This window comes from Hippocampus bargibanti, linkage group LG19, assembly GCF_051943395.1.
Source record: "Hippocampus bargibanti isolate YZ-2025 linkage group LG19, ASM5194339v1, whole genome shotgun sequence".
In the NCBI taxonomy this organism is placed as follows: domain Eukaryota; kingdom Metazoa; phylum Chordata; class Actinopteri; order Syngnathiformes; family Syngnathidae; genus Hippocampus; species Hippocampus bargibanti.
This window is the reverse complement of record NC_142752.1, coordinates 1,540,001-1,660,615: the sequence shown is the minus strand read 5'-3', so window position 1 is coordinate 1,660,615 and position 120,615 is coordinate 1,540,001. Positions and strand designations below refer to the sequence as shown.

The 120,615-nt window shown below is 41.5% G+C and overlaps 6 protein-coding genes across 13 annotated transcripts in view; 4 read left to right on the top strand and 2 right to left on the bottom strand.

Moving 5' to 3' along the window:
- Positions 1–207: 207 nt before the first annotated feature.
- Positions 208–57,942, top strand: cdc42bpab (CDC42 binding protein kinase alpha (DMPK-like) b). Of its 7 annotated transcripts, none has more exons than XM_089021365.1 (44): positions 208–1,467; positions 18,578–18,669; positions 23,082–23,165; positions 24,025–24,120; positions 25,529–25,677; positions 27,035–27,128; positions 27,650–27,850; positions 27,939–28,080; positions 28,143–28,252; positions 28,784–28,863; positions 29,036–29,214; positions 30,387–30,509; positions 30,924–31,057; positions 31,142–31,263; positions 32,215–32,335; positions 33,159–33,269; positions 33,384–33,631; positions 36,125–36,230; positions 37,138–37,262; positions 40,348–40,453; positions 40,528–40,676; positions 40,762–40,853; positions 41,959–42,035; positions 42,260–42,307; positions 43,647–43,685; positions 44,056–44,163; positions 45,607–45,690; positions 45,773–45,878; positions 46,564–46,700; positions 46,786–46,925; positions 47,035–47,116; positions 47,920–48,139; positions 48,876–48,938; positions 49,016–49,269; positions 50,227–50,351; positions 50,423–50,637; positions 50,716–50,813; positions 51,531–51,615; positions 51,793–51,916; positions 51,996–52,113; positions 53,024–53,141; positions 53,202–53,362; positions 54,684–54,758; positions 55,959–57,942. In XM_089021365.1, the coding sequence occupies exons 1-44, from the start codon at positions 1,290–1,292 to the stop codon at positions 56,088–56,090; spliced, it is 5,451 nt and encodes a 1,816-aa protein (XP_088877491.1). In that variant the 5' UTR covers positions 208–1,289; the 3' UTR covers positions 56,091–57,942. The 7 variants fall into 7 exon arrangements, with proteins under 7 accessions (XP_088877491.1, XP_088877490.1, XP_088877496.1 ...); XM_089021364.1 differs by having other exon boundaries at positions 209–1,467; positions 33,345–33,631; XM_089021370.1 differs by lacking the exon at positions 42,260–42,307 and having other exon boundaries at positions 209–1,467.
- fzd3a (frizzled class receptor 3a) lies at positions 57,647–73,987 on the bottom strand. Its single transcript, XM_089021372.1, has 9 exons — positions 73,828–73,987; positions 72,738–73,151; positions 66,164–66,360; positions 64,870–65,332; positions 63,463–63,762; positions 63,131–63,382; positions 62,413–62,561; positions 61,473–61,727; positions 57,647–60,622 (listed from the first exon to the last, which is right to left on the bottom strand). The coding sequence occupies exons 2-9, from the start codon at positions 72,936–72,938 to the stop codon at positions 60,379–60,381; spliced, it is 2,061 nt and encodes a 686-aa protein (XP_088877498.1). The 5' UTR covers positions 72,939–73,151; positions 73,828–73,987; the 3' UTR covers positions 57,647–60,378.
- Positions 73,988–74,877: 890 nt separating this feature from the next.
- On the top strand, positions 74,878–95,489 carry kif26bb (kinesin family member 26Bb). The gene is made up of 15 exons (XM_089022522.1): positions 74,878–75,392; positions 75,618–75,937; positions 77,516–77,920; positions 79,390–79,505; positions 79,601–79,772; positions 82,186–82,380; positions 82,876–82,969; positions 84,988–85,259; positions 85,350–85,530; positions 86,103–86,250; positions 86,567–86,726; positions 86,846–89,774; positions 91,560–91,712; positions 94,336–94,459; positions 94,724–95,489. The coding sequence occupies exons 2-15, from the start codon at positions 75,731–75,733 to the stop codon at positions 94,776–94,778; spliced, it is 5,211 nt and encodes a 1,736-aa protein (XP_088878648.1). The 5' UTR covers positions 74,878–75,392; positions 75,618–75,730; the 3' UTR covers positions 94,779–95,489.
- Positions 95,490–96,713: 1,224 nt separating this feature from the next.
- On the top strand, positions 96,714–104,809 carry cnstb (consortin, connexin sorting protein b). Its single transcript, XM_089021912.1, has 10 exons — positions 96,714–97,068; positions 98,366–98,591; positions 100,013–100,125; positions 100,867–100,897; positions 101,382–101,468; positions 101,556–101,664; positions 102,932–103,008; positions 103,321–103,529; positions 103,923–104,067; positions 104,155–104,809. The coding sequence occupies exons 2-10, from the start codon at positions 98,525–98,527 to the stop codon at positions 104,364–104,366; spliced, it is 1,050 nt and encodes a 349-aa protein (XP_088878038.1). The 5' UTR covers positions 96,714–97,068; positions 98,366–98,524; the 3' UTR covers positions 104,367–104,809.
- Positions 104,810–105,452: 643 nt separating this feature from the next.
- On the top strand, positions 105,453–112,454 carry LOC148883506 (saccharopine dehydrogenase-like oxidoreductase). Its single transcript, XM_089021796.1, has 12 exons — positions 105,453–105,681; positions 106,679–106,791; positions 106,876–106,956; positions 107,739–107,868; positions 107,976–108,025; positions 109,080–109,210; positions 109,299–109,416; positions 110,659–110,778; positions 110,868–110,924; positions 111,067–111,178; positions 112,087–112,168; positions 112,256–112,454. Exons 1-12 carry the CDS (start codon positions 105,486–105,488, stop codon positions 112,368–112,370), a joined length of 1,305 nt encoding a protein of 434 aa, XP_088877922.1. The 5' UTR covers positions 105,453–105,485; the 3' UTR covers positions 112,371–112,454.
- A 569-nt stretch (positions 112,455–113,023) lies between these two features.
- The window catches only part of snap25a (synaptosome associated protein 25a), a 19,603-nt gene continuing 12,011 nt past the window's right edge, over positions 113,024–120,615 (bottom strand). Inside the window, exons 5-9 of one of the 2 annotated variants that reach the window (XR_016118434.1) lie at positions 120,568–120,615; positions 117,837–117,956; positions 116,269–116,413; positions 113,467–115,671; positions 113,024–113,210 (exon numbers count right to left, since the gene is read on the bottom strand). The exon at positions 120,568–120,615 is cut by the window's right edge and continues 70 nt beyond it. Coding sequence is in view for 1 of the 2 variants with exons in the window: in XM_089021797.1 (XP_088877923.1) it covers positions 115,603–115,671; positions 116,269–116,413; positions 117,837–117,956; positions 120,568–120,615 (382 nt within the window). In the remaining variant the exon portion in view is untranslated. Of the gene's footprint in view, positions 115,672–116,268; positions 116,414–117,836; positions 117,957–120,567 lie in introns of both variants that reach the window. The other variant, XM_089021797.1, reaches the window with a different exon arrangement.

Here is a 120,615-nt window from a genome sequence, read left to right as displayed (position 1 = left end):
TATTCAAAAGTGCGTCCTCATTTCCTGGTTGTTTTTGTAGAGCTCTCAACTAAACTCGATATCGCACTTACATTATTTTTTTTGGGGGGGTAGAAACTTTTATTTTCAGCCCTTGTTCATATTTGACGAAAATTTGTTGTTTCCCATAATGCAACGCGAGGCTACGACCAGGTTCAGTTGCTACTTTTAATCTCCTTGTTTGAACGTCTCCGGTTGCTCCGCTTGTGTGAAGGCAGCTAAGAGGCGACGAAGCGACGGAGGAGGTAGCAGGCGAAGCAAAGGCGAGGAGGACAAGACGAACTTTCGGCTCCGTCCCGTGTTTGGAACCAGCGACACTCGATTATTGGCTTGCTTTTGAGGGCAGACGGGTTCTTCTTCCCAACGCCTCCACTGAAAAGAAAGAAAGCGAGAGACGAGGCCCTGCGCATAATGTGACGACCAACTTGTTTGGAACTCTTCAAAAACAACCGTCGTGTCGAAGTGGGTTGGAACTAAGAAGACGTTTTCGTTTGAGGACGGGATTTAAAGATCATATCTTGCAGCACACTCGCTGCGACAACAAGAGGATATTTTTTAGGTGGGGGGTGGTGGTGCAAATTACGATTGCGATTTGAAAGGGCCCCGACTCGTTTTACGTTTGACAGGCACGGCGAGCACATGACAAGGGGGGGCACCCTTAGAAGACAATTGTAATGATGACATTTTTGACTGTAAAGCCGAAGTAACGTTCACAACGCTAGCTTGCAAAGCTACTCGGCTAAAGTAGCAGGCTGCTAACTAAGCCTGTGTCGCCCTTTTTTGCATTCCCGGAGCTGAGGAGGGGCAATTGGGGCAGGGCGGACGGGGAGGGGGGTGCTTTGTAGCATTGCGGCTGGAATGGAGAATCCTAAATGTGTGCCACATCTACTCAACCGTTAAACCGCGACGAAGTGGATCATTTTCCGTTTTTTGGTTCCATCAAAGAGCAGCGTCCAAACCAACCCGGCCTGGGGGTGGGGGGGAAGCTAGGCTAATGTTCTTGAGACCACGACACTTTTCTCTTGTGCCTTGCGGCCATCGGGAATGTTAACATGGGGACCTTCTGCACCCCATCGACGCCCCAAATGTGGATTTGGAAGCTAAGAGCATGAATATATCTACAAAACAACCACTTCGACGCAACTGAAAGTATTTCACAAAAAGATTCCAGGCGTGATCAATTTTGTTTTTGACTGTCTTGTTTAAAACCAGCCTTTTTAAAAATCATATTTTCACTAATTCATCATTAATCTCAACTGGACTGCACCACCATGTCTGGAGAGGTGCGTTTGAAGAAGCTGGAAAAGCTGATTTTGGATGGCCCTATCGATTCCAGTGGCCAATGTCTCAGTGTGGAAACCCTTCTGGATGTCCTGGTGTGTCTCTACGATGAATGCAACAATTCTCCGCTTCGAAGAGAGAAGAATATTCTGGAGTTTTTGGATTGGGGTAAGTCACTCAGAACATCTTTTACTACTATTTATTCTCAATTCCACCCCCCGTTTTGGGGGCCCTTGTGTAGACAGCCTCTCATTGTTGTTCTTTTTTGGTAAGACGATAGGCTAAGAACGTTGGTCTGGTCTTGCAAGCGGCCCTCCCTTCCACATCACATTCCTTTTATAGTAGTGGCGGGGCTCACCCTGCCTTTGCTCTTTTCCCTCTAACACTAACACTTTGTAAATAACAAAAGACTAACTACAGACTAGCGTACGTGAGCGCGTCCTAGAGTCTTATCCTTTTGGAGACATTTTGTGGGGTTTAAATGCACACTGCTTTGTATTTTGGGTAATATACAGGTAACATCTGACTTATGAACGGCTACGACTTACGACATCCAGACCCGATTTGAAAAATTAATTCTATGCCTGGCACTGCAACGCGCTAGCAGGCCGGTCAGGCGTATGACAATTTTAGCCAGCCAGCTAGCATCTCGCACTCGCACAGCAATCGACTGTGTGATGGCACCAGAAAGGGGCGAATTTGCGAGTCATTTAGCCTCCGAGTCTCTATTCAACATTTTGAATGGATTTCGACTTACGACCATTTTGACTTACGACCGCGTGGTCGGTACGGAACTCGGTTGTATGTCAGATGTTACCTGTACTCGTGTAACTTTGACTTCCTTTTAACAAACCGTGGGAGGAAACTTGTTTGCCGTTCCAGGTTGTTTTGTTTCCATGGTTTCGCATTAATCACAATGGCGTGGCCCTTCCTGTCCAAGTTCTTGCGAGTTTATAACCACCCAATGGTGTTTTTAATGTACTGCTTGGAATTTTGTAACTGTTAGGCTGCAAAGATTGGCGCGGGCTGGTTCCGTGAAGCTAGGGGCACCCATGTAACCCACACGGGATAGTGTAAGAGGAGCTAAATGTGCGCACGAGCGCTAGTATGACACGAACGAGGGGAGAGCGTGGTTTGTGCACGAAGCAGGAATGTGAACAACTCACCTTTTTTAGCTCGCTGCCGGAGCATGCCTGCCCTGCCCTGCCCTGCCTTGCCCTGCCCTGCGTGTCTGGGAAAGCCCTGGAAGCAGCAGCGGCGGCAACAAAAATATGTGCCCCTCGCAGAATGCCTGCTGATTGGTGTATTATGCACTAAATTCACAAGTAATTCGGTGTTAAAAAGGCGGAGTGTGACAATAACCGTCGACGAGATGGGCGTTAAAAGGTCAAAATGCGAGTTTGTCGCAGTGGTTCGGTTTTGACGACCCCACCCGTCGGCGTCGGCGCAACCTGTCGTCGACCTGTTCTAAAAGCCGATGCACAAATCGGACACGGAATCCGGCTAACGTTTCAATTGGAAGTGCTTTTCTTCTTCTTTGGTTGACCTCATTCCACCTAAAACGGTTACATATATCAATATGGATGAAATGATAGCTATTAGCGATATAGCTATCTAGCTAGCTATCTATTAGCTAAATAGCGATCTAGCTAATTTGTAACAGACAATAAAGAGACAGAATGAGCTTAACACAACTAGCTAGCTAGCTAGCTATTAGCCAGCTAGATTTCTATCTATTTAATAATAATGACAATAATAATAATAATAATAATAATAATACATTTCAAAACTCTCAAGGTCACTTTACAGTCACTGGATCACTTTCTCTGTGGGTGAGCAGCGGCAGCCACATGCGCCAGCTAGCTATTAGATAGCCCGCTAGCCAATAGCTAGCTAGCTAGCTAATATTTGAGTTACTTCCGGGTTGAGTAAATACTGGCGCATGTGGCTGCCGCTGCTCACCCACAGAAAAACTGATCTGTGACTAAAGTGATCATAAAGTAAATGTATTATTGTTATATATCAATATGGATGAAATGATAGCTAGCTATCTATTAGCTATCTAGCTATCTATTAGCTAAATAGCTATCTAGCTCAGTTGTAACAGACAGTAAGGCGACAGAATGAACTTAACACAACTAGCTGTCTAGATAGCTAGCTATTAGCCAGCTAGCTTTATATGTATTTGAGTTACTTCCGGGTTGAGTGAATGCTGGTGCGTGTGGCTGCCATTGCTCACCCACAGGAAAAAACTTATCCAGTGACTGTAAAGTGAGCTTGAGAGTTTTGAAAGGCGCTTATAAATGAAATGTATTATTATTATTATTATTATTATTATTATATAACGCCCTCGCATGACCCAAAGCCACGATGGAAACCGTCATGGCGGTGTTTCCATCTCCCGTTGGGATGCATAAACAGCCATAGCTTCGAATTAGCATGACGTAGCACCTTTATAAGCACCCAACAACATAGCTTAGCGTTATTCAACATCGACGAAACAATATGAGAACCTGTTAGGGCATGCCGATGTTGTTTTCTTTGTGTGTTTTTTTTTTTTAATTGTGCTCAATCTGCAACATAATACACGCTAGCAGTGTGTGAAAGGTAATAATAATGAGTCAGGTTGTAACTTTGTGTGGAGAAACAAACGCATTTTCTGTGTCAAGGAAATCCATTTACCCCTTTATAAATAAAAATGGTTAGAAACCAGCAATTGTGACACGGCCTTTGAGTATATGAGTCACTTTTACTTGTTGACTTCTATGCTCTAGTAGTTAGTGTGAGAGTTATCGTATTTTGTACTTCTCGTATATTTGCAGTTTTTTTAAATAAGGTTCTTATGATTCATTTAAGCCCTGACCTTTTCTCAATCTGGCATCTGTGATCCTCGGCGGTTCAACGGATGCATATGCATCATTTATACACGGGCACGCTTGTTGTTTTGACTTGTAGCTCCGAGTAACAGAATCAGGAATACTCAGTATCCTCTTGGAATTCCATTTTAGTTCCAGGGAGTACCGTATTTTCCGGTGTATAAGGTGCACCGGATTATGAGGCCTCAATGAATAGTGTATTTTTCAAGAATGTGCGGCCATGTTCTCAACCCCCCGCCCCCCTTTGGCATCTTGTACTTTCTGCTTATTACTGTTCCACTCGCTAGCATGTGACGCGACCACATTGAAGCTAATTCTGGAGTTGTGGATGGAAAATAAAGGGGGTTGATCAATGAATCTTTATTTCATTTTTTTTTTCTACGCTAAATTAAAGGATGACGATCTCACCGTTTTACCGAACAGGACATCCTCACACCCTCTCGGGCCTTCGCGACGTTTCCTGTCTGGCTTGTCCGGTGGTGACGATTGCAGGGGGGGGGGGGGGTGCACAGTGAACAGGAAAGAAAGCACAAGAAGCTCCAATGAGCTCGTTTGGGCCCAAACGTCGACATGATGTCATTGAAGGAAGTCAAGACAGCTGGAGCGCATTGTATCGTTGCCAGCTAGCTAGCTTTTGCGTCCGGCATTGCGGTGGTGTTGACAAGCGCTTCCAATCATTCACGCCCGTCATTTCCTTTGTTGTAAAAAAAAGTCCCCCGTTTATGTCTCCTTTGTCATGTCGATACAGTGATACCTTGGCTTACGGACTTAATTGGTTCCCAAACAGTGTGTAAGGTGAAAAGTGTGTATACCAAAAATTAATTTCCCATAGGAAACCATTAAAATGAGAATAATCCGTTCCTAGGTCCCCATAAAACATAATTTTCCACTTTCTAATTTTCTAAGCCTTAAAACGACACAAAATATACCTTATTTGATGTATAATAAAGGTTATGGTATTATAATTAAATAAATAAACTGTACTGTATAATAAAGTGGTTTTATTTACCTTTGTGGTGGTCATTGATGGCTTGATGGAATGGAGTGGCCGGTTTCATCAGCGTTAATCACTTGATGAGGAACGTAGCCTTCTTCTTTCACCATCTTGAGGAATGATCCCTTGTAGGTGCATGCTCTGCGATAATTTTACCCTGTTCCTCATCAATTGTGTTCTGTTTAGCTGGGTTGATAGCTTTTTGCATCAAGTGTACAGATGGCTTGTGCGAGTTATTTGTAAAGCCTGATTGATCAATATTTTAACCTTGCAGTCTATACTCTGCCTTTGAACTATCAAAGTTGAAACTCTCTCAATGTCGTCTGCCTGTCTCTTTAATGTTTAAACCACCTCCCATCACTGCTGTGTTCTTGACCAATCATGTGACTTTAACCGATGACTGGGGGCGGGGAATAGAGGATAAAAACAAGCCGGCTGCCATTTTCATTTAGGAGAACATGCTTGTTTGCGAATGACACATCACTCATTGTGGCAGCTCCATGTGTATCCCGAAAAGTAGTTCGTATGCCAAGGTAAAATTTTCATAAATTTAACGTTCGTAATCTGAAAAGTTCGTAAACCAAGGGGTTCGTAAACCGAGGTATCACTGTATTTTGTTGGGGCTAAGACGGAGTGACGGAAAAATTGTGATGGCAACGAAGGCTGTTTGAACTTCCTTTGCGCGACTCTCAAAAGGATACGCTGCGGCTAACGGGGTCATTAGCCGGGCCCACAGGACCCCCAGGACCTGACCGCTAATGACGTCTACCCCTCTGCGCTTCCCCCTTGTCCTTCCTCAACCCCCCACCACCACCACCACCATCTTGCTTTTTTCTGCCTTGATCTCCCCCTTGCGGATTTGTCTAACCCCCCCCCCCTCCCTCTACTGGCTGCGTACCGCCAACGCTCTCGTGAACCATCTTTTGTGGGTTATTTCATATGTCGTTTTATTTGTTTTATCAAGGGAGGGGGGGGGGGTAGGTTTACGCATTGACACGCACCGTCACCAGTCTGGTGTGTGTTCGACCGACATCGGGACATTCCCTTGGCCACAAAGCCCCTCCCACTTCCCCCCAGAATACTGCTGTGGTTATCCTCATTTTGAATCAATGTGCAGAATCAGAATTGTCTTTACTGGCCAAGTATGTAATAATAATAATAATAATAAATAATAATAACACATTTCATTTATAAATGCCTTTCATAACTCTCAAGGTCACCTTTCAGTCACAGGATCAGTTTTGATGTGAGTGAGCAGCGGCAGCCACACGCGCCAGCATTCACTGAACCCGGAAGTATCTCAAATAGATAGAAAGCTAGCTAGCCAATAGATAGCTAAAAGATAGACAGCTAGCTAGGTAGCCGTATAACTAATAGATAGCCATATAGATAGCTAGTGGGCCTGCCAGATAGCTAATAGATAGCCAATACTGGCCAAGTATGTCATAATAATAATAATAATACATTTCACAACTCTCAAGGTCACTTTACAGTCACAGGATAAGTTCTTATGCGGGTGAGCAGCGGCAGCCACATGCGCCAGTGTTCACTCAACCCGGAAGTAACTCAAATAGATAGAAAGCTAGCAGGCTAATAGATAGCTAGCTAGATAGATAGTTGTGTTAAGTTCATTCTGTCTCCTTATTGTCTGTTACAAATTAGCTTGATAGCTAATAGCTATTTAGATAGCTATATAACCCTAACCCGATGGATTTTGTCTTTTTGAGAAGTCAATTCAGGCCAATCAAACTTTAACTTGAATCGCTTCAATCGTTTTCTTCTGCGTCGTTACTGCCCGCTATTGACACGCATTTACGCTTCTGCGACTGAAGACGCGTTGACATTGGATCGCTTAAAAAAAACAACACGGAAGCTGGCATCTGATTGAAACTCAGCGCCGTGAGCGACGGTGAAACTCCATCCTTCAATTTCTTCCTCTTTCTCCCGTAGCCTTTTCAAAAGACATTCTGGAGTGGACTTCCGCGGTATCGCATAGAACACACGCCTTAATACCTCCGCAACCGCAAGTTTGGTTCTGATGACTGGATTTGCAGGTTTTAGCTTGCGTTTTAGTTTTAGTTGTCTCGGCACGATGATCCGACGTGTCGGCGTTAAGTCCTTTTTTTTTTTTTTTTTTTTTTGCCAGTCTGTGGCCACATATCAACCAATCAGCCGTGCAAGATGAGAAACCATTTTGATTGCCCTTTTCAAATGGCTTATGTTGCTCATGGGAAAAGTTTTGGAAACCTGTTTAGCATGTCTACATCCATTTTGGGAGTAAACGGCTTAAATATAGCAAAAAAACATACTATTTCTCTCTTCCTATTTCCATTCCAGTGCCAGGGTTTTTGGTTATTTTCACTGAAATTGCAGGACTCACCGAATATTGAGTTTTAGGATGACACAAACATTAAATTCAGCATTAGAAACCTTAGACTTATTTCATCAGAAAAAAATAATTAATTCCCAAGTTATCTGAGCTTGAAATGGGGGCAGATGGACAAATTACAATGCAATATTGGTTTATATAGTGCTTTAAAAAAGCGCTGACATGGAAAGGGGACAGACAGGAGGTGACTCTCCTACCGAACAGTAACGCCCTCCCTCCTTCCTCACACTCCTTTCCGTCAAGCCATCAACGACCATTACAAAGGTAAATAAAATGAATTTATCATACGGTATACTTTATTTCTTTCATTGCAATACAATAGCACATTTATTATACATAAAATAAGGTGTATTTTGTGTAGTTTTAAGGCTTATTTAGTCGAAAATTATGTTTTATGGGGACCTGAGAACAGATTATTTTAATTTTTAATGGTTTCTTATGGGAAATTAATATTTGGCAGACGAACTTTTCGCCTAAAACACATTTTCTGGGAACCAATTAAATTCGTAATCTGATGTATTACTGTAATTCATTCCAAGTTTAGAGCAAATTTTATCTACCTGTTGTTAAATGTCAGGATGAGAGAATCATCAGCTTTTTGGGATTCAGCCACAGAGTCAATTTGGCTTCCGGAGTTGATCCATTTTAAACCATGTGTACACATTATAGTATCTCCAAACTAATCTTTTTTTTATTTAAAGTCCTTTAATATAGCAGATGGGGTTTCGAGACATGCCATAAAAAATCCAATTGCAACACATCCTCTGCATTTTCGCCGCTATAAAACGATCCGTACGGGGAGTTTGACTGCTGGACGACCCTTCCGTTGTCTCGACCTCGACCGGGACCAAACTTATTATTTGAGGCTCTTAAAATCGCAGTTTTGTCACATGACAGGTTCCTAAATAATGTGATTTTCTTGTCCTTTCGCTCGGCTTCTCTTTCCTGTTACAGGATGTTTATCTGTCAGGCACAAAACTCCTGCTATGGTTGGATTGAGGGTGTGTGTGTGTGTGTGTAAGTGTGTGTGTGTGTGTGTGTGTGTGTGTGTGTGTGTGTGTGTGTGTGTGTGTGTGTGTGTGTGTGTGTGTGTGTGTGTGTGTGTGTGTGTGTGTGTGTGTGTGTGTGTGTGTGTGTGTGTGTGTGTGTGTGTGTGTGTGTGTGTGTGTGTGTGTGTGTGTGTGTGTGTGTGTGTGTGTGTGTGTGTGTGTGTGTGTGTGTGTGTGTGTGTGTGTGTGTGTGTGTGTGTGTGTGTGTGTGTGTGTGTGTGTAAGGGGGGTAATGCCAGGGAATCCAATCAACATCGTCTTGCTTTTGCTTCACAGCTGTGGGCATGTACTTACTCGTGGAGAAAAACATTTTTTCCCCCCAGTTTCAAAGTCTTCTGACTTGCAGTTCTTGTGGTTGTTATTTACAATGTCAAGCGCACTTTCTCCAAACTATGAATCACGGTTCAAATTTTAATATGTCGTCACTGTGAAATTGGAATGATGATATCTTTTGCACAGTTTTTGGGCCTCTGGCTAAAAACTGTATTTCTAATATGGGTATTGCATAGATTTTTTTTTGCGGGGGGGAGACATTCTCACATGTTAGCATGGATGAAATGATAGCTAGCTATCTTATTAGTTATCTCTCAGCTAAATAGCTATCTAGCTAATTTGTAACAGACAATTAGGAGACAGAATTAACTTAACACAACTAGCTATCTAGCTAGCTATCTATTAGCCAGCTAGCTTTTTATCTATTTGAGTTACTTCCAGGTTGAGTGAACGCTGGCGCATGTGGCTGCCGCTGCTCATCCACAGAAAAACTTATCCTGTGACTGTAAAGTGACCTTGAGAGTTTTGAAAGGCACTTATAAATGAAATGTATGATTATTATTTATTTATTTATTATTTTTTATTATTTATTAATTTTACTACTACTACTACTACTACTACTACTACTACTACTACTACTACTACTACTACTACTACAACAACAACATACTTGGCCAGTAAAGACGATTGTGATTCTGCCCCACTAATTCAAAATGAGCATAACCACAGCAGCATGTTTGGTCCACCTACATTTTTTTTGGACTCTTCGCTTATACGTACATGTAACAGCCTTTGGGAAAAGTAATCATGCGTTTAAGTCGTTTTTGGATCCGTCCCGTTGCCAGACAACTCCCAACTGTCTCGACAACAGATTCTCTATGACGATGTACAGGACGGGAATTGAACCCACACCTGCCGTTGCGAGGCAGAAGCGTGAGTTAGCACCAGTCTACGGATAGGACCTTGATACACGGTATTGCTGCTACTAGCTAGCTAGCTTGGTTCCGTTGTTGAGGACATTGCCAGTGCCAATACGAGATATCATTCATGAGAAAAACATACTGACGCCATTGTCCAAGACCCCTTCCAACCCGCTTTTTTTGGGAAGAGTCCTGCAAGAGGCAATGGATCAGAACCGACGGTTCTGGCTGCTTCATATCTTTCTACGTTTGCTAAACAGCCCCCTCTGGTTGCTTTGAGCAGAGGGCTCAGTTGTGTATGTGTAAAAAGCGCTGACTCAGTCCCGCAAACCCCCTACGCCCCCCCACCTCCCCAACGCTGGACCGCTTGTGGAATTTGGAGCTGAGGTGCAATGTACTAGAGCGCAGCAGCTGTTTTGGAAGGGGCTAGATCGACCTTTTTGTCCACCGGTTGCATTCTGTGCGTATTTCTGTCTGTCTGTCTGCTTCTGGCCTCATTGTGATGGTCAATGACGGTCAGTCGGCTTCCATTCACCGGAGCATTCTTTAAACGCCGCCGCCCCCCCCACCTATTGCTGATTTGTTATAATCCACCATTTCCTTCGCGCTCTCTTGTTTTGAGATACTTGCTCTTGTCTATTTCCTGTTTGTCATCCCTCCATCCTGCATCCTGGCGAGCGCCCCTCCTCCCTCACCATCGTTTCTCAGCTTTGCCTAGTGACTGACAAGCCCGTCCCAGGGTTTGTCTGCGTGCCATGCACCGGTTGGACGACACACGCTTGCAATTAGCATATGAAAGGCGTTAGCCTGCAGTGTCCGAAAAAGGGCAGAAATTGATCTGCAGGATTCGTAGAGCCTTCTGGAGTGCATTCATGCACATCCCTCCCCCCAGAAATATATATGAGGGAACACATTCCCTTTTATATGTGTTTAAGGATAGGTTCTACATTTTTCTAAAAACCCATGCGCAAAACCCGACATAGAATCCAGCTAACATTTCAATTGGAGGTGATTTTCTTCTTTGGTTGACCTCATTCCACCTAAAACAGTTACATATATAAATATGGATGAAATGATAGCTAGTTATCTATTAGCTATATAGCTATATCGCTAGCTATCTATTAGTTAAATAGCTATGTAGCTAATTTGTAACAGACAATAAGGAGACAGAATGAAGTTCACACAACTAGCTATCTGGCTAGATATCTATTAGCCAGCTAGCTTGATATCTATTTGAGTTGAATTTAAAACAGTCTTATCTTACAGACAGTGTATTGTCGGTGTTCAAATACCTGACATGTTTCGGCATCTACTTCCGCCTTCGTTCGTAAGATAATAATCTGTTTTAAATTAGATATCAGGTAGACAGGATGAACTTAATACAACTATTTGAGTTACTTCCGGGTTGACTGAACGCTGGTGCTGCTCACCCACAGAAAAACTTATCCTGTGACTGTAAAGTGATCTTGAGAGTTTTGAAGACGCTTATAAATGAAATGTAGTATTATTATTATTATTTAGCTAGCTATCTCTTCGCTAAATAGCTCATTTGTAACAGACAATACGAAGACAGAATGAACTTAACACAACTAGCCGTCTGGCTAGCTTGCTATTAGACAGCTAGCTTTCTATCTATTTGAGTTACTTCCGGGTTGAGTGAACGCTGGCACACGTGGCCCCCGCTGCTCACCCACAGAAAAACTTGTCCTATGACTGTAAAGTGACATTGAGAGTTTTGATAAAGGTGCTTATATTATTTTGACGTACGGTAACTATCCTAGCCAAAGCATTGTTGACGCTGCAGTCGCGTAATCATGCTAAAAATCAACAGACAAAGACAATGAAAATGTACCCAATTAGAAATTTCTCATGCAGTCGCATGATAAAATGAGACGATGCGGGCGTGGCAGTCGAGCCTGTTGGGCGAAAGTTGCCGTTCTTTCTCGGTATGTCGTCGCCTGCGGTCTAGATAGCTATTTAGGTAATAGCTAGCTAGCTAGATAGCTAGCTATCATTTCATCCATATTGATATATGTAACTATTTTAGGTGGAATGAGGTCAACCAAAGAAGAAGAAAAGCACCTCCAATTGATACCCACGCAGGCTCACGTTAACGAGTTAGCTTTCAATATGGCGGAAGATGATCGCCTCCCAATTTTATAAACAGGAGATACTGAGATTTGGTGAATCAAGATCACCCTGAAAATGATTAATGACCATTTGGTAATCTTATCACAGCAAGTCCCTTTCCTCAAAGGTCATAACAAAAGCTCTTCAACAAAATGGGTGACTCCATTTATAGTAACGGGTGAACCCAATAGGACTCACACCCTTAAATGGTGCAAAGTCCTCGCTGGGCTGCACCACTTGAGGCACGGAATACCCCCCGCACACCCCCCCGCACACCCTCCACGATCATCAGCTAAAGAATAACGGCCCCGAAAAAGGCTTTTGGAAACTTGTGACGTAACATCTTATCAGGATTGTTGTTCCTGTTCAAACATGGATGACAAGTATCCTGCTGATGGCTGACTTTCATTTTATCGCGTATTAAAAGCTTCTTTTTCTGGACGTTAACAAGGTGTATTAAGGAGTATTTCGACATTCTTGTACACCCTAATGGAACGGCTTATTTATTGTAGTTAAAACCCACCACCGAGCTTTGGAAAATGCCGTTCCCGTTCCAGAACATTGTTCCTGCACTGTGTTCCTGGCGCTTTTCTTTCTGCCTATCTGTCAGTTATATAGATATATATCTATCTATCTATCTAGCTAGCTGTCTATCTGGCTATCTATTGGCTATCTATTAGCTAGCTAGCTTTCAATCTATTTGAGTTACTTCCGGATTGAGTGACTGCTGGTGCGTGTGACTGCCGCGTATGCAAATTCCTTGTGTGTTCTACATACTTGGCCAATCAAGATGATTGACCTTTAGCTTCAGACCCTCTCCGGAAAAAAATCCGAACTCCAGCGCGGAATGCTAAGCTAACCCCCCCTCAAACGACTTAGATTACCGTGATGTTTTGTTCCCGGTGACCTTGAAATGCTTTGTTCAGCTAGCTGTCACTCAAGCGCTCACTCCAATGTTATTTTTCAACCAAGGAATTTGGAAGGAATCCATTGGGGAGAAGGAAGGGCCAAGCGGCTCCTTTTGAGCGTGGAAGGCATGGAAATGCGATGCAATTGGTTCAGTTGCGATTTCCACATGATTTCTCGGAAGAGAAAAGCAGGAAAATGAGGTTAGCAAGTGAGCTAAATCGATCCCTGCAACCATTGAGGATGGCGTTTTCAGGTTTTGGATGATTGATGCACAGACTGTGTCTCAACAGGGTCTATGAAAAGTAGCTTATGAGCTTCCATTCTTCCATCCAGCAGCCTCGTCACGGTCAGACAAAACGGGGGAAGACTATCTACAGGTCTCTTCCCGTAGATAGTCAATCCTAGACAATCCTGAAAAGTCACCATCTCTTTCCAACCCCAACATCTCTCTCTTGAAAACGGCATTTTTGTGTCGTTACCTCACTCTGGTTGTAAATAATACCCGTGATGGCTTCCAGATGTGCCTCCGTCCCACTATGGAAGTGGCAATGGGATTTTTGGGAGCGTGTGGTGCGGTTGTAAGGATTGGACGCTTACTGTAACTGGCTCAACTGCAGACCAATCTCAGCGTCTAGTCACTCTGCACTGTCCGATGCGGGCTTCCTGTTCTGAGTTGAACCGGATTGCTTTTCCAGTCGTTCACGGTTGGATCTTGTCATCCCACAATCATGTTCGCTTGGAGTTTGGGAGGTTAATAACCGCAGACAAACAGCAGACATCATCATCATCGTGTTAGTTCCTCCAGTGAGGCCGCTAATTCCTCCCTTATTGTTTTTTTTTCTTCATATGGGGGTGTGGTGTGCGACGAGTGAGACCAACCTGAATTTAGGGTACACGTAGAGCATTTTGAGGGATACACCATAATTCAACTTGTAACCTTTCACAATTCCTGACAGTGTGTCGGAGGAAATACCGAGATAGCAAGCTATCTATCTAGCTAGCTATCTATTTAGCTAGCATTTTGCTATGAAAACTTCAGTCAATGAAAACAAATTGAAATGAAAAGAGAGGACTATGTATATAAATATATATCTCGCTATCGAGCTATCTTGCTATCTATGAAAATGTCAGTCAATGAAAGTAAATTGAAATTAAAAATAGAGTACTACGTATATATAAATATAGCTGGATGGATGGATAGATGGCTAGCTCGATAGCTAGATCGATAGATGGCTAGCTCGATAGCTATATTCATAGATGGCTAGCTTGATAGGTGGCTAGCTCGATAGATGGCTAGCTCGATAGCTAAATCGAGAGATGGCTAGCTTGATAGATGGCTAACTCAATAGCTAAATCGATAGTTGGCTAGCTCGATAGCTAAATCGATAGATGGCTAGCTCAATAGCTAAATCAATAGATGGCTAGCTCGATAGCTAAATCGATAGATGGCTAAATCGATAGATGGCTAACGCGATAGATAGCTAACGCGATAGATAACTAACGCGATCTATAGCTAAAGCGATAGATAGCTAACGCGATAGATAGCTAAAGCGACAGCTACATCAACAGATAGCTACATCGACAGATGGATAGATGGCTAGCTAGATAGCTACATAGCTAGCTAAATAGCTAGATAGCTAAATATATTTCTATATACATAGCCCTCTCTTTTCATTTCAATTTACTTTCATTGACTGACATTTTCATAGCAAAATGCCAAGTCCCTTTGACTCTCTTGGCCTGTAGTAATTTTGTGCCCGTGCGCGTTTGCTTTCTTAAATATTGACCGAAATGCCGTGTGACTTGCCTTCCAGCACAAACAAAGTACACGACGCCCAAAGGCTTGCACTAATTCCGCGTTGCAGCTTGAGGCGACACTGTGAATATTTACACCAAAAAACATACGCCGTCGCCCCGCAAGGGTTAATTTCAGATCTCCATTGAGATCGGTTTAGTTTGGATAAGTTTTCTCCGTGGTCATTTCCCACGTACACGTATAAGCCGTCAACCCGTTATTAACCTATGAAATGATAAATACCCCAAACAAATGTATCGTTTGATGTGGCGAAAGCGGCCTATAAATAAAGCTGTATTGTCACGTGTTTTGTTGCTCGCACACCTTCTATGAAGTATGAATTGACATCAATTATGACTGTCATCTTAAAATGTAACGCACATGACACCACGCATCACCGCCTATCGATCATAATTGCCACGCATATGACATCTAGCCAGCAAGCACCAAGCTAGGAGTTGAATGATAGTACAGTGATACCTTGGCTTACGGACTTAATTGGTTCCCAGACAGTGGGTAAGGCTGAAAAGTATGTATCCCAAAAAATAATTTCCCATAAGAAACCATTAAAATGAGAATAATCCGTTCCCAGTTCCCTGTAAAACATCATTTTCTACTATTTTCTAAGCCTTAAAACTACACAAAATATACCTTATTTTATGTATAATAAATGTGCTATGGTATTATAATTAAAGAAATAAACTGTACTATATGATAAAGTTGTTTTATTTGCCTTTGTGATGGTCGTTGATGGCTTGATGGAATGGAGTGGTCGGTTTCATCAGCATTAAACACTTGAAGAGGAACGTAGCCTTCTTTCACCATCTTGAGGAATGATCCCTTGTAGGTGCTTCCTCTGCAATAATTTTACCTTGTTCTTCATCAATTGTGTTCTGTTTAGCCTCAATTGTGTTCTGTTGAGCCTGATTAATGGGAATTTTAACCTTGCAATCTACACTCTGCCTTTGAACTATCAAATTTGAAGCAAGTCTAAATGTCACTGTTTTCTATCCATTTTGTCACTCTCTCGCTGTCATCTGCCTGTCTCTTTAATGTTTAAACCACCTCCCTCACTGCTGCGATCTTGACCAATCACGTGGCGTTAACCGAAGACTGGGAGCGGGTAATAGAGGATAAAAATGAGTCGGCTGCCATTTTCTTGTTTGGAGAACAGCTCGTTCGCGAATGACACATCACTCATTGTGGCAGCTCCGTGTGTATCCCAAAAAATAGTGCGTATGCCAAGGTCAAATTTTCATAAATTTAACGTTCGTAAACCGAAAAGTTCTGAAGCCAAGGGGTTCGTAAACCGAGGTATCACTCTGCGCTTGCTTACTCTCTGTTTTTCTTCTCATAATCCTCTTTTCTTACCACAAGTCTCGCCCCCTCCCAGAAAGTCTGTCGAGCTATGTATTGGCATTACAATACTTCCATGTTCAACATACGCATGACACTTAAAAGCATATTTTCCTTAAAACGTAGCGCGTACATAAAGCACTTTGCGATGTCGGATGCACTGAGCCAGAACAAACCCAGCAATTACACACCAAGCATGTATCAACCGAATGGAGTACTTTCCTCATGAAAAATGTGCTGGGATATGTCTATACATGCAATCATTTTGACTGCTTTGCTCCGAGCTGCCTGCTAAGCGAATGAAACATCACTCACGCTTACATGCCAACTCCCAACGAAATCCAAGCCCGCAAAATGTACTGAAATGCCTCATAAGTGTGTCATTTACGCTAAATAAACACGCTATGCTGAAACTACACAAAAACGGTTCTTGCTTACGATTAGCATAAGATAAAGGTGGCCTGCTTTTTGTTGTATTTTTTTCAAAAAAATACAGTGAAAGCTGGGTTTTCAACCATAATCCGTTCCAGAAACCAAACACGCCTGTTGACAACGGAACGCAACACGAGGATGTACCTTTATTCGTCTCGCAGTGGAGAAATTTGCATTTCACAGCAGCAAAGTTATGAAAGGGAGGAAAGAAGGAGAAAAACAAATCATAATAATAATAAGGCATTTCGTTTCTAATCAGCCCACTTCCAACGGAGCTTATACGCCATCTTGTGCATTTTCTGGGAGCTACATTGGATTACAGATGGCTGGAATCGATCCGGAAGGACTTCTTTAATCGATTGCAAACATTTATGCTTTCCTCTTCAGAACTATTTGAATCATATTCATAACTGGATGAGTAACAAGAAAGCATCTTCTCCGAATCTGAACTCTCTGAAGCCATTATTTATCCCCCTTGTGATCGTCTGCTAGCTAGCTAGCGTTCGATCGCGATCGGATGTATTGGACACCCCTGAGCTTGAAATTATTATTATTATTTTATGTACAGTGAAGTCTCGTTATATCGATATTCAAGGGAGTCCAAAAAAATATCGATATAACCGGGACTATCGATATATCCGACCCTGTTTGCATGTAATTTTCGCCGTGCGTGCATAGAAATAGTATCGATATAACCGGGACTATCGATATATCCGATATCGATATAACGAGACTTTACTATATTTATTTTTTTAGTGAACAGCACTCCTCCTCGGCAACATGTAGCAATTTGGCGTCACTCACGTTTTTCCAGTTTCACTCGCTTTTTCGTGGTTTAGATTGTAAATATAGCCACAGAGCGCCTTTTTTCTCTCCCATGTCGACTGCAATACACCAAACGACTTGTGACTGACGTGACATCTTTTTTTTTTCCAATCTTGACTCACCCATCACGGCTTAAAGCTCTTGCAAACAAAGAGCTTCAGTCCCGCTCAACGGCGAGAGAGAGCTCGGATTGACACTTTGTTGCCGCGGTTGCTTGCCACACCTTGTCTTAGCAACCGTTGCTATGTTTGGGACGACGTTTGTATTTTGCCAGCGTGTCAAGATGGATGACAGAACTGGATGCTATTTATTTACTTGTTACTTATTAAAAAAAAAATAGAACAGCACCGCATATTCAATTTGTTGGCTGGAAAAGCAGACGCATTGATTGGCCCCCCCGGCAAATGTGGGTTAGTTTCATTGCTTATTGAATCCAGGCGACGAGCGCGGATGACCTTAGCGACCCGCTCACACCCAAGAAGTTGAATTCCAAAAATAAAACTGTGCGCCGGTAAAACAGGTTGTTTTTTTTGGTTGTTGTGTGTTACCATCAACCCAATCTCTGTTCTAATGATGTGTTTATTTTTATTTTTAATTCTTAGTTCATTTAAATGTGGTTTGGCTATTATATACAACAGCTCATCTCTCATTTGTTTTTTAACGGAAGAGGATTAGGGCCAGTGAAGAAGAAAAAAATATAAGGTTGGCAAGTTTTTGACATTTTTCTCAGAATTCTGACTATAACGTGAGAATTCTGACTATAACGTGAGAATTCTAACTTTATTCTCAGAATTCTGATTTTGACGTAAGTGAAAATTCTGTCTTTAAAGTGAGAATTCTGAGAATAAAGTCAGAATTCTATCTTTAAAATCAGAATTCTGAGAATAAAGTGAGAATTCTGAGAATAATGTCATAATTCTGACTTTAAAGTGAGAATTCTGAGAATCAAGTCATAATTCTGACTTTAAAGTCGGCATTCTGAGAATAGTCAGAATTCTGAGATTAAAGTGAGAATTCTCAGAATAAGGTCAGAATTCTCACTTTAAAGTCAGAATTATGACATTATTCTCAGAACAAACCTCTGCATCACAGAAGAAAATAGCCAAAATTGATGGTTTGAACTAGCATTAGCCGCTAACTCTCAAACATCCGCATGCAATTGCCGGATGATGATTTGAAGCTGCGTAAACGCAGATACAATATCCACTAAAAGTCACTCTACGGCGGGTCTTCAGTTACAACTGTGAACTCGGGATTTTTGCTGCACGCGCGAGTCAAAAGAAATGAATTGACATGAAATTGACCTCTGTTCTTTTTTTCTCCCTTCAAGCAAAACCCTTCACGTCCAAAGTCAAGCAGATGCGGCTGCATAAAGAAGACTTTGAAATCCTCAAAGTGATCGGCCGGGGAGCTTTTGGAGAGGTGACCTTCTTTTTTTCCTACTCTCGATGCTAGCTTGCGGCAGTCGCCCACTAGGACCAAACCGATTGACACTTTGTCACATTGGAGAATTTCTTTGATTGACCTGCTATTTCCCTCCATTTTATCCTCAAAATGATTTCTTGCAGTCAAATCTTGACCTTTGCCCGGTCAGCCATTTTTAAAAAGAGCCTGCTGAGGGAAAAAAAGGCTTAAAGGACAACCGACACCATTTTTTTTGTTTCCTAACTGACATCAGAAAAACGTTTTATAGCATCTAAAATACCCAAAACACGCAGGCTGATATTTTTAGTCAAATGCAAAACACCAATAAAAATAAGTTTAAGTGTCCCAAAATTACTTCAAAATGAATTCAGAAGGTCCCGCCCCCTTGTTCGTGATGTCACGCCAGGACGTCTTGCCTTGCTCTAGAATCAAAACAATGGCTTCAAATTCAGAGAAGATGCTTTCTTGTTACTCATCCAGTTATGAATATGATTCAAATAGTTCTGAAGAGGAAAGCATGCACAAGATGGCGCACAAGCTCCGTTGGAAATGGGCTGATTTGTCTGCTGGGAATTTGTGTCAACTAGTATCAATTAGTAGTCTTAGTGCAACACACAACAACTCACCATTGCCTTATTTATGTGTTTTCCTCTAATTTCGCCATCAACACGGAGAAACACGAAGTTTTCAGACCAAACAAAGTACCTAAAATGCATTGTGCGTAGCTTTCTCGGTCAGGGGCGTTTCCTCCGTGACGTCACGTCAGGAATCGTCACCAACTCAAAAATGAGACTTCCTGAATATTCAGCGCGGGTCTTAAAATGTAAAATATATCTATATGCCGCGGAATCTTTGTAACATACGCTCAGTAGAAGTGATTTTTACAAATTATAGACACAACGTCGGTTGTGCTTTAACATTAAAATAGAAATGCTGGGAAAATAGCAAACAAATCTATCGATTGATGGATGGAGACACATTTATCAAAACGTAGCTCCAATTCCAATGCCATTCACTAATGTCTTTACTTAAGCCTTTGCAGCCAGTGCTGGAATGTGCATGCATGAATCATGTGCTTCCTGTGTGTGTGTGTGTTTGTGTGTGTGTGTGTGTGTGTGTGTGTTTTTCAGCAGCATTGTGTTGAGGTTTAGAATGGGACTTGTGACAAGGTGCCACCTTGTGATAACATCCTAATATCAGCAGTGGCAAGGTCGTTCCAACTTCACTTTTCATGAACCACTCGATGATTATTATTAGCATTGCACCGTTTAGTCACTTATTGAAAAAGAAATTCCCCGCGCCCGACATACAGAAAAATTCAGGTTGGAACGACAGTGAAAGAGCGCTGCAATAATGTGATTTTTAATATAACTAATCCATAATAAAATTAAAACAACAGCAAATAAATAAATAGATAAATTAATAAACAAACCAATAAAAAAAATACATAAAAAATAAACAAATAAAGAAGCACACAAACAGCCAAATACACAAATAAAAAAATAACAAAAACAGCACTAAATAAACACATAACAAGATAAATTAATAAATTCGTAAAGAATAAAACAAAGTAATAAATAAATATACAAACACCCAAATACACAAATAAATAAATAATAAATAATACATTGAAACAACAGCAAGTAAATAAACAATCAGATAAATTCATAAATAACTGAATAACAAAATAAATAGATTAAAAAAGCACACAAATAAACAAATAAATAATCAATTAAAACAGCAGTAAATAAATCAATAACTAGATAAATAAATAAATAAATTAATAACAAATTACTAAATAAAACAAAGTAATAAATGAATCAATATACAAATACACAAATAAATAAATAATAAATTGAAAAACTGTAAATAAATAAATACGCAAATACATACACAAATAAATACATAAATAAATACATAAATACGTAAATACATAAATCAACAAATACATAAATAATAAATAAAAACAGTAAATGAATAACTGCATATATTAATAAACTAATATCAAAATAAATAAAATAATAAATAAATAACCACACGAACAACCCAATAAATAAATTCGATAAATCAATAAATAAATAATACTAACGAATGATTTTGGGCACCTGGCGACTGTAATTACGTTATGTCTCATCCGCTGCCGCTTTATTTGATGTCAGAAATTCTTATCTTATTCTTCCAATAATTGTACTCATTTTCCCCCCCGATTGAACACCCCAACATATTTTATTTATTTATTTTTTTTTGGTACATCAACCAAAACATGCATTTTGATGACATTTGCTGATTTACCTGCGCATTATTGACTTTGTTCAACCATCAAACTGCTCTCAGACCTACCTGGCAGTAATGCTAACGGTAAAGCGACGACCAGATCATGAACGAGATGGCGAACAAGAAGCAAATCAAATGACAAAAACAGCGAGACGTTGCCAAGAACAGTGCACTCTCCCCCCCCCCCCCCCCCCCTCTTTTTTTTTTGTCCCGCTCTCTTCCTCTGCGGAGGGATCCAAACACTGCAGGAATGTTATCGTCGTATTGCATTAGCAACATTCCCCGGCTCATTTAATAGACTACAGACCCTGTTGCAATGGGCTTCTGTTTGTGTCTGTGTTGAGTGTGTGGCTCTCAAATTCTTCTATGCTTACGCTTGCCATCCTTTTTGCCATACACGGTTAAATATGGATATACACAGGTGACATCCGACTTACGACCAGCTCAACTTACGACCACCTGTACTCACAACCACGACCTCCAGGCCCTTTTTTAAAAGTTTTAATTCTACGCCCGGCACCGCAACGCGCTAGCAGGCCGGCAACGAGTACGACAATTGTGGCCAGCTAGCCAGCATTTCACTCGCACAGCAATCGACCGCGTGATGGCACCAGAGGGGGGAGTTTGCCAGTTATTTAGCCTCCGAATCTCTATTCGAGTGGATTTTGACTTACGACCGTTTGGTTGGAACGGAACACGGTCGTAAGCTACCTGTGTGTGTGTGTGTGTGTGTGTGCGTGCGTGTGCGTGTGCGTGCGCGTGCGCATGTGTGTGTGTGTGTGTGTGTGTGTGTGTGTTTGTATGTATGTATGTATGTATGTAGGTAGGTAGGTAGGTAGGTAGGTAGGTATGTGAATGTGTATACATGTGTATGTGTATGTGAATGTGCGTACATATGTGTGTGTATGTGTGTGAGAATGTGTATATATGTATGTGTGTATGTGAATGTGTATACTGTATATGTGTATGTATGTATAGGTGTGTATGTATGTATATATGTGTGTATGTATGTGTGCATATGTGTGTGTGTATATGTATGCTTTTTCCATTGTGCGCATGGCAACTGTGGTTTGTCTAAATATTGCATCTGTACAAATGTTCCCATTCGCACTTGATTGGTTTGCAGTTTTCACGTCCGCAGACGAGACTTTCCTTGGAATTCTGAATCATATTTCAATTATCCCGCTGTGTTTCCCCACCGACAATTTTTGCCAGGATGTCTCCTTAACTCCCACTTTGTCAATTTTGTACTCGTCCATCGAGTTTGTGAACAAAAGCGATCGGGGATTAAGTAGCCACTTACTTTTACTTTGGGTGGCACAAACCTAATCCTATTTGCAGTCTGCTCATTTGTACTTTCTCTGTTTGCTCCACTTAATGGCCACTGTATTAACTCATTCACTGCCATTCCTGAATTTATTCTGCAATTAAAAAGCATGACATGGAGCGCCATTCCTTCATTTGTTCGAGTTTTGGTTTTTCTTGCGGCGGGATTTGCCAATAAAGCGCTGGTCAGACCTTTCAGCTGTCGTGAAAGCGCTATATAGATCAACATGTGTATTGAGTGACCTTGAGAGTTTTGAAAGATGCTTATAAATGAAATGTATTATTATTATTACTGTATATATTCGCTAGCTAGCTACCTAACTATCTATTTGCTATCAATTAGCTGTCTATCTGGCTAGGTAGCTATCTATTAGCGACTGTATCCTGTGACTGTAAAGTGACCTTGAGAGTTTTGAAAGGCACTTATAATTGAAATGTATTATTATTATTATTATTATTATTATTATTATTATTGTACTGCATTTTGTACAGCCGCCCCCATTTAAAGCTCAGATAACTCCAGAGCCATATCACTTGGGAATTAACTCATTTTTTCCGACGAAAGAAGTCCTAAAACTCACTATGCTGTGGGTCCTGGAATTGGAGTGAAAATGACAAAAACCAGTGAATGAGTTGAGTTAATGCCTCCAAAAGGTGCAAACTGAACTTTGACCTTTTTTTTTGGCCTCTTTTGCGTAAAAATGACTGATACATTTTAACGAATTTATGACAAATGAGCGCTTGACATAATTTTATCTGTTAGGACGCATTATGGCTGCCTTGTCTGAATATCCATTTCCTGTGTCCAGGTCGCCGTGGTGAAAGTGCGAAATACAGACAAAGTATTCGCCATGAAGATTCTGAACAAATGGGAGATGCTGAAGCGAGCTGAGGTAAATGTCAAATCGCCAGTTTTCCACAGGAGCAAACAGCGGCTTTGCTCATAATGAGGGAACATGAATTCTTTCCCCCCGCGATGACATCGGGCGCGTTTCCACGTTACGCTACAAACCCGCGTGTGTTTTTCTCATTAACTTCTTCTATAGAGTTGAAGCTTTTTCTCCCAAGTGCCCTGTGAGACATCACGGCTCATGCGTCACGTATTACAAACGGAAATACGTTACCGGTGTGCTAACAATAACACACGGGAGTCGTACACGCTTTCTTTCCCCGATGCTAATGTGCAAAAAAGTCCGTCCGTGGCGCTCACTGTGCGGTTATACCGCCGCATATATACATCTGCTGGTTATATTTAAATGTTGGACAGAGAATTGGAGGTGCTTTTCTTCTTCTTTGGTTGACCTCATTCCACTTAAAACAGTTACATATATCAATATGGATGAAATGATAGCTAGCTATCTATTAGCTATCTAGCTAGCTAGCTATTATCTAGCTATTTTATAACAGACAATAAGGAGACAGAGTGAAGTTAACACAACTAGCTATCTAGCTAGCTCTCTATTAGCCAGCTAGCTTTCTATCTATTTGAGTTACTTCCCGGTTGAATGAACGCTAGCGCATGTGGCTGCCGCTGCTCACCCACAGAAAAACTTATCCTGTGACTGTAAAGTGACCATGAAAGTTTTGAAAGGCGCTTATCAATGAAATGTATTATTAGTATTAGTACAAATATGGTCAACTTGGTTTCACAGTTCAGTCAATTGTGTTGAATGTTTTGATGTTTACTCGACGTGTTGTGTGAAACCTTTTCTCGATTAACACAATCGATATTTTTTTTTTGTGTTTGTTCAGACGGCCTGCTTCCGAGAGGAGCGAGACGTGTTGGTCAACGGGGACTCCCAGTGGATTACCACCCTTCACTACGCCTTCCAGGATGATAACAATTTGGTAGGCAGCTTATCCCGATCGGCTATTTTCACTAGTTCACTAAGATGTTGAGAGTGCAACGCTATCTCTTCGGTGCTGCAGATAACATGCCAGTTTTTATATTTCTTCACCATGTGACGCGTCAACTATCGTACTAAATCGAGCAATGTACAGTGATACCTCAGCTTACAAACTTAATTGGTTCCCAGGAAGTGCGTGTAAGGCGAAAGGTTTGTCTGCCAAACATGTATTTTCCATAAGAAACCATTAAAAATGAGAATAATCCGTTCCCATGTCCCCATAAAACAATTTGCTACTAAATAAGGCTTAAAACTACACAAAATACCTTATTTTATGTATAATAAATGTGCTATTGGATTGTAATTAAAGAAATAAACTGTACTGTATAATAAAGTCGTTTTATTTACCTTTGTGATTGTCGTTGATAGTTGCCTCTTGATGATATCGGAGTGAAGTTGCCGTGCTTTCTGTGCTATAATACCCTCACTCACAATATCCCCTGCTAGCTCCTTTTCGTTAATCCAAATCAAATTTTTCAACCTCTTCTATTGCCTGAAACCATTGCTTAGACAACACAGAAACACCCTTAGCCACACGTAGCAATGGTCGACTTAGCGTACTGGGACGCTAAGTCACACAAACGCACACCTTGTTCGTGTTTCCCGATGAGCTCCTTCTTCTGTTCGACTGTAATTTTCTTTTGTTTCCTCTTTGGCTTAACACCAGCCTGCGGTGGGGTCTTTTTCGGTCCCATAATAGCAAAAGTACTCCACTCGATAACAAACCACGTCTGCACTGAGTGCACTGAAAGAAAGTGGGTGTGGAAACCTAGTCCGTCAGCCACCTTGGCGCTGTGCGGTTTGGTTCGTCCGCGAAAAGTTCGTGAGTTAAAGCGTTCGTAAGCTTAGCTATCACTGTACAAGCCAATGACCATCAATTCATCTCCGACCGTTCGACTCGCCATCCTTTAGCATTTTGAAAGCGTATCATTTGACACTTGAACCCTGAACCGTCTGCATTCTCTCTCCTTTGACCCCAGAGTTCAAAATACCGGGACTGCTTGTCATTCCATTTCCCACACTCTCTCACAACAAATACTTTTACCCGAGACACTCCCACAAATTCTTAAGACTAGACACCGCTGCGCTTCCAGTGTTCTAATTATAGGGGAAAGGGTGGAACGTAGGCCTATTTTGCAGCCTTTACATCCTTTGGTCACCTCTCTAGTAATAGGTGTGAAGCTAAGGGGGTGAGGGGGGTCTTACAAAAAAAAAAAAATTACCGTCCCACATAATGTTCGTATGCCCCCCCCCCCCCCCCCCCCCCCAACCAAACTGCACACGTCTTTTTTTCCACATCCTGGTCCTTTGTCACTGCAATTAAAACCAATCTGTAATTGTTGTTTTAGTACCTGGTCATGGACTACTATGTGGGTGGTGACCTGCTTACGCTGCTCAGTAAATTTGAGGACCGACTACCCGAAGATATGGCCAGATTCTACCTGGCTGAAATGGTGCTTGCCATCGACTCGATTCACCAGCTTCACTACGTTCACAGGTGAGGAGGAAGGGGTGCCGATAAAGCGCTGGTCAGACCTCTGGCAATGTTTTTGCCTTCCACGAAAGGGGTAGCATTTGCCTTTTGTTCATGTTATAATAGTAATAAGAATAATACATTTAATTTATAAGGGCCTTTCAAAACTCTCAAGGTCACTTTACAGTCACGGGATCAGTTTTTCTGTGGGTGAGCAGCGGCAGCCACATGCGCCAGGGTTCAATCAACCTCAAATAAATAAAAAGCTAGCTAGCTAGATAGCTAGCTGTGTTAAGTTGATTCTGTCTCCTTATTGTCTGTTAAAAATTAGCTACATAGCTATTTAGCTAATACATGGCGCTATATAAATCAATTTGTATTGTATTTTGGACAGCCGCCTCTATTTCAAGCTCAGATAACTCCATACCCATATAACTTAGGAATTAACTGCTTTTATTTGATCAGCTGTTGTCAAAGCGCTATATCAATCAATGTGTTTTTATTGGATTATATTTTTTGTACAGCCACCCCCATTTCAATTTCAGATAACTCCAGATCCATGTAACTTAGGCTTTAACTGTTTTTTTCTGATGAAAGAAGAGAATCTAAGGTTTCTTACGTTGAATTGAACGTTTATATCAGAAGACTGAACAGTACAACTGCACAAAAGCGTTTCAGAAAAATAACTGTACATAGTGCAAAGTATAAAAGTATACATTATATGGATTTACTCTTCATAAGGTGCTATTTAAAATACATGAGTGCAGTTTTTTTATTGATTCTCCACTTCACAAATTGATTTTTTTTACCTCATCTGGATAATCAAACAGTCCTTTGGACCACAATCGGACGCTGTCAGTGTTCTTCTCTTTGTGCCAAGCGGTACCAGGGGTCACACAGTCAGAACAATTGCTTGTCTAGATCCATCCTTGTCTGTGGAGCTTCCTGTGTGGTTGGCAGGGTGGTGGGGGGGTTTCGGTCGTGTGCGCTCACGCGCAGGCGCGCATGGTTATTGTCAGCCTGCGAGCAGATGGCCCTCCCAGATGGATGGTGTGTCTTAGAACAGCTTATACCTTCCCTCTATTCTAGTCTCAACGCTGGCCTTTAAGACCACGGGAGTCTTGTGACACACATGCCCAATTAACTGTCCTCGTATTAGCTAGCTAGCTCCTCCGCGCAAGCGCGGGGGGGCGTTGCGCATCTGCATGTGCTAGCTGCGGGGAAGTCCGATTCAGAAAAAAAATAGGAATATTTAACTTTTTTTTTTTTTTTTAAACAGAATTCATGGAGCTTGCGTTACTCTATCAAAGTTTAAATTTTGACAAAAAGACATTTTCCATTTTTAATTTCCTTATGTTTTGTTCTCCCGATCTTCCAACAGGGATATAAAGCCCGACAACATCCTGTTGGATAGGAACGGCCATATCCGTTTGGCGGACTTTGGCTCCTGCCTCAAACTCATGGAGGACGGCACGGTATGCATTTCGACTGATGCGACTTTTGTTCTTATCAAATATGGCCGATTATATATATACAGTGGTACCTCGGTTCTCGACCACAATTCGTTCCATGACCCTGTTCGAAAACCGATTTTTTTCGAACACCGAAACCATGTCTTTGCTCCTGTCACTTGCGAGTTGACAGCGGGGGGGCACATATATTCACCGTGTCTCTCTCTTACCTTTCGTGCTCGAGCGCCCCATGGCGGTTGTTAGAAAAAAATACATACATTGGCTGCATCGATGCATAAACCGAAGGGTTGAAAGCTTGCGACAAAAGTCGCGGTTTATCCTCCGGAAATTACTATTACTATTATTGATTATAATGGCATTTTTTTTTCGGTTTTTGATCAAATTGGGTTTAGAACAGTTTTCTGGAACGGATTATGGTTGAAAACACAGGTTTGACTATATTGAAATCACGGAATGACAAACCACTCACTGGCGTGGATTGTGCTCTTGAATAATCCCCCAATGGGGAAATTTACTCATTCCAGGTCCAGTCCTCCGTGGCGGTGGGTACGCCGGACTATATCTCTCCAGAAATCCTCCAAGCCATGGAGGATGGGAAGGGCAAGTATGGACCCGAGTGCGATTGGTGGTCCCTGGGCGTCTGCATGTACGAAATGCTTTATGGAGAGACCCCCTTCTATGCCGAGTCCCTCGTGGAAACCTATGGCAAAATTATGAACCATAAGGTGAGCTGTTTTAACAAAAATGACACCATGTGATTTGAATGCCGCTTTGGCCACAAACCCTGTGTATGTTTATTGTTTTCCACCGTAGGAGCGCTTCCAATTCCCGCAACAGATAACAGATTCAGTATCAGAGGAAGCAAAGGATCTCATACGGCGCCTCATTTGCAGTCGAAGCTACCGAATTGGCCAGAATGGGATTGAGGATTTCAAGCAGCATTCATTTTTCGCCGGTACAATCTTAATTTTCCTCCGTTCCTCCGAAGTTTCTCGCTCACCCGTGATTTCTCTTCAGGCATTGACTGGGACAATATCCGTTTGTGTGAGGCCCCGTACATCCCCGAGGTCAGCAGTCCCACGGATACCTCCAACTTTGATGTGGATGATGACTCGCTCAAGAACTCCGTAAGTGTGCGCGTGTGTGTATTTGACATTTTAATATTAACTCATTCACTTCCACATGATGTGCAAAAATGTGTCCACTCCAGTGCCAGGGTTGTTGTCATTGTCACTCGAATTCCAGGACCCAAAGAATATTGAGTTTTAGGACTAGATCAACATTTAGTACACACAACAGAGGGCTTGCTGGCTACCTAGATAGCTAGCTGGCTATCTATCTAGCAATATGAGCTATAATATAAAAATATAAATGATGGCTAGCTAGCTATTAGCTATCTAGCGAGATAGCTATATGGCTGGCTATTTATTAGCTAGCTAGCTAGCTTTATATGTATTTGAGTTATTCCGGGTTGATTGAACGCTGGCGCGTGTGGCTGCCGCTGCTCGCTCACAGAAAAACTGATCCTGTGACTGTAAAGTGACCGTGAGTTTTGAAAGGCGCTGATAAATGAAATGGACTATTATTATCATTATAATTATAATAATAATAATAATTATAATGATTATATTATTATTAATGTTTTTTTTTTTTAATAGGAGACCATGCCCCCCCCCACTCACACTGCCTTTTCTGGTCACCACTTGCCCTTTGTTGGCTTCACCTACACCAGTAAATGGTAAGTCCACAAATGAATTTGTTTTATTTAAAAAGTCAAAGAATTAGTGGGATAAGAAAAATAAAATATGTATTACCATCATGCACATACAACGTGTTGTATGTTTGACCTTTCTGCACGCATAAAATCAATAAAAATGTTCATTTTATCCCCCAATCCTTCACTATTTCAGCACCATCTCTGATCGGGGTTGCCTGCGACAGCTGTCGGGCGCGGCAGGCAAGGCGGGTCTGGAAAAGCTCGACACGGATGGCCAGCGCAGTTTGGAAAACAGCCTAGCCGTCGAGGCCTACGAAAGGAGGATCCACCGCCTAGAACAGGAGAAACTGGAGCTCAACCGCAAAGTTCAAGGTGAGGGTGGAGGTCATACTACCACAAAACGGAGGCTTAAAGGACAACCGACACCACTGGGCAAGTTGCCTCCATAATTTGTAAAATGACTTCAAATAACTTCTACTGAGTGTATTTTGCAAAGTTTCCACCGCATATAGAATCAGAATCAGAATCAGAATCATCTTTATTGCCAAGTATGTAGGACACACAAGGAATTTGTTTCCGGTAGAACACGCTGCACTAGTATCGTTGTCAAAAAAACTGCTAAGTGGCACTATACAGTTCCATTTTGGCTACTGTTATATATATACTGTGTATATAGCTATATATTTACCTTTTAAGACTCGCACTGAATATTCAGGAAGTCTTGTTTTTGATGTGATGTCACGTCAGGAACGCCCCTGACCGTGAAAGTGACACACAATGCATTTTGGGTCCTTTTTTCGTCTGAAAACACCGATACACAGGAAAATGACATAAATAATGCGATGGTGAATCGTCATGTGTCGCAGGCAATTGCGGTAACACGCATAAAGAAGGTGTAAGTTGACACAAATCAGCCCATTTCCAACGGAACTTGTGCGCCATCTTGTGCATTTTCTGGGCGCTACATTGGAGTCCAGACGGCTCAAATTGATACGGAAGGACTTCTTTAATGGATTGCAAACATTTATGCTTTCCTCTTCAGAACTATTTGAATCATATTCATAACTGGATGAGTAACAAGAAAGCATCTTCTCCGAATCTGAACTCTCTGAAGCCATTGTTTTGATTCTGGAGCAAGGCAGTGTGTGACCAATAGTGACGTCACGAACAAGGGGGCGGGACTTTCTGAATCTGCCCAGTTTCGAGCTCAGTTTCGGGACACTTTAAGTCATTTTTATAGGTGTTTTGCATTTTGACTAAAAATATCAGCCTGCGTGTTTTGGGCATTTTAGATGCTATAAAATATTTTTCTGGTGTCAGTTTGGAAACAAAAAAATTGTGTCGGTTGTCCTTTAAGACTGTGTGAATTAGTGGTTAGCTGTTAGACATTTGGCCAAATGGCTTTTAGCCCATGTCGCTAAAAAAGGGTGTAGCCGTGTTTGAGCGCAGCACCAAATCTCAACCATTTAGTCCCAAATTCATATTTCTGACTTGGTGGTGAAGCAAAAACCTCTGTGTTGAAAAAGGATGTGTTGACGTTGCAGATCTGACCCAGACGGTTCAAGCGCATCAGCACCCAACCGGTGAAGGCCCTTTGAGTGCTAACAAGGAGGTGGAGATCAGGAGTCTAAAGACCGAGATTGACATTCTCAAGAAACAAATCGCCGGTAGGACTGAATTATTTCAATCATGGGTGTAATAGCTAATTGATAGCCCGCCAGCCAACAGCTAGCCAGCGAGACAGCTTACAGCCAGCCAGCTAGACAGCTAATAGATAGCCAGCTAGCTAATGGATAGCTAATAAATAACCAGATAGCCAGCTAGCTAGCTAATGGATAGCTAATAAATAGCTAATAGATAGCCAGCTAATAATTAGCTGATAGATAGCCAGACAGCCAACAGCCAGCCAGACGGCTAATATGTTACTTTCGGGTAGAGTGAACGCCGCTGGTGCGTGTGGCTGCCGCCGCCCACCCGCAGAAAAAATATCCTGTTCTGTCAAGTATCCCCGAGAGTTAGCAATAGAAGGTGTCGAATGAATTTCCAGTATTAAGCTTCACGATTCCGCGTTTTACTAACAGACTCAGGCCAACTGGAAAAACAGCTGGAAGACGTGACGATGGCTCGTCGAGAACTTGAGGACTCATCCAAACACGTGAAGATGTTGGAGAAACAAATTAAGAGTCTCACAAGGGACAAGGATGACCTACTGAAGGTATTACGCCGGGCGTATGGTGCTTTTTGATGATTTATGGCAGAGGGGGGGGACTTGAGTTTACCGTTCTTGTTTTGTGGCTAGGATGTTGTGGAAGCCAACGAAAAGTTGAAGTCACAGTCTAAAGATCTGAAAGAAGCTTTCGGTCAGAGAAAACTGGCCATGCACGAGTTTTCGGAACTTAACAAGGACCTGTCGGACCTCAGGTATCGAGCTTCTTCATTCAATTGACTTTTTTGCATGACATTTTTCAGTTCAACGTCTGTGTAAGCACTCAGTCGTACAGGACTGATCCATCGATGAAAAGGTTTCTTCGGACGTCATCTGTACTTCTTTGAAGGTGTCGGACGTTTCATTTCTGATCCAAGATGCTTCGTCAGAACTAAAGTCTTTTGCTGGTACTTATAAACACTTTAAGGCAAACATTAATTACCTTAAGGCAATACATTGGGGAGACTGAACAAATTCTCAAAAAAAAAAGACTTTATCAACATCGCAGGGATAATACTAGTGGGCCTCAATCGGCAGTACATATGCACGTAAAAGCTAGCAACCACTCATTTGACGACAATGAGGTTAAAATCCTATCGAAAAAAAATAGATGGATTGAAAGGGGAGTAAAAGAAGCTATTTTCCTAAAACGGCTGAAGCCTTCACTAAACCGCCATGGTGGGGTGAGGTTCAATTTGGATCGTTCGTACAACAGACTTCGTACAACAGACAGGCAACATAGGCTTTGTTATGCTGATGAGGTGATACCAGAGCAAATGGGGCAGTCAGGCCAGTCGTAGACCTCATGCTCAATAGACAGTAGAAGTAATCAGTGGAGCCGCAGGGAGTAGTCCTCTGCCGAGTGGTAGTATTAGTGGTAGTAGTAGTATTAGTCGTAGTAGCAGCCACCCCCCCAACCTGAGAGCAGGGACCAATCATAGCAGAGTCTGGACAGTAGGGATATATATAGGGCCGAAACTACCAGCAAAATACTTTAGTTCGCTGACGAAGCACTTTGGATAAGAAGTACAGAAGTACAACACCTTCAAGGAAGTACAGATGATGGCCGAAGAAACCTTTTCATTTTTCAGTGAAGTGTAACTTACGCTACTGGGATATTTTTTCCTCATGTCACTGACCTCAAATTGTGACCAAAAAACCCGCAGATCGGAAAAGCAGCAACTGTCTCGACAGCTGCGTGACAAGGTGGAGGAAATGGAGAGTCAAAATCAGAAACTTGATGCTCTGCGCCTTGAGGTTCGAAAGACGGAGAAGGCCAGGAAAGAGGTGGAGTAGACACCCTACTAACCTTTAGCCGTTATATATTTGGGGAAGCCATTACAATGTTTCATCCCATTCACATTTTACATCTCCAGCGCTTAACAAATGAATAATAATAATACAGCTTTCTATCTATTGGATATCTATTGGCTAGCTAGCTAGCTGGCTATCTGTTGGCTATCTAATAGCTAGCTAGCTTTTTATTTATTTGAGTTATTCCAGGTGAAATGTATTATTATTATTATTACTATTATTATTATTATTAGTAGTAGTTGTAGTTGTAGTAGTAGTTGTAGTAGCAGCTATATAGCTAGCTGGCTATCTGTTAGCTATCTATCCAGCTCGCTAGCTATTTATTAGCTATCTGGCTATCTTTTAACTATCTATTGGCTAGCTATCTAGCTGGCTATCTGTTGGCTATCTAATAGCTAGCTAGCTAGCTAGCTTTTTATTCATTTATTCATTCCGGGTTGAGTATTATTATTAATCTAATCTAATCTAATCATTAACCTTCGGACAATTTTTTTTTGTTGTCGTCAACAGACCTCATTGTGTTATTATTATTTATATAAGCGCCTTTCAAAACTGTCAAGGTCACTTTATAGTCACAGGATAAGTTTTTCTGTGGGTGAGCATTGTTTTGAAGTTTAAACCAATTTGTGCACAATTCCATTGAAATTCATTTGAGTCCTTTTCTAAATCATTCTGAAAAGACACAAGTAGATTTTTTTTGATGGCATTTTCTTCGGACTGATTTTATTCGTGTGTACATCGTGCCGCAAATATCGTTGCAAAATAAACCGTTGACAAAAATTCCCCACATTAACAGATGGAGACTCAGATGGACGAGCGCATCGCCGAGGCGCTGAAAGAAAGGAAGATAAAAGAACGTAATGAGCAATACACCCGACAGCTGGAGGAGGAGCTAGACAGGCTGAAGGTAAAACAACGATAAATATCATCATCTGAAAGGGCGCATGCTAACAAATGATCCCTTTTCCCCACCTCATCCCAGATTGTTCAGACACCATTCGTTGCTCCGTGTCCATCCCAGGTGAAAAAAATGGGATCGTTTGCCATCGCCAGCTCATCCAACCAATCCCAGGAGATGGGTCGCCTGCGAGGTGACCTGGAGAAGAAGACCCACCTGTACGAGGAAGAAATTTCACGACGGGAGGAACAACACGGCTCGGAGTTGAAAACGTTGCGCAAGGATCTGCGTGACGCCGAAAGTCAACATCTCAGCTTGCAGAAAGAGATCTTGGTGCTTCAAGACAAGCTGGAGAAGACTCGTCGAGAAAGGTGTTTCATCTTTTTATTTTTCGTATTTACTACCCTTGCGTTGGTTCATTACCTCTCGGTTTAGGTGACGTTTGTAACAGGTTAAAGTCCACGTTTGGCTTTTTATCGCCTTGTATGTTGTCTTTCCATATATTTATCTGTACAAGTAAATATGTTGATTTAGTTTCAATGTGTTATGCTTTTCAGTACGTTACGCAAACAAGCAAATCGCACACATGTAAGCGAGATGAGTCAAAGCAGTGACGAGATGGATTTGAAATATCGTACAGTACGTAGCTTTAGCTAGCGGCCTCTTATAGCGATCGTACACCAATGTCAACAATTGCAAGTTGCGATCGAAATAAGAAACTTTATTTGTTTTACACAATGACACCAATTACAGCAGCAAAATAATCCACATCCAAAATTTTGAAAAATGGAAAAATACCAGAATTGTTTTTTGCCAAAATAAAAATGCCTGAAAAATTATTTTTCAAATGTTGAAAATGATAAAGATCCCTGAAAAATGATTTGCGAAAATTAGAAAAATCCCTGAAAAATTAGGAAAATCCCTGAAGAAATTATTGGTTAAAAAACTGAAAATGATAAAAATCCCAGAAACATTATCCAAATGTTGAAAATGATAAAAATCCCTGACAAAGTACTTGCCAAAAATTTTGAAAATTAGGAAAATCACTGAAAAATTATTTGCCAAAATTTTGAAAATCAGGAAAATCCCTGATATATTATTTGCCAAAATTTTGAAAATTAGAAAAATCCCCGGAAAAGTATTTGTCGAAATTTGGAAATTAGAAAAATCCCTAAAAAATTATCTGCCAAAAATTTAGAAAATTAGAATCCCTGAAAAATTATTTGCCAAAATTTAGAAAATTAGAAAAATCCCTGAAAAAATATTTGCCAAAATTTTAAAAATTAGAAAAATCCCTGACAAATTATTTTGTCAAAATGTTGAAAATGATAAATATCCCTGAAAAATTATTTGCCAAAATTTTAAAAATTAGAAAAATCCCAGAAAAAAAGTATTTGCCAAAAATTTTGAAAATGAGAAAAATCTCTGAAAAATTATTGTCAAAATGTTGATGATAAATATTCCTGAAAAATTATTTGCCAAAATTTTAAAAATTAGAAAAATCCCAGAAAAAAAGTATTTGCCAAAAATTTTGAAAATGAGAAAAATCTCTGAAAAATTATTGTCAAAATGTTGATGATAAATATTCCTGAAAAATTATTTGCCAAAATTTTGAAAATTAGAAAAATCTCTGAAAAAATATTCCTCACGGTATATCATTGCAGGAGCTCGGAGACAAGTGATCCTTTTTTCCGCTGATGTATTTTTGTTACCATGTGCAGCAGGGGTTTTCTGAAATTTGGAGATTACGGCACCAGTTGCCATTATCGCTAATCCGGCAAGAATGTCAAGTGTTTCTTGATTCCTGTTTTGTCATAGTAAATCCATGTTTACTGTGTGTAGTTACTGTAGTGTAGTTGCTGAGGAATTTTCCGGTCTTTGAATAGCGGCATGTTTCTACCAAACTTTTATGTACCATATTTTCCAGTGTAAAAGGCTCACCGGAGTATAAGGAGCACCCCCAATGAATAGTGTATTTTCAAAGTTTTTTTTATGTACAGGTAACATCCAATTTACGACCATGACCTCCAGACCCTATGACGCCCGGCACCGCAACACGCTAGGTGGCCGGCAACACGTACAATAATTTTTTTGCCAGCCAGAATCTCACTCTCGTACAGCCATCGACCACGTGATGGCACCAGTCATTTAGCCTCCGAGTCTCTATTCAACATTTTGAATGTTTTTCAACTTACGACCATTTTGACTTTGGACCGTTTGGTCGGAACGGAACTTTGTTGTAAATTGGATGTTACCTGTATAAGGGGGCACCGGACTACAAGGCACACCTTCACGAAGTTTTCCAAATATTTAAATAGTTTTCCAAGTGGAAGGCACACCACATTATAAGACGGTATAGTAGATACTTGGTTATTGCTCAGTATGACTTCACATGAGGCGCACCTGCGTATAAAGCGCATGCTCATCTTTTGAAGAAAATCAAGGCTTTTGGAGTGCGCCTTATACACCGGAAAATACAGTACCTTTTGAGCAAAACAGCGCCTTTGGGGATGTCCAAATGACCCAATCGAAGGCGCTAGCATCGGTCGATAACTTCACAGATGCTTGCTTGTGAACGTTGCACTGAACAATCCAAACAGTCCTTTTCATTTTTGATGCTCCATCCTCTTAGCGTAATTTTTTAAACTTTTTTTTTTTTTGTACTTTTGCCTGTGAAGTGCAACAATGAGAGGGTTGGACAAAAACTCACCTCCATGGATGTAAAAATGTTCATTCAAGTATTGGAGAGATCTCAGCCTTTGTACATTTTTCAGTCATTATCATGAAACCTTTTCAAATGTAGGCATTTTGAGGGTTTTTTTTCCCAGTTGTCACAAATTGATCCCTTTGTTTATTCTCAACAGTCAATGTGAGCGGGAGGAGTTTGAGGCGGATTACAAGCAAAAGTGCGAAAGGGAAAGAGTTCTCCTGACCGAAGAAAATAAAAAGCTGTCCAGCGAATTGGATAAGGTAAGATCTATTTCAGAAATGCACATTAAAAAATAATAATAATAAATGTTTATCTTTAGCAATTTCCTCTCGCTGTCTGGCACAAAATAATTAAACCCAAACCTCAGGTAACCTTTCTGGTCTGGTCTGAATGTTTTCATCGCATTCTTCCACGCTTCACTCACTGATGCCAAAAAAAAATCTCTGGTTCAGTGGCCCACATTAAAGCATCCCACAATGTGCAGTGAAACAGCACTTCGGATTCTACCTAAAAGTTCACAAATATTTCTACTTTCCAATTTGCCAAAATTGTGAAAATTAGGAAAATCGCTGGAAAATTATTTGACAAAATTTTGAAAATTAGAAAAATCCCTAGGAAATTATTTGCCAAATTTTTGAAAATTTGCTAAATCCCTGAAAAATTACTTGCCAAAATTTTGAAAATTAGAAAAATCCCAGAAAAAGTTGCCAAAATTTTGAAAATTAGAAAAATCCCAGAAACATTATTTGCCAGATTTTTGAAAATTAGAAAAATCCCTGAAAAATGATTTGGCAAAATTTAGAAAATTTGAAAAATCCCTACAAAATTATTTGCCAAAATTTGGAACATTTGCAAAAATCCCAGAAAGATTATTTGCCAAAAATTTTAAAAATTGGAAAAATCCCAGAAGCATTTGCTAAAATTTTGAAAATTAGAAAAATCCCAGAAAAATGTATTTGGCAAAATTACAAAACCCCCCTGAAAAATTATTTGTCTCGGTATATCATTGCAGGAGCTCCAAGAAAGGTGTCGGTTGTCCTTGAAATCACGTTTTGCTCTTCATGTCCAATCGAGGCCTCCGGTTTAATCGCAGATTCTCACTTTGAAACAAAAAAAGGGATATGTTTGAAATGATGCATCTGACATGACGTCTTTTTCCGTCCTCAGCTAACAAGCATGTTTGAAAAGGTGAGCGTCTCCAATCGGCAGCTTGAGGAAGAGATGAGAGAGCTCTCAGACAAAAAGGAGAGCGTGGCTCACTGGGAGGCCCAGATCACGGAAATCATTCAATGGTGAGACAAACACACTTTGACACATATGTAAATCAACACAGGATAAAATAACCTTAAGTGATTTCCAAAGGCTTTTTTTCATTTCCGTGGAAACGGTCCTCATCCTCGAAGCCAAAGTCGAGCGGGAATTGACTTTTCCCATTGCTCAACACCTGGCAGGAGTCGATGTGGTTGTCTCGGATCGCCAAACCAAAGAGAGCAGCGCTCTAAAACAACCGCTGCTAGAGACATGGAGCAAAATATGTATATATAATAATAATAAATTAAAAAAAAGACAGTCGAAAGCACAAAAACAGGCAAACTAAACATCAAGTCGCATGCCAAAGATTAAAAATCAGTTTGCAGATGAATTTTAAAGATGTTTTTTTCCTAATTTCTTTTTTCCTAATACATCATAACTATGAATTACATTAATAATAACAATAACAACAATAATAACAATAATTGTAATAATAATAATAATAATAGTAATATAATAATCATACTCATAATCAGAATCATAATACTAGTAATAATAATGATAATGATGATGATAATACATGAATAATAATAAGAATAATACATGAATAATAATAATACAATTAACACATTAATAATAATACAATAAGAACATTATAATAATATGGTAATATGATAATAATAATAATAATACATTACATTTTAAGCGCCTTTCAAAGCTCTCAAGGACACTTCACAGTCACAGACAAGCATAGGTACTATAATAAAAATACAATCACAAATAGAATGTAATAAATATAATACAATGAATTACAACGCATGGGTAAAAGCAATTTTGTGCTATTTTTATTATTTTTGTATTATTGTATTATTATTTTTATTGCTTTTAAAAGTATATATATATATAGAATCATGTGCAAAAAATATTTCTTACCCTATATAAAATGGTCATAAATGGAAAAACATTTCTAAATATTTTGCTTTTATGGCTCTTTTAGTCAAAAAGGTTCCCGATCGCTGAGTTAGGGGAATCCCAAAGCCGTCTCGAATTCAAAGTTCCCGTTTACGCTCCTTAAAATCGCCAACGAGCAGGGAAATTTCCCCCAAAAACACTTTTTGAACTTTGTAACCAGAAAGTTGACGTTGCCTGGCGGCGTCTTTTTTCCACCTCGCTGTGTTCATACGGCATTTTTTGCATACCTCTGAGGATCCCGAGCCGTTTGAGCCTCCCTCCTGCTCAGATCGCTTCCCCCTTTGCGGCCGACGCCTCGCCAGCTGCTTGGATTGGATTTGCCTTTATTAGTAGAGAGACATTCATTCTTCAGGACTTGCTGTACCCTCTTTGTGATGACATGAAGCAGTTCTAGATGAAAGAGGAGAGGATCGAAGCGTCTTTCCACCAGTGGATCACAGACATCATGGTGGAACGTGCGCGTCGACTACAAGCTAAATGTTGAAAGCGAACACTCAGCTGTAGCATCCATTGAGGAAAAGAGATTGTCTCACATCTCTTGTCCCGCATAAATCTGCTTCAATTCCAAGCCGCAACAGTTCCACACTCCTGACCAGTTCTGACGCTCCTCAAGCCATGCATCCATCCAGCCGCAGACTGTCCAACAGCACCGACCTTTCCGCTGAACAAAGTTGTGAAGATGCTGCTGCCCATTACAGCATTACTTTGGTGTCCAGCGATAGCACAGTCTCCTCCTTTGATGAATGTCGTGGTCAAAAATGCTGAAAAACAATCCGTATTCGTTCCACACGACGCCCAACAACACAAAGTGACAAAAGAAAACACAAAACAAGACAAAAACAACAACAAAAAGCAAGACTCATGAGAGCACTTGCTGACGGCTGCCTACTCGGGCGCCATCTTGTCCTAGCATAGCGCTCGCTCGCGCACACACACACACACACACACACACACACACACACACACACACACACACACACACACACACACACGCTCAAGTCATTTTGCAGCCAACTCAGCTATTTTCGAGCTAAATCAAGGGTATCAATGTCATTTTTTTGCCGCGGACCACATTGTAGTTACCGTATTTTCCGTTGTATAAGGTGCACCCAAAATCTTTCATTTTCTTCAAAAGATGAAGTAGTATTTAGCCGCAACAGCCACCGACTCCATCCCCCTCCCCCCATAGAAGTAGTACCTCTACTGTAGCGCCTGATAATGTGGTGTGCCTTATATTTGGAAAACTTTTAAATATTCATGTACACGTAACATCTGACTTACAACCGGCTCGACTTACGACCACAACCTCCAGACTCTATTTTTAAAATGTTAATTCTACGCCTGGCACCAGTCTCTATTCAATATTTTGAATGGATTTTGACTTACGACCATTTTGATTTACGACCGTTTGGTCGGAACGGAGCACGATCGTAAGTCGGATGTTACCGGTACATAAATATTTAAAAAAGTTGTTTCCTTCATTCCTTATAGTCTGGTGCGCCTTATATATGGAAAAAAGTTAGAAAATACGACATTCATTCGGGGTGCGCCTTATACTCCGGAAAATACGGTAGTTTCCTCTTGGGCCGTTATGAATTTGGGGAAGTACCCTCCACATATCACATCTAGAGCGCACAACAAATTAATGTTTAGCTAGTTCTTGCTATATTACTTCCGGGTAGACTCAACGCTGGTGCGAATGGCTGCCGCTGCCCACCCGCACACAAAAAAAAAGTGACTACAATGTCCTTGAGTGTTTTGAAAGTCGCTTATAAATGAAATATATTATGATTATTTCAACTTTTGAGTCAGAAATAATGACTCTTATTATTGTTTACATATGACCATTTGAAATTTTAGTTCATGGAATTTCAAAAAAGTTAGATTTTCGTTGACGGGCCGAATAAAATAACATGGCGTGCCAGATTTAGCCCTCGGGCCTTGACTTTGACACCTCGATAATTGGAAATTTTGGTTTGAACTTTAGCTAGCATCATGGAACTTGACATGCTTGATGTGCTTTTGCGGGCCGAATAAAGTGACGTGGCGGACCAGATTTGGCCCTCGGGCCTTGACTTTGACACCTGTGAGCTAAATGCTATAAAACGTCTCTTTTTATTCACCATTAACAAACGAAACGTTGTTTCCGCACAGGGTGAGTGACGAGAAAGATGCACGCGGCTACCTGCAGGCTTTGGCCACCAAGATGACGGAAGAGCTGGAAGGCCTTCGAAATACCAGCCTGGGAGCGAGAGCGACGGTAAAGCACTCACGTTGGCGTCGTTAGCATCTCGTCCCCGATTCGGGTTTTCAACTCCTCCTCCGGCGCTGCAGGACATGCCTTGGAAGATGCGTCGCTTTGCCAAGTTGGACATGTCGGCCCGCTTGGAGTTGCAATCCGCCTTGGACACCGAAATCAGGGCCAAACAGAGTATTCAGGACGAGCTGAATAAAGTCAAAGCTAACAACATCTCCACGGAATGGTACATGTACCACCGGTGAAGTATTTAGCGTTAAAAATACACTTGTGACTTGTGAAGCAACCCTGTCTTTCCAAACTCTCTCCAGTAAACTGCAAGACATCGAGAGCAGAAATCAAGAGCTGCTAGCTGAGATCGACCGGCTTAAAAAAGAGACCGAGGAGCTACGCTTACGCCGAGGTGCCCGTTCGTCGACGTCATCGCGTATTTGCTCGTTCAAAATGGCTACAAAAAAAGGAGCGACCTCATCTCCGTGTAATGATGACAAAGGCTAACGATCAAAATGATGCGGATGATGTCGTTTTCGGTTAAACAAGTTAAACAAACCTCCAAAAAAGATGGCTGACTTCTGTTAGCTAGCTAGCTGGTTGGCTATCTGGCTAGCTACCTAGCTGGCTATCTATTTGCTAGTCTATTAGCTAGCTATCTGGCTGGCTATCTGGGTGGCCATCTGGCTGGCTAGCTGGCTGGCTACCTAGCTTGCTGTGTATTTACTGTCTATTAGCGAGATATCTGGCTGGCTATCTGGTTGGCTACCTAGCTGGCTATCTATTTGCTATCAATTAGCTGTCTAGATAGCTAGCTAGCTTGCTATTAAATATCTCGCTAGCTTTCTATTAGCTATGTAGCTAGTTTTCGATCTATTTGTTATTCCGGGTGGCGCGTGTGGCTGCCGCTACTCACCCACAGAAAACTGTGACTGTAAAGTGACCTTGAGAGTTTTTAAAGGCGCTTAGAAATGAAATGTATTATTATTATTATTATTGTTATTATTATTATTGTTATTTGGCAGTCTCCATTATATTTTTTATTATAATATATGGTACATGAAATATATTTTCCAATTTAATATGTGGTACACGGAATATATTTTCCAATATAATATATAGTATACAAAATATATTTTCCAATATAATATATGGTACACAAAATATATTTTCCCATATAATATATGGTACATGAAATACTGTCCAGTGGTGGCAGTGCCAGACTTCTGGACAGTAGGGATATATAGATAGGGCCAGAGCTACCAGCAAAATTTTAGTTGGCTGACGAAGCTTCTTGGATGAGAACGTCCGACACCTTCAAAGAAGTACAGATGACCGCTAAAGAAACCTTTTAATCAATGAATCAAAATGTATTGTCGGCCCATTAAAGCGCATGTGCGAAACCGTCCCGTGACACTACAAATCGTTTCCTCGCCAACAGGACATTATTTGCTTTCTATCTCCTCATTTCCTGAGCAACATTGTGTTTTTTTTTTTTTGGTGCTGCGTGTCCGCAGGTGTCAAGCATCAAGATTCCCAGAATTCTTTCTTAGCCTTTCTCAATGCCCCGACTTCAACGCTTGACCAGTTCGATGTGAGTGTCTGTGACCGTTACTCGATATCTTGTTGAAAAATATTTTTTTAACGCATTCGCTGCCATTTGCGAATGAGTTAAAATATTCATTGGCGAGTCAATAACGGCCGCCATTTTGTTCCAATGTTAATTTGGCTTCATTTATTATCTCACCTTTTATTTTATTTTCTTTCCCTATTTGTGTTATTACATCATTTGCCCTTGTTTTTTGATATACACATCAGGACTCTTATTCCTCTTCTTCATCTTCTTTAATTGAGTTTTGGGAAGACGTAAGTTTCCTTCGGTAGATGGAAATCGGTTGTTTTTTTTTGTTTGATAGTTTGTTTGTGTTGTGATTCCAACACTAATTAGTGAAAAAGGGGCAGTGTAGATGTATACGTTTGAGTGTAAAGCCCCCGTCGTGTATTTCGCAGTAGAAGAAATGCAACCCCACCCAGAAATCCTTGTAGTTGACATGTGATGACATGTATTTGCAGTACCGGTTCTAGTCAGTTCATGTATATGAGCTTTGTGACGATGACTTTCGGATTGAGAGGATTTGTTTCAACTTTACATGAAATAGATTTTCCAATACAGTATAATATAGGGTACATGGAATATATTTTCTATTATAATATATGGTACATGAAATATATTTTCTGATATATGGTACATGAAATATAGTTTCCAATATAATATATGGTACATGGAATATATTTTCCAATATAATATATGTTACATTAAATATATTTTCCACTATAATATATGGTACATGGAATATATTTTACAATATATGGTACACAAAATATATTTTCTAATATAATACATGGTACATGAAATATATTTTACAATATAATATATGGTACACAAAATATACTTTCTAATATAATATATGGTACATGAAATATATTTTGCAATATAATATATGGTACATGAAATATATTTTCCGATATACGGTCCATGAAATACATTTTCCAATATAATACATATATGGTACATGAAATATATTTTCCATTGTAATATATGGTACATGGAATATATTTTTCAAGATAATACATATCTGGTACATGAAATATATTTTCCATTGTAATATATGGTACAAGAAATATAGTTTCCAATATAAAATGGAATATATTTTCCATTATAATATATGGTACATAAAATATATTTTCCTATATACGGTACATGAAATATATTTTCGAATATATGGTACAAGAAATATATTTTCCAATATAATATATGATACATTAAATATATTTTACAATATCGTTTATAGTACATGAAAAATATTTTCCAATATAATATATGGTACATGAAATATATTTTCCAATATTTTTGGAAATAAAATAAAAATATTCCAGTATTTTTTTCCATCATATATATATATTTGTATCTGACTCTTGCTATGTTGCATACTACCCCCCCCCCCCCCCCTTCTTCATCATCTTCATGTGTTCTCTTTCCGAACCGTTCCTCAATCCACCCCCCCCCCTTGCCTTAGTGCACGATCCAAAACGTTTTAGATGTGTTTGTCTTCTCACTTAGATGACCTTGAACGTTTCTGATATTCACTCCCCTTTTCTGTCTCTTCTGCCACCAACCGCCGCGCCTCTCTTGCGCCGCCGAAAGCGCTCGCCGTCCGTCGGCCCGGCTAGCAAAGGCAGACGTGTAAGCATCATTCATCGCACTTGCGTAATTCATGTGTCATCTTTACTATCACCGTTGCATGGCAAAGTCGGGGGGGGGGCTTTTTAGTGACCACTGGTGGGGTGTCAAAAGGTATGTTGCAGTTATTAACATGGCTATTTGTTTGCTTTGGCAATTGCTCCGCAGTTAGAAGGTGTGTGGTGGCAATCAGCATTTCATTGTGTCGCTATATGCGGTGGAATCTTTGTCAAATACGCTCCGGAGAAGTCATTTGAAGTGATTTTTACAAATTATGGACGCAACTTGTCCGGAGGTGTCGGGCATATTTTGGTGAACTTTGAACTTGTCTAAAATGTCATTCATCATCATTTGATTGATTTCCTGTCATCAGGTGGACTCTATGGATAATTTCACAACATCCCGGGAAGACGACCAAAAATCCAACCTGAAATCCCGCTCGCGTTCACCTTCCATGGCGAGCGATCTGGAACCCATCGAGGTAAGACGGCGTCCAATCACCTCGCCGCGCGCTATCGTGACTCTCGCTCGTCGACAGGCACGTATTCGCCGCGACGTGGTGTCATGATTAGTTAGCAAGCGTGACTCGGTCGCGTCCGTCACGTTGCATCGTCGACGTACTTGTCATACCAAGTCGGTGTGGGAAAGTGTCGACATTGCCTGACAGGTTTGTGTCATAAACACAATGATGGAGAAATGTAAGCTAACAGTGCTTATGGAGTTTCATAACATGACACTTTGAAAAATATTCATTTGGTGTTAATTCGATGACGTTTGATGCCCAATGTTGATTTTTAATCCTTTTTTTTAAATTTTGTCGAGTCATTCAAATGATAAAAACAAACGAGACTTCTTCCGTAAGTGGTATGCGGACACGCATCAGCGCAAAGAATGACGCTGAGTGACATTTGGCACAGTTGCAAATATGCTCCCGTGTGGAATGCCTCACTTCACAGGTTATTATAATTTAGCTATTCAAACGCCATATTTCATAAAGACATCGACTGAAGATGTGCATATCAAATGAACCAGTGTGGATGAATTGATGCTTCCCAGGATGAGCACATATATAATAATAATAATAATATTAACAATACATTTCATTTATAAGCGCCTATCAAAGTCACTTTACAGTCACAACAAACGTTTTTCTGTGGGTGAGCAGCGGCGGCCACACTCGCTTGCGTTCATTCAACCCGGATGTAACTCAAATAGATAGAAAGCTAGCCGGCTAGCTAATAGATAGAAAATAGATACAGTAGCTAGCCAGCCAGACAGCTAATAGATAATAATAATGATAATAATAATAATAATAATAATAATAATACATTTCATTTATAAGTGCCAGTAGATAGTGAATAGATACAGTAGTTCACTAGATAGATAGCTAGCTTGATAGCCAGCCAGACATCTAACAGATAGCTAATAGATAGCTAAATAGCAAATAGGTAGGTAGCTAGCTAATAGATACCCAATAGATAGCTAATAGTTACAGTAGCTATCTGGATAGCTAGCCACCCAGACAGCTAAGAGATACCTAGCTTGATAGCCAGCCAGCGAAGCAACTGACCGATAGCTAATAAATAGCAAATAGATAGTAAATAGCTAATAGATACAGTACGTACCTGGATAGCTAGCAAGCCAGCCAGACAGCTAATAGATAGCGAGCTAGATAGCCTGCCAGCCAGTCAGCTAACAGATAGCAAATAGCTAGCTAAATAGCCAATAAAACGCAAATAGCTAGCTAGGTAGCCAGCTTTGTGACTTTGGATGACTGATTTGACACATCGGATAAATATCTGTGCACGTTGCATGAAAAATATGTCACCTATATTGCATATAGGCAATAAAAATTGTTATTTTCCTGCATTTTGAACGTCATCTCGCTTGACTTTTCACATGGCTTTATTTTGGTTGCCCTCAGTTGATGGATCATTCTCCACGAGCAATCCAGACCCCCACCATGCGCTCAGGAGGCTACGGCAGTATCGGTCGCTCCTCCCCAAAGGTTAGCCATTTTTCTTACAGTTTATAAGCTCAATTTCAAAACTATATTTCATCTTTTTTTGTTTTTGTTTTTTTTGCTTCAGCCAAAAGCACATCAATTTGTCGTGAAGTCATTTAGCACACCCACCAAATGTAACCAGTGCACCTCCCTCATGGTGGGACTCATACGCCAAGGTTGCACCTGTGAAGGTAAGAGCTTTGCAAAAACCACTACAGTGATACCTTGGCTTACAAACTTAATTGGTTCCCAGAAAGTGTGTATAAGGCGAAAAGTGTGTATTCCAAACATCAATTTCCCATAGGAAACCATTAAAATGAGAATAATCTGTTCCCAGATCCCCATGAAACTTAATTTTCAACTATATAAGCCTTAAAACTACACACAATATACCTTATTTTATGTGTAATAAATGTGCTATGGTATTGTAATTAAAGAAATAAACTGTATTGTATAAAAAAAAATAGAAGGGGAAAAAAAAGCCAGCTGCCATTTCAGGAGCTCCAAGAACCGGCTCATTCGCAAACAACACATCACTCATTGTGGCGCTCCTTGTATTTCCCGAAAAATAGTTCGTATGCCAAGATTGTAGCTAGCTTGCTATCTATTTGAGTTACTTCCGGGTTGAGTGAACGCTGGCGCGTGTGGCTGCCGCTGCTCACCTGCACACAAGAAAATGTCCCGTGACTGTAAAGTGACCTTGAGAGTTTTGAAAGGCGCTTAGAAATGAAATGTATTATTATTGTATTCTTGCGAATTTACTATTTGTAAGGCGTAAAGTTCGTAGGCCAAAGTATCACTGTACATCGCATAAATCGAGTTTTGAAGCAGTCCTGTCCGTTCTCCAAGACTCACCTGTTTACTTCCTGTTTCCAGTTTGCAACTTTTCCTGCCACGTAACATGCGCAGACAAGGCGCCGGCGGTATGTCCCGTCCCGCAGGATCAGACCAAAGGACCCCTAGGCATCGATCCTCAAAGGGGGATCGGCACGGCGTACGAAGGCCACGTGAGGGTAAGTGAGCTTGGAAAATGACATGAAGCGAATTTGTGATGTCATCACGACGATTACGACATTTTTTTTTTTTTTTTCGTAATAGGTTCCGAAACCAACCGGGGTGAAAAAAGGTTGGCAGAGGGCGATGGCGGTGGTGTGCGACTTTAAACTCTTTCTATACGAATTGGGCGAAGGAAAGATAACACAGCCGAGTGTCGTCGTCAGCCAAGTCATCGACATGAGGTAAAAAAAAAAAAAAGCGACTGGAACCATCAAATAATTTTTGGGAGCAACGTATATTGACCGATAGATCGTAACTACTTTGCCTGTCCTTGTTTTGATTGTCATCCAGGGACGAAGAGTTCTCCGTCAGCTCCGTTCTGGCCTCTGATGTCATCCACGCCAGCCGAAAAGACATCCCGTGCATATTCAGAGTGGGTTCTTATCATTATTTTGATGAATGTATCATTTGGCAGTGTCTGAAATAACGTCTGCCCTGACGCCCGCGGCGTGCAACTTTTCCGTCGGGCGTTCGATTTACAAAACTACAATACGCAATTGCATACTTGGCACGACAGCCAATCAGAAGCCTGCTTCGCGGTTCCGTCTTTCCCAAGCGTTATAAGGTCGTGCATTTGCATATGATTTTCCAAAGTAGAGGCACAGAACCTCAGCCCCTAGAAGAAAGATTCAAACGAAGCTAACAACATTTATGACGCTACAAAACGTAAACGTACATTATCCCGTGACGGTAAAGTGTACTTGAGAGTTTTGAAAGGTGCTTAGAAATTGAACGTACAGTGATACCTTGGCTTACCAACTTAATTGGTTCCCAGACAGAGTGTGAAAAGGTGAAGTGTGTATCCCAAAAATTAATTTCCCATAGGAAACCATTAAAACTAGAATAATCCGTTCCCAGGTCCCCATAAAACATTATTTTCTACTTTCTAATTTTTGAAAACTACACACAATCTACCTTATTTTATGTATAATAACTGTGCTATGGTATTATAATTAAAGAAATAAACTGTACTGTATGATAAAGTCGTTTTATTTACCTTAAAATGGGGCAGGCAACTTTTCAGAGTTGTCTGCCCTGGTATCCGCTCACGCTTTGTCATGAGTTTCAGACACTGCATTTGGCCTTTTTGGCTTTGGAGATGTTAACGAACAAAATTCCCCCCAAAAACTTTATTGCCAACCTCACCTTCAACGCCGCCGTCGTCTCTCTGTACAGGTCACGGCGTCTCAGCTTTCCCCCTCCAGCAGCCACAAGCCGTCCATCTTGATTCTAGCGGACAGCGACCAGGAGAGAAACAAATGGGTGGGCCTCCTCAACGAGCTCCACCGCATCCTCAAGAAGAACAAGCTCAAGGAACGCTTCGTCTACGTCCCCAAGGAGGCTTACGACAGCACGCTGCCGCTCATCAAGACCACGCAGGCTGCTGCTATCATCGGTCAGTAAGGATTAGATTACATTTAGATTAAAATTAGATATACATTAGATTAGATTGAGAGGTTATTTTTGGATTAGAAATGGATTGATTTAGATTAAATTAGATTTAGATTAGATTAATAAAATTAGATTTAGATTACATAAATCATATTACATTTAGATGAAATTTATATTTGGTTTATATTCGATTTAAATTAGATTTAGATTAATTCAGATTCAAATTAGATTACAATTAGATTTACATTAGATTTGGATTAAATTTAGATTTGGATTCGATTTAGATGAAATTTAGATTAAATTAGATTTAGATTTAGATTAGATTAATAATATTAGATTTAGATTACATAAATCATATTAGATTTAGATTACATATATTCTATTTAAATTAGATTTAGATTGGATTAGATTTAGAGTACAATTAGATCAGATTCGATTTAAATTAGATTTAAATCAGTTACATTTTAATTAGATTTAGATTAGATTTGCATTGGATTAATCATATTAGATTTAGATTGGATTTAGATTACATTTAGATTAGATTTAGATTTAGGTTAGATTTGGATCAGATTAGATTTAGATTAGATTTAGGTTAGATTTGGATTTGATGAATCATATTAGATTTGGATTAGATTAATATTATATTTAGATTATATTTATATTAGATTTAGATTAGATTACCATTCGAAGCGATATGCTCTCAAAGTGTTTCATTTTTTTTTTTTTTGCTTCCCCATCAGATCACGAGCGCGTCGCCCTGGGCAACGAGGAAGGCCTCTTTGTCATCCACGTCACCAAAGACGGTGAGAGCCCCCCCACCCAGTCAAACGATTTGACAAAATACAACCTGGATTCATTTCCCCTTCGTCGTTCTCTTCAGAAATCATTCGGGTGGGCGACAATAAGAAAGTGCACCACATCGACCTCGTCCCCCAAGAGCAGCTACTGGCTGTCATTTCCGGACGGAATCGCCACGTCCGCCTGTTCCCCTCGCAAGCCTTGGATGGCCGCGAGATCGAATCCTACAAACTCGCCGAGACAAAAGGCTGTCAGACCATCGTTTCCGGACCCGTCCGGAACGGTTCTCTCACGTGTCTCTGCGTGGCCATGAAGCGGCAAATTATGTGTTACGAGGTTTGTTAACGGGGACCTTACGCTACACTCCAAGTTTTTTTTTTACGTACAGTGATACCTCTGTCTACGAACCCCTTGGCTTATGAAAATTCTCTGTTTACGAACGTTACATTTATGAACATTTTACCTTGGCATACAAACTATTTTTCTGGATACACACGGAGCTGCCACAATGAGTGATGTGTCGTTCGCGAATGAGCCAGTTCTCCTAACAAGAAAATGGCAGCCGGCTTGTTTTGTTCCTCTATTCCCCACCCCCAGTCGTTGGTTAAAGCCACGTGATTGGTCAAGAACGCAGGAGTGAGGGGAGGTGCTTTAAACATTAAAAAGACAGGCAGACGACAGAGAGAGAGTGACAAAATGGATAGAAAACAGTTAAATTTGGACTCGTACTTCAAAAGCAGTGTAGACTGCAAGGTTAAAATATCCCATCAATTAGGCTCCACAAATAACCCGCACAAGTCATCTGTACACTTGATGCAAAAAGCTATCAACCCAGCTAAACAGAACACAATTGATGAGGAACTAGGTAAAATTATGGCACAGAAAGGCACCTACAAGATTGATCCTCAGATCCTCAAGATGGTGAAAGAAGTGTTTAATGCTGATGAAAACGGCCACTCCATTTCATCAAGCCATCAACGACCATCACAAAGGTCAATAAAACCACTTTATTATACAGGACAGTTTATTTCTTTAATTATAATACCGTATCACATTTATTATACATAAAATAAGGTCTATTTTGTGTCGTTTTAGAAAATTAGAAAGTAGAAAATTATGTTTTATGGGGACCTGGGAACGGATTATTCTCATTTTAATGGTTTACTTTGGGAAATTAATTTTTGGGATACGCACTTTTCTCCTTACACACTCTGTCTGGGAACCAGTTAAGTTCGTAAGGCAAGGTATCACTGTATTTATTTATTTTTTAATCTGCGCTTTCGTCCACTTCAGGTGAACAAGAGCAAAGCCCGCCACCGTCGGCTGCGGGAGCTTCAGGCTCCGGGGCTTGTCCAATGGATGGGTCTGCTCAATGAGCGACTATACGTGGGCTACCAATCCGGTTTCACCCGCTACAGGTACCTAATCAATTGACCTCCTCGTTTTTTATGAACTGTCACTGAAAAAAAAAAAAAATATCCCTCCACAGCGTCCACGGTGACGTAAGCCCAGTGAGCCTGCTTCACCCCGAGGACCACACCCTGGCGTTTATCCCTCAGCAGAACCTGGACGCCCTTTGCGCCGTGGAGATCTCCAGCAAGGAATTGTTGCTTTGCTTCAGCGCCATCGGCGTCTACGTGGACTCTCAAGGTCGCAGGTCACGCCAGCAGGAACTCATGTGGCCCGCTGTGCCCAACAGCGCCTGTAAGACCCCTCAGAGTTAAATTGTGGATGTCATCAATAATATGTAATCAATCAGAATTGCCCCCGCCCCCTTTTCAGGCTACAACGCCCCCTACCTGTCGGTGTACAGCGAGAATGCTGTGGATGTGTTTGACGTCAACACTATGGAGTGGATTCAGACCATCCCGCTGAAGAAGGTTTGTGGCTAACAAGTGACAGGGATTAATCATAATAATAATTATAATAATAATCATAACAATTATAATAATAATAATCATAATAATAATACATAATATAATTATTAATAATATAATTACTAATAAAATAATTTGTAATTTAATTATGAATAATTTACTTTTTAATAATTTACTCATTAATAATTTACTTAATAATTTGATTATTAATTATTTAATGTTTGATAATTTAATATTTAATAATGTAATATTGAATTTTTAAGCAAATTTTAATTATTAATTTATAAATGTATTAATGTATTAATTTAATGATTTAATCTAATAGTCTAACAGTCTAACTGCATAACAGTACAGTAGTATAACGTCAGTCTTTGTCTCCCTCTTGTGGACAATATTTGAAATTGCACCCTCACAGAAATGGAGCGTTATGGGAGGGATAATAATAATAATAAAAACATTTCATTTCTAAGCGCCTTTCAAAACTCTCAAGGTCACTTTACAGTCACACGATAAGCTTTTCTGTGGGTGAGTAGCGGCAGCAACACGCACCAGCGTTCAGTCCACCCGGAATTAACTCAAATAGATAGAAAACTAGCTAGGTAGCTAACATAGAGATAATATATAGCCAACTAGCTAGGTCGCCATACAGCTAATAAATAGCCAGCTACTTAGCTAGCTAGCCAGATAGCTAACAGATCGCATACATGTGTGTGACTACAGGTGCGACCTTTGAATGTCGACGGCTCCCTGAACCTTTTGGGCTTAGAAACGGTTCGACTCATCTACTTCCGAAACAAAACAGCCGGTGAGTTGCCCTCAACGACTTTTCCCCATTGCATTCATCTCACCTCACATGTCGAACGCTAACAGTCGCCTGGGCTGTTTGCTAGCTTGCGTGTGTGAAAAATGCTTTTGTAGTCACCGATGTCAACGCGCACCCCCTCCCACCTCCGCGGTGGGGGGCTTTGTTGTGATCTTTCAGAAGGCGACGAGCTGGTCGTCCCGGAGACGTCGGACAACAGCAGGAAGCAGATGGTACGCAGCATGAACAATAAGAGGCGCTTCTCCTTCAGGGTGCCTGAGGAAGAGCGACTACAGCAGAGGAGGTACTTTGCACGGCACGATCATCCAATCACAGAGTGCATTTTTTATTGATTTTAAAAATACACATTTTTGTGACTGCAGAGAGATGTTGCGGGATCCGGAGATGAGGAACAAGCTGATTTCCAACCCCACAAACTTCAACCACGTTGCCCACATGGGACCAGGGGACGGGATCCAGATTCTCAAAGACCTGCCCATGGTATTCCAAAACGTTCTCCGCCATTTATCAAAATTACTTAAGTCATTCGCTGACATTCCCGGATTTACACACGTTTCACGTGTTTTTACACGTTTTTTTTACATATGTTTTTTTACACGTGTTTTTTTACACGTTTTTTTTAACAATTGTTTTTTTTTTACGTTTATTTGAACGCACGTTTTTTTAAACGTTTTTTTACACCTGTTTTTTAGACATTTTTTTACACTATTTTTTAACGCTTTTTTTACATGTTTTTTACATGTTTTTTTACACGTTTTTTACAACAATTGTTTTTTTTACATTTTTTTGAATGCACGTTTTTTACAATTGTTTTTTTACACGTGTTTTTTTACACGTTTTTTACAACAATTGTTTTTTTACATTTTTTTGAATGCACGTTTTTTACAACAATTGTTTTTTTACATTTTTTTGAATGCACGTTTTTTAAACATGTTTTTTAGACATTTTTTACACTATTTTTAACATGTTTTTTTAACATGTTTTTACACGTTTTTTTACATATTTTGTTACACCATTTTTTTACACGTGTTTTTTTTGCAATCGTTTTTTAAACGATTTTTTTACGCGTTTTTTTACACATGAAACAAATTATTATCATTATTATTATTATTATCTTTATTCTTATCTTTATTATTATTTTTCTTATTATGTTATTAGTATTATTATTGTTATTGTTATTATTATTATTATTATTATTATTATTATTATTATTATTATTATTATTATTATTGTTATTATTACCATTATTATAACTATTATTCTTATTATTTTTTTATTATTATTTGTATTATTATTATTATTATTATTATTATTATTATTATTATTATTATTATTATTATTATTGTTATTATTTGTTCTTATGATTTATCTGGGCTTGTGCTTCCTTTAGAATGTCCGCATCCAAGAGAGCCGCGCAGGTTTCAGCGGTTCTGTCAGCATCCCTTCCATCACCAAGAACAGGGCCGAGCCGGGCCGCTCCATGAGCGCCAGCAGCGGGCTGGGCATACGTGAGTGGACGGCGCCGCCATATCGTCGCCAATCCCTTTCTGACTTTAACCTCGTCACAGGCTCGTCTTCCCAGAACGGTAGCGCCCTTCGCCGGGAGCTATCGGGCGGGAGCTACAGCGCTAAGCGGCAAGCTATTACGTCGCCCTCGGAGAGCTCCTTGTCGTCGGGCGGCGGCGGCGTGGATTGCGGGGAAGCTCCGCTTTCCCACTTTGATCGAGAGGTCAGTTCTTAGAGGGGAGGAAGGGTCAAAGGGGAAAAATCGCCCTGCATAGTCAACCCAACGATTTATTAGCTAGCTAGCTGGCTATCTGTTAGCTATCTATCCAGCTAGCTAGCATTTCCAGAAGCTCCTGTATTTTTTTTCTACTTCTTTCTTTCCTTTCCTCTTCTGTTCACTGCTGTGTTACCTTTGGGTAGAGTGAACGCTGCCGCGAATGGCTGCCGCTGCTCACCCACACATAAGAAAATCCAGTGACTGTAAAGTGTCCTTGAGAGTTTTGAAAGGCGGTTAGAAATTAAACTGACTGGTTAGCTGGCTATCTATTAGCTATCTATTGGCTAGCTAGCTAGCTGGCTATCTAATAGCTACCTATCTTGCTTTTTAATTATTTGAGTTATTCCGGGTTGAGTGAACGCCAGCGCGTGTGGCTGCCGCTGCTCACCCACAGAAAAACGGATCCAGTGACTGTAAAGTGACCTTGAGAGTTTTGAAAAGTGCTTATAAATGCAATTTATTATTATTATTATTATTATTATTATTATTATTATTATTATTATTATTATTATTATTATTATTATTATTAGCTATCTAGCTAACTAGCTGGCTATCTGTTAGCTCTCTTTCCAGCTGGCTAGCTCTCTATGAGCTATCTGGCTGGCTATATAGCTGTCAATCTCTCTGGCTAGCTGTCTAGCTCGCAGTCTATTAGCTATCTAATAGCTAGCTAGCTAGCTCGCTTTTTATTTATTTGAGTTATTCCGAGTTCAGTGAACGCTAGCATGTGCAGCTGCCGCCGCTCACCGATAGAAAAAGTGATCCTATGACTGTAAAATGACCATGAGAGTTTTGAAAAGTGCTTATAAACGAAATGTATTATTATTATAATCATACACATGACCCCTCACCCCCCCATCCGCCACCAACATCCCAGCGGTCGCTTGACCTCATCCTCCTCTTCCGACTTTTTGAGTGGCGGCCAATGAAATCTTCCTTCTTTGTGATCGTTTGCCATTTCATTGGCCGCCTTTCTACATGATCACTTCCTGTTTCTTGTGAGAGGAAAGTCGTGTCCATGCCACGCAAGCATTAAACAGCGAGCGCTGTCGTCGTTTGGTGAACCAAACAATCCCGCCTCCACGTCACCCCCCCCCCCCCAATCATGTGACCACCAAGCGCCGGAATCCTCCCAATCCCATTTTTTTTTTGCCCCATTTCTCGCCTTTCGTGCACTTTCAACCCAAACCGCCCACCTCACCCCCCACCTCACCCCAGCATGCCGTCAGGGTGTCGGTCGGCCCTGAGTCTCAACTCTCCTCTGCAGTGGCAGGCGGTTTCGCCGTCGGAGAAGACCCCCGATCTGAAAAGAGCTTTAAGGACCTTGCTTAGTAAAATGAAGGTAATGTCAACAACAACTTAAAATGGCCTCCGCCAAACACAAGCCAGAGTTCCCTACAAGTTGCTCCGTGTGTGTGTGTGTGTGTGTGTGTGTGTGTCTGTCATTGGACGTGTGTACAGTGATACCTCGGTTTACGAACCCCTTGGCTTACAAACTTTTCAGTTTCTGAAAATATTACCTTGGCATACAAACTATTTTTCGAGATACACACGGAGCTGCCACAATGAGTGATGTGTCTTTCGCAAACAAGCCCGTTCTCCTAACAAGAAAATGGCAGCCGACTTGTTTTTATCCTCTATTCCCCGCCCCCAGTATTCGGTTAAAGCCACGTGATTGGTCAAGAATGCAGCAGTGAGGGGAGCTGGTTTAAACATTAAAGAGACAGGCAGACGACAGAGAGAGAGTGACAAAATGGATAGAAAACAGTGACATTTGGACTTTGATAGCTCAAAGGTAGAGTGCCGACTGCAAGGTTAAATTTCCCATCAATCAGGCTCCACAAACAACCCGCACAAGTCATCTGTACACTTGATACAAAAATCTATTAACCCAGCTAAATCAACACAATTGATGAGGAACAGGATAAAATTATCGCAGAGAAAGCACCGACGAGGGGTCGGTCATTCCTCAAGATGGTGAAAGAAGAAGGCTGCGTTCCTCTTCAAGTGTTTAATGCTGATGAACCCAGCCACTCCATTCCATCAAGCCATCAACGACCATCATAAAGGCAAATAAAACAACTTTATTATACAGTACAGTTTATTTCTTTAATTATAATACCATAGCACATTTATTATACATAAAATAAGGTATATTTTGTGTCGTTTTAGAACATTAGAAAGTAGAAAATTATGTTTTATGGGGACCTGGGAACGGATTATTCTCATTTTAATGGTTTCCTTTGGGAAATTAATTTTTGGGATACACACTTTTCACCTTACACACTCTGGGAACCAATTAAGTTCGTAAGGCAAGGTATCACTGTACTTGTTGATTAACATACCCCCCCCCCCCCCCCCCACCAACCCCCATATTTGGACATTCTGTGCAAAATGTCACCAGCTGGTTTCCTCCACATCCCGCCATCTTGCGTCATCGCGATGACCACACCCATGCGCGGTTACCGTGGAAACGGAAGGAATCTCAAAGTAAACCACTCGCTGACTTGAATTTTGTTTGTGTTTTTTTTTTCTTGTGCAGGACTCTGATTCCCCACGTCACTCGACGGCCTCCAACAGTTCCACTTTCAGCAGCCCCCCCAGTCCGGCCTCGCCTCACAAGACCAAGTCGCTGTCGTTGGAGAGCACCGACCGGATGGGCTGGGAAACATGAGACCCCCAAACCCGAAACCCGCGCCAGCCCGACGGTCCATGACAGTACACGACTACCCCCCCTCCCCCCCCCCTTTAACGGTTGTTTATTGGGGTCCAAATGGTCTCTTGAGTCCAATGCTGCCACGCCCTCATTCAGATGCAAAGACAGGATAAAAAAAAAATAGATTTCTATTTGTACATAGGAGCTTTTTTTTTGGGGGGGGGGGCAGGTATTGGGGGACAATATTTTAATTTATTTATCAATATTAGACTAGATGCCTTTGTTTTGCTGGCGCTTCCCCCTCTTTTGCAAAATCCCCCCACCCCTCTAAACGAGCTAACACTAAACTTCCCCATAAGTGCAATCACTTTATGATCCCTTTTAAAAATACAGACTTCATTGTTCATCCTCAAAAGAGGGGGGGGGGCGTCCATTTCACCCCCCCCCTGACCTCCGACCCCCACCCTGGCCCAACAACTACAATAATGTACATAGGTTCAAAGTAGAGAGTAATATATGATAAGGAAATACTATAGAGAACTACACAGGATGGGGGGGGGGGATTTTGTATTATTTTTGCCCCCCCGGCCGCCATTTTATTCCTGAGTGATTTTGGTTTTATTCATACGACGGAATCCATTTTAAAACTTTTTGTTTGATTGATTGTGTTTCCATTTTATGACGCCATGCCACCCCTCGCTCGCAAATCTGGATTAAAACACGCGTGGGCACCAAATGCGACAAAACAAACGTTTAGTGTGCAGGTGAGCTTTATTTGATTACCCCGCCCACCTAAAAAAAGGGGGAGGGGCAAAATCCTAGACTGTCAATCAAGCCGTTGCTAGCTCTAAACGTCCATTGAGATTAGCCGCTCATTCCCCAATAGCGAAAAAAAAACGTCAACACTGTGTTTAAAAGCTAAAAAAAAACACTTTTTACGCCCCCCCCCCCACCCACACACACACACACACACACCAGCTCACAAGCCAACATGCTTATTTATCATCGCGCCGAGCGTTTCTCTTATTTTTTTTCTCATTTTAATTTAGCTTCTTCTGCCGGGTTTCCTCAAACGTGACACTAGCGCGATGCTAACGTGCTATTCTGTCACTAGCGCCGTTGTCAGGGAAGCAAACACGTGCTCATTCCTCTACATTTATTTTCATGTTATTTTTCAAGACACTATTCCACACGCGTGCGTTTTAATTTTATTTTATTTTTGGGGGGGGTGGAGTTTAAAGCGCTCGGCGCGTGGAATGTATTCTCTCGGAAAAAAACCAGGAGGACCTTTTTATTTGGCCGTTGTTGTACACTGTACAGATTGAAAATACAAATAAAAACAATTCAAATGATAAGAAAGACTAACTCAGGAAAAAAAGAAAAAGTTTAGAAGCAATATGATTATTATTATTATTTTTTTTTTTTTAATAGCAGGAGTGGATTTGAAAAAAAAACATGTTTTTCGGGCTGCTGTGGAGATAAAAAAAATATATAAATTGCCTTTGCATTTCAGTGAGGTCTTATCTTAAAAAAAATACCTTCTATATTTTGCTTTCATATCATAATACACTTTGGTTCTTTTTTTTTAGGATTTCTTTGTAATAATTTGTACAGTTTTGCATGTTATAGATGTAATCATTTTTTGGTTTTGGATTTTCCTTTACTTTATTGTTTTTTTTTTTTTTAAACGGTTTGGGCGTTTTAACTGAGGATAACCCACTACAGGTGATGTAGATTCTTTTTGCACAAAAAAAAATATTTAAGGTGTAAGGTCAAAAGAAAATGTATGGAACTGGCTACCACATTTGTGTGGACGACTCATATTAACCTGACTCCGATGTATTTCAATAAAGCGGAGGGCTGTTACAAATGCCGTGTGTGTGTGTGTGTGTGTGTGTGTGTGTGTGTGTGTGTATATGACTAATCTTGTGAGGACCACTAACATTTTATATTATACGTAGTGAGGACATTTTTGACAAGTGAGGACTTTTTTGCCGGTCCTCACAATGTTCTTCTTTCGAAAGGCTTCTAGAGAGTCTATATATGCATCTGTTTAAGCTTCAGAGAGGTCCTCACAAATCACCCAAAATGATTTTTGGTGTGTATTTTCATTTCACTTGGATACACACACACTTTTTACTCATTGTGTGTGTTGTGTGTGTGTGTGTGTGTGTGTGCGTGGTTAATGAAAGGGAAAAAGTTCATACCACAAAAAGTAAAACAATATTTTAACCAAATTCACAGCAGGGGTGAGGACTTTGAATGTAGCCATTCAGAAACCTCACTCCTGCTGTTATTTCAGTTTCAAGTCCACTTTTTATGTTCTTTGTTTTTAAAGAAGTTGAAGTGGGAAATGGGATGACATTTAGTCTTCAAATGGAACACGAGTTCTTCTCTAGACTTAGCAGCAACGGGGGTCCTAACTCCTTATCTGGAGTTATCCGGACCTCACAAAACCTTTGAAACAGGAATGTGTGTGTGTGTGATTGTTTGTTTTTCGTTTATTGAAAAAAAAAATGTAAAAAAAAAAATACACATTTTAATTTTGGACATTTATGCACAGCTTTGAACCACCACGTCAAATTGCTTTTATTATTATTATTATTATTTGTTTGTAGATGGATAATCAGTTAAGGGGGCGGGGCTTGTCAAATATATCATAGTTTACTTTTAATAAATTTAGCAATTTTTTGTAATGTAGCTAAATCCATTCAGGTAAGTGACATGTATGTATACTTTTGTTTATTTTAACTCATTCACTGCCAGACGATGTGCAAAAAATGTGTCCGCTCCACTGCCAGGGTTTTTGTCATTTTCACTCCCAATTGCATGACTCACAGAATATTGAGTTTTAGGACCACATAAACATTAAATGCAACGTAAAAAAAACCTTAGACGCTCTTCTTTCAGTGGAAAAGAGTTAATTCCTAAGTTAATGGGTCTGGTGTTATATGAGATTGAAATGCACCCAACAACATGATTGTATCTATTAGCTTGCTAGCCGGCTACCTGTTAGCTATCTATCCAGCTAAGTAACTATTAGCTGGCTATCTATTAGCTATCTATTGGCTAACTAGCTAGCTGGCCATCTAATAGCTAGCTTTTTATTTATTTGACTTATTCCGGGTTGAGTGGCTGGCGCATGTGGCTGCCGCTGCTCACCCACAGAAAAACTGATCCAGTGACTGTAAAGTGACCTTGAGACTTTTGAAAGGTGCTTACAAATGCAATGTATTATTATTATAAATGGAGGCGGCTGTATAAAAGGCAAATGCCGCCCCCTTGTGGAAGGGGAACAAAATACATTTGGAAATGGCAGTGAATGAGTTCAATGACCCAGTATTTTTTTTTATTTTTATCTCTCAAAACTTGAATTTATCAGCTCTATAAATGCAACGATTTTACTACCTACTACTTTTTGATGTCATTCCAGGTTTGGAATGACAAAATACAAAGATGGCCGCTTCTGTGTTATATTTGTGAAGAATTCCCTTTGCCCGCCATTTTTTTTTTTTTTGCGAGACATTTTAATAATTATTTCACTAAGAATTAAAAAAAAAATATTCTAAAGGGAGTAATGTACAAAAAATGTACAGTCAGCGAGCAATTTGGTTTCAGTCCTTCTTGCTGATAAACACGCACAGAAAAATGGATGAAAAAGAACTAAAAAAGACCTTTGGAACCTCCAAAAGCTGTAATAAAACCATCCAAAAAGTAGCCAGTCAGTCTTTGGAGATCACGTTTGGACAATGAGTTCACACTGCATAAAAACAATCAAAACAAATGGAAAATTGTCTATAAAATCGTCTGTAAAATCATCTGTTAAATTGTCTGTAAAATCATCTGTCAAATCGTCTGTAAAATTGTCGTCTGTAAAATTGCCTGTAAAATCGTCCTGTAAAATTGTCCTGCAAAATCGCCTGTAAAATCGTCTGTAAAATTGCCTGTAAAATCGTCCTGTAAAATTGTCCTGCAGAATCGCCTGTAAAATCGTCTGTAAAATCATCTGTTAAATTGTCTGTAAAATCATCTGTCAAATCGTCTGTAAAATTGCCTGTAAAATTGTCCTGCAAAATCGCCTGTAAAATCGTCAGTAAAATCATCTGTTAAAATTGTCTGTAAAACCGTCTGTAAAATCATTTGTGAAATCGTCTGTAAAATTGTCCGTAAAATCGTATGTCAAATGGTCTGTAAAATCGTCTGTAAAATCGTCCTGTAAAATTGTCGTCTGTAAAATTGTCGTCTGTAAAATGGTTTGTAAAATCGGCCGTAAAATTGTCGTCTGTGAAATTGTCCGTAAAATGTCTCACGCCGCGTCTTCCTCCAGCACCCTGTGAATGCCGTTGGCGGCGAATCCCATGGCGGCTTGGGGGACGCAACTGAGGTCCCTGACGCTGCCGTGCCGCGACTGGATGTCCAGCAGGTGAGCAGAACCGTGTCGCGAAAGTCCGTCCAGGCGCTCTGCGCTCATTCGCGAAGGCTCGTCCAGGTGCGGCATGCTGCCGTAAGGCCCGCAGTCTTCGGACGCCCGCCAGGTTGAGGCCACGTATCTGGAGGAGGTGATGATCATGATGACGAAGGACGTGAAGTACAAAGCCGATGGGAGTGAGCGATTTTGTTTGTTAGCCACTTTGTCGAGATATTAGCTACCTAGCTCGCTAGCTATCTATTGGCTGTCTAGCAATCTATTGGCTATATGGCTAGCTAGCTATTTGAGTCAGGAAACATATTAGATATCTAGCTGGCTATCTATCTATTCTATTAGCTAGCTAGCTAGTTTTCTATCTTTTTGAGTTATCTGGCTATCTATTAGCTAGCTAGCTATTTGAGTCAGGAAACATTAGCTATCTATCTAACTAGCTAGCTTTCTATTAGCTGTCTAGCTATCTATTAGCTAGCCAGCTTTCTATCTTTTTGAGTTATCTAGGTATCTATTAGCTATATAGTTAGCTAGCTAGCTATTTGAGTCAGGAAACATATTAGCTATCTAGCTGGCTAGCTATATATTGGATGTCTAACTATCTATTAGCTAGCTAGCTAGCTAGTTTTCTATTTGAGTTATCTAGCTATCTATTAGCTATATAGCTGGCTAGCTATTTGAGTCAGGAAACATATTAGCTATCTTTCTGGCTAACTATATATTAGCTGTCTAGTTATCTATTAGCTAGCTAGCTAGGTTTCTATCTTTTTGAGTTATTTAGCTATCTATTAGCTATATAGCTATCTATTAGCTAGCTAGCTTTGTATCTTTTTGAGTTATTCTGGGTTGAGTGAACGCTGGCGCGTGTGGCTCTCGCTGCTCACCCACAGAAAAACTTGTGACTGTAAAGTGACCTTGAGAGATTTGAAAGGCGCTTCTAAATGAACTGTATTCTTATGATGATTGTAATCAATGCTCACCCGCCATGTCGGGAACGCCGCAGACTCCCGTGGTAGCTGCTCAACTTGGAACGCCCGCTCCGCAACGAGCCCGCCCGGCTGGTGCTACCGCTAGGGGGCTCGTCCAGCATGGCTAAATGGGTGGAGGAGGCGTGCGTGGACGTTCCCTGCGTGGACGTACCCCGGGACTTCCTGGACACGGGTTCCTGGGGGTCCCTCAGGAGTAATCGGGCGAAATCGGGCTCCCCCGGGACCTGCCGACTGTCCCCCATGGCGCTGAGGAGAGACCCGAAAAGCTTCGTCAGCTAACTAAAATTTGCTGGTAGCTCTGGTCCCATATATACATCTAAACATCTGATACCTTCAAAGAAGTACATTGTATTTTGGACAGCCGCCCTTATTTCAAGCTCAGATAACTCCAGACACATATAATTTAGGAATTAACTCTTTTTTTATTAATGAAAGAAGATAGTCTAAGGTTTCTTGCGCTACATTGAATAATAATAATAATAATCAAATAGATAGCAAGCTAGTTAGCTAGTAGATAGCTAATATCTAGCTAGCTAGATAACTAATTAATTGATAGCTAGCTAGATAACAATAATAATACATTTCATTTCTAAGCACCTTTCAAAACTCTCAAGGTCACTTTACAGTCACAGGATAAGTTTTTTTTTCTGTGGGTGAGCAGCGGTAGCCACACGCGCCAGCGTTCACTCAACCCGGAAGTAACATAAAGTAAAAAAAGATGGAAAGCCACCTGTCTAGCTAATAGCCAGCTAATAGATAGCTAGCTAGATAGGTAGCTGGATAGCTAGCTAATGGGTGTTATTCTGTGTGTCCTGGAATTAAAGTGACAATGACAAAAACCCTGGCACTGGAGTGGACACATTTTTGCACATCATCTGGCAGTGAATGAGTTAATTGAAAATTTTTGTTGGGTGTCTGTGTGTGTGCGTACTCTTTTCTTCTCTTTCCATGGAAGAAGCTGGCCCACTCGAAGCAGGTCTTCTTGCTGCCCACCCAGAAGACAGACGGGATGCCCACGATTAGCATCATCGCGTACTTGAGCAGGAAGAGCGACAGGTCAGGACGACTGCTTTGCCCCACCTGCACACAAACGCGCGTTCATCTAAATTTAGATGATTCTATGGAATAATACATCCCACAAAAATAAGAATAATTATTGACTACATCCTTATTTGGTTTGGAGGAGACTGTCGCGGCTTGGAATTGAAGCGGATTTACAGTACGTGGGACAGGAGATGTGATCGTAATGATCATAATGATAGTAATAATAATAATAATACATTCCATTTCTAAGCGCTTTTCGAAACTCTCAAGGTCACTTTACAGTCACCGAATAAACTTTTCTGTGGGTGAGTAGCGGCAGCCACACACGCCAGCGTTCACTCAACCAGGAAGTAACTCAAATAGATAGAAAGCTAGCTAGCTTATAGATACATTAATAATAATAATACATTTCATTTATAAGCACCTTTCAAAACTCTCAAGGTCACTTTACAGTCACAGGATACAGTCGCTAATAGATAGCTACCTAGCCAGCTAGATAGCTAAACGATAGATAGCTTGCTAGCTAGCTAGACTGTCCTAGTTTATTTTTATAGTGTGAAAGTTCCGTTTTATTTGAAAATGCGAAAGTATTGACGACGTATCACCTGATAAGGACACGGAATGTGGTAGTCCCGACACTTCTCCTGGACCCACGTGGTCTCCCAGACGTTCCTGCGGCTGTTCTCGTAGAGGTAGCAGGCCAGAAGGCTCAGCAGAGGAACCAGGTAGAGGACCGAGAACACGCCGATGCGAATCATGAATTTGACCAGTTTCTCCTGGTTGGCTTTCTCCAGGGGGATCTCCATGCGGACGCGGTTGAGAGCCGCGATGCCGGCTAGCAGGAGCACCACGCCCACCTAGCGATGGAGGAGGAACAGGTCGTCAGTCTACCGCCGGCGCAGGAACGCTTCGCTCACTGCGCCGGTTCTTTACTCACCACGACATCCACTCCCAGCGGAGCTAGCAAGAACCAACGTAGCGCCGCTAGGTTGTAGAGCCCCACGAAGCAAACGCCGCTAACGCTATCTCCCTCGATCCCGTTCATGGCTAGCAGGCTAACGGTGAGCACGCCGGGGATTCCCCAGGCGCAGGCGTGGAAGATCAGGGCCTTCTTCTCGATGGCTTCGCTGCCCCATTTGGGAACGGCGGCCAGGAACCAGGTGACGGTCAAGATGACCCACCAGACGCTGCCCGCCATGGTGAAGAAATAGAGGACCATGAAGAGGAGCGTGCAGGCCTGAAACGCGGAATCAAGAGGATCAAAGAGGGCTCCCGAGTAAGTGCTCTCACTAGTCTTGCATTTTTGTATTAGTTTTGTGCTTTTATTTTGTAATTCTGTGTTGTTGTGTGTCAGCGCGAGGCTGCCGCTGCTTGGAATTGAAGCGGATTTACAGTACACATGACAAGAGACGTCAGGCAATCTCTTTTTGTCAATGGACGCTACAGCTTCATTGTTTGCTTTCAACATTTAGCTCGTAGCAGACGTGCACATTTCCACCATGACGTCCTTTGATCCACTGGTGAAAAGGACACTTTGATACTCCCTCGTTTCATCTGAAACTGGAGAAAGTGCTTAAGATTGAATGACTGTCTTTTGTGTTGTCATATTATTTGTTATATGTTTTGTTTTGCCGCAAGAGTGGCTGCCTTTACAGCAGCTCCTGTATTTTGTTTTTCTACTCCTTCCGTTCCTTTTACTGTCATCACTTTGCTGCTGTCAATTTCTCCACTGTGAGAGTACTAAATGCAAATGTAGCTGGCTATTTATTAGCGATATGGCTATCTAGCTAGTTGGCTAACTATATATCTCGGTATCTATTAGCTATCTGTTAGCTAGCTAGCTAGCGTTCTATCTATTTGAGTTGCTTCTGGGTTGAGTAAACGCTGGCACACGTGGCTGCCGCTGCTCACCCGCAGAAAAGCTGATCCTGTGACTGTAAAGTGACCTTGAGAGTTTTGAAAGGCGCTTAGAAATGAAATGTATTATTATTATTATTATTATTATTAGCTATCAGCTAGCTAGCTGGCTATCTGTTAGCTATCTATCCAGCTAGCTAGCTATCTATTAGCTAGCTGGCTGGTTAACTGGCTATTGATTAGCTATATATTAGCTAGCTAGCTGGCTATCTGTTAGCTATCTATCCAGCTCGCTAGCTATCTATTAGCTAGCTGGCTATCTATTAGCTTTCTATTGGCTAGCTAGCTATCTGTTGGCTATCTAATAGCTAGCTAGCTAGCTTTTTATTTATTGGAGTTATTCCGGGTTGAGTATTATTATTAATCTAATCTAATCTAATCTAATCAATAACCGTCGGACTAATTTTTGTTGTTGTCGTCAACAGACCTTATTGTGGGAGCCTTGAGTGACCGTGGAAGCTCGAAACCGCCCAGGAACGGCGGCGTTACACGCCACCCGGTCCTCCAACAGGAAACCGAGGAAGAAGACCAAGGAGACCACCATGTAGCAAACGGCGTAGAAGATGATGGGACGTTCCGGGTAGCGGAACCGCGACACGTCGATGAGGAACGTGAGGAAGGTGAAGAGGGTTGCCGACAGGCACACGATGGACACCACGCCGATGAAGTAGCGGGCGAAGGTCAGTTCCTCGCGGGTGAAGTACATGTTGGGACAAGGGGGCGAGCAGTCGCGGACCCCCATGAAGGTGTAGCCCAATTCCGGGTCGATTTTCAGTTCTCGGGGGCACCAGAATCCGTAGTCTCGCTGGACGGGAACGGTGGGCTCGGTGGCGTCGGCGCTGGATAGGAGGTCGACGGGACGGGGGTAGGGGTCCTCGCAGTCGGGGAACCTGATGAGGTGACGTAGATCACGGGAGGTCAAAGGCATTTTTTTTAGCCGCGGGCTACGTTGTCGTTACAGTTCTGAATTTGGGGAAGCCATTACAATCTTTTCTCTGTTGGCTATCTATCCAGCTAGCTCGCTAGCTAGTAGCTAGCTGGCTGGTTAGCTGGCTATCTATTAGCTATCTCTTGGCTAACTTGGCTATCTAATAGCTAGCTAGCTAGCTTTTTATTTCTTTGAGTTATTCCGGGTTGACTGAACGCTGGCGTGTATGGCTGCCGCTGCTCACCCCCAGAAAAATTGATCCAGTGACTGTAAAGTGACCTTGAGAGTTTTGAAAGCCGCTTAGAAATGAAATGTATTATTATTATTATTATTATTAGCTAGCTAGCTAGCTTGCTGGCTATCTGTTAGCTATCTATCCAGCTCGCTATATATCTCTTAGCTATCTGGCTGGTTAGCTGGCTATCTATTAGCTATCTATTGGCTACCTAGCTAGCTGGCTATCTGTTGGCTATCTAATAGCTAGCTAGCTAGCTAGCTTTTTATTTATTTGATTTCGAAGCGCCTTTCAAAACCCTCAAGGTCACTTTCCAGTCACATGATCAGTTTTTCTGTGGGTGAGTAGCGGCAGCCATACACGCCAGCGTTCACTCAACCCAGAAGTAACTGAAATAGAAAGAAAGCTAGATAGCCAATAGATAGCCATTAGATAGCTAGCTAGATGGCCAGCCAGCCAGCTACACATCCAATAGATAGCTAATAGATAGCAAATAGATAGCAGGTAGCTAGCTAACGCATCTTGGGGCGTCGGAGGGGGGGGGGGGGGGTCACCAACCTGTCGCAGTCCATCTCCTCCGGCCAGCTGACGCCAAACATGTCCATGAGTTTGTAGCAGTCGCTTTTGGCTTGCAAACACAAGCGGCGGCAGGGGGGGGTCACTCGGCCGTACTCGCTGCAGACGGGCGCGTACAAGGCGCATAGAAACATCCTGAGGTCAGGAGAGCACTGCAAATTGACCATGGGGTGGAAGGGCTAGATGGGGAGGGGGGCAAAAGATACAGGAAGTGTGTTATAAGTGTTGACGTCGCTCTGAAATGTGGGACAAATGGGCGTGGGGGGGGCACAAAAGAGGCAACCGAGCATGTCGTCTGACGGTTGAAGTTGATGAGTGTGTAAAAACAATAATCGGCTATCGCCTCCCCTCTTTTAGCGACCAAGCCCCTCCTGGCCCCCTTGTGTTCATTTTGTGTTAGCTAGCTAGCTGGCTGGCTATCTGTTAGCTATCTATCCAGCTGTATAGCTATCTATTAGCTAGCTAGCTTGTTAGCTGGCTATCTATTAGCTATCTCTCCAGCTGTATAGCTATCTATTAGCTAGCTAGCTTGTTAGCTGGCTATCTATTAGCTATCTCTCCAGCTGGATAGCTATCTATTAGCTAGCTAGCTTGTTAGCTGGCTATCTATTAGCTATCTATCCAGCTATATAGCTATCTATTAGCTAGCTAGCTTGTTAGCTGGCTATCTATTAGCTATCTATCTAGCTGGATAGCTATCTATTAGCGAGCTAGCTTGTTAGCTGGCTATGTATTAGCTATCTATCCAGCTGGGGAGCTATCTATTCGCTAGCTAGCTTGTTAGCTGGCTATCTATTAACTATCTAGCCAGCTGACTAGCTATCTATTAGCTAGATAGCTTATTAGCTGGCTATCTATTAGCTATATATTGGCTATCTATAATAATTGGATTGGATTTATTAGTCTCGCAGTGGAGATAATACTAATGATAATAATAATAATACTAATAATAATAATCATCATCATAATCATGAGCATAGTTCTAATCACATTCATAATCATAATCATAATAGTCATAATAATAATAATCATAATAATTATAATCATAAGCTAACAAGCTATCTATTAGCTAGCTAGCTTGTTAGCTGGCTATTTATTAGCTATCTCTAATAATAATAATAATAATAATAATAGTACATTTCATTTATAAGCTCTTTTCAAAACTCTCAAGGACACTTTACAGTCACAGGATGTTTTTTCTGCGGGTGAGCAGCGGCAGTCACACACGCCAGCGTTAACTCAACCCAAAAGTAACTCTAATAGATAGAAAGCCCGCCACATCATTTTATTCGGCCCACTTGTGAAATTCCATGCTAATCTACTGAGCAGCTAGCTCAGTAGATTAGCATGATATAGGCTGACTCGTTTACAGTGTCATGGCGGCTTGTCATTTTGACCAAATTATTCGCATCTTTTCCCGACGTTTTCGCCAACCGCAGGCGAGTCACATGATTCACATCAGGTGACGTGAATAGAATTGAAATCCAACGCGGTGCGCCCGATGCACAAAAGGCAACAAGACATGATGATGGGGGCGCATTTAAAGAGCCTGCGTTGTATTCTTCTTCTTCTTCTTCTTCTTCCTATTCAGCTTCTTTGTCTATTTTTAACCCGCTTTATGATTCCGAGCCCCCGCCCCCACTTCCTACCCGCAACACTTCACGACGCCGGCGGCCATTTTATGAAAAGAATCAACAGTTCGGTGGATGAGACATCTGGAGAGTCCGTCCGAGGGAGACTGCTCGGGGGTGAGTTGGTTGGGGGGAGGGGGGTCGTCGTGGGAATTGAATGTTAATGGCTACACGGGGAACAGCTGGCCAACCACTGGTCCAATTATCAAAGCATGTAAGGGGCAATCGCCGTGTTAATTTGGACACGTGGTCCCGTTTCCTTCTCGGCGGCGACTCGGATTTCGTCAACAATTTGTTTTTTTTTTTCATGTTATAATAATGATACATTTCATTTATAAGCGCCTTTCAAAACTCTCACGCTCACTTTACAGTCACAGGATCAGTTTTTCTGTGGGTGAGCAGCGGCAGCCACACGCGCCAGCGTTCACTTAACCCGGATTAACTCAAATAGTTATAAAGCTAGCCGGCTAGCCAACAGACAGCTCACTATCTATCAGTTAGCCAGCCTCCATCTAGCTAGTTAGCTAGCTATATAGCTAGTTAGCTAGCTAGTAGATAGCTCGCTATTTATCAGCTAGCCAGTCAGCCCTCCATCAAGCTAGTTAGCTAGCTAGTAGATAGCTCGCTATTTATCAGCTAGCCAGCCAGCCCTCCATCAAGCTAGTTAGCTAGCTATAGAGCAAGTTAGCTAGCTAGTAGATAGCTCGCTATCTATCAGCTAGCCAGCCAGCCCTCCATCTAGCTAGTTATCTAGCTATATAGCGAGTTAGCTAGCTAGTAGATAGCTAGCCACGTACTAGCTTTGGTGACAGCTAGTACATAGATAGCTAGCCTTAAAGTCTCTGATAAAAGTGCTATCTAAATCAATATAGATGTATTGTATTTTGTACATGCACCCCCATTTCAAGCTCAGATAACTCCAGACCCATATAATTTAGGAATTAATTTTTCTGATGACGTCTACAATTTAGAACGCTGAATTGAATGTTTATGTCGTCCTAAAACTCAATAGTCTGTGGGTCCTGCGAAATTTGAGTGAAAAATGACAAAAACCCTGGCACTGGAGTGGACACCTATTTGCACATAACTTGGCAATGAATGCGTTAAAACCCCCCAAAAAAATGGGACAATTTAAAAACATGTAACGAAGCCGCGTGTGGCTCACCGTAACAAAACGCCGTTGACCTTCCATTCACCCCCTACGCACTCGACTGCGCATTTGAATATGATTTTAAACATTTTAATGAATCATTAATACCGCCTAAGCCGATCAAATGTGCTAGCGTATGCGCAATGTGTTCTTAACGAAGGCACCTCTGATTGATGGTGGCGGCGCTTTGACCCGATTTGAGGGAGGGGGTCGCAGTCATTTCTCTTCCCGTCAACCCGCCCATCACCCCGCTGCCATTCCATTCTTCAAATTTCAAACTTCGGCGTCATGGCAACGATTGATGCATCGCTAAGGGGCTGGGGGGGCGTGGCCAAGAAGGTTCCAGAAGGTCAGGGTGTGGGCCGAAGGGAGGACCACCTCCCGGGAGGCAAGAAAGCCTCGGCTGCCTTTTGTTAATAGCACAATTGGGAGCGTTTCCTGGGCAACGGGTGCGTAACGGGGGGGGGGAGGGGATGGACAAAAGAGATCGACACGGGTAGGGGGGGGGGTTGCGAGAGTAAGTAGCGCCATGGGTCGAGCGAGTCGGTCTTGTTATTGGGCACCAAGAAAAGTTTCCAAAGTGGGCCTGGATGAGCTCCTCATTGAGTGGGCAGCCAATAAAGACCCTGTCGGACATTAAATAAAACAAGGGGGCTCTTTTCAAAACAAGGTCACGCTAGCTTGGACGTTGCCGTGTCCTTTTGAGTCCACATCGATTGGCGGGCGGAGCATGTGTTCAAAAATCGTCGCAAAAAACGGGTCAGACTCATTTGTAGAGCGCAAAAACGTCATTTCGACTGTTCTTATTCAACGGCAAAGACCCCCCCGCCCCCCAACCACACACCACCCAAAATTGCCCATAGCTTCGCAGATGTTCTCTAAAATACACAAAATACACTCGTAGTAGAGTTACAAGCACAATGGATGACAGTGATGAAGCCCCCCCCCCCAAAAAAAAAAAAAATAAAAATACCCAATTTTGTCCATTTTGTAACCCGGCACTCAAATCGGCCATGCCGCCACAGTGTCATGGTGGCCCACAAATAACCCTTTCCCAACACCCCCCGGGGGGGGGGGGGGGGGGGCAATGGCCCACTTTTGCTACGAGGTCATTCGCCGGTCAACTGATGATTATGAGTGAAAAGGAATCCCCCCCCCAAAAAAAGAAAATGGCGACCAATCAAGATGGCGGCTATTTTTTTTTTTTTTTGGGGGGGGGGGGGGGGGGTTCAAGTACGGTGCCATCCCCAACTGATTCTAAAATCAATCTCATTTGAGGAAGTGTGTTATTATAACCCAGAATATATCGATTTTTTAAAATTATTTATAATCATAAAGGGATTAGAATGAATTAACACAACTAGTTATCTAGGTAGCTATAAATTAGCCAGCTAGCTTTCTATCTATTTGAGTTACTTCCGGGTTGAGTGAACGCTGGCGCATGTGGCTGCCGCTGCCCACCAACAGAAAAACTGTAAAGTGACCTTGAGAGTTTTGATAGGCGCTTATAAATGAAATGTATTATTATTATTATTATTATTATTAGGTCAATTCATAAAGTTAACTTACCGATGCAATCTTCAAGTCAAGCCAAGAAACTTATTAGCTAGCTAGCAAGCTAACTATTAGCTATCTAGCTAGCTAGAGAGCTACCTATTAGCAATATAGCTAGCTATCTAGCTATTTGAGTCAGGAAACATATTAGCTGTCTAGTTAGCTATCTATCTATTAGCTATGTAGCATTCTATTAGCTAGCTATCTAGCTTTTTTTCGTTTTGAGTTATTCCGGGTTGAGTGAACGCTGGCGCATGTGACTGCCGCTGCTCACCCACAGAAAAATGTTAATCTGTGACTGTAAAGTGACTTTGAGAGTTTTGAAAGGCGCTTATAAATGAAATGTATTATTATTATTATTATTATTATTTAAAAATAGACCAGCACCCCTCCACCCATAAGCAAAATGGCTACAACACGTTGAGGGTTTCACACAAAAAGCCGCAAGAACGGCAGGCGTTGGTTCCAGTCCAACGCCCGCTTTCTGCGTGGCATTCATTGGCATTGTCTCGGCTATCCGAAGACCCCCCCCCCCCCTGGACCACCCCCTCACCCCGAAAAGCCTTAACAGAGACTTAATTGTGCATCCGTGACCAATCAAAGTGAACGGCGTCAAAGCTAGAAGCGCTCGCATTGTACTAGCACACACGTGATCGGTACTGAATCAACAAAAAATGTTGTAGGCCGCAAAATATAAATATTGGAAGAAATATATATTTTTTTTGTTTTCAAATTTGACATAAAAAATATATTGTGGTTTACATACGACAAGCATCATGGAACTTGACATGCTTGATTTGCTTTCATGGGCCGAATAAAATGATGTGTTGGGCCAGATTTGGCCCCTGAGCCTCATCTTTGACACCGCTGATGTCAGAGATTAGCAAAATAGCTGAATAGAAATCTTAGTCGCTATTTAGCTCGGTTGCTAGCTTGTTCGGTTGCTAGCGAGCTCAGTAGATGAGCATGAAATTTCACAAGCGGGCCGAATAAAATGATGTGGCGGACCAGATTTGGCCCCGGGGCCTCAATTTTGACACCTGTGATGTCAGGGATTAGCAAAATAGCTGAATAGAAAGCTTGGTCGATAGCTAGCTCGGTTGCGAGCTTGTTCGGTTGCTAGTTAGATCAGTAGATGAGCATGGAATTTCACCAGTTTGATTTACTTTGCTGGGTTGAATAAAATGATGTGGCGGGCCAGATTTGGCCCCCGGGCCTCAACTTTGACACCTGTGATGTCAGGGATTAGCCAGATAGCTGAATAGAAAGCTTGGTTGCTAGCTAGCTTGGTCAGTAGATGAGCATGGAATTTCACCAGTTTGATTTGCTTTGGTGGGCCGAATAAAATGATGTGGGGGCCATATTTGGCCCCCGGGCCTTGACTTGGACACCAATGGTTTAGCTAATGCGCGTGCATAGCGACATGCTACTCTTTCGGAAATTATGAGCCCGAGAGCCACGGGTTATGTAACGGCAGATTCTGTGGCCAAAGCCAGGTGGGGCCTTCACAGATGGCCGGCGACGCGATGCGTCCGAAAAGATCAAACGGAATCAACGTTTCGTCATTGTTTGGTTGCTCAATAGAAGATTTGAACCGACGGCGGGTTTCGACCGACGCGATCTGAAATATGGGATTAATCTAACGAGGGGATGCATCTGCTCTTTGATTGTGCTGTGGCTGCGGAATGTACGGATTATCCCAAGGATTAAATATAAAAAACAACAAATTGTGGATTTTCATCATTAATCCACTGATGGAAACAAATTGAAAGCTAGCAAGCAAGCAACAGTGGCTTTAAAATGGAAAAAAAGAAGCTTTGATCTCCTGCTGCCGCGAATGGCTGCCGCTGCTCACCCGCACAAAAAAAGTCCTGTAAATTGTCCTTGAGAGTTTTGAAAGGCGCTTCGAAATTAAATGTATTATTATTAATTTGTCAATCAACCATATACAAAATGGCCTCCATCACCTTTCACAAGCGGGGTGCCCGCATATTGCCTGACTAAAAAGATCTTTTGTCAAAAATGTGTATTCAAATCGCGAGCAGCAACGTCTGCGACTATTTTAGGACAAGGCGGCGTTTGAATCACGACCGTTTAATAATGTACTCATATTCGCGCCTCTTTCCTGAGGCGCGAATATGAATTTTCTTCTTGCCCGCATATTGCCTGACTAAAAATCAGTAAATCTTTCCTTCTATAACGTGTCGGTGCTACGGCGTACCTCCATGGCGAGCGCGGCCGTTTGTTGATCGTAGTGGTTGAGCGCATTGGGCATGAAAGTGGTGTTGTACGGCAACTCCTGGCACATCCGCAGCGTGATTGGCTCGCAGGTAAACAAGCTGTGACTCCCCGCCGCCGCGTCCATGGGAATGGCCACGCACGCCGTCAACATGGACACCCCCAACGCCCAGAGGAGACCCATGACCGGTAGACTGCAGAGAACCTCGGGCGATCCCCGAAGAATAGGCTTGGTGTCAGGACCCCTCCGTTGAAACGATCCCTTGGTTCCAGATCAATACAAGTCGGCGAGGGTCCGGAAGTGTGGGCGGCCATGATTGAAGTCCACCGCGTCCATTGCGGGTGAGTCACGGGAGATGATGCGGCCCTTTGAGACCATCCGACTGCCGTGAATATTCTAAGGACCCCACAATAAGACACATTGTGATTTTATTCCTCCATTAGACTCGAAAAAAAAAACTAAAACTGCATGTTTATCATAGTTAAATATGATACATTATTATACTTTTTTTAATTCAGGGTGGTTTTCGACATTTGTTACGAATGATCATCAGATTCTGCCAATTGAATACATGTTTCGTATGATGTCATTTATCGCATTTTAGCAGACTGTACTCGCACTCAAATTTACGGCTTTTCGTTTACGCACCTAAATACTCCTTTTATCAAAAAAAAAATGATTCGTTAAAAAGGCCACAAAAATGCACCTTTGTTAGCCACAAAATGCACCTGACCTGCCGATGCGACAATAAAGTGATCAGATTAAAAATATTGATCATGACGTGAGGGCGTTTACACAAGTTCGTCGTCACGCTTCATGTCCTCCGTCCGCAATTTGTATAACAAATAACTCAGCCAAATGTATCACTCCAAACCGCGATCCAAATAATGGCAGATTTGTTTTTCTGTAATCCGACAGTAACCATGGTGAATCTTTTACAGCCAACTCCACCCCGACGTGGTGGGCAATTTAACGCAATTCGCCGCAATAAACCATCGCGGGCCGGTAGAGGAGGTGACCATGAGAAACGACGGACGCATTTGAACGCAACATTGAAATGGTTGAATCTTACCAGGCAACTGGAATGAAAAATTAACGTGGAACGACCTCGTCGCTCCTCGAGTCGGCAACAATGTGCACGAACACGCACCCTCCAGTCCTCCTGTCCTCCCAACCCCCGACCCGCGATTGTCCTCACCCCCACTGATGTCTTCCTCCTCCTCCTTTGTGGTCCTTACCTAGCATCAAGCCAAAACTAATGTTATCGTTACTTCCTGTAATTACCGAGAAAATAAAAGCTAGGCGGAATACCGATATGCTCTTCGAAGCTTTGGAGGCAATATACCGTCAACATTTCAGATTGTATAATAGATATATGTCAAATATAATAGAAAAGTTGTGAAAAATACGTTCAAAGATCACACGTGTCAAAGTTACTTCCGGTTATTACCGAGAAACTAAAAGTAATGGCGGGATACCGGTATGCTTTTCGAAGCTTTGGAGGCAATTTACCGTCAACATTTCAGATTTTATTATAGATACATGTAAAATATAATAGAAAAGTGGTGAAAAATACGTTCAAAGATCACACATGTCAACGTTACTTCCGGTTATAACAGAAAATAAAAGTAATAACGGAATACCAGTTTGCTTTTCGAAGCTTTGCAGGCAATATATCGTCAACATTTCAGATGTTCTTATAGCTATATGTAAAATATAATCGAAAAGTTGTGAAAATACATACAAAGATCACACATGGCAACGTAACTTCCGGTTATTACCGAGAATGGCGCAACACCGGTATGCTTTTCAAAGCTTTGGGGGCAATTTACCGTAAAAAAATTAGATTTTGTTATAGTTATAGGAAAAATATAATATAAATGTATAAATACATTCAAAGATCACACATTGACTAAATAATGTTGGTCGATGTCGAACGAAGTTTCTGTTTAACTACAATGTATCTGCTAACTTGACACATCTTTCTTCCTAGCAGGTTGTATTTCGTTTTTTGCACGGACCCCCCCAAAGGTGACACAATAAATAAAAATCTTTATGACCCCTCGCAAAGTTTTGCCAGATAAAGCCCAAAAACTTTGCAAATGGGTATTTCTCTCGCTCTCGCTCGTTTTCTCTCTTTTTCTCTCTCTCTTTCTCTCAATCAATAATAACAAGAAGACAACGATTACCCCCCATCCCTCAACGACGTCAGCCATGCAAATGAGTTACTCATGATGCAAAGTCATCGGCGATGTTTGTTGTTTGGCGTCGAACGTCTGCCAACGCGGCCATTTGGCGCCCCCTTGAGGACATTTTCAATAGTGACGCTCCGAAAAAAAAAATCCACGAGTGTTTCTTTCACGCGGCGCTCTTTCCCATCTCCGACACTGTCACCGTCAACCATCCGACTCTGACAGTGTCCCCCCCCCCCATTACGTACTTTGACTCCATCCCATTCTCCATCCAAGCCACCATGGGAGGAAGATTATCGCCTTTTACCGAACAAGCTGTGGATAAATCACGCCAAAGTGGCCCCACTCTTTGTTCGGATCTCTTTTTAAATATTAACAAGTTGGCATGTCATCTCTGACAGCGGCGAGAGAAAGATTTACCGCCATTCCGAGTGCAACGTCTTTGGTAAGTCATTTTTGTGTGTGTCTTATACACAAATGTATGATATATCGGTATATATCTAGCCACTCAAATCTTGCTTGTTTGCTAGTTTGAACACGCGGCTACAATCGTTCCACTGTTCGAAAACATTTGGGTGTGGTTGCAGTTGTCTACATCGATTCAGATCGAATTTCCCCACCCACTGTAACACACATCCATCCTTCTTTTTCTTCTTGTTTTATTTCTTAGGAGCGCAAAGTGCTCCCGAGTTGACGCAAGTATCAAAAAGGGACGATTGCGTACCTCGTCACGACGAAAGTCCCACTCCAAGAAGGTATACGAGGAGCGACCCTCATCGGAACATGTACCAGCCGAGAGCAGAAGCGGTCCCGTCCTATAGGACTCGGACTCTACCCGGTTCCGTGTCCTTGAGCGACACCTTGCGCAAAAATTGCGGTTTCGGGAGGTTTGACAGCAAAGACGCGTGCTGCGAAAGATGCTCCGCCACCCTTGTTGCTTTCAAGAAGCAAGCGCTCAGTCTTTCTGTGCACCATCACTTCTCCTGTAAGGTTAGTCAACATTGTCTTTGCTCTAAAGTCGGTCGAATATGCTTGAAATAATCACAGTTAATCCATTTGAGATGCATACTGGCAAAAAAAAAAAAAAAAAAAAAAATCATCTATGGGTCGAGAAAAATGACATTCAACAAGATAGTGCAGTACTATATATCGTTTGTAGTTTTAAGACATATTTAGTTGAAAATTATATTTTTATGGAGACCTGGGAACGGATTATTCTCATTTTAATGGGTTCATATGGGAAATTAATATTTGGGATACACACTTCTCGCCTTATACACTCTGTCTGGGAACCAATTAAGTTCGTAAGCCAAGGCCCCACTGTATTTGGTACACCCACCAACCCCCAAATTTAAAAATATGTAAAAATAGATTTCCAAAATAATTTAATGAATCTGTAAAATAATTATAATAATAATAATAATAATAATACATTTTTCATTTCTAAGCGCCTTTCAAAACTCTCAAGGACACTGTACAGTCACAGGATATTTTTTTCTGCGGGTGAGCAGCGGCAGCCACACGCGCCAGCGTTCACTCAACCCGGAAGTAACTCAAATGGATAGAAAGCTAGCTAGCTAGCTAATAGATACAGTAATATGGATAAGAATAATACATTTCATTTCTAAGCGCCTTTCAAAACTGTCAAGGACACTTTAGAGTCACAGGATATTTTTTTCTGCGGGTGAGCAGCGGCAGCCACACGCGCCAGCGTTCACTCAACCCTGAAGTAACTCAAATAGATAGAAAGCTAGCTAATAGATACGCACCAGCCACACGCACCAGCGTTCACTCAACCCTGAAGTAACTCAAATAGATAGAAAGCCAGCGAATAGATACAGTAATAATAATAATAATGCATTTCATTTCTAAGCGCCTTTCAAAACTCTCAAGGACACTGTACAGTCACAGGATATTTTTTTCTGCGGGTGAGCAGCGGCAGCCACACGCGCCAGCGTTCACTGAACCCGGAAGTAACATAAAGTACAAAAAAATAAATAACAAATAATATGATAACACAAAGACACAGAGAGTCACTCATTCTTCAGCACTTGCTGTACCCTCTTTGTGACATGAAGCAGTTCTAGATGAAAGAGGAGAGGATCAAAGCATCCTTTTCAGCAGTGGATCATGGTGGAGTGTGTACGTCTACTACAAGCTAAATGTTGAAAGCAAACACGCAGCTGTAGCATCCATTGACGAAAACAGATTGTCTCACATCTCCTGTCCTACATAAATCCGCTTCGATTCCAAGCCGTGACAGTTCCACATAGGCATCGGCACTCTGTGCTGACACTCCTTTCGCTTTAACAACAACTGAAGCTGTAACAAAAGCGCTAACATGGACAAAAGGCAAATGCTGCCCACTCGTGGAAAGGAAAAAATATTGCCAGAGGTGTAGCCAGCGCTTTATCGGCACCCAAGCACGAGGAAAAAAAACCTAATTTCTATTTAATAAATTCGGGAATGGCGCTCTATACGTCATATTTTCCCGAATAAATTCCTGAATGGCAGTGAATGAGTGAATTAACGAACAACCCCGTTTCCCATTTTGATCAAATTCTCAAGGACACCAGCGACCTGTGCGCCTTCCTCCAAGACAACCTCCGTGTCCACAGCCGGTCCAGTCCAGAGTCCAAAGACCGAGGGAGGGACCTGGGTCAATGCGCCACCTGTGGCACGACGCTAAGCCACCTCAAACGCCAAGCGGTGCACTTGGCTCTGAACGGCGGGCATCAGTTACCCGGCGCCAGAAACGCCACGCCGGTGGGACAAACCAAACTCGGGGACCGATCCACTTCACAACCACATAGCCTGAATCGTTGCCCTCAAAGCCCCAGAACACCTCGAACCTCCAGAACGCCTCAGAGGACCCCGCAGACCCTTCGTCGGAGAATCGTCAAGACCCCCGACCAGGTCGAGGAGCGGCGCCGGGGGTCTCCGGATGGGGTGACTGTTTACCCCCATCATCAGGTACCCCGTAAAAACCACTACATCCAATGGCGGAATGGTGTTTCGTTTCTTATCCGAGAGGCTTTGTCAGTCAACTAAATATTTGCTGGTAGCTTTGGCCCTATATATATCTTGATTGCCCCATTTGCTCTGGTATCACCTCATCAGCATAACTAAGCGTATGTGGTCTAAGCAGTCTGTTGTAATAACGATCCAAATGAAACCTCACCCCACCATGGTGATTTAGTGAAGGGTTTTGCTGTTTTATGAAAATAGCTTATTTTACTCCTCAATGTCGTCAAATGAGTGGTTCTATATATATATATATATATATATATATATATAGGGCTAAAGCTACCAGCAAACATTTTTAGTTCGCTGACGAAGCCTCTTGGATAAGAAGCGAAACGTCCGACACCTTCAAAAGAAGTACAGATGACGGCTGAAGAAACCTTTTCATCGATGGACATGGCGATGAGCGCAAGTCAGCAAAGCGATGATTGATCGGTCGTGCTCACGTTGTCATAAGTAGTTCTGCTAATGGAATGGAACTGGGTCATGATTTAACCTGGTCATAAAATGCAGGCGGTCGAAAAGCTTTCGTGATCAGGAGTAGGGGAACGGGGGGGCGGGGTAGTGGGGGTCCAATTAAAAGGGTGAACACGAATGCATTAGCTTGATAGAAGTCACACTCAACGCAAGGTCCTGGTAGTCCCATAAAAAGAAATTCTCCACATTTAATAATACTACATTTCATTCATAAGCGCCTTTCAAAACTCTCAAGGTCACTTTCCAGTCACGGGATATGTTTTTTTTTGTGGGTGAGCAGGGGCAGCCACACGTGCAAGCGTTCACTCAACCCGAAAGTAACTCGAATAGATAGAAAAGTAGCGAGCTAGCTAATAGATAGCTCATAGATAGCCAGCTAGACAGTTAGCCAACTAGCTAGATAGCCATATAGCTAATAAATAGCCAGCTAGATTAGCATTCACTACTCTCACAGTGGAGAAATTGACAGCGGCAAAGTGATGACAGTAAAAGGAAAGGAAGAAGTAGAAAAACACTAGCTAGCCAATAGATAGCCAGCTCACCAGCCACCTAATAGATAGCTAGCTAGCTTGATAGATAGCTAAAAGATAGCCAGCTAGCTAGCTAGAAAGCTAATAGGTAAAATCATGCTGTTGGGTTGACTATGCAGGGCGATTTCCCCTTTTTCAGCACCTCCTGTATTTTGTTTTTCTACTTCTTTCTTTCCTTTCCTCTTCCATTTATAACTCTGTGAGTAGCGGCAGCCACACGCACCAGCGTTCACTCAACCCGGAAGTAACTCAAATATATAACATGCTCGCTAGCTAGCCAATCGATAGCCAACAGATACCTAGCTAGATAGCCAGCCAGTTAGATAGTGAATAGCTAGCTAGCCAGCTAGCTATTAAGTGCTTGAGTGCAACGATTGTTTGGATTGCAATGAACAAGTCTCTCCGTGGCAGGCTTCGGATAACGCCGTGTTAAGATGTACCGACGTGGTACACGCCAGCTCCAAAATTCCTCACTTCTCCAGAGTGGTGACCATCGCTAACACTGCTGCTATGTCCTTTTTGGCTAGGTAAATATCTTCTGAACGTCCATGACAAAATAGGACGACTTCTTATTGCAAATTGTCGTTACCTCACTACGACACTTCTGACTTCTGACCACCAGGGCGGCGGAAAAGCTCAACCTGACGTCGAGAAGAAAAGGCCAAGCTTCCGACGCTGCTCCAGCTCATGTCTCCAACAGCTACAAAGATCTGGTCCAAAAAAAGCCTCCTCCTGTCCCCCCCTGCCTGCTCCAAGCTGCTATCAGAACCAAAGACTCGCCCAACGTTGGCAAGGTACTTGCTTGACATCCGTATTTACTCCGGGTGACTCGCTGTACACGACAAGGAAGCAGATGGATCGCTTGCTCTGTGTGGCACCTGACAGCTACTTTTTATAGTACGGTTTAAAAAAAAACGTGTACGTATAATGAATATACGTAGATGTGTGTGTATAAATATGTACAGTGATACCTTGGCTTACGAACTTAATTGGTTCTCAGACAGAGTGTGTAAGGCGAAAAGTGTGTATCCCAAAAATTAATTTCCCATAGGAAACCATTAAAATGAGAATAATCCGTTCCCATAAAACATCATTCTCAACTTTCTAATTTTCTAGGCCTTAATAACTACACAAAATATACCTTATTTTATGTATAATAAATGTGCTATGGTATTATAATTAAAGAAATAAACTGTACTGTATAATAAAGTGTTTTTATTTACCTTTGTGATGATCGTTGATGGCTTGATGGAATGGAGTGGCCGGTTTCCTCAGCATTAAACATTTGATGAGGAACGTAGCCTTCTTCTTTCACCATCTTGAGGAATAATCCCTAGTAGGTGCTTTCTCTGCGATAATTTTATCTAGTTCCTCATCAATTGTGTTCTGTTAAGCTGGGTTGATAGCTTTTTGCATCAAGTGTACAGATGGCTTGTGCGAGTTGTTTGTGGAGCCTGATTGATGGGATATTTTAACCTTGCAGTCTACACTCAAAGTTGAAATTCTCTCACTGTCGTCTGCCTGTCTCTTTAATATTTAAGCCACCTCCCCATCAATGCTGCGTTCTTGACCAATCACGTGGCTTTAACCGAAAACTGGTTGCGGGGAATAGAGGACAAATACAGTCGGCTGCCATTTAGTTGTCAGAAGAACGGGCTTGTTCGCGAACGACACATCACTCATTATGGCAGCTCTGTGTGTATCCCGAAAAATAGTTTGTATGGCAAGATAAAATTTTCATAAATTTAACGTTCGTAAGCCAAAAAGTTCATAAGCAAAGGGGTTCGTAAACCGAGGTATCACTGTATATATCTACACACTGTATATGTACACTGTATATGTATATACAGTGTACATGTGTGTGTGATGAAATGTTAGATGGTGCTAATGCCTCCATCTTCCTTCACGACCATCGGGAAAAGTGGGCGAGATCAATAAGAACGACCTTCTCGGACTCTCGGGTCGGGTCTCGAATTACAGCAAAGAGCTTGTCCCGGTTGCCCCATGAGCACTCACCTCCGATGTGGTTCTTTCTGCGTATGCGAGAGAAAAGTAGAAAAACATTTCAGAGTTGTTCAAGCGGATCTTAAATAATTAAAGCGGACGTGAATTCGGTTTGACACGGCTTCAATACGGTTCGGCGGACACTTAATGGATGCATTATGCAAATGAGGAGGAAGAAAGAAATATCATGCGACAGCGTGAATTTAAAATCGTCAATGATTGATGATGTCATCCGGGCGCCATGCCGACCGGCTCGTTCGACTGAATGTCCAACGTCTCGCGACCTTCCATTGCCCTCGTCTCCGTCTGATTCCTTCGATGGCCGTCGCTCAAGATCGGATCGCGTTAAGTGATTAAAATGGCGAAAGTTGCCGCGCGCGGACGCCATTGAACGCGTCAATCTGCGCTAACAAAATCACAACGCGCTTTATTTACGTTTCCAAAGTAGAGAGGATACATTGTCATCAGGACATGTACGAGGACAGTCGCTAACAGCTAACAGCAGTATATTAGTACTATACTAGCTATCTGTTGGCTATCTATTTGCTATCTACTAGCTGGCTAGCTAGATTTCTATCTGTGTTTTTAATAGTGACATTCAGTGTATTAGCTAACTATCTAGCTAGCTAGCTGTTAGCTATAGAGCTATCTAGGTGGCTAGCTATTTAGCTAGCTATCTGTTGGCTATCTATTAGCTATCTACTAGCTGCTTGCTAGCTTTCTATCTGTGTTTTTAATAGTGACATTCAGTGTATTAGCTAACTATCTAGCTAGCTAGCTGTTATCTATAGAGCTATCTAGGTGGATAGCTATTTAGCTAGCTATCTGTTGGCTATCTATTAGCTATCTACTAGCTGCTCGCTAGCTTTCTGTCTGTTTTTAATAGTGACATTCAGTGTATTAGCTAACTAATTATCTAGCTAGCTAGCTATTAGCTATAGAGCTATCTAGGTGGCTAGCTATCTAGCTCGCTATCTGTTGGCTATCTATTAGCTATCTACTAGCTGGCTGGTTAGCTTTCTATATCCTGTGACTGTAAAGTGACCTTGAGAGTTTTGAAAGGCGCTTAGAAATTAAATGTATTATTATTATTATTATTATTATTATTTATTTGTCACTCACAGTCGACGTCAATCAAAAAGTAGGTTTTTTAAAATTAGCTTCTTGTCCTCGTTGCTAACGGTGACGACTCTTTGTTTACAGCTCAAAGTCGTCTTACGGATCAACCCGACAATCGGCGAAGGTCAACCTCAGGTTCTGCACGTCGACCCGATGAAGAAAAGAGCCATTTTATTAGAACCCGTTTGCCAAAGTCCGCCGAAGACCTCCAGGAGGGACGGCAAAGATCTTCTCAAGGCCTTCCATTACGACGCCGTCTACCCGCAAGACGCCAGTCAGGTTTGCCGCTTTTTCTTCATTGCTAATTATCACTTTCATTTTTTATTTGTATTTTTTTTTATTGATCTGGTGATTTGGAAAACGATCACGTCTGGATCGCTCAATCGTCAAATCAATCCATAGAAGACAAGGTCGTCGTAAGATCTGTGTTTACATCACACGTGTCAAAGTCAAATTTCATTCTCATCTATCAAGCTAGCTCGCAATCGAGCTAGCTAGGCACCGAGCTAGCTAGCAAGCTTTCATTCTCATCTATCAAGCTAGCTTGCAATCAAGCTAGCTCGTGACTGACGTAGCTAGCGAGCTTTCATTCTCATCTATCAAGCTAGCTTGCAATCAAGCTAGCTAGCGAGCTTTCATTCTCATCTATCAAGCTAGCTTGCAATCGATAGCTAGCATTCACACCGCTGGTTTACATGATTCAACCTCGAAGAAAAGCGTCCTAACATGCCCTCTGTCTGTCTTCCGTCCCCCTTCCCGTCCCCGTCCGAGCAGACCGAGGTGTGCGCCGGCGTCTTGACGGACGCCATCCGCTGCGTGCTGAGCGGCAGCGACGGATGCGTGCTAGGTTTGGGGTGCGCCGATGTGGGTGAGTCATGGCTTGAAATTTTAAAACAAATGGCGTCGGGGTGGTGGTGGTGGAGGGTTATTCATCCACGCTTTTCCATTTTTCGTCTGCCTCCCCTAACCACTGTCGAGTAGCTAGCTAGCTGGCTATCTGTTGGCTATCCACTAGTTAGCTAGCTAGCTTTTTATTTATTTGAGTTATTCCGGGTTGAGTGAACGCTGGTGCATGTGGCTGCCGCTGCTCACCCACAGAAAAACTGACCCTTGAGAGTTTTGAAAAGCACTTATAAATGAAATATATTATTATTATTATTATTATTATGTGCTTAACCAAACCATTCATCTTTTATGACTGATATTGCACCCAAAAATCCACCAATCAGAATCATCTTTATTGGCCAAGTATGTAGAACTCACAAGGAATTTGTCTCCGGTAGAACACGCTGCACTAGTATCATCATAAAAAAAAATTCAAAGTACCACTATACAGTTAGATTTGGGTTACTGTTTAGAGGTAATGACGACGGGGGGGAGAAGCTGTTGAAATGTCTGCTGATTTGGTGCACCTGAGGGGAGTCGCTGGAAAAGGTGGTGAGCAGGGTGCAGAGGGTCCAGTAGGATTTTCTGCCTTCCTTGTTTTCAATTCTTGCAATGTGCAAGACAGTCCTCAAGAGTGGGTAGGGCGGTGCCAATGATTTTTTTCCCGCCGTCTTAACTGTACGTTGAAGTTGGATTTTTGTCCATTTTAGTTTATTTTGAAGGGGACTGGAAACTATAAGATAGTGTGGAATTTTTCTGACATTTTGTTTTGGATTTTGCTGGTATCTTACATCTTGTTTCTGCACCTGTTGCAAGTGGTCACTCTGGTATATTTTGATGTCCTCTGGGATGGCGTTATCGGCCCAGGGGGATAGCTGGAAAAGGTGGTGAGCAGGATGCAGAGGGTCCAGTTGAATTTTTTTTTTTTCCGCGCCCTTGTTTTGATTCTTGCACTCGAGAGTAGATATCTTTTTTTTTTTTTTTTACGAAAAACATTCCCATACGTGATACACACTCAAGCATGCAGCGCACATAAACACACCTTAGAGTGTATTTTGCAGCTCAGAAGGCAATCGTAAAGAAAATGGTCTGTAAAATGTTGCTATTAAAGATATGGAGCCATGCACTTAGCCTTGCTGAGTGCGTGCGTTAGATATTGGAGAGCACATACGGGGTGAGGGCAGGGTCTCCTTGGAGCTTTTTTTTTCGCATGAATCCACTCTCCATAAATGAATTAGTTGGCCGATGTAGCCGAGGGATATCAATCTCCTTGGTGGGATACAATTCCGTCGGAATAAGACAAGACAGTGGCGGGCAGTTTGGTCATCTAATTGGAAGAAACCAATTCTCTTACACTCATCCGATTAATGTCTGGATGGACGGAACGACTGGTCAAAAGAAGCAGAATGGCGGGTAAAGGTGCATGCTCGGGTGCGGTTGGGGATGAGTCCAGGAAAAATGTCTTAATGATAATAATAATAATAATAATAATAATAATAATAATAATACATAATAATACATACATTTCATTCCTAAGCGCCTTTCAAAACTCTCAGGGTCACTTTACAGTCACAGGATAAGTTTTTCTGTGGGTGAGCAGTGGCAGCCACACACGCCAACCCGGAAGTAACTGAGATAGAAAGGTAGCTAGCTAATAGATAGCTAAGTAACTACTGTACTGTACTGTACTGTACTTTACATATTGATTGATATAGCGCATTAACTACAGCTGAAGCCGTAACATGGACAACTATCATATACAGGAAATAAAGCAGTCGCAAAGATAGTAGAAAGCACCAGGGAGTAAAATTGATATCAAATCTGAATCATGCTGAGTCAAATGCCAAAGAGTACAAGTAAGTTTTGAATATTTGTCCAAATAGTCTATTTGTGTGCTCACTTAAACACAAATATGACCAATATCATTTTTGTTAGCATGACGCCTAGCGCTTTATGCTAACGCATGCACAACCACCCCCTGTGAAACCTTGTCTACCGCAGGCTCCTGGTCCACCATGGTTGGCAATACGGAGAGCGTCCAGAAGCTCGGGCTGATTCCGTGTGCCATCTCCTGGCTGTACAGCGCCATCGATAAGCGTCGGGAGAAAACCTGGACCGATTTGACCGTTTCCGTATCGGCCGTGGAACTCTGTTGCGGAGAGGAGGACACCCTGAGGGACCTTCTGGGGGAGGTCGTCCCACCTTTAGGCGGCGTGCAGGACAGTCCTAGAGCTCACATTCGACTCCAGGAGGACCCCGTCCATGGCATACAGGTAGAACGTTGCCTCATTTTGGACTTGTCAAGTGACCTTTGACCTATGACTAACAAAATCCCAAACAATCTAACTGACTTCCTTTTCTAGCTCCGGAACCACAATCGGGTCAAAGCCCCGACCGCCGAGCGGGCCGCCTCCCTCTTGGATGTGGCGGTTGCGGCCCGCCGGCACAATGACTTCACCACGTTCTTGTCGCACAGCTCCATCATGTTCTTCACTCTGCACGTGCAAGCCCCTCGCACGCAAGAAAGTAGCGCCGTTGGGAAAGGTTGCAATCAAATATTCATCCGCCATGGCGGCTTGTGGATTTATTTCAGTTGAACGTTTCATATCGCACTCGTTATTTATTTATTTATTTATTTATTTGTGCATTTCTTATGTATTTATTTATCTATTTATGTATCTGTTCATTAATATGTCTATTTATTTATTTATTTATGTGTTCGTTTATTTCTGTATGTCTGTATTTATTTATTTTATATTATTTATCTGTTTATTTATTTATTTACAGTAAAGTCTCGTTATATCGATATTGGTTATATCGATAGTACTGCTTATTACGATACTATTTCTATGAACGCAAGGAGAAAATTTACATGCCGCAGGATCGGATATATCGATAGTCCGGTTTGATCAATATTTTTTCCCACTCCCGAGAATATTGATATAACGAGACTTTACTGTATTTATGTATTTATTTATTCTGTATTTCTGTTTTATTAATTATTCTGTATTTCTGTTTTATTAATTTATTTATGTCTGTCTGTGTCTGTCTATTTCTGTATTTATTTCTGTACTTGCTTATTTATTAATCTATTTATCTATTTGTTGTTGTTTTAGGTTCACGTGGCCCAACCAAATTGACCATGATTGATGTCTGCAGTGGCATGAGAGGCGGAGTTGGATATATCCGAAATAAACTTCCGCATTCAGACTTGGGTCCCGTTGTTTTGTCACTTCTAAGTGGACACAAAACCATCCCCAAAAAGTAAGCAAATGTCATATTTTTGTTGTAATACAGATAAATGATGCATGTCGGGACTGACCAATCGGAAAATCAAGAAAAAATAATCCGAAATTGACCCAATGTGGACATCGGAAGTTTTCACTCAAAACTTGGGGCTTGTGTGGCCTAAGCTTCCCCTGGGCCTGTTTTTAAAGTATAATATGAATCTAGTCTGAGTTGCGAACGTGATTCAGATAAGTGCCGAAAACGCGATACCGTTGAAAAACACTAGACAATGAAAGCCGACTCATGTCATGTGACCGCAGTCGCATTCGGTTGCGTGTGTTCGTCTGTCCAGGGGAAGTAAATTAACCATGCTTCTCCGGGAGTCCTTGAGTCACGCTAACTGCCACACGGCAGTCGTCGCCCAGGTTGCCAATTCACTGGCGCAGCTACACGAAACCACCTCCATCATCCAGCTTGCCTCTCGCATCCGCAAGACACAGAAAAGGACCAAGGTACGACTCTTAACAAGTCATTTTATTCATCGTTAGGCGCTACCCGACGATTACGTATCTGTCGTACGATGTCAAACATAGCCTGAAATGAACCTCACCAATGTGTTTCGATTACGCAGCAATCCAGCTCATGCTCACCGAATGGCAGGAGTTTGACTCGACAAAAAAGAGCCCCCCCTTCTTTTTCCCTGCGAGCTTTCCACTCCACAGACGAGGTTGATGTCGACGTGCAGCATTTCGGGCTCCGCTCGGAGCTCAATGAACGCTCCAGTAGTGACCAGTCCTGTGATACCGTCATCCAAATCGACTCCGATGGATTGATCCAACCGAGAGCCGCCCCTAAATTTGCTAAACCAGAGTTTGTACCCATCATACCCTCCTTGTATCCAAACAAGGGTGATGTGGAAGACCCGGAGTTGACCGCTTTACTCCAAGAGCTGCTGAAAATTCCCAAACTCCAAGTCGAGAACAAGAAAGATGACGCTGCAGGGCAGTCCGAAATTCTGAAAGCTGAAACGAAGAAGCCGGAGAGGGACTGTCTGAAATGCGACACGTTTGCCGAACTTCAGGAACGCTTGGGCTGCATCGACGTGGAGGAGACAATGGATTTGTTGAAGTCCTCCTCCAAAGGGCCTCCAATGAACAACATTACTCAAAATACCCAGAAAGAGACGGGGAAGCAGGCCCCTGCGGAAACAGTGGACGTGCCTCAGACGCAGAAGCCGGGGCTCGGTTTCAGTCAGACGTTGGGTCGAGAAAAACAAACCGATGGTGCCTCACACGGGGACCGTTTTCAGAGAGAGGACTCTGGTCTTTATGATTGCGAGGAGTGCAGTGCGACCAGTTCCAGCGAGGAGCCGGGGAATCAAACTCTCAATCGGAACGTGGTTTGTCGCTATCAGTTCCCCAAAACCGGGGCGATACAGTCCGCTGAAACACTCCCCGCTCAACTTGAGGATGCTAAAGCTCACGGCACGGCTACGAACGGTTCAGTTCAGCCTACGGGGAGACAGGAGAGTCAGGAAACTACAGACTGGTTCAAAGCAGACAAAAGGACTTCACCGGTCGGAAATAGTTTACTCGCATCTCCCCCTTCTCCTGCCAACACCCCTTCAAAACCTAGCGCTTCTCTCCTTACGGACATACCGACAAGCGACCTCAAAAAGGATGCTAAGGAAATGACGGCGACCATCACCGTGACTGTCCAACAACCGCTGGATTACAGAGGTCAAGATGAACTGGTCTACTCGATGGTGGAGGAGGTGACCATTAGCGGGACACTTGACAGTGGACGGACCGGAGGTAATGTCATTTGTTTCAAAGATGCCGCCCAGTCCGAAACACGCCTGCAAGGGTCTGCGGGTTCGCAACCCATCCAGATCATCAGCAATATCACAGAGGAGGACCCCACGGCCGCAAGTCAGACGAATGTCACCCACAGAACTTTTGTTCATCCAGGAGGGGTGACGACTGAAAAACTAGCGTATCCTTCCAGAAGGGAAAGATTTCTTCCTTCATTTATAAATCCCACGCTGGTAAATAACGAAGAAGCGTGCCATTTGGATGACGCGAAAGAAAAACAAACAACGCAGACAGTAGTCCAATGCGCGCCGTCTGCTTCTGAGTCTCCTATTATAATGTCAGATAAGATCTGTAAACCAAACTGTGGTCAGATTTGCCGTGAAATGATCGTATTGCAAAAAGTATCTTCTCATCAAGACACCATAAACAAGATCTGCCGTAGAGACTGGGAGCGTGTTTACATCACGGACGCTCCAAAGGCTCTGCTGGGCGATGACTCTGCTCGGCGCGTCATTGGTCCTACTTTGGGTTGCCTGGAGACAAGCGGCGATTCCTTTAATACGGGTAGTCTACCCCGAACCTGGCTCAACGCCAACTGCCGCGTGGCAGACGGTTGGAGGGACCCAAGGGGATTGACGTCATCCAATCCGTGTAGCCCAGGGGTAACCCTCGAGAGGAGGCGAGACAAGCAGGCTTCCCCCCCGCTGAAATACGAAACGGATTACAAGCGGGGGGCCGGGAGACCACTCAGAAGGGGTGTTGGATCATTATTTGATACCTCAAAGGTAGGGATGAAACATGATCACACGGTTGGGAGGATGATGTCACCCTTGGAGGAGAGCGGCAGGCCTTTTAGCACCAAAACGGATCCGTTGACTAGCAAGTCCCTTGGGCGGAACACGTGTGACCTGGCATCTTTTGAGAGGGGGAGTAGTCACCAGGGGGTCTCAAAGAAAAGCTCCGATGGATCCGGCAAAGGTGCTCACAAAGGAAAGACTGTTGGGGATTGTACAATCCCAAGAACCAGCAGAAGCTCCAGAAAGACCCGCCAGACGAGCCACGGTCATCATTCCATCCCATTCGAAACTGGAACTCAATCCAGGCCTGCACATTCAAAGCTGTCTGCCGTGGGGAAACTCAAAATGGCCTGTCCCAAATTACGCCGCCTGTCCGCGCCCAGCGTCAAGAACCTCAGTCTCCCCCGTAAAGGCCCGCAGCAGTCCGTCAGCCGAAGCGCCAGTCTTTCCCCGAACGGCAAAAATGTGAACTTTGAAAGGACTTCCTCATGCCACGCCTCGTCCCCTCCACCCTCCTTCCACTCCATCAGCCGGACGCCCAGTCAAAGCTCCACTTCCTCATCCACAAAATCTGCCATACAGGGATTCGCCAACGGCCGCATTTCAGACTTCCCGAAAGAAAGACCCTGCGGCCCCGCTTCGGACATGACGGGGTCGTTTTCTTCTCCGTACACCCAAGTCACTTCTCCGCGGACGCCACCTCACATGAGCGGACACGCCAGCGACACCACCAGTGTGCTCAGCGGCGATTTGCCGCCAGCCATGGGTAAAACCTCGCTGTATTTCTCAAACAGGCACAGTACGATGAGTAGCGGCTACGATAGTTTGATGCGGGACAGCGAAACTACGGCTAGTTGCGCCTCCAACAGAGATTCCGTCAGCGACAGGGGTGCCTCGCTCCTCAGAGAGGCTTACGGTTGCAGGTCATCTCAGCGGAGAGGCGACACAGGTACGACACAGGACCAGTAACGACTGCAGTCAAAGCAGACGACACCCCAATAACCATTCGCGTTAGCAAACGCACCCAGGTACAATTTCGAGTCTTCCATTAGCCTGCCGTGTATGTTTTTGAATGTGGGAGGCACCCGGAGTACCCGGAGAAAACCCACTAAGACACGAAGAGGTACAGAAGGTGGAATCAAACCCTGCTTCTGCGCAATGTGAGGACGACCGTGCCTCCCCCATTTGATAAAAACGAATACGAATTTCCACCCTTTTGTGCGGTGACGTGAATTGGAAATGACACGCAGTCACGTCATGTACACTTAGCGGCACGGAAAGCGCCACAGCGCCGGAAGTCATATCATTAATACATGACCTGAACGCTTCACTCGGGAATGGGAGTTAAAAATGCGAAATCAGGTTGGATTTGGTTGAGGGAGAATAAACGGTGGTAAATTCGGCCAGACACAAAGCGAAATACGGAAGAGCATTCGAGCCAGGTTGAAATATATATATTTTTAGAGATGGGATATTATAATTAATTATTACAAATTTGATAGATTTAAAGTCACAAATTTGCTAAATTCAAACTCGCAAATTTGCTAGATTTGAAGTCACAAATTTGATAGATTTTAAGTCACAAATTTTCTAGATTCAAAGTCACAAATTTGCTAGATTTAAAGTCACAAATTTGGTAGATTTAAAGTCACAAATTTGCTCGATTTAAAATCACAAATTTGCTAGATTGAAACTCGCAATTTTGCTAAATTTAAAGTCACAAATTTGCTAGATATAAGGTCACAAATTTGCGCGATTCAAAGTCACAAATTTGCTAGATTTAAAGTCACAAATTTTCTAGATTCAAAGTCACAAATTTGCTAGATTCGAAGTCACAAATTTGCTAGATTTAAAGTCACAAATTTGGTAGATTCAAACTCGCAAATTTGCTAGATTTAAAGTCACAAATTTGCTTGATTCAAATTCGCAAATTTGCTAGATTTAAAGTCACAAATTTGCTAGATTTAAAGTCACAAATGTGCTAGATTTAAACTCACAAATTTGATAAATTGAAACTCGCAAATTTGCTAGATTTGAAGTCACAAATTTGCTAGATTTAAAGTCACAAATTTGCTAGATTTAAAGTCACAAATTTTCTAGATTCAAAGTCACAAATTTGCTTGATTCAAACTCGCAAATTTGCTAAATTTAAAGTCACAAATTTGCTAGATTTAAAGTCACAAATGTGCTAGATTTAAACTCACAAATTTGATAAATTCAAACTCGCAAATTTGCTAGATTTGAAGTCACAAATTTGCTAGATTTAAAGTCACAAATTTGGTAGATTTAAAGTCACAAATTTTCTAGATTCAAAGTCACAAATTTGCTTGATTCAAACTCGCAAATTTGCTAAATTTAAAGTCACAAATTTGCTAGATATAAGGTCACAAATTTGCGCGATTCAAAGTCACAAATTTGCTAGATTTAAGGTCACAAATTTGCTTGATTCAAATTTGCAAATTTGCTAGATTTAAAGTCACAAATTTGCTAGATTTAAACTCACAAATTTGCTAGATTAAAACTCACAAATTTGCTAAATTCAAACTCGCAAATCTGCAAGTTTCAAACTCGCAAATGTACTTGATTTTTTTTTTCTCAGTATGATACCGCATCTCTAAAAATTATATATTTCAACTTGGCCCTAATGCTCTTCCGTATCAAACAGACAGAGGAAAAAAAATCTTATGGACGTTGTATTGGATTACACCTATTTTGACTTTCTTTCTGTTTATAGGCGCTCACCCCCGTCACGTATCCAGCGACACCCCCCTCGCCGCAAGACAATCGCCTAACAGTCTGCAATCTCGCTGGACCGATGACGCCATCCCAGAGGACTACGACATCAGAGGATACCAGATTGACCACATGCAACGGCCGCAGAAAAAAGGTGCCTCATTTGTGACATCCCCCCCCAAAAAAAACGACGCAAAAATTCAACACTGTACAGTGATCCCTTGGCTTACAAACTTAATTGGTTCCCAGTCAGAGTTGTAAGGCAAAAAGTGTGTATCTCAAAAAATTAATTTGCCATAGGAAACCATTAAAATGAGAAAAATCCGTTCCCAGGTCCACATAAAACATAATTTTCTACTTTCTAATTTTCTAAGCCTTAAAACTACACAAAATATACCTTATTTTATGTATAATGAATGTGCTATGGTATTATAGTTACAGAAATACATTGTACTGTATAATAAAGCCGTTTTATTTACCTTTGTGATGGTCATGATGGCTTGATGGAATGGAGTGACCGGTTTCCTCAGCATTAAACACTTGATGAGGAACGCAGCCTTCGTCTTTCACCATCTTGAGGAATGATCCCTTGTCGGTGCTTTCTCTGCAATCATTTTACCTTGTTCCTCATCAATTGAAAAATAGATAAATACATGAATATATACAAATAAATACATAGATAAATAAATACAAGAATAAATAAATAAAAAATAAATAAATAAATAAATAAATAAATACGATAAATAAAAATAAACATAAATAAATAAATAACCATGTAAATAAATAAATAAAATACAAAGTTAAAAAAAGAATAAATAAATAAATGAATACAATACCTATAAATAAATATAAATCAATGAATAACCAGGTGAATATATAAATAGATAAATACATGAATAAATAAATACATAGATAAATAAACACAAAAATACAATAAATAAAAATAAATGTAAATAAATAAATAACCAATGAATAAATAGATAAATAAATAAATAGTTATTTATCTATTTATTATTAAAATAAATTATTTAAACAGCTCCTTCCTCATGTCGCCATTAACTCTCTAAACAGTAACCCAAATATAACAAATGTATATTTTTACTTTGCAATTTTTTTGATGATGATACTAGTGCAGCGTATTCTACCGGAGACAAAAATCCTCATGTGTTCTACAAACATGGCCAATAAAGATTATTCTGATTCTGCTAAACCCAACTGGCACTTTATATACATAAATATGAAAAAAAGATGGCCGCCGTTGCATTGAGAGTCAACATGTGCTCCGAGGCGCAATCTGCTGCATAGGGTGACGTGATGTCCCCATGACGAACTGTCTAGATGCCCCCCCTGGAGAACCACTCCCTGCCTCCACTACACAAATGTCGCTTCTTAATGCAATTTTAATGAGCACATGTGTATGTGTGGTTTAGGGTTTTAGGGGTGTGGTTGAAAGTACTGCAAAGAACAAAGAATTAAAGTCGTTCAACATGTTGTGGGCAAAGAACTGCAAAAAAAATGTTGAATTTCTTGAAAAATAAATACATCAAAAAATAAGAGCGAGACTGATAACAAGCATCGCTTGATTCATTTAGTTGAGTGGCTTGGAGACATTAGAGAGCTTGTTTCAGTTCCCAGTGGACCACGTCTGCTGTCTTTATTGGAGAGGGAAAGTGTAAGGGGGTCCGGGGGGGGGGGGGGGGGGGGGGGGGGGGGGGGGGGGGAGGGGGGGGCGGTGTTCTCAAGTGTAAAATGTGTCTTGGGGTTGGGGGTGGGGTTAGACTTCCTGACCTACTTACACACACTCACGGTTCCTAACAACCAATGTTGAGGTCAAGGTGAGACCCGTTAAAGGACAAGCGACACCCTTTTTTTGTTTCCTAACTGACATCAGAAAAACGTTTTATAACATCTAAAATACCCGAAACATGCAGGCTGATATTTTTAGTCAAATGCAAAACACCAATCAAAATGAGTTAAAGTATCCCAAAACTACTTCAAAATGACCTCGGAGATGCCGAGTTTCAGACGGTCCCGCCCCCTTTGTTCGTGACGTCACGCCAGGACGTCTTGACTTGCTCCGCCCCCTTTGTTCGTGACGTCACGCCAGGACGTCTTGCCTTGCTCGAAAATCAAAACAATGGCTTCAGATTCGGAGGAGATGCTTTCTTGTTACTCATCCAGTTATGAATATGATTCAAATAGTTCTGAAGAGGAAAGCATAAATGTTTGCAATCGATTAAAGAAGTCCTCCCGTATCAATTATCTACTAGCTGGCTAGCTAGCTTTCTATCGATTTAATCTTGACATTCAGTGTATTAGCTAGCTAACTATCTAGCTGTCTAGCTAGCTATCAGCTATAGAGCTATATAGGTGGCTAGCTATCTAGCTAGCTATCTGTTGGCTATCTATTATCTATCTACTCGCTGGCTGGCTAGCTTTCTATCTATTTAATAGTGACATTCAGTGTGTTAGCTCGCTAACTATCTAGCTGTATAGCTAGCTATCAGCTATAGATCTATCTAGGAGGCTAGCTATCTAGCTAGCTGGCTATCTATTATCTATCTACTCGCTGGCTAGCTAGCTTTCTACCTATTAACTTCCGGGTTGAGTGAACGCTGGCGCATGTAGCTGCCTCTGCTCTCACACAGAAAAACTTGTGACTGTAAAGTGACTTTGAGAGTTTTGAAAGGCGCTTAGAAATAAAATGTGTTAATATTATTAAAACAAAGACGATCCGAAAGAGTTGACGTTCAATTGGAAATGTTTATTTTCTCTAGGGACGCGCCTACTTCAGCGTCAATCGCCGGTGTTTGGCGCTCAAACGGGCGACCATCGACGTCAGAGTCCAGTTTCGTTGATCGAGCAAAGATCCGGAACGGGAAGAATGGAATCTCGCACACGGTGAGGGATCGGATGTTCTTAAAGTCACGATTTGTTATTGCAGTGGTCAGGCGGTGGATTTTATCGCTAGGCCTTCAGTAGTGCTATGTCTGAATCAATCCAGACTGAAAAAAAGTGTGCTGTTATTTACTACAAGTCTACTAGAGACAAAATATAACTCACAATAGTCTGTAATTCAGATATTTCTAGGCCAGCAGAGAAGGCCTTGAAGGCCCTGATAGGCCCGCCACTGTGTTGTTGTCATTCTCTTTCGTTATCTTGTAGGCGACCTTTGGCGGAGTTTCGCGGTGATTTCTCGGGAGCTCCTGGCGGACCTTGATGAAGGTGTTTGTAAGTCGACGTGGCAACCACGGAGAAGCCACAGGAAAGTTTCACAAAGGAATTTTGCTTTGGCAACACCCACGGTAGTTAAAATTGCTACACATTAACTCATTCACTGCCAGACGATGTTGAAAAAAATGTGCCCACTTCAGTGCCAGGGTTTTCGTCATTTTCACTCAAATTCCAGTACCCACAGAATTTTGAGTTTCAGGACCACATAAACATTTAATTCAGCATAAAAAAACCTTAGATTCTCTTCTTTCATCAGAAAAAAAAGAGTTAATTCCTAAGTTATATGAATCTGGAGTTATCTGAGCTTGAAATGGGGCGGCTGTACAAAATACAATGCAATACATACATATTGATTTATTATACAAAACGCTTACATGGACAAAAAGGAAAATGCTGCCCCCTCGTGGAAGGGAGAAAAAACATTGCCAGATGTCTCACCAGCGCTTTATCGGCACCCCCCCCCCCCCCCCCACACAAGAAAAAACAAAACCCGAACAAATTCGGGAATGGCGTTCCACATCCTGCTTTTCAATTCATAAATACATTCGGGGATGGCAGTGAATGAGTTAAACACGCAAATTACATCTGATCATGTCGCTGGTTTGTCTGTTTAAAAAAAAAAAAGATATTTTGATGCACTTATTGCTAATGTCAGCATATTTGTGAATACTTTTTTGAATGATATAACTTTATTGTTATTCTTGTCAATAGTGTGTGTTCTTTCTTTCTGCATGTTTACCAATTTGCCTTTTTTTAGAAAAAGGAGGGCTGGCGGGGGTTAATACGTATTTGGCTTTTCACAAAAGTTTTCATTGAATCGGCAACAGGTTTGACCGTTTCAAAGGAAATCCCTTCATGACTTGTACTGTATCTCCATTTTGGTGCTGAACACACATTGAAATAAAATGGTGACTCTTTTTCTATCTTATAACTAGAAAAATACTTCCAAAATGGCAGTCTAGAAAATACAGAATTTTTCACTACAGTGATACCTTGGCTTACAAACTTAATTGGTTCCCAGACAGGGTGTGTAAGGCGAAAAGTGTGTATCCCAAAAATTAATTTCCCATAGGAAACCATTAAAATGAGAATAATCCGTTCCCAGGTCCACCATAAAACATAATTTTCTACTAAATAAGCCTTAAAACTACACAAAATATACCTTATTTTATGTATAATAAATGTGGTCGCCTTACGACCATTAAATTCACAAGAATATAATCTTGGCGTACGAAATAGTTTTCAGGAAACGCGCGGAGGGCCACAATGGCTAGCGGACTAGTTTTCAACATCCACTTTCAGTAAAATCAGTGCAGACGTGGTTTGTTATCGAGTGGAGTACGTTTGCTTTTTTTGGGACCTCAAAAAGACCGCACCACAGGCTAGTGTTAAGCCAAAGAGGACACAAAAGAAAATGACGGGCGAGCAGAAGAATGAAATCATCAAAAAACACAAACGTTTGTGTGACCTAGCGTCCCAGTACCAGTATGCTAAGTCGACCATTGCTACGTGTGGCTAAGGCTGTTTCTGTGTTGTCTGAGCAACGGTTTCAGTCACTAGAAGAGGTTGAAAAACTTGTTGATTTGGATTAACGAAAAGGAGCTAGCAGGGGACATTGTGAGTGAGGGTATTATAGCAGAGAAAGCACAGCAACTTCACTCCGATATCATCAAGAGGCAACTGCATCAACGACCATCACAAAGGTAAATAAAATGACTTTATTATACAGTACAGCTTATTTCTTTCATTACAATACAAGAGCACATTTATTATACATAAAATAAGGTATTTTGTGTAGTTTTAAGTCTTATTTAGTCGACATTTATGTTTTATGGGGACCTGGAAACGGATTTTTCTCATTTTTAATGGTTTCCTATGGGAAATTAATGTTTGGCAGACACACTTTTCACCTTACACACACTTTCTGGGAACCAATTAAGACCGTAAAGTAAACTGAGGTATCACTGATAATCCCTCACACGTTGCTGCGACTCCACATCTCCACCAGAAGAGGGCAGCATCGGATCTGTGTGTGACTAAAAATAAAAACGACTAAATAAATAAATAAAACAAACACCAATAGCGTGAAGGAAGGGAAGACCGCCGCCGTCGTCATGAGACGAAGGCAGAAAAGTCCCCGGATGGATGGATAAACACAAACTGCAGTGTGTAAAGAAGACTCTGAGGCTCCTGATGTGCACCTGCATCCCAAAAAAGACGGCTGGGAATCGTCAGCTTTCTATTCCGGGAGAGGATGCGTCAGGCGCCGCTTGGCGGTGAGTATTCCGCGTGATGCTTTTCTTCATCCTCCCAGATGTGTCATGAAGTTATATAAGCGACAACGCGGCTTGCGGACCCTCTGGTGAAGACGCTAAATTGCATTTGTGTTATTTTTTTACATGAAAATAGCCATTTTTAGACCTTTAGAACTGAAGGCTGGGATGCGTAAGGTATGGCCCGTGGGCTGTCAGGGGACCCTCTTCGGTCTGTAATTCGGCCCGTGCTACTTTTACGCTAATAATATCGTTGGACAATTTTCCTCTTAAATTGGTTATTTTATTCCGATTAATTTTGTATTTGAGGCTGGCTAGTTGGCTGGCTATCTATTGCCGGCTGACTGGCTATCTGTTAGCTATCTAGCTAGCTAGCTATCTATTAGTTGGCTGGCTGTCTATGAGCTATCTATTAGCTGGCTATCTATTAGCTATCTATGAGCTAGCTGACTATCTGTTAGCTATATATTAGCTAGCTAGCTAGCTTTGTACTTATTTGAGTTATTCCGGGTTAAGTGAACGCTGGCGCATGGGGCTGCCGCTGCTCACCCACAGAAAAACTGATCCAGTAACTGTAAAGTGACCGTGCGAGTTTTTAAAGGTGCTTATAAATGAAATGTTAAAGGTGCTTATAAATGAAATGTACTCTTCTCATTATTATTATTACGATGTGTCACTCACGAACGAACCGGCTCTTAAAGACGCCTCTTTGAATTGAACGACTGGAGCCGGCTCTAAATAGAGCCGATTCCACAACTCCTTCGGTTAAAATCGCACGTGATTGATGAAAATCCGTGGTAGAAGACACACACACACACACACACACACACACACACACACACACACACACACACACACACACACACACACACACACACACACACACACACACACACACACACAGGAATATAAAGTCACATCAATTTGAAAAATGATACTGTATTGTATATTTTTGGTAGTAAATTAAGCAACAAAAAAAAGAAAGTCTGAGGAGCCATTTGGGAGCCGAAAGAGCCTCTTTTTTTATGTGAGCAGAGTCAAAAGAACCGGCTCTGTAAAAGGAGCCGTTATTCCCATCAGTACTCCATATGCGCTTCGAATGATCCGTTTTCCGCTAATGCTCGGAGTCGGGAAGCGGGAGATGTTGTTGACATGCTTTTAGCGTGCACAATGGCCTGCGGGACCTTGTGATTTGCTTCCCATGGGATGGGAGGGTTCAGGTGATTAGCCGTGATGAGCAGAAGGCAACGGATGCTAAAACAACAAAACACCCTTATTTTTTTCTTCTTCTTCTGAACAGCTAACTGGGAATAATCACATCTTCCGCCAATCTCTGAGAAAAGCGTCCAAGACGTCACCCGTTTCTCACATCACTCAGAGCCGGAGATGACCCCCCTCCCCCCTCCCCTGAAGAAAAATACATGAAGGGAAAAAAAAGCTAGCCGTAGCGACAGAGGTGATGGGTAACGAGAACGCCAGGCTGCTGAAAGGTCCCAAAACTGTGACTCGGCACGAGTATGACACAGGTAACAAGATGTATCTACAAATACTCCACACTTATGTTGAAGTGAGTTGAGGAGCTTTAGTCTTCTAGCCTCATTCACATTAGTGATGAACGAAATGTGGCAGTTTCTCATTCATGCGCGACTATTGGATCGATAATACGTGGTACATTTTTTTAGCAGCGTCATCGTCACGCTACCTTGGATGAGAGTGCAGCAGGCGACCAGAGGCATTAAATTGAGCGGGATGAGCCGCGGAAAAGTACTCTTGGGTTTCTTTCCTGTAATGTATCAAACAGCTGGCGGGTGCGATGCTACAGTGCGTTACGTAAGAGCTGCGTCATACAACTTGGGATTCATCTCGCTCGCTCTCTGTGTCTCTCCCTCGCTCTTTCTTGACATGCCTATTATATACTGTATATAAAATGCACTGTGTATTACATATATACAGTATATCCATTCTTCCATCCATCCATCCACCTATTTATTCATTCACCCATCCACCCAGACCCAACCATCTATCCAACTGTCACTATCCATCCATCCATCCATCCACCCATCCACCCAGACCCATCCATCCTTCCAGCTACCCAGATCCATCCATCCATCCATGCATCCACCTATCCATCCATATATCCATCCATCCACCCACCCATCCACCCAAAGCCCATCCATCCACCTATCCACCCATCCATCCATCTATCCACCCAGACCCACCCATCCACCTATTCATCCATCAATTCAGTCACCTAGAGCCATCCGTCCACCTATACACCCATCCATCCATCTATCCACTCATCTACCCAGAGCCATCCATCCATCCATCCATCCATCCATCCATCCATCCACTCAAGACCCACCCATCCACCTATCCATCCATCAATTCAGTCACCTAGAGCCATCCGTCCACCTATACACCCATCTACCCAGAGCCATCCACCTATCCATCCATCCGTCCACCCAAGCCTACCCACCCATCAATCCACCCAAACGCACCCATCCATCCACCCAGACACACCCATCCATCCCTCCATCCGTCCACCCATCCACCCAGACCCATCCATCCATCCAACCATCCACCCAGATGTCGACTCTATCGACACTCTCCATGCTAATCTGGCCTCCTGGCCTCAAATTCATGCGTTCATCATCGTGCCTCATACTTTAGTGTGAGCGCATCATCCCTCTGTGACACCCGTCGCGAGGGCCGTGTTTCCTCGCCGCGCACCCTCTGACATCACGCATGAGGCGGCGACGTCATCGCCGCATTTCTTTTCCTGCAGTTGCCAAAGCTTCTGAAAGGCAAACATGCAAGGCTTCACATCATTAATTAGACATGAGTAAGAACAGGTGAGTCTAATAGTTATTTTTTGTTGTTGTATTTTTTTTCTTTTTTTTTTGTTTTTTTTGTTTTCTTTTTTTTTTCCCCTCTGGCATGTTTCCAGGAAGTGTCTCCAGATATGGAGAGTCGTCGAGCCTCAGCCCAGAGCTGCTGGCCTCTCTACAGTCTCTTGGAGAAAACACTGACTACACACTCCTGCCACATTCGCTCCACCAGGTGGGTGTTTGTGTGGCAAGGGGGTAAATGTGTATTTATATGTATACATGTATATTTATATATTCACATGGTTATTTATACTTTTTATGTTATTTATTTTTATATTATTTATTTATTCGTGTATTTATTGAATTATTCACTTGGTTTATTTATTTATATATATTCATTTTATATTATTTTTCTTTCTTTTATTCATCTATTCACTTGGTTTATTTATTTTATGTATTTATTTGTTTGTATCTTCAAATTGCTTCATGTGGTTATTTATTTATACTTTTTATTTTTATATTTATGTATTCATGTATTTACGTATTTATTTATTTGTTTATTTATTTATTTATTATCCGACCCTGTTTGCATGTAATTTTCTATTTCGATATATCCGATATCGATATAACGAGACTTTACTGTATTTATTTATTTGTATCTTCAAATTGTTTCATGTGGTTATTTATTTATACTTTGTATTTTATTTTTATATTTATGTATTCATGTATTTACGTATTTATTTATTTATTTATTTATTTTATATATTTATTTGTATCTTCATATTGTTTCATGTGGTTATTTATTTATTTTTATATTTATGTATTCATGTATTTATGTACTTGTTTATTTATTTATTTATTCATTTGTTCACTTGGTTATTTATGTATGTACTGTATTTATTTTCTCAAGAGTAAAAATAAATCAATACAAAATATTTGTCTATATGTACATTAAACATGTTTTTCATTGCAGATAGCAGAAGCCTGCTCACTCCAAGAGGACTGTATCCTTTCGAGAAAATACAAAGAACTCGACGGCCGTCAATATTTCATAAAAGGGGGGGGGGGGGGGATTAATTTATTGATTAAGGGTCGGGTCACACATCTTGTTTCTTGTAACTTTATGGGAAGGTCCTTTTTTTTGGTTTGTTTCTTTTCTTTAAAGTGATTTTAAGTTCAGGTTTGGCCAAGTCTCACAGAATTTAACAGCAGTTAGCAGAATAGATTTTTTTTTTGTTTGAAATATAAACGGGAATATGGGCCAAAAATATATCGGGAAAAGTTCTACAGTACACCCTCTTCACTTTCTATTTTTAACTGACCTTGCATCAAATGTCTTTATTTTTTTTTGTTGTATTTTCTCCCGCGACCACTTAAAAATAGACGCCGGGCCGCAAATGGCCCCCGGGGTCTTAGTTTGAGCACCCGACGATGCAGTTTCGTGTATTTCTTTGCCTATTTAGCGTCTTTAACTACCACTGTCCCCAGACCAGTTGGCCATCCAGCTTCTCCAGCTAGAGAAGCTCTACCATGAACGTGTGCTCTTCAACCTCACTGGCCTGCAGGAGAACTGGGGTACTTGCAAGCGCCATTTTTTCCGACCTGACGACTTTGTGAAAGGGGTAAATTATTATTATTTTTGGTGCCTGTGCTCTTTTGCAGAGAGCCGTTGCAAAGCCAAGGACGCTGAGAAGCGATTGCCAGCCGAAACCGACAACATCGGTCTGAAACACATCGAGACCCTGAGGCACATCTGCGGGACGCATCTCAAGTGAGTCGTCGCACTCTTTCTTCCACCACCACCAGAAGAAGAGCAATGGCGGCCTTGGCGCTAACTGCTAAATAATGATCTACAAGTATAATCAATGCTAATGCTAAGTTGCGTAGTAGAGGCTAATGACACATCACGATTTATTTGTAGCGCAAGGCCGTCTTGGGTAAAAGTCAATGGCGAGCCGTGCATGTCATTCTTAGGCCTTCAGTAGTGCTATGTCTGACCAATCAGCTGAGAGTGGTGTGATATTACTGCACGTCCACTAGAGTGTGCCGTTGGCTAGTAAATACTGTCATTAAACTGTTCGACTTTTGACTATGAATGTGTGGATTCATGATAAGCTCATAAAATTGCAATATTTGCTATTTTTGCTAGCTTAGTAGCTATCCAACCTTAATGATGTCCATCTATTCTCGAAAAGATGCATTTTCTGTGTAGCTTAATCTCTTTTTTCTATTTATAATTGTATTTTATTATTGTATCTATGCTTGTCTGTGACTAAAGTGTCCTTGAGAGCTTTGAAAGGAGCTTGAAATAAAATGTATTATTATTATTATTATTATTATTATTAAAAGTCCGTCTTGAAAATGGCTTTAACAGTAAATCTGTAACCAAATCCATTTATTCTCCTTCAGCCATTGTGGGTTGACAAAATCATGATTAAATCGACACAACAAAATATTTGCTTATGCTACAGTGTGCTAGCTCTGGCCAGTATGCGCTTATCATCGAGTGATACTATGATTGGCTAGTGACTAGCCATTCATATGATTAGCTAATCATAATTTATGAAAACTCTGAAGGTTTCCACATATATAGATTTATGAACCTAGTAACAAATGGTTGCTGAAATGTGATTGGTTAGATGAATAAATACGGAAACATACACATCTGGAAGCAGCAAAACAGGGAAAAAAAACAATGAAAGGAAGCTGAAAGATAATTTGGAATTTAACAAGAATACATGGACAAAATATCAGATATTTTTTGCCCAAAATATCAGATATTTTTAGGCCAGCAGAGAAGGCCTTGTAGGCCCTGATGGCCCACTGGTAAAAGTCGATGTAGGGAGTGACGTTTGGATGCTAGATGAGCTCCTACTTGTCTCTTTGCTTTTGCAAAAGCAAACCTGTTCTTTGAAAGAACTAGTTTGGCACCACATATTTTTTTCAGCTCGTATCATTCAACCTTTTGTTTCATTCCTGACTTTTTATGTGTTTTTTTTTTCTTCCCCCTCCCCTCATTATTGCCCATGGACCAAAAGCCCATCCCTGGGTGACCACATCACACCAATCGATTTCGGAAGACAAATCAAGATAGAAACGCCTTATCAGGGAGAAGGTAAGAATGAAAATGTCTTGAGATTTCTGTGATTATAAAACATGAAAGAGTACCTAAAATGATAGACGGTGTAAGCTCTCAGTCATACAGGAGTGATCCATCGATGAAAAGGTTTCTTCAGCTGTCATCAGTACTTCATTGAAGGTGTCGGACGTTTCGCTTTTTATCCAAGAGGCTTCATCAGCTAACTAAAATTTGCTGCTAGTTTCGGTCGACACCTTCAAAGAAGTACAGATGACGGCTAAAGAAACCTTCTCATCGATGGACCGGAGTTATTTGAAAAAAAATTACAAACAAATTTTGCATCTCCAGCATGCAACCATGATATGGCAAACAACCTCGAGGAAGAAATGGGAAGTATAAAGTGCAAAACGCTTCATCCCAAGCATCCCAAACACGCCAAGACGTATGAGGAAGTGAAGGAGGAAGAGGAAGAAGAGGAAGAAGTGAAGGTGGAATGGCCGGCGGGAGTCCCGCAGGCGTCCGAAACGGACCTGGCCAGACTTTGCTACGTCGACGGGGTAAGGAAACAAGCTCACCTTGGTTCCACGCCCCTTTCTCCTCAACGTTCCTTGCTGAACAGAAATACGCACGGTTCCCACGCATGCGCGCTGTTGAAAACTTGCTCTCCCTGCTAATGGAGAAGCCAAGATTATAGCTCTCAAGGACACTTTACAGTGATATAGCTGGCTGGCTAGCTATCTAGCTAGCTGTTATTAGCCATCTGCTGGCTAGCTAGCTAGCTTTCTATCTATTTGAGTTACGTCCGGGTTGAGTGAACGCTGGTGCGTGTGGCTGCCGCTGCTCACCCACAGAAAAACTTTATCCTGTGACTTTAAAGACAGTTTTGAAAGTGTTTATATATGAAATGTATTATTATTAGTTATATTTTTTGCTTGTGCTTCCTAATTTAGAGTCTGTCCCCCGATGGTCTGGTCTCCATTTTGAAGAGGAGGAGAGCATCCCTGGATGGACTGCCGCCCCCGAGCAACACGGACAATAAGACGAAGGCCAAACGCAAAGTCCACTTCTGTGAGCCGGAAGACGCCATCGAACAAGGTTGATGTTAAAATCTCAGTTGATGCACTCAACCGATTACCACAATAAAAGCCAAAGAAAAAGTTCAATTTGTTATTTCCGACGCAGACGAGGTGAGCGGAGATTCCTGCTTGATCCTGTTCCTGCTGTGTCTGTTCACCGTGGTGATCAGCGTAGGCGGAACCGCCCTCTACTGCTCCTTGGTGGACACCTCGTCACACATTTGCACCGACTTCACTCGCAACGTCGACTTCTATGTGACCACCGTGCGCAGTTTCTTTCGAGGTTTTGGACATTGGTGGTTCCCTCACGGGACATAAAAGCCATGTTGTGAAGTTTGGAGAAGTTTGGACTTTCAAATCACAGACAGGAACATTTTGAGCTTGTGACGACTGGGGAATTTGGAGTTTTGATCTCAGAAAACAGCCAAGTTGTGAAATGTTCCGATTGTCGTTTGTGCTTGTGTGGATCGTTTTATCCTAGACAATCTTTACCTCAAAAAGGGTTCTTGCAACTTTCACTTGATTGTTATTGTTTCCTCATATTTGTATCACCTTCATCCTTTGTTACAGTGACTCTTTTCTGTGTTCTATAATTGCGGCTATATATTTCGGATTGATGTTTTGTGGGTGTTTTTTAAAGAAATTACTCAAGATTATTTAAAATCCATTTTATTGTTCTGTTTTTATTCTTCAACACGGAAGTGCATACCCGCATCAGGCATCCAGGACATGTTTTAACTAATTTTTTGCCTGTTTTACAATTACAAAGCATAGGAAAATCCCTATTGTGCAAGCTTTTACGGGTAAATGAAAATAATCGTCAGGAAACTGACAAAACAGGAAGTTTCATTCAAATCAGTGTCAAAAATACATTTTAGTTCACAGCCATCTCATTAAAATGTGCCATTAACTGGTGAATTTTTACTTATATGATGGGCTATATATTTAAAAAAAGTGCTTCCAAGCTAAATCAGTGCTGTGTGACTTCTGGGTAGAGTGAACGCTGGCACGAATGGCTGCCGCTGTTCACCCTCACAAAATAAACCGTGACTAAAGAGACTGTGACTGAGAGTTTTGAAAGGCGCTTAGTAATTAAAGTATTATTATATACCAATAACTTTATGCAATTGTTGGGTTGCTGCTTGATGAAATTCAGACCATTGACTTGCATTATTTATTTCGTATATGACACATGCAACATGGCTGACGTGTTCAGACGTGGCGACGAATACATGTCATCCGCACCTCGAAGGTGTTGTCCTTCATGCGTCATGAAAATGTTTACATGACAGCACAAATTCGTCACTGACGAAAAACCGTGGATAAAGCTAAATATTATGCTTTTGGTTAAAAAAAAAACACTTTTTTTTTCAGGAAAGCCGACCGAAGTGAGAACCGGAAGTAACGTTACCCGGAGCGACTTTACAGAAGCACACAATGGAGGCAGTGACATCCTACAGACCTTACCACATCGTAGTTTTTGGTGCTTCGGGCTTTACCGGCAAGTTTGTCGTTGAAGAAGTAGCCCGTTACGCCGCAGAAACTACTCCGGAAAACCGTCTAACATGGGCCGTGGCCGGGAGAAGTGGACAACGTCTGAAGGGGGCGTTAAAGCATGCTGCAGACAGGCTTGGTGGGTATGCGTTTAGTTAGAGGGGATCGGACAAAATTTATGGATGTGACAACCTTAGTCAATAATAATTCATCACACATTTTCTAATACCATATTAAAGTGCATTTTAATAGCTTTCAAATGATGTATAGATCATTGTTCTATGACAAATAATAAGGAAATAGTGGAATTTTTAATTTTGGAAATATGAGGGGATTATCTGCCTGTAATAACGCTGTTAAAAAAAAAAATAAAATCTGTGACCTAGTTCTTTGTTACAGTTTAAACTATCATAACTTTCTTAATTTTTGGCAGATCTTAACGAGTAAGGAAAGCTTTTGAAATTCTAAACAAGAACAGAAAACACAAGAAAAGATTCAAAATATAAATGAGCAAAAGATCGAATGGAGGCAGATTTTCCTGTCACTGAATACGAGGAAAGAAAATTGCCAGCTCTAGAAATATATATGCTAATGCTTCTATTTGCTTGAAACTTGGCAGTTATGGAGAAAAATATATATTCTACCACTTCTATGAGTTATAAAAATACAATTTACTCACCTATATAAACTGTAGTGTTAGCAAAAACAGTGTAAACGTCAATAATTTTTCCCCCCTTTTCTCGTTGTCGTATTTAGAAATTTCAAGAACCAGCATGGAGGGAAACGTGTAATATGTCATCATAAACTGCATAGCTTGGAAAATCACACCCAAAACCATGACGTATTCACAAAAAATACAATGATATACAACTGCGAGTACAGAGTGCGCTCGGTTCACTGGACAGAAACAATCGCGGTGTAATATAGCGAACTATAGCGTACCTACATAATTGTACTTGGGGTGGAGGTAACCGTATCCCACACTCGCCACCTACAATTTACATAGTTTAGGAAAGTGGGAGGAAACTGGAGTACCCAGAGAAAAGCCAGGCAGTTTCAGGGACCGTGTTTTGCAATGGTACCCCCCCATTGCAAAACAGTATAAGCATGATAATGACAATTTCTTCATTTTTCAGGCATGCCCGGATTGAACACAGACATTGACATCATTACAGCCGATGTATCCAGCAAACAATCTCTGGCTCGGATGTGCCAACAGGCTGTGGTTATTCTCAACTGCGTCGGTCCAGTAAGTATTGAATGACACTGCGATTCACGATGGAATTAAAAAACGATCCATGTTGAAATTTGATTTGCTCGTTTTTACTTCCAGTACAGGTTTTATGGCGAGCCGGTGGTTGCCGCCTGCGTGGAAAATGGAGCTCACTACATCGACATCTGCGGAGAGCCTCAGGTGTTGTTTTTTTTCTCTCATGATGTGAATGCTGAGATACAAACTTCAGAATTTAACTGTGCCTTTAAAAAAAATACAGTAAAGTCTCGTTATATCGATATTCAAGGGAGTCCGAAAAAATATCGATATAACCGGGACTATCGATATATCCGACCCTGTTTGCATGTAATTTTCTCCGTGCGTGCATAGATATAGTATCGATATAACCGGGACTATCGATATATCCGATATCGATATAACGAGACTTTACTGTATTCATCAATACAGGGAACATCCGATTTACGACCGGTGCGAGTTACGACCACCCGCACTTACGACCACGACCGCTAGACCCTTTTTAAAAAATGTATATATATACTGTTGGAACCACTACGGTGGCAACTTTGCAGTGTGTTTGTGATGAATTTATTTAAAATAAAAACTCCAGACGGTCCTTCTTGTTTAGGTTGAACAAGTAGGATGTTTATTTGCCGTTGCACAGAGATTAACTGCTTTTCTCAGCATTGAAAACATTTTTTTTAATTGCTGTCAAAGGACCATATGTAGCGTTGTGGCTGCGTTGCCAGATCCGCTCAACATTCAGCATGCCTCATTTATCTTAACAGAGAATATTACAGCATTGCACAAAAGGAGGATACACAATAACTGTTTCGTATGAACCTCGCGTCGGCCATTTTGAATGCTTTTCGATTTACGACCGTTTGACTTACGACCGTTTTTTTGGAACGGAACCCGGTCGTAACTCGGATGCTACCTATACTTTATTATATTTATCTCTGCAGTTCCTGGAGCGCATCCAGCTTGAGTACCACACAAAGGCTTTGGACCGAGGGGTGTACGTAATTGGCAGCTGTGGCTTTGACTCCATCCCGGCAGATATGGGAATTGTTTATACTCAGAGGCACTTTAAAGGTTAGATTTGTTTTCATGAGAAATTTGCTCTTTATTGTTATTAATTAAGCTTTTATTCAACATCTCTGTTGTATTTTGCTAATCATTATGTCCTCTCGTGATTTTAGGGACGCTGACAGCCGTGGAGAGTTTCCTCACTATAAGCAGTGGGCCTGAGGTAAATAACACTAAATTGATTTTTAAAAGACAAGCGCTCGTATAAATACAGTGATACCTCGGCTTACGAACTTAATTGGTTCCCAGAAAGTGTGTGTAAGGCGAAAAGTGTGTATTCCAAATATTAATTTCCCATAGGAAACCATTAAAATGAGAATAATCCGTTTCCAGGTCCCCATAAAACATAATTTTCAACTAAATAAGCCTTAAAACTACACACAATATACCTTATTTTATGTATAATAAATGTGCTATGGTATTGTAATTAAAGGAATAAACTACTGTATAATAAAGTCGTTTTATTTACCTTTTTGGTGATCGTTGATGCTTGATGGAATGGATAGCTTTTTGTATAAAGTGTCTCAAGGAGCTCGAGGTTGTACATCTTCGAAGTTGTGTTACTGCAACAGATGCAGGCAGACACACTAGAAACTTCATTGATAGCTGGTTCCCTTGCTTGTATGTTCTCTTCAAATTGTACAGATGGCTTGTGCGGGTTATTTGTGGAGCCTGATTAAAGGGCTATTCTAACCTTGCAGTCTACATTCTGCCTTTGAACTATCAATAAAGTTGAAACGAGTCCAAATTTCACTGTGTTTTCTATCCATTTTCTCACCATTTCACTTTTGTTTTTTTGTTTCAAGCGCTGTCATCTCCCTTTCGTGTGTGTGTGTGTGTTTCTGTAACCCCTCCCCCCGCTGACTGCTGCGTGTGTCCCCTCCCTCCTCTACCACGGATCTTGACCAATCACGTGTAGCTTTAACCGAAGACTGGGGGCGGGGAATAGAGAAGAAAAAAAGCCAGCTGCCATTTCAGGAGCTCCATGAACCGGCTCGTTCGCGAATGACACATCACTCATTGTGGCGCGCCGTGTGTTTCCCGAAAAATAGTTGCTATGCCAAGATTATATTCTCACGAATTTAACGCGAAAGGTTCGTTAGCTAAAGCGTTCGTAAACCGAGGTATCACTGTCGATAGAAAATGATATGTACAAGAGATTTTTTGGGGCAGCTACTACGCTGACGCGCTAACACTGAACATCGGAACCTTTGCAGGGCTTTTGCGGACACGATGCCACTTGGTGCTCGGCCGTGCACGGCTTCGCCGATCGAGGCGTCCTTCGCCGGCTAAGGAGAAAATCTGGCCTGAAGAAGCTCCCTGTGGTAGGAACCAAAGTTCGCGCCAGGTCAGGTGATCCATTCTGGAAAATTCTCCTTCTTTCCCGGTCGTGTTTTATTTTTGTTCACGCCAAACGTGCGTGTGGATGTTTGCAGAGGTTTGGTGTTTTTTAGTCGGGAGATCATGCAGTACGCCATTCCTTTTATGGGTTCGGACCCTTCTGTGGTCAAGAGAACGCAGCGTTACCTTTACCAGGAGGAATCTCGCTCACCTGTAAGTGTTAACCTCAATTCTGATACACCTTTTTGTGGGAGGGGGGGGCTGTCACTTGAAAACATTTGAATGATGCTTATATGATAAACAAACAAACAAACAAACAAACAACCATATATAAATCCAATAAATAAATAAGTAGATCGAATAAATAAAACATTTAATTGAATAAATAACTAAAATAAATTGATTGTATAAATGGAATCAATAGATTAAATAAATACATAAACTGTATAATTTTTATAAATAAATGGAACGAATAAATAAATAAACAAAAGTAATAATTGAATAAATAAATAGAAAAAAACGATTTAATAAATGAATAAACTTTCTAAATAAATAGAATAGATTGAATAAATCAATATATTGAATGAACAAATAGATAACCAAATAAAGAAAATGTTTAATTGAATAAATAGATTTAATAAATAAATAAATTGTATAAATAGAATAAATAGATTGAATAAATAAATAACTAAATTGTATAAATAAATAGAATAGATTGAAAAAATAAATACATTAAATGAATAAATAGATAACGAAATAATCAAAACATGTAATTGAATCAATATATAAATATAGATTTTAATAAATAAATACATTGTATAGATAAATAGAATAACTATATTGTATGAATAAATTGTATAAATTGTAAAAAATGAATGAGTAAATAAACAAAAAAGTAATAGAATAAATAAATAGAAAAAAGGGATTTCATAAATAAATAGATTGAATAAATAAATACATTGAATGACTAAATAAACACATAAAAACAATTATGCAATAAATAGATTGAATAAATAAATTGTATAGGTAAATACATTTTATAAATAAATAAACACTCTAATGTATATATTTATTAAATAAATAATAATTCATATAGATAAACATACATAAATACATGCATTGCTGTATTTATTTGTCGATTTATTATTTATTAGTTTGTTAATTTATTCATTCAATGTATTTACACAATGTATTTATGTGTACAATTTATGCATTTATAAATGTTCTATGCATTTATTTTGACAGCCGAGAATTCTTTTCACAACGTAATCACAAGTATGCGTGCGTTTTTTTTGTTTTTTTTTTCGATTCATTGCCTCGTGTTTTTGCGTAAACATGGCACGCTGGCACATTTCGATGATGTCGGTTTGGTTTGGTGGATCTCCAGCATTTTTTGAAAGAGGACTTATTCTGACGTCCATTTTTGTTTTTTTATTCTTTCTTCACCCCCGACAGATCCAGTATTACGCCTACGTTGGAATCGGCGGTCTCTGGTCAGTTGCCAAGCTCTTTTGGGGTGGGCTGATCTTCAGGATCTTGGTCAAATTCAGCCTGGGAAGAAAACTTCTCACCACGGTACAGACATTTTTCACTCAGCGTTGCAGATGGATTATTTTCGCTTTACATTACTCGACGTTGACCTTTGATCTCCGTCTTCTCCAAAGTTCCCCACTTTCTTTTCCTTTGGATTATTCACCAAGGCTGGCCCGACAATGAAACAGGTAAGAATTGAATATATCAATACTTTATCTGTGTATCTTTATTGTGGAGATCCATCAGAAGACAATGAAAGCTAGCAAAAAAATGTAGCAATCGAGTCGAGCTGCTTCCAGTCTTCCCCTCATGCTAATTCTCACTTACCAGATCGAAGACACCTGCTTCAACCTGACCTTTTACGGCAAGGGATACTCCGAGGCTGCGGACCCCTCACGAGGGCCGCCTAACGCCAAGATCTGCACGGAGGTCAAGGGAGCAGGTAAGGCGTTTGTTTAGTAATCCCGCGGTCAATACGTTATTGTTTCAAATGTTACATTTTTTTTTGCTTGGCCTCCAGGGGGTTTAAGTTCAAGGGATGTTGTGAATTCTTGTCAACTGTGAGCATGATTAACTCATTCACTGCCAGGCGATGTGCAAAAAATGTGTCCACTCCAGTGCCAGGGTTTTTGTCATTTTCACGGAATTGCAGGAATCCACAGAATATCGAGTTTTAGGATGACATAAACATTCAATGCAGCGTTAGAAACTTTAGACTCTCTTCTTTCATCATAAAAAAAAAGTTAATTCCTAAGTTATATGGGTCTGGAGTTATATGAGTTTGAAATGGGGGCATCTCTACAAAATACAATGCAATACTTACATATTGGTTTACATAGCGCTTTAACAATAACTGAAGCTGGATAGCTAGCTATATGGCGATCTGGCTAGCTAGCTAGCTAGCTAATAATAATAATAATAATAATAATAATAATAATAATAATAATAATAACTATAGGTAAAAATAAGTAACTTTACAGTCACTGGATACATTTTAGCTTTCTAGCTAGCTATCTATTAGCTATATGGATATCTGGCTAGCTATCTATTAGCTATCTAGGTAGCTATCTATTAGCTATATGGCTATCTGACTGGCTATCTATTTGCTATCTATTAGCTATCTTGCTGGCTGACTAGCGATCTATTAGCTATATGGCGATCTAGCTATCTATTGGCTATCTATTAGCTAGTTAGCTAGCTTACTATCTATTTGAGTTACTTCCGGGTTGAGGTTGTGACCTTGAGAGTTTTGAAAGGCGCTTAGAAATGAAATGTATTATTATTATTATTAAATTGATTGTTCAGTCACTGTAGTTTAAATGTATTTCATTTTTAATTCTTTTAAATTAGAGCCCGGTTACGCTGCCACAGTGATTGCAATGGTACAGGCAGCGCTAACATTGCTGAAAGAAAAGCACTCCCTTCCCAGGAGGTCAGTCATATCTCCTTCACATTCAAAATAAATCATAAAAAAATATATATATTATTTCCCAATCTTTGCCGTGTCTCCGCTCAACAGGGGAGGAGTTTACACACCGGGAAGCGCCTTCTACAACACTCGGCTCATTGACCGCCTTCATAACCGTGGCTTCAAGTTCTCTGTGAGAACCTGCCAAGAAGCGATGAATGTCTAAGATCTTAATTGTTTCATCCTGTGTGCCGTTTCCATACAGAATTTTGAAGAAAAAAAACAGAAAATAGAAACAATCTGCATTGTGTCTAGTTGTAATTCACCCTCCCTGCCAGTAGATGGCAGTATTTCCCCTCGTTCCCCGGAGTTATTTGTGGCATGTAATTTGAAATTTCGGTTCGGACTTTAGCTAGCATCATGGCTCTTTTCAAGCTTGATTTGCTTTCGTGGGCCGAATAAAATGAGGTGGCGGCCCAGATTTGGCCCTCGGGCCTTGACTTGAACACCTGTGTCTTAAAATGGAGAATATGAAACCCCCCCAACGCCGCCCGATAAGGAATTTAACGGTATCGCTCGATCGGCCATTCCGTAAAAAAACCCAATGGACATTTAATTAGGGATCCAATATGGCGTCCTGTATCAGTCATTATGGGATGCCATTTTTTTTTTCCCCCCTATTGTCGCAGACAACAATAAATGAACTTAGGAGAAGGGAGGTTTGATTACTTTTAATCAATTCAGCTAGCTACAAAAAATGGCCACCACTTGACACACGGACAAGATACAGAGAAAAAAGGGGAAGTCTTTTGATAGAACATGCGTTGAGGACATCAATCTCACATTTTGACTCTTATTGTGTCATTCCCGTTTTGGGGCGGGGGGCTATTACGAAAGAACATTTTTTTTTTTGGGGGGGGGGTTGGTATGCATAGCTCTAAAGTACAGAAGCAACCCAAAAAAAAGATGTTTTCTTTCTTTTTGTTGTTTTTTCAGCATATACAGTAGTTGTTTTGTTATTTATTATACAAGTCACATCCGACTTACGACCACCCATACTTACGACCTCCAGACCCTATTTTAAAAAAATTAATTCAGCTACATTTAATGTTCAGATGATGCGTTCGGAAACCCCAGATTTCATGTTAAATGTAGTTACATTGTTAGCCAGCAGGGGGTGGTAACGTTGACTTTCACATCAACAAAAACGAACTTGACCTGATTGTTGATGTAGCTTGCGGCATTTGTTTTGTTTCTTTGTACAGGTAACATCCGACTTATGAGCGGCTTGACTTACGACCACCCGTACTTCCGACCATGACCCCCAGACCCTATTTTAAAAAATGTAATTCTACACCTGGCACCGCAACGCGCTAGCAGGCCGGCAACGCATACAACAATTTTGACCAGCCAGCTAGCATCAAACTCTCGCACAGCAATCGACTGCGTGATGGCGCCAGAGCGGGGGGGTTGCTAGTTATTTAGCCTCCGAGTCTCTATTCAACATTTTGAATGGATTTCAACTTACAACTATTTTGACTTATGACCGCTGAGCCAGCATCTCATTCTCGCACAGCAATCATGTGATGGCACCAGAGGGGGGGGGGGGGAAGGGAGTTTGCAAGTTATTTAGCCTCCAAGTCTATTCAACATTTTGAATGGATTTCTTCGACTTACGACCATTTTGACTTATGACCGTTAAGCCGGCATCTCACTCTCGCACAGCAATCGACCGTGTGATGCCGCCAAAGGGGGGAGTTTGCGAGTCATTTAGCCTCCGAGTCTCTATTCAACTTTTTGAATGGATTTTGACTTACGACCATTTTGACTTATGACTATTTGGTTGGAACGAAACTCCGTCGTAAGTCGGATGTCACCTGTATATTTTTTTTTTCAATTTTGTACCAAGAACAAACAACACGGGGGATGTGGTGGGGGTAAACTTACAGATACAGTCTTCTTATAAAAAGTAAGGTCTCTCAGAAATATGCGCTTTTGCTTTACAATTGCAAACGTTTATTTCTTGAGTTACTCAGAGCAATCCAAAACCTATGTTACAATACACAACCCGCTCATCCTTCCTTTCAGCACGGAATCGACATCCTCATCACGGGAACTGCATAATCGATTTTTTTAAATAAAAAAAACATTTTCTCGTTGTATTTTTTTTGTGCAATACGACCCACAATCCTTTGTTTTCATCATCTCCGTCCCTTTTTTTTTTAATCCCTTTTTTTTTGCATTATTTTACAACAAGATGGTCACAGTCGGTAAATATATGAAGACAGTAAGAGTGGCACTATTGCAAACTCGCAGGGGTGGGGAATGGAACCATCAACTGTGTCCTAATACTGAGCATGCGTTTTTTTTTATGTCAAGTCGCTACTGCTGTGTTTTTTCCTTTCTTTATTTTTTTATTTTTATATACATCCTTTTTTTTTCCAACGGGTTTTTATTTAGAAGACTAAATTCTACAGTTTTTTTTATCATGCAGAGAACGCACAATTCACATCACTCGGAATGCAAATGCCGAATACAGCTACAGAGAATCCAAGTTGCACATTGTCAAAACACGTCTGTGTAAGCTCTCAGTTGTACAGGAATGGTCCATCCATCAATGAAAAGGTTTCTTCTGCCGTCATCTGTACTTCTTTGAAGGTGTCGGACGTTTCGCCTCTTAGCTAAGAAGCTTTGGCAGCAAGTTAAAGTATTACTGGTAGTTTCAGACCTATATATATTTATATTTCGGGCCGAAACAACAGTAAGACTTTAGTTTGCTGACGTCTATATATATATGTATATAGATATAGATATAGATATACAGATATAGGGCCGAAACTACCAGTAAGACTTTAGTTTGCTGCCAAAGCTTCTTAGGTGAAACATCCGACACCTATAAAGAAGTACAGATGACGGCTGAAGAAACCTTTTCACCGATTGTCGAAACAGAAAAAAAAAGAACATCGGGTTGATAGCGACGCCCGAAAACGGAAAAGGGGCGAAAACGGGGTATGAGGAAGTGCCCTTTGCGATTTTCTTCAAATCGACGGATCGTGTCTATCCGTCTTACCGCCATTTTCCCTCGCTGTGGCAAAAGATTCATAACAAAGAGCGTAGGTGAAACCCGATTAACAAAGACGATGCTAAGATATGGAAAAAAGAAGAAAAAATCAAAATAAAAACGCATTCCTGGTATATACTTGCCATTTATAGCGGTGTACTTATATCTGTGTGCGTGTATCTCGAACATAGGAAAAAAAACAGCACACCATGAATGAAGTCAGCCATTGGAGAGAATGATGTAAGAAATCGTCACTTTTTTTTCTACGAAGAAAAAGCTGGACAGACGACACGCAGAACGACATATACAAGGGAGGGTCAGGTCGCGGGGGGGGGGATATGTGCAAACCGAGAAGGTCAAGATCATGAGATGCAAGCGCGTTGGCTCGTGGGGCAATTTAGCCACTGCCCAACATCTTGGTGGCCCTCTGGTTGGCCTCGTCGATCCTGGTCTTGTTGGAATCGGCCTGCAGGGGGCGCAAAGAGGACGAAGGTAAGGTTTTTGTCGTCGACTCGCGGGGAAATGATCTCAGTGACGATGGAGCTAGCGTAGCTGCTAACGCTGTAGCTTCTGCTCATTGTGTTTTTTTTTCAAGGTGGTTCCAGATATGAGATACAGTGATACCTCAGTTTATGGAACGCTTTAGCTAACGAACTTTTAGCCTTACAGACGTTAAATTCGCGAGAATATAATCTTGGTATACAAACTAGTTTCCGGGAAAGGCACGGAGCACCACGGTGGCTGGCGGACTAGTTTTCGTCACCATCTTTGTTTGAGTGCAGACATGGTTTGTTATTGAGGATACTTTTGCTGTAATGGGACCGAAGAAATTGTATTTGTTTATTGTAAAATAGCGTTAAAAAGTAAATTAGCTTGTTTGTCCTCATATAGTCATTTACCAAAATAAAATGATCATGGCTAATCCCGATAATTTTTACAAAAATAAAATGATCACAGCTAATACTGAGAATTTTTACCAAAATAAAATGACGGCTAATCCCGATAATGTTTACCAAAATAAAATGATCACTGCTAATACCGATACTTTCCCCTTCGCAGTTACCTTATCCATGATCCTGTCGATCTGGCGATTCTGAGTATCGATCTCGTTGCCCATGTCGACGGCCATGTGGCGAAGATTTCCGATGATCCCGCCCACCTGCTCCAGGTTCTCGTCCATCTCATTTTCCCGGGCGTCATCTGTTACCCTGAAGACCGAAAGGTGAATATCATTCGTTATTGTAACTCCACATAATCGATCTCAGTAGAATGATCTGATCATAATAATAATAATAGGAATACATTTGATTTATAAGCACCTTTCAAAACTCTCAAGGTCACTTTACAGTCACAGGATAAGTTTTTCTGTGGGTGAGCAGCGGCAGCCACATGCGCCAGCGTTCACTCAACCCGGAAGTAACTCGGATAGAAAGCTAGCTAGCTAATAGATAGCTAACAGATAGCTAGCTAGATCTTCACTCAACCTGGAAGTAACTCAGATAGAAACCTAGCTAATAAGAGAGCTAATAGATAGCTAAGTAACTCGGACAGAAAGCTAGATAGCTAACAGATAGCTAGCTAGATCTTCACTCAACCCGGAAGTAACACGGATGGAAAGCTAGCTAGCTAATAGATAGCTAACAGATAGCTAGCTAGATCTTCACTCAACCTGGAAGTAACTCAGATAGAAACCTAGCTAATAAGAGAGCTAATAGATAGCTAAGTAACTCGGACAGAAAACTAGATAGCTAACAGATAGCTAGCTAGACCTTCACTCAACCCGGAAGTAACACGGATAGAAAGCTAGCTAGCTAACGGATAGCTAGCTAGATCTTCACTCAACCTGGAAGTAACTCAGATAGAAACCTAGCTAATAAGAGAGCTAATAGATAGCTAAGTAACTCGGACAGAAAACTAGATAGCTAACAGATAGCTAGCTAGACCTTCACTCAACCCGGAAGTAACACGGATAGAAAGCTAGCTAGCTAATAGATAGCTAACAGATAGCTAGCTAGATCTTCACTCAACCTGGAAGTAACTCAGATAGAAACCTAGCTAATAAGAGAGCTAATAGATAGCTAAGTAACTCGGACAGAAAGCTAGATAGCTAACAGATAGCTAGTTAGACCTTCACTCAACCCGGAAGTAACACGGATAGAAAGCTAGCTAGCTAATAGATAGCTAACAGATAGCTAGCTAGATCTTCACTCAACCTGGAAGTAACTCAGATAGAAACCTAGCTAATAAGAGAGCTAATAGATAGCTAAGTAACTCGGACAGAAATCTAGATAGCTAACAGATAGCTAGCTAGACCTTCACTCAACCCGGAAGTAACACGGATAGAAAGCTAGCTAGCTAATAGATAGCTAACAGATAGCTAGCTAGATCTTCACTCAACCTGGAAGTAACTCAGATAGAAACCTAGCTAATAAGAGAGCTAATAGATAGCTAAGTAACTCGGACAGAAAACTAGATAGCTAACAGATAGCTAGCTAGACCTTCACTCAACCCGGAAGTAACACGGATAGAAAGCTAGCTAGCTAATAGATAGCTAACAGATAGCTAGCTAGACCTTCACTCAACCCGGAAGTAACTCAGATCGAAAGCTAGCTAGCTAGCTAAGGCCCTCACCTGCGAATGAAGCCCCCGCTAATGGCCATCTGTTCACGCTCATCCACCACACGGGCTGGCTGACTGGCGACCACCCCATCCTGGTTGTTTCCCCAGGCCTTGCTGGCCCCGCTTTTCATCCTGATCGGCGAAAGCGAACGTAGAACAACATTTAGGCGACATTCCGAGGCTACGCCATGTCATTTCCGTATGTCCGTCCCGGTCAAACTAGTTAGTTACATGCATGGAGGGGGGCGGCGGGGGCGTATTACACGTGGGTGACTAGACGGGTTCAAGCAAAGCATAGCAGACGTGCACTGGTCAGGTTTGGGATGTGAGTGACGCGTTAGCTTGCACATGCTAACTTGACATAGCGGCTGTAGTTTTGCGCTAGTTAGCGTGCGTTTTAGCAGCAATAACCCGTTGCGACTGTCCCAACTGTCGCCGCCATCTTTTAGTGCAATCAAAACAACGCCCCCCTATGGTCCCCCCTCTGTCCCCACGGTTGGTTGTCCAAATGTGACAGTTAACAAAGAGACGACGAGGTCCTGTGAGACAAAAGACAGACAGTGGACGGGACTGTCACATCATTGCGGGGGTCGGGGGGGGGGGGGGGGGGGGAACAAGCTTTAAAAACAACAACATTAAAAACAAAAAAACCGAAGGAGGTTGACAGAGTAACATACGACGTTCTATGTACGATTCCTGGACACTCCCCCCTGACCCCGCCCCCCCAATGACCGGCGAGGGGTCTGATAACGACCGTCTAAACAGGAAGTGATTTAGCGACAAATAAAGCTGTGCTAACAAGATGTGCCATCGTGGTGTTTTTGCCTCGCCGCGTTTTGTAAATCCCCACTAGTGATTGTAAAACCTCATGCGTATTCATTATTTTTGTGCCGTTGTGGGGTGTCTCATTTCGACCAGCATCTCGAATCTCCCCAATTTTTGTTTAAATCAACAATCGTGACTGTTAGCACGCCTTCCCTCACAGTGGCAAAAGTCCAGGATTCAATTCCGGTTACGCGTGGTTTTTCTCCGGGTATTCCGGTTTCCTCCCGGATCGCAAAAAACACCCACGGCGGGTTAATGGCGCACTCTAAATTGTTGCTTTGTGTGATTTTGAGCCCTAATGGTTGTTTGTCTTGACCGCCAGGCGACCAGTCCAGGGTGTACCCTGCTTACTGCCCGAAGACGGCTGGGATGGACTCCATGAAAAAAAATGGATGCTAACTGTAAAAGTCGGGTATGACGATATTTTTTCTTCTTCCTGTTCGTCATTACGTCCCAATTACCGTAATTCCCATGAATGTACATACATGTCCATAATCATCATATTTTTTGTCATGTCATAATGGGCGTCATAACCACGATCCATGCCGCAATGCTAGCATAGCGTCGTCGTGCATGCATGAGCATTCCAAGATTCATGCTCGCGTGTCATTCCGTGTTTTGCAGTCATAGCAGGCGGGATGCAAAAAAAAATGTGAGCCCCTCGTGAAGGCTGGCATTGTAAATATAATAACAATAATAATAATAATACATATCATTTATAAGCGCCTTTCAAAACTGTCAAGGCCACTTCAGTTTTTTTCTGTGGGTGAGCAGCAGCCCGGAAGTACCTCAAATAGATGGCAAACTAGCTAGCTAGCTAATATATAGCTAGCTCTAGATAGCTATCGAGATAGCTAGATAGCTATCGAGATAGCTAAATAGCTATACAGGTAATAATAATAACCATAATAATAATAATAATACATTTCATTTGTAAGCGCCTTTCAAAACTCTCAAGGTCACTTTACAGTCACTGGATCCGGTTTTCTGTGGGGGAGCAGCGGCAGCCACACGCGCCAGCGTTCATGTAAGCCGGAATAACTCAAATAAAAAGTTAGCTGGATAGCTATTAGACAGCCAGCTAGCTATCTAGCTAATAGATAGCTAACAACTAGCCAGCTAACCAGCCAGCCAGCTAATAGATAGCTAGCTAACCGGATAGATAGCTAAGAGCTAGCCAGCTACATAGCTAATATATAGCTAACAGATAACCAGCTACCCAACTAACAGATAGCTAGCCAGCTGGACAGATTGCTAATAGACGTTTTTCTGTGGGTGAGAAGCGGCAGCCACATGCGCCAGCGTTCACTCAACCCGGAAGTAACTCAAATGGATAGAAAGCTAACTGGCTAGTCAATAGATAGCTAATAGCTAGCCAGCTATATAGCTAGCCAGCTATATAGCTAGCCAGCCATATAGCTAATAGATAGCTAGCTAGAGAACCGGCCAGGGAGCTAGATCGCAATTAGATCGCAATTAGATAGCAAATAGCTAGCTATCGAGATAGCTCGATAAATAAATCAAGATATATTCACATTAAACAATGTGTTTCGTGAACCAATCACAATGTTTGTTTGTTAGCAGGGTCCAAAATCGACCTGGACGCCTTCACTGTCAGTTCTGCAGGCCCTGGAGCCTCAAATAAGTGTCTCTTGAAGCAATCCAATTTGGAGTAGGCGAGACCGAGGCCTTCTGGCCTTTTTTTTTTTCCTAGCTAACGCTACCCTTTTTATCCTAGCCAACGCTACCCTCTAGTGGACTTGTAGGAAACTACACCAAAGGGCGTTTCAACATGATCCGAGAAGAAAAATTTTATGGTTCGATTGTTGTTAAACGGACGAATGGAAGAATTCAAATTTTGTTACAGGGCGGGCGAGTGAAACGTGCGTGCGGGCGGTTTAGGCAAGCAACTACCTACTTGTTACATGGACAGGAACAAAGCCCACAGAATTTCCCTAGATCGTTC

Bases quoted from the DNA above. Each gene is read 5' to 3' on its own strand.
- cdc42bpab (XM_089021364.1), top strand. From the start codon at position 1,290: ATGTCTGGAGAGGTGCGTTTGAAGAAGCTGGAAAAGCTGATTTTGGAT. The intron at 31,058-31,141 runs GTATTACGCCGG...TTTTGTGGCTAG, and splicing joins ACAAGGATGACCTACTGAAG to GATGTTGTGGAAGCCAACGA. The intron at 33,270-33,344 runs GTAAAACAACGA...ACCTCATCCCAG, and splicing joins AGGAGCTAGACAGGCTGAAG to ATTGTTCAGACACCATTCGT.
- kif26bb (XM_089022522.1), top strand. From the start codon at position 75,731: ATGTACCAGCCGAGAGCAGAAGCGGTCCCGTCCTATAGGACTCGGACT. The intron at 82,381-82,875 runs GTTTGCCGCTTT...CCGTCCGAGCAG, and splicing joins ACCCGCAAGACGCCAGTCAG to ACCGAGGTGTGCGCCGGCGT. The intron at 85,260-85,349 runs GTAGAACGTTGC...TTCCTTTTCTAG, and splicing joins ACCCCGTCCATGGCATACAG to CTCCGGAACCACAATCGGGT.
- LOC148883506 (XM_089021796.1), top strand. From the start codon at position 105,486: ATGGAGGCAGTGACATCCTACAGACCTTACCACATCGTAGTTTTTGGT. The intron at 108,026-109,079 runs GTAAATAACACT...GAACCTTTGCAG, and splicing joins CTATAAGCAGTGGGCCTGAG to GGCTTTTGCGGACACGATGC. The intron at 112,169-112,255 runs GTCAGTCATATC...TCCGCTCAACAG, and splicing joins AAGCACTCCCTTCCCAGGAG to GGGAGGAGTTTACACACCGG.
- cnstb (XM_089021912.1), top strand. From the start codon at position 98,525: ATGGGTAACGAGAACGCCAGGCTGCTGAAAGGTCCCAAAACTGTGACT. The intron at 100,898-101,381 runs GTATCCTTTCGA...CACTGTCCCCAG, and splicing joins CTGCTCACTCCAAGAGGACT to ACCAGTTGGCCATCCAGCTT. The intron at 101,469-101,555 runs GTACTTGCAAGC...GCTCTTTTGCAG, and splicing joins TGGCCTGCAGGAGAACTGGG to AGAGCCGTTGCAAAGCCAAG.
- fzd3a (XM_089021372.1), bottom strand. From the start codon at position 72,938: ATGGGTCTCCTCTGGGCGTTGGGGGTGTCCATGTTGACGGCGTGCGTG. The intron at 66,361-72,737 runs GTACGCCGTAGC...CTCCCCATCTAG, and splicing joins CGGCCGCGCTCGCCATGGAG to CCCTTCCACCCCATGGTCAA. The intron at 62,562-63,130 runs GTGATACGTCGT...GTTTGTGTGCAG, and splicing joins ACATTCCGTGTCCTTATCAG to GTGGGGCAAAGCAGTCGTCC.